At 41.9% G+C, this 144,179-nt stretch overlaps 5 protein-coding genes, 1 long non-coding RNA gene and 1 pseudogene across 8 annotated transcripts in view; 2 read left to right on the forward strand and 5 right to left on the reverse strand.

The window, feature by feature from the left end:
- Positions 1-14,618: 14,618 nt before the first annotated feature.
- Positions 14,619-26,282, reverse strand: LOC308384645 (uncharacterized protein). Of its 2 annotated transcripts, XM_080863178.1 has the most exons (11): positions 26,169-26,282; positions 25,953-26,072; positions 25,831-25,878; positions 25,662-25,745; positions 25,487-25,552; positions 24,369-24,429; positions 24,221-24,271; positions 24,091-24,135; positions 23,942-24,006; positions 23,761-23,865; positions 14,619-15,061 (listed from the first exon to the last, which is right to left on the reverse strand). In XM_080863178.1, exons 7-11 carry the CDS (start codon positions 24,227-24,229, stop codon positions 14,983-14,985), a joined length of 303 nt encoding a protein of 100 aa, XP_080719304.1. In that variant the 5' UTR covers positions 24,230-24,271; positions 24,369-24,429; positions 25,487-25,552; positions 25,662-25,745; positions 25,831-25,878; positions 25,953-26,072; positions 26,169-26,282; the 3' UTR covers positions 14,619-14,982. The 2 variants fall into 2 exon arrangements, with proteins under 2 accessions (XP_080719304.1, XP_080719305.1); XM_080863179.1 differs by lacking the exons at positions 25,662-25,745; positions 25,831-25,878; positions 25,953-26,072; positions 26,169-26,282 and adding an exon at positions 25,630-25,644.
- On the reverse strand, positions 17,753-23,734 carry LOC308384647. Its single transcript, XR_013969368.1, has 2 exons — positions 23,011-23,734; positions 17,753-20,533 (listed from the first exon to the last, which is right to left on the reverse strand). It is a non-coding gene; the product is annotated as an uncharacterized lncRNA (long non-coding RNA).
- Positions 26,283-27,808: 1,526 nt separating the features above from the next.
- On the reverse strand, positions 27,809-29,545 carry LOC308385183 (HMG domain-containing protein 3-like; the record flags this gene model as incomplete). Its single annotated transcript, XM_080863977.1, has 6 exons — positions 29,422-29,545; positions 29,243-29,344; positions 28,967-29,157; positions 28,742-28,883; positions 28,007-28,657; positions 27,809-27,909 (listed from the first exon to the last, which is right to left on the reverse strand). Exons 1-6 carry the CDS (start codon positions 29,501-29,503, stop codon positions 27,809-27,811), a joined length of 1,269 nt encoding a protein of 422 aa, XP_080720103.1. The 5' UTR covers positions 29,504-29,545.
- Positions 29,546-37,125: 7,580 nt separating this feature from the next.
- Positions 37,126-85,999, reverse strand: LOC308385208 (dynein axonemal heavy chain 6-like; annotated as a pseudogene). The gene is made up of 43 exons: positions 85,834-85,999; positions 84,809-84,955; positions 84,618-84,689; positions 84,363-84,514; positions 83,717-83,948; positions 83,476-83,629; positions 82,708-82,848; positions 82,043-82,285; positions 81,667-81,834; positions 81,305-81,539; positions 80,725-80,869; positions 80,478-80,536; positions 79,414-79,480; positions 73,758-73,886; positions 73,465-73,661; positions 72,947-73,150; positions 72,510-72,635; positions 67,411-67,575; positions 65,156-65,223; positions 63,432-63,612; positions 63,122-63,301; positions 62,743-62,976; positions 60,759-60,857; positions 59,759-59,852; positions 59,183-59,479; positions 57,515-57,732; positions 57,154-57,397; positions 56,302-56,680; positions 54,362-55,435; positions 52,900-53,832; positions 51,181-51,341; positions 50,419-50,507; positions 49,848-49,994; positions 49,582-49,720; positions 48,263-48,382; positions 48,024-48,145; positions 47,606-47,735; positions 47,330-47,457; positions 46,953-47,108; positions 45,387-45,459; positions 45,002-45,153; positions 37,501-37,723; positions 37,126-37,277 (listed from the first exon to the last, which is right to left on the reverse strand). The product of its transcript is annotated as a dynein axonemal heavy chain 6-like (transcript).
- A 1,050-nt stretch (positions 86,000-87,049) lies between these two features.
- On the reverse strand, positions 87,050-90,113 carry LOC308384231 (dynein axonemal heavy chain 6-like). Its single transcript, XM_080862688.1, has 4 exons — positions 90,010-90,113; positions 88,828-88,975; positions 88,567-88,715; positions 87,050-87,684 (listed from the first exon to the last, which is right to left on the reverse strand). Exons 1-4 carry the CDS (start codon positions 90,100-90,102, stop codon positions 87,652-87,654), a joined length of 423 nt encoding a protein of 140 aa, XP_080718814.1. The 5' UTR covers positions 90,103-90,113; the 3' UTR covers positions 87,050-87,651.
- A 23,811-nt stretch (positions 90,114-113,924) lies between these two features.
- Positions 113,925-122,842, forward strand: LOC308384345 (uncharacterized protein). The gene is made up of 2 exons (XM_080862846.1): positions 113,925-114,082; positions 121,511-122,842. The coding sequence occupies exons 1-2, from the start codon at positions 114,064-114,066 to the stop codon at positions 122,362-122,364; spliced, it is 873 nt and encodes a 290-aa protein (XP_080718972.1). The 5' UTR covers positions 113,925-114,063; the 3' UTR covers positions 122,365-122,842.
- An 8,032-nt stretch (positions 122,843-130,874) lies between these two features.
- LOC308384294 (uncharacterized protein) overlaps positions 130,875-144,179 on the forward strand; it is a 22,374-nt gene continuing 9,069 nt past the window's right edge. The window contains exon 1 of the mRNA XM_080862792.1: positions 130,875-131,044. Within this exon, the coding sequence (XP_080718918.1) occupies positions 130,981-131,044 (64 nt within the window). The 5' untranslated portion in view covers positions 130,875-130,980. The remainder of the gene's footprint in view (positions 131,045-144,179) is intronic.

Genomic DNA, 144,179 nt, shown 5'->3' on the forward strand with positions numbered 1-144,179 from the left:
AAAAACTGTTTTGGCAGGAAGTAAACAGAAATCATTTAGATGCAGGAACAAGAGGAGCTTGGCTGAGCGACATGGAGTGGTGTGAGACACACTTGAGCGACTTTGTGAAGAGAAATGAGGAGGAAGAGGAGGCTGCAGGAGCAATCAGCTCGGTGAGGAAGAAGGTGCAGGTGAAGCAGTGGCTGTGGGCTGCTAGGAAGTAGGAAGTAGTCCTAAATGAATATGAGGAGGAGAAGTGGCACCTTCCATGTCTGAGAAGTGGACGGAGGCTTGATGCTCCTTTCAGACTGGTTTCATTCACAGCTGACCACTGTTATTTCAAAATAAAAGCCTTGGCTGTGTCTGCCGACACACATCGTATCTGTTTCTGCTGCTCTTTAGTGTGTTACACAGAAAAGTGTGAAAGCATTTTAAATCAGTGTTTAAATAAAAAGCTTATTGTGTTATGACCAGAGATGGGCAGTAACACGTTACTTGTAACGCGTTACTGTAATCTGATTACTTTTTTCAAGTAACGAGTAAAGTATTGCAAAAACGGTAATTAGATTACCGTTACTTTCCTGTAGGAACGCTGCGTTACTGCGTTACTAAAACCGTGATTTTTTTGTGAGAATGTCTCACGACAGTGACGTAAGCGAGTGCAACGTTCGTGACAACAGCTGTGTGCAGATCAACAATGGATCATATATGGAGTGCAGAGAGAGTATGAGCGTGCAGCGTTTAAAGCGTGGAAGTACTGACCTTACTTTGAGTTTGATTCCATAAAAAGTGACAAAAACATTAGTGTCCGCTGTGCGTGGGAAGAAAACTTCTTTTTACAGCGAAAAAACCCCTAAACTTCCAAGCAAGCAACAAGTGCGCTACGACGTAATGGGAAACTCACAGAGAAACTCACGGATTCTTCCACTGACCGCGGCACACCTGCACCAGGGTAAACCTCCGCCTACCCCACTCCTGCTTTACAGGTGAAAATAGATCCAACAGGACCGCTGAGTCTTTGACTTTGTTTATTTTCTGCTGTGTTTCACTTGCATCTATTTGAAGGACTGAGTGTAAACACAAAAAATATTTTATTTTATGTGCTGGAATGTGCAGAAAATAGGTTTAAATGTTAAACAAATTTCTTCCTGTCATGGCTCTGTGTGCGGGCAGGCGGAGATGAGGATCCAAATGCAGGACTCGGAAAATGGAATGCAACTCAAAAACCTCAGCTTTATTGCTGGCAAGAAAACAAAACATGAAGTGAGGACTGAACACTGAGACCAAATAACACACAGGTATAATCTGATGGTACCGAGCATGGGAAAACACAGGGCTTAAATACACAGGGTAGTAATGAGGGAATGGGCAACAGAACGGAGACACAGCTGGGGGCGATCAGGGCTAACGAGACGGGGGAGCTAAGCTGCACACACTAACACAAGACAAAGACTTTCACAATAAGACAGGAAACAAGAATTACTAAACCAGATGCAGACATGACACTGAGAGACAGACTAGACACTGAACAGAAACTGCAATTCACATGAGAACCCAAAACCTAAGAACTGATCCCTCACCAAGAATAACAGAAACAGATCCATAATGATAATAATAAACAAAGCACCAGAACATCAGAAAACAATCCATAATGCAAAAATAAACCAAAACATAATAAACTCAAAATACTGGGTCCAACGGACCCAGAACCGCGACACTTCCAGTCAGAGAATGGTGCATATAATTAAATGTTTGCTTGATGCATAAAGTTAAAAGATTAAAACTAATAAAACAAGTTTTAAAAAGACACTTTGTCATCTGATTACATTTTGTATGATGGATTATGCAGAAAAAGTAGAATTGGGCTGAAAGATCTATCACTTTATCACCTATTCAGGTTGTAACTAAGTAACTAAGTAATTAATTACTTTTGAAAATAAGTAATCAGTAAAGTAACAGGATTACTTTTTTGGGGAAGTAATCAGTAATTAGTTACTGATTACTTTTTTCAAGTAACTTGACCAACACTGGTTATGACCCAAGATCATGTGGATTATATACAACGTTCCCTCTAATGTTTCATGTGTCTGAGCGAACACAAACTCCCTGAGCGTCCCTTGGACCACTGTGAGCAACAGCAGACGTGTGCACTGTGGTCACGCCAGCATCCAATCCATCCAAGTTACATGTTTATTAAAGTAATCTAATTACAGCATTTACATTTATGTTAGACTACCCTTAATTAACTGCTTTAGCCCACTTACAATGAAAATTTAAAAATCTTGTTCCTGTCCTGTGCAGCATGTTAACACTATTGGAAGGAAAAATAATTTGAACTCCAATTTTGAAAACACAACTTTCTTTCTTTTTTTTATTAAATAAAGCTCTGACTGTATTCTGAGTCTGTGGTCTGGGAGAGAGTCTGTAACTCTGTCTGCAAAATACAGTAAATAATGACCAATGTTGGGATATTAATTATATAGTGTTTTGCAGCTGTTTACCTAAAAATGCAGCTAAGGTGTTTTTTAATAAACATTTCAAACTATTCACAGAACAATCAGCTGTTCTGCATCAAATCTGATGCCACACAAATTATTTGTGCCGCTCCAAAAAATAATTTCTGTCCACTATGAGATGAAGGAGAACAACAGCCTGATACCTGCAGGCCTGACAGCAGCAGATGTGTCACTGCTGTAACACCTGTAACACTCAGCAGGCGCCTCATTGTTCTGACACACACAACACTACTGACTACACTACACACTCACTACACACTGACTACACACTGACTACACACTAACTACACACTGACTATACACTGACTACACACTGACTACACACTAACTACACACTGACTATACACTGACTACACACTAACTACACACTAACTATACACTAACTACACACTAACTACACACTGACTATACACTGACTACACACTGACTATACACTGACTATACACTAACTATACACTAACTACACACTAACTACACACTGACTATACACTAACTATACACTAACTACACACTGACTACACACTGACTACACACTGACTACACACTGACTATACACTGACTATACACTAACTACACACTGACTACACACTGACTATACACTAACTACACACTAACTACACACTGACTATACACTAACTATACACTAACTACACACTGACTACACACTGACTATACACTGACTACACACTGACTACACACTGACTACACACTGACTACACACTGACTATACACTGACTACACACTGACTATACACTAACTATACACTAACTACACACTGACTACACACTGACTATACACTAACTATACACTAACTACACACTAACTACACACTGACTATACACTAACTACACACTAACTACACACTGACTACACACTGACTACACACTGACTACACACTAACTACACACTAACTACACACTAACTATACACTAACTACACACTAACTATACACTAACTACACACTAACTACACACTGACTATACACTAACTACACACTAACTACACACTAACTACACACTGACTACACACTAACTACACACTGACTACACACTAACTACACACTAACTACACTCTAACTACACACTGACTACACACTAACTACACACTAACTACACACTGACTACACTCTAACTACACACTGACTACACTCTAACTACACACTAACTACACACTAACTACACTCTAACTACACACTAACTACACACTAACTACACTCTAACTACACTCTAACTACACACTAACTACACACTGACTACACACTAACTACACACTGACTACACTCTAACTACACACTAACTACACACTGACTACACTCTAACTACACACTAACTACACACTAACTACACTCTAACTACACTCTAACTACACACTAACTACACACTGACTACACTCTAACTACACACTAACTACACACTGACTACACTCTAACTACACACTAACTACACACTAACTACACTCTAACTACACACTAACTACACACTAACTACACTCTAACTACACACTAACTACACACTAACTACACACTAACTACACACTAACTACACTCTAACTACACACTAACTACACACTGACTACACTCTAACTACACACTAACTACACACTAACTACACTCTAACTACACACTAACTACACACTAACTACACACTAACTACACACTGACTACACACTAACTACACACTATACACTAACTACACACTAACTACACTCTAACTACACACTAACTACACACTGACTACACTCTAACTACACACTAACTACACACTAACTACACTCTAACTACACACTAACTACACACTAACTACACTCTAACTACACACTAACTACACACTAACTACACACTAACTACACACTGACTACACACTAACTACACACTGACTACACACTGACTACACACTGACTATACACTAACTACACACTAACTACACACTGACTATACACTAACTACACACTAACTACACACTAACTACACACTAACTACACAAGATTTGTGTTAAACGTCTCAAATCTCTCACATCTCAAACACGCCGTCACTCCTAAAACTTCCCCCGTCCTAAACAACTAAAGGCCATGTTGCCATATCATTCTTTGATTGGTCCACATGGTACATTTTTCCACCAATAGGAAAGGCTGGGAGTTTTGGTGTTTTTGCTCACAGGCTTTCGAGCGTTTTCCTTATAAAACGCCGTTTTTACCGTTTCTTCCTGCAGTAAATATAAACAACGACAGTATTCAGGAAGAAAACCAAACATTGCAGATATTTTATCATAACTCTGGTTTTACGTGGCCGATCAACACAATTTAAAAACTGGTATAAAGTCCACACTTTTCCCGTCAGTTGTTCCGTCTGTCCTGCTCACATCTCCAATGGTTGTGCACGTTGTCATTAACGTGGCTTCACTCCACATCAGCCGCTTTGCTAAAACACCGGCACATAAGGACGCTGTCATAGCCTGTCAGCCACGTTGATTAGCTGCGTATATACGAATGTGAATCACATCATTGGCTGGACTTTGGGATAAGGTGGCATCGTTCTGATCCCATACGGGAGCAGCCAGTCACTGACTCACACTGCAAACAGAATTGTTAAAGTATTAATTTTAATTTCAATTCAGGTTCGATTTTTTTTTTGTCAAATGTATATCGTGATAAATATTTCTGGTCATATCGCCCTGCTCTAATCTGCAGTATGCAATTTACTGAAAATTGCAGTAAGTTAAACGCAGAAAGAAATCCTGTTTTTTTTGTCGGTGACATGTCTGCAGATCAAACCTCCCAGCATGCCTCACTGTTGTAGACCTTAATATTCACTTTAGCCGCTGTCCTTCTGTCACAAATCACACCTGATACATGTGTGCACCACTCCACCCTGCCTATACTGTAACTTCACCTCTCTTGGACTTTCTTGCATGGTTCACTCCATGTATTGAAGCTGATCTACCATCACTACTCCTTCCATCCTCACTGGCATATCTATCTCCAGCTAGTTCACACATATTCTATACATGCTGTACGTCACATCTGAAGTGCTCTTTGTTGTCATGAAGCCATACTGCTGGTCACACATTCCTTTTCCACTATCTCAACACAATCTTTACATTATTTCTTTCACTGTTTCTTGCAAAAACCTGACTTGTTGCCCATAAAATGCACGTAACTACAGGGTACTTGTACCTTATTCGAAGGTAGTGTTACAAAGTGTTACGTCTTTTTTCATTTAAATTAATTTTTCTTTGATTAACTTTTCATATTTTATTGTTCAGTTTCTTTGCCAGGTGAACGGTTTTGCTGTATTGCGCAATGACATCTAAAAATAGATCAACTAATTTCTTGTAAACACATTCTTGGGCATTTTCAGAAGAAACCTCGCCCTGTTTTGTTAGTCTTGTAAAGTTGTCGTTCGAAGCTGTAAATTCAGATTTTATTTGTCACACATACAATCATACATAGTACGACATGTGGTGAAATGCTTATTGCTATGCAATGCCCAACCATTAAATGTCAGTGAGAACTGACAGTAAGATTTACAGATCACTACAAAATTTACAGATTTTAACTTAGAAACTTTTAAGTAAAAAGAATGTGCAAATAAACAGAGTGCATGTGGTGACGTGATGTACAGTGGCTTGCAAACGTATTGGGCCCCTTGAACTTTCCCACATTTTGTCACGTTAGCGTTTTGCATTTTGGTCTCATCTGACCAGAGCAGCTTCTTCCACATGTTTGCTGTGTCCCCCACATGGCTTGTGGCAAACTGCAAACGGGACTTCTCATGGTTTTCTGTTAACAACGGCTTTCTTGTTGCCACTCTTCCATAAAGGCCAACTTTGTGCAGTGCACGACTAAGAGTTGTCCTATGGACAGATTCCCCCACCTGAGCTGTAGATCTCTGCAGCTCGTCCAGAGTCACCATGGGCCTCTTGGCTGCATTTCTGATCAGCTCCTTGTTCGGCCTGAGTTTAGGTGGACGGCCTTGTCACTACCCGATCCGTACCGGAAACCCAATCGGTACCCCGCATGCGCAAATCTTACGTCACTTCCTCTCTTTGCCAACATTGCGACATTCAATATATTTGAATGGTACGGTTAGCGCCCAGTTAGCTCCTAGCATTTCTCAACAGCTCTGCCTCCTTTTCGACTGCCCGGGACATTTAAACAATGGATAATCCGTATACAAAGAAATTCATGCTTTTCTCCTCAACAGAGAGCGTCCCCCGATTGAGCAACAGCGCCGTAAAATAAGAAGAATGGCGCCTAATTACAGAGTTAATAATGCAGACTTTGTAATATCTCACGTGAAGATTCATCAGCCAGATGAAGTGTTTACTGACAATTGACAGTGATAGCGCACATCATCATCACTATTCCAACAATCCTCTCCTCACAGACAAGCATAAACACACTCGACTATCACTAAATCAGATTTAACACACGTTTGTAATGACGATAATTCAGTTTATAATAGGGTTTATTCGCTCGGTCAGCAGGTGGCGGTATCCTCGTACACTGGGGAGTAAACTGCCATTAAACGAACAGAAGAAGAAGAAAACGTCTGCACATGCGCGGTACGGATCGGGTAGACCCGATTTGTACGGTCAGACTTTACACATGCGCAGTAAGGATCGGAGAGTCCTGATCCGTAACTTTCTTTTTATTTTTCGTTTTTGTCTACATTGTACTGAAATGCTTCATTATTGCAAACATTTTAAGATATACTTGTTATTCTTAACATCTTAACAGATACTCTGACCCATAACTATCGTAAAACGCTACGACCGGAAGTAGAAACCTTTCGCGCATGCGGGGTACCGATCGGGTTTCCGGTACGGATCGGGTAGTGACAGGCCTTGTCTTGGTAGGTTTACAGTTGTGCCGTACTCCTTCCATTTCTGGATGATGGCTTGAACAGTGCTCCGTGGGATGTTCAAGGCTTGGGAAATCTTTGTGTAGCCTAAGCCTGCGTTAAATTTAAATAACTTTATCCCTGACCTGTCTGGTGTGTTCTTTGGACTTCATGGTGTTGTTGCTCCCAATATTCTCTTAGACAACCTCTGAGGCCGTCACAGAGCAGCTGTATCTGTACTGACATTAGATCACACACAGATGCACTCTATTTAGTCATTCGCACTCATCAGGCAATGTCTATGTGCAACTGACTGCACTCAGACCAAAGGGGCTGAATAATTACACACACCCCACTTTGCAGTTATTTATTTGTAAAACATGTTTGGAATCATGTCTGATTTTCGTTCCACTTCTCACGTGTGCACCACTTTGTGTTGGTCTTTCACCTGGAAGTCCAATAACATTGATTCATGTTTGTGGCTGTAATGTGACAAAATGTGGGAAAGTTCAAGGGGGCCGAATACTTTTGCATTCACTGTATGTCACTTTAACCTTTCAGTTGAATTCCAATTTAATTACTTGGGCAGTAGCAACTATACGGGCACCGTCTCTGAAAATGCCCCTGGACCCCACTGACAACAACCACGAATACTCTCGGGGTCAATGAAAGTAAATATGCTGTGTGGGCGTTATTTATTTTTCCCTCGATCAGGACAAAGGTAATCTTTACTTTTACCCATGTTTGTTTAAGACAGCAACTAGAGTTACATGACCTTTCATTTTATCAAGCGGTTTGCTTTGCACTTTTGGGACATCAAACGTGCTCTGATCATCAAATCCCAGCTATATTTTTCCCCTACTTTCTTTCCAGTCCATTTCCTGTCCCCATCCTCTATGAGAAATGTTAAATAAAAAGTTCTATTGTGCCTTAGTGAGATCTGATCAGACAGAAATAAGACAACAACAAAAACATGCAGTGATTTGCACAGAAAAGCTGTACACCACATTAATGATGAAAATATGATTTAATATTTTGATACTTTGCATCTTTAGATTAGCTTTGATACTCACCCATTGTTCTTGTCAGACAGTAACTGAAGCACCTTGTTTTGGAAGAAATCTTTTTGTTCTGTAGTAAAGATGGGTGGCCGTCGCATCAATGTTGAAAGCCAGACATACAGAGGTGGCTGCATTACGTCATAAAAAAAAATCATGATTTCATCTTGTGTAAAAACGTTTGGTTGGCAATGGTAACACACTGAATTTGAGATCATCGGTTTTAGAAAGTTACAGAAACGGTTCGGCTGAGGCTGTAAATCAAAATTGGGACGATGTGGCGAGAGGGGGGTCCTGATACACAATACACATCTGATTAAGTGTATTGGCTTCTTACGAACTTTTGTCTACATACAAAGAAGCTCATGACAAAAACATACTACAAATACTGTTTCTAATTTGAGCATCCAGAGGATCGGAGGATAAAGTGTGACTCATTTTCCACAACATGATATAAGATGGTTAAAAGAATAAAGGCCATAGTATTCCTAACATTTCTCTCTGTTGTTGATTTTAGCATGTATCACCCACACAAAAGCTTTGTTTGTGCACAGGTCTGAACTTTAAACTGACACAGTTACAGTCGGCGGTTTCTCTTTTACATTAAATCAGGTCAGAGGCACACTGACTGGATCTTTCTAATTTAAAAACAGATACGAGATTCCTCTCAATCCTTTTATACAACTCTTAAAAAGAAAACCAGTAAAGACATTTCTCCAAATGCTGAATTACGCCTTCAAACAGTCAAATTGAAAAGACAACTCTTTCCACACTAAGGTTCTTTTTTGATATGATCTTGTAGAAATGTATTTGTTTAGATCTTACCAACAGCCACTGCGCAGATGAGCCAGACTAACTTCATCTTTTCTACTGGTCTTTTCCACAGAATGGTTGAAAATGATAAAGGCTAAGGAGGAGTCAGAAAATGAGGAGGGCCCACACAGTTTGAATTAATTTTTGAGAGGAGTCCTTCTACACATCACGTGCACGGCTTCAGTTTTGACTGAATTATGTATTGACAGAAATATACAGTTTAAATGTTATGAACTTGTTAACTTTGTGCGCCACTTTGTGACTCCTGACTCTGAAAAGTTGAAATATAGGTATAAATAATTGTCTATTGTTTGCTAAAATTCAGATTCTCACAGTTTTTAGGTCTTTTTATTAATATTTTATGAATAATCACAAAGCATCCAACCACCGCAGAGTCATCAGAAAACCTCTGAAGATGGAGGTCTCTGTGCAGTGGCTGAAGTACGGTGGCCCCTAGAGACAAAGCACGTACAAACTCCAAAACACTTACAAATTCCAAAACACATGCAAACTCCAAAACACATACAAAATCCAAAACACATGCAAAATCCAAAACACGTACAAAATACAAAACACATGCAAACACCAAGACACGTGCAAAATACAAAACACGTACAAAATACAAAACACGTGCAAACTCCAAAACATACAAAATCCAAAACACGTACAAAATACAAAACACATGCAAACACCAAGACACGTGCAAAATCCAGAACACGTACAAAATACAAAACACATGCAAACACCAAGACACGTGCAAAATCCAAAACATGTACAAAATACAAAACACGTGCAAACTCCAAAACATACAAAATCCAAAACACGTACAAAATACAAAACACATGCAAACACCAAGACACGTGCAAAATACAAAACACGTGCAAACTCCAAAACATACAAAATCCAAAACACGTACAAAATACAAAACACATGCAAACACCAAGACACGTGCAAAATACAAAACACGTGCAAACTCCAAAACATACAAAATCCAAAACACGTACAAAATACAAAACACATGCAAACACCAAGACACGTGCAAAATACAAAACACGTGCAAAATACAAAACACGTGCAAACTCCAAAACATACAAAATCCAAAACACGTACAAAATACAAAACACATGCAAACACCAAGACACGTGCAAAATACAAAACACGTACAAAATTCAAAACACGTGCAAACTCCAAAACATACAAAATCCAAAACACATGCAAAATACAAAACACGTACAAAATACAAAACACGTACAAAATTCAAAACACGTGCAAACTCCAAAACATACAAAATCCAAAACACATGCAAAATACAAAACACGTACAAAATACAAAACACGTGCAAAATACAAAACACGTACAAAATACAAAACACGTGCAAAATACAAAACACGTACAAAATACAAAACACGTACAAAATACAAAACACGTGCAAAATACAAAACATACAAAATCCAAAACACGTACAAAATACAAAACACATGCAAACACCAAGACACGTGCAAAATACAAAACACGTACAAAATACAAAACACATGCAAACACCAAGACACGTGCAAAATCCAAAACATGTACAAAATACAAAACACGTGCAAACTCCAAAACATACAAAATCCAAAACACGTACAAAATACAAAACACATGCAAACACCAAGACTCGTGCAAAATACAAAACACGTGCAAACTCCAAAACATACAAAATCCAAAACACGTACAAAATACAAAACACATGCAAACACCAAGACACGTGCAAAATACAAAACACGTGCAAACTCCAAAACATACAAAATCCAAAACACGTACAAAATACAAAACACATGCAAACACCAAGACACGTGCAAAATACAAAACACGTGCAAAATACAAAACACGTGCAAACTCCAAAACATACAAAATCCAAAACACGTACAAAATACAAAACACATGCAAACACCAAGACACGTGCAAAATACAAAACACGTACAAAATTCAAAACACGTGCAAACTCCAAAACATACAAAATCCAAAACACATGCAAAATACAAAACACGTACAAAATCCAAAACACGTGCAAAATACAAAACACGTACAAAATACAAAACACATGCAAAATACAAAACACGTGCAAAATCCAAAACACGTACAAAATCCAAAACACTTGCAAAATCCAAAACACAACGGAAGTGCTCCAGGACGCTAGGGGCAGTGTTGAGCTTTTGTTACCTAGTAACTACACAAGCCAGGAAGTACCAATGACCGGATTTGGGGTCTGCAGCCTTAAAGGCAAGAGGACCTGGCTGCAGCCACTGTGGAGCTCCACAGTAACCGGAAACACGTGACCTCCACAGTAACCGGAACCGGAAACACGTGACCTCCACAGTAACCGGAAACACGTAACTTCAGTTAAATCGACTTTGACAGCGAAAACTAAATTGCGTTTTTGTTACTATTGATGCTGCTGAGAAATAAAAATGGTTTTAAGTGGGGGTTTTTAACACTCTGGGTTTGTTCAAAAAAAATTCACCATCCCCTAAATTATTCATGGCCAAAAGTGACACATTTATGTTTTTTTTTTACAGTACATCGCGTTGTGCGTTCTGATTGCTGTAGACCATTGTCAATCAATCTAGTCCAGTGTCTCCTGTACTGGAGCGGTCCCTAATAGGCCCACGGACCGGTCCCGGTCCGTGAGTCTTTTGGTACCGTTCCGCGAGAGTTGATCCTCCGGTGTGAAATGTATGGTTGTAGTTGTGTGTCTTATTTTGAAAGAACTATTTACGCGTTACCATAGCGACCAGAGAGCATTAAAAAGCAGTGTGGCGGACTCCCTCAGACATCGGTGCGTTGGTGGTTCTTTGTGTCCGGGGATGGGCGTCCAGTTACACACCGGCTCACTCCTTGGCGGCCGCTTATCGGGGCCTGGAGCCTGGGGCTCGCTCGGGCCACTTCGGAGGTGGGGTGCCCCCGGCCTCTCGGCCTGGGGCTCGGTCACTCAGGCACGGCTGGCTGCCGGCGGAGCTCACGGGCGCGTCACTGCAACTCCCCCTGGCTTCTGCTCCGCGGCTGCTGAGTGAGCCCTCATCTGGGACTCTCCTCAGCTCTTTCTGGGACAGTGGCGCGGCTGCCCCTCTGTTGGTCTTCCTTGGTCTCTTGTGTTCTGGGGGCCTCTGGATGTCTGGAGTTTTGATCTCCTCCATACCTGCTTCATGCCCTGGAGGACGGGGCTGTGGCCCCCCCACACCCTCTAGCAGATCATTACATGAAGGAACCTTTTAAAAAACAAAAAACAAGCGCGTCCATGCTCACAGGTGTACACACGGGTGATCACACCCACAAACTACACCCTTTTTGGCTCCTACCTCAAAGCACACTGTGTTCTGTTGATCTTATGTGCTGCACAATAATGTGTAATATTTAGTATTTACTGTCATATTCCCATATATCATTGTGATGTTGTTTATTCTATTACTCTTGTTCTCTTCTGCTTGTTTTCTTTTTTCTCTCTCAGCAGGTGACCCAGGTGACTGATATATGCTCTTTTTTTTTTCTTTTTCTTCTTTTTTTTCTTTTTCTGCTCATTCTGTTGGTTTTTGGTTTTTGCCCTTCTCCCCCGTCCCTCTTCTCAGCTGTTTCTCTTTCCCTCTTTCTTTCTCCCCTTCTTTCCCCCAGTCAAGTCTGTCCCGTATTCAGTAAGTGAAAATAAAATAAACAATAAAAGGTGAATCAAATGGAAAAAAAAAAAAAAAAAAGCAGAGAGGAGAATGTCACTGTCATTGTTGTTGGCGTACAGCTCAAGTCACGTTTATTATTATATTTACAAAATACCACAGTTTCTTTTTTTTATTCTTTTGTTGTATTTATCCGCGACACCTTAAAGCTCGTTCCCTGAAAATATTGTCTGACATTAAAGTGGTCTGTGGTGCAAAAAGCTTGGGGACTCCTGCTGTACAGTACAGAATGCGTTTAGCTTGTCGAATTTACATAGCAGTGTAACTCTGAAGTGCTGTACTGTATGTTTGTAAGTTTTCTCCCAAACAAACACAACAATGCCGACGAAACGTTTTGCACTGGACTTATGTTTCTACGAAGGTTTGAACTCTAAGAGTGTTTAAACAAAAGAGAAAAGTGTGAAAATGTTCATGCCTGTCTGAGAAAAGTGTATAAAGCATGTAGTGAGGGGTTTTACAGTCTTAACATCTATAATAATTGTAAAAAATAAAGTTGGCTACTTCATGGATTTCACCTACCGCGGGTTATTTTTTGAACGTAACACCAGCGATAAACGAGGGGCTGCTGTATTAGTAATAGTAGAGTCTGGGACATTTAATTGATTAACATAAACATTGATTATTATGCACTATTATTTTTGTTCAAGGAGAGCCAAAAATATAAAACTCTCTCTCAGCTTGTTTGTTGCCAAAAATGGCCACTTTTTGTGTATGTTCACAAAATGCTATAAAATGTATATTTCTTAAAACATTTATCTACTTTTACCGACGTGACTCTTTAAAATAGCACCAGTCCTTTTCATCAAAATCAAAATTGTATATAAATTTTTTACTCTTTATAGCCAGTTAGGTTATATATTACCATTAACTTTGAAGATAAAACGGTGATAAAGTCCTAATGTTTTCATGAAACTTCCTTTTTCCCCCCATCTGAGCATCGGGGAAAAGGCTGTCTTGCAATTGTTGAGGTCACTAGTGTGTGCCCCATTTCTTCCAGGATCACTCTCTTTATAGGTTTTAGTGGACTCCTAGTACTGCGAAGTGGTTTCATGGTACAAAGGGATTGTATTCCAAGATCTGGGAGACTGTAGAAATGAGCAGTGATGCCCTTCCTACCATCTTTCCAGAAAAATAAGTGATCTGGAAGCTGTTAGGCTGACTTACAGCAGCAGCACTTTCTGCACCTGCATAAACTCCAGGACACATTTAATAACGGTGTTTGTTGCTGTATGTGCTGCAGCTTTTAAATTTTTAATAATACATATTTTGTTAATATTTTGGCTATGGTGTCTTGTTATGAAATGTACAAGAGTAAAAGTGTTTTTAGCAGGTGCTTCAAAGCTAAGTTTGACTGGGAAACTCAAAGCTCAATAGTCTGTATCAACAGAAATTCCCTGCAGCCTATGTAATATTTCATGCGTCATAATTTATTCTACTCTATCTTGCAAATACATATTTGTGTGGCAATGTCATGCACAACACACACAACTATTAGATCCTTAAGATCAAACCCGTGTCATTGTTTTGGTCCACTGCAGTGCAGTAGTCAAAAAAAAGAACAAGTGAAGTGTCCACAAATGGCCAGGATAGAGCCCAGAGTGTTAATGTTTAAAATGTATAAAAATATTATTGATTACAATTCTTTACTGTTAATATCAACAATAAGCTTTTTATTTTGAAAATACAAGTTTAAAAAAATGCTGTTACATTTACATTTAATGCTGTTTCACTGTAATCCTTTATTATAAGTATGGACACAGAATCAAGTGAACAACATTTTGAAATAAGTTTAATTGGAATTTTGTACTACGCAAAAAAACAACAACAACAACATATTAAACAAACAAACAAACAAACACAGCCAGTGCCTTCATTTGTCCATCACATGTCAAACATAGCACTGACCCTTAGTCCCTGCTCATCAGCACATGCTTTCAAAAAGAGCTCCATGTCCTCTGCAAACTGAAAAACAAAGAGGAACAAGTCCCTTGCTCTGGTGTCTTCTTCCTTTGACATGTCTCTTAAGACCCTCTGCTGGTCCCCTTGATTTAAGGACACATATTTGGGCATTGTTACGTGTCCACGGAAAAGTGCCTTATTTTGGACAACCCATTGCACAGCAGGACGCAGATCTTCAACAACTGCTGGCTCCTGTGTCAGGCAAACGGGGATAAAAACATAGTTATTTCTCTGTTGCAGAACAGTTTTTTAACAGTTATTCAAATGTCACTAACCATGTAATTACACTACTGGTTAAAGTTGTTGAAATCTCCCAATTCTTTGAATCTTTGGGCTGAAGGAGGGACAATACTCGGTGTATCAATGCTCAATCAACAATCATTTATTTCCATATAATTCAACAATAAGAGCATTACAACGTCCGGACGGGAGAGATGCTACCAGAGGGTCAGGCACATGTCTCAAAATGGTGACGGGTTGCTCAGCTTTTTATAGTCTCTAGTGGCCCCCAGCTAGTCGTAAAAGCCAAAACATCACATTTTTTCTCTGTTACAGCGCCTAAGTTATGACCTCGGCAGTTGTTTCTCTGCTTTCTGTAAGGTGGGGGTGTGGAATGTGGTCTGTCTATCTCCCCTGTCTTTAGACACAGAGTCTCCTGCTTACAACCTTCTCTTCATGATTCAACAATTAAGCATGTCAAGAAAACAGTGTAACACATTCCCAGCAGATCAAGGATACAGAGTGATGCACATTTATCTAATGAACTAATATGTGAATATGTTCTGTTAACTCAAAAGTATAATGAGAACTAAACTACATACAGCTCACACACTCTATATTAAAGGGTATAATATGATCTACAGCAGTATTCTAATTCAACTACTTTGATTACATATATAAGGTAACATATAATAACAGAATAATCTAATAATTCCCCCTTTTGATCTCTGAAAGAGATCACTTACAACATGCACTCCAGGGTCGCAAGGTCCAGGTTTTCTTGATCCTGAGGCCCTCTGTCCCCCTTTAACGGGTGGACCATATGTGGGATGACCTCTGTGTTCACGCAGTTCAGATGCAAGCAAAGTTAGATTTACAACCATAACAGCAGTTACAGATGACTCTCCCATCACTCCCCAGTTCTCCCACAGCTTTATTTTGGTGCTCCAGTTTTCCACTCCCATTTTAATGCCCCCTTATACCTTTCAAATGTACTTAGACTAGAACCTCTGTCTAAGGAGCTTTTAACCTTTATTTTTATTGCTGCAGCTACCAGTGTCTTCCAGTTGGGTGATTCTCAGCTTCTTTCTTCGACCTCCGGGGTTAGACCACCCTTTAGTCATTGCACAGTTCTGGGGATTATTCTGCCCCGATTTCAAACAAGGATCTGTGTGTTTTGGGTTCACCGGCGTGTCCCCCTTTTTGCCAAGAGCCTCTTGAACCTCGTTGGTCTGGTGTTCCTGGTTTTCGCCAACCCCTTCATGGTTATTGCTGTGTTTGTGGGATCCATCTTCTCCAGGAGCCCAAACGTCATGACACTTGACCCCAGTTGCTGTCTCGGCTGTCCCTACATCTGTCTCTGCTATGAAGGGTCCTCACATCTCCGTGTCCCCGTCTGGTGTCTGTTCCTTTCTCTGCAAGAGACAGAAAACCAAAACACCTCTCTCCCTAGCCTTGATAATCTAATATTGTTATCCATTGTTGTTCTAATGATTCAAATTTGGTTTAAAATATTATGTTCAGAACCTATTCTAATCATAATCTTTGTGTGTGTAAAAGAAATCAAAAATTAGTGAACCCTTTCTAAGTCTAACACATTATAAGCTTAAGTTTTACCATAGCTAAATTATTAAACACACAAATAAAGTCATAAAATGTTCATAACACCATTGTTTGATGTTCGGACTCAACTTCCCCCTTTTTGACACACTCCCATGTGTCAATTCATTGGAGCTAGACACTTAAAAGAGAAGGTTGGTGACATCATATCTGGTAACTGGTCCATCCAGAGCTGTAACATTTTGAAATGTACATACAACAAGCCAAACCACACCTTGGTCACACCAACCCTCCTCCGCCCCGAAGATGTCCAATGCCATCCTAGTATGGACTGTCAAAAGTGGCTTTAACGCTGACTATCCTGACAATCCATTTTATAACGTTTCCTGGTCAGATTTGCCAATCTCTGCACCAGGGTTTTAAACTTTTCGCCATTTCCATTAGTTGTTATTTTTATTTAGTTTCGACTCCAGATTTTCAATTTTTACCAGTTGTAATTAGTTTTTACCAATTCTTTGCTAGTTTAGTGTAGTTTTTATTTTCTGAAAATCCTTAGTTTCAATTTAGTTTTGTTTGTGTTTTACAAAAATTAAGTGTAACAAAATCCCAGTTCCATCATATCAGTCATGCTCTTCTGGTTATCCTTGGGTGTTGAGACTAATAACTATTAACTCTTGCCGCACCGTGTGGTCCTAATTTTGGTTGAAGTGAATTGATAACCTTTTGAAGGCGATTGTTTCACACCTTTATTTAGATGTCCCAGTCCTGTTGTCTCGGGATACATCACGCTGCCTTATCTGGGGTTAGCTGTTTTCTGGGGATGCGGGTTGAGTGGGTGAGCTCTTCAAGGAGGGGGAGTGTGCTCCCCCTGATGAGGTCTTCTAGGTAAGCTAGGTTAACCTTCTTGTGTGAGCTTTTCAAGTGCACTTTAAGGTTAGTGGGACTTTTAGTTTTATAAATGTCCCTCATGTCCCCCTGATGACCCAGTATTTCATTTTTGCACACTGTAGTACACATTTTAGTTTTTGCTTGTAGCTCGCATACTCTACTTGCCACTCCTCTAATTCCTGATGTTTCTTAGAGAGGGCAACAGTACCTTTAAAATTATATCACATGTGTGGGGGTGTGGCCTTGCCAATTGTTTTGCCCACCTTTTCAAAATGGCTGGCGTGCCCACAAGCACATTTCATGGAAAAAGAAAGGTAAGCTTGATATTTACATTTAAAATGTTTTGTTAAACTCAGATTTTTATTTTATTCTTTTTGCAAGTACCCCTCCTCGGTGGCGAGAAACTGTTGGTGTGGTCAAGTGGGTGCTCTGGAAACAAATGCTCAGGACAGAACAGTTATCAGTCATGTACTTCCTACAAATTTTGCATATGTTTTATTTCATATTGATCCTCTGAGTGTAATGGTACATTTTAATTTTAATTTATCCAAACTAAACACAATATTTTCTTTATTTACTTTGCTCTTGTTCTTTTGCAGTACCACATCCTATCAAATGTCCCTGTCGATTATATTCTACATTTAATAACTTACTATTTCAAGTGAGAACCTAAATCATGTGGACCAATGTTTATTCTTGCATATCTCTATTCTGAATGTGGCCAGTCATTCATAGGTATTGTTCAATTTTGGCGATTTTCCTCTATAAAATTTAATTGACTTTTTACAGTGGCCTGCTGTGGTTAATAGTAACATATTCCAGTCATGAGTGGCATCAAAAGTCTTCTCCACTGTAGCATTTGGCATTCCCAATAATATAACATGATACCTTACTCAAAACACAGCTAATATAGCACAGTTTTCTTAATGCAAACATCGGTAACTCAAAATCAGCAACCACAGTGTTAAGTCTGCAGTTCATACTTATGTGAAGCTAGAGTCTCCTCCTCCAGTCTCTCTTATCCTCCTGCTCCTGAAAAAACAAAACAAAGCGAAGCATCCACCCTTCTCTTGTCCGCTGGGTGAATTGTTTATGAATTGTTTATTGGCATTTACTAATCCTAAAGTTGGTGCAGTCCTTGTCTCAGTATCAAGTCAGTCCAAACTTTTAGTCGTCAGTCCATCACAGTCCATTCACATGCATACCTCCATACACATTCATACCAGATGTTGCTGATAATGGAGTCTCACGCGCAACCTATTCGAGCCTCCATCACCAGCAAGATGACGTCATCATTTTAAAGGAAAACAATTCCTTGTTGTTTTTTGGGCCGGATTGACTCGGTGCAATCCTTTTAGACTCAGAACTTCTCAGTGTTCCCTATAAGTGAATTTCTCCCAAGCCAATTACAATCATGGAGAAGCACACTTTGCAACTGTTTACAGTAATAATATTTTATAGCGCTTTAAATTTCAATCTTTCAGGCCTTGTTTAAAGAGCTGATTGTTAAATCATAAACTCACAAAATATCAACATATCACCACCGGTGGATCACACCTCTCAGATGTTTTTTCTCCAGTGCACTGTAACAAAAACGAAAACAGACATAACCAACAAAATACTACTAAAATAACACAAACTAGGGCCCGTTGCAGACATGTCCAAGCATAAAACTATCCCTCTCTCGCTTACGAGAAAGAACACAAGCCAAAGCTCACTGATAAAATCAAGCTAGCGCTAAACAAAACCAAACAATCAACCAGAAATTCACAGGAACATTTTGCTTCCTGCCGGGACAATATTGTGTGGGAATGAGAACCTCAGGTGCCGTAACACCTTTTGTTCCTCCTTGAATTAAAACTCAATCACAGAAAATGCCGTACTCCAACCTAACCTTACACTATTAATTCATCATTTTCACTCTGTGCCACTGTTCCTCATCAGGGCTGTGTGAAGCACAGCAAAGAATTCAGTCAAGGCCTTGAGCCATAAACAGACATCACGCACAGACATTGTTTTCATAACCAAACTTTTTTAGACCTTATTCCTAAAATCTACATAAATGCCTTCTAGGTGACATATAACACATTCTAAGTAATCAATGGTAATCAATGGCTCCTCATAAAAATTATGCATTGGGATGTTTGTGTGCAGCATTTTGCATATCAGCATAAGCAAAGCATTCTTCATTGCATCAGCGTGTATGTGTGTGTGCATCACTTCTCAGTGAATCAACATTCCCGTGTGTGTGTGTGTGTGTGTGTGTGTGTGTGTGTGTGTCATTTCTCACTCACTCAACGAGTACACGTGTTCATGTGTGTATTTCACTTCATTCTGAATCTGTGTGTTTGGAGACGTGTGTGTGTGTGTGTGTGTGTGTTCATCACTTTCCTGTTCTGGTGTTCTGGGTAAACCACGGCCTGAAGCATGCCCTGGGGTCCTGCCCCCCCCTCCTTTTCAGTTTGTTTGCGACCATTGCTGCTGCTGCTGCTCAAAATTCAGTCCGTCCTGGTTCTGACCCCAATTGGGGCAGTCCTTTCTCCAGTGTCGATGTTCACCGCAGGTGAAACCTGCATCTTCTTCTGTGTTTTTGTCCATTCTGAGGTGCCTTCTGTCCTCAGTTACTCCTCCTGTCTCGGTCACGCCCTTTTTCGCCACCCGATCATCCGTGTTGGTCCATCACTGTCCTGCACAGTGTGAATGCAAAGTTATCAAGGTCAGCATTCTTTCGCTCGGCCTTACTTTTCATTCGGGCTTGGCGGGCGTCTCGTCACAGCTCTGTCAGCTGACGCAGTCTGGGAATTTTTCCCCCGTGCAGTGAAACGGGCCTTAGGTTTAGTGCTCTCCGTCTCGGCTGCCTGAGATCACATTCCTGCAGGTCTGTTGACATTCTCAGGTCGTTGTTGTGGGTCCAGCTGTTGCAGCATTTGGTCAGTGTCACGTATGGGGGAGAGCAGGAGTCCAGTCAGCCTCGGCTTTCAGGGCCGGCAAAGCAGCCTGTAATTAAATATGTATAGAAAAAACAAAAACAAAACAAAACAAAAACAAACAAAAAACAAAAACAAACGAACAGGAAAATGATGTTGTGTTGGCTGTGTTATTCAGAGGGGAGACAATGGGGCCAGGCCCTGTGTCAGCCTTCTCTCCCCCTTTTTTTTTTTTTTTCTCTCCCGATATAATCAACTCCTAACCCACCAAGTTGACAGGACAACACCGGTATATGTTAAAATTCTTAAGATCATGTTTAAAAGCCCAAAAAGGAATTTTCTTTCATTCAGTAATCACTTTTATTAATCAATCAACAGAAAACATGTCACAATTTGAATCTTTTAACCACTAAATTTGTTGCGTCTTGCCTGGTTGGTTAGACCAGTGTTCCTTTTTTTTTTAGTTAAATTGTTGTCCTGCAACCCAGAGGGTTTCTTTGTCAGTAATGTATAGACTTCATCATTTAAGTATGTTAATTTTTCTTTAACCTTGCTGGAAAATCTTCACGTGTTCATGAGTGTAAGCTGTTTCTTCATTGCGTGTATGTGCATTTGTATAAAAGCAGGTTAATTTTATCTTTTCTCAAACTAGGCGTTACCTTAAAAGGAGCCTTTCTCTCAGATTTCTCTGCTTGTGTGTGTTTTTGTTTCACCTTTTTGTTGTGATGCTCCGGACGCCTTCCCAACCTCCACAAGTCCGTTGGCCCCAATTTTATGTGTTAAAACTTCTCTTAATTTCTCCTCTAATTCTCTCCTCGCTGCTGTCTTTTTCACAGCTGCTGATTCGTGCTGGGTGTGGTTCCCATTACCTATAATTTTGCTTCGACCGCTGTGCTTGTGGGGGCAGTTGGTCCAGGTCCGCAGCTTCCTGTATTAACACACTAAGAGATTTATTTTAATTTCATTTTCATCGCTTTTAAACCGATAAGCAGGCAACACGCCCACCTTGACAGCGTAAACTGTACGCCAGTCTCCCAACACATTCCTCTCTCTACTCCTCCATAATTCTCCACTGCACACCTCTTACTATCTCTCCTTTTTATTTTTATTACACCACAGAGTAATACACCCAATTATGCCCGTCTATCTCCATGTGGCTCCAAATTCCCTCTTTATTTTAATTTACACTCGTCAGGGGACAGGCACACAACAATTTCAACCACTGAAACGAGGAATTTAACCTTTTTATTTCTTTACTAATCTAGACTCAACCTTTGTTCGCAAAATGTGTCTTGTTCTAGTCCGGAATAAATGTGAACCCGTGATTACACGGCCGTTCCAGTGTTATTTCCGTGGCTATGCGGGGGCCCTCACCTCCCCAAGTCACCACCTCGGCACCCGGACGCCGCCGGTCCTGGCCACGCGTCCACGGACAGGAGGGTCGCCACTCCTAGGGCAAATGTTCCACAGGTACACTAGGCATCAACCTTTGATCCTAAAATGTGTCTTTGCTCTAATGTCCTCCTAATCAAACACATCAACCGTCACTGTCACTGTGTTCACGCTTCACACTCCACGCAGAAAACACACTCAGAGCGCGCCTCACCCACACTCTCACTCAGTGCGCGCTTTACCCACAAGACAGCACCCAGAGCGTGCCTCGCAGCTTCACACACACTCTCTCACCCAGAGCGCGCTTTCACACTCACACACAACACTTTTCCTCAGCGGGAATTTTACACAGAAACCTCTGAGCTCAACTATTAGATTTTCTTAAAGCACACTGCACCATAGACCAAAATACCCCTTTCTCTGCGCTTATGACCGCCACCACGGGGCAAAGTCGCATCATAAAAGTGATGCTTGCATCCCCGAAGTTATACCCGACATCATAAACCAGGTTTTGCTCTATGTACTTCTTGGCAAGTAAAATTTTACTTTGTTTTATGACCGCAGCCCTTAAAAAAAAACTCGACTGACGCCACAAACCACCGTCAAACCTCTGTTCAATGTACTAAAATTAGCACCAACCACTACTGCACTTCACGGCCGCACCACCGGAACACGGCCATATCATAAACCAAACCTACGGACGTGTTTCGCTCTCGCGTTGCCAGCGTTCAACCGCACCGTGAAGCCAGCATCTGCTTTTCCTTAAATCAACTTCTATTTCATAGCCGGCAAAAGCCAGGACGTCACTGACACCATAAACAAACTTCAAACCTCGACTTCAATGTACTGAACTAATGGCCGCGTCTTCAGAATAAATTCTAATGTATTATTGCTACAGAAGCCAGTCTTAGACAAAATTAAATGTGGAAGGTAAAGTGGCTGCAACTAGTCCAACGTAGTATGTTATTAGTTTCTCGGTAGAAGCAGTTTATTTAACACACTGGAATTCAGCCTCAACTTATGTTGTTAGTATCTTGCGCCAAAAACCAGACACCGACAAATTTACTGTGAAAACACATGTGACTCAGTGAACAGATTAATTTGGAAAGCCCAATATGCACATTTGGTATTTATAATACAACAGGCTGTGCTTACCTTTCTGTTTTAGGCCGGCCTTCTGTTCACTTTGCCCCACGATCTCACCAAAGGCCAAATCTACACCTCCTCAGCACACCAAAGATCCGGGTCACACGGCACCAAGTTGTTGAAATCTCCCAATTCTTTGAATCTTTGGGCTGAAGGAGGGACAATACTCGGTGTATCAATGCTCAATCAACAATCATTTATTTCCATACAATTCAACAATAAGAGCATTACAACGTCCGGACGGGAGAGATGCTACCAGAGGGTCAGGCACATGTCTCAAAATGGTGACGGGTTGCTCAGCTTTTTATAGTCTCTAGTGGCCCCCAGCTAGTCGTAAAAGCCAAAACATCACATTCTTTCTCTGTTACAGCGCCTAAGTTATGACCTCGGCAGTTGTTTCTCTGCTTTCTGTAAGGTGGGGGTGTGGAATGTGGTCTATCTATCTCCCCTGTCTTTAGACACAGAGTCTCCTGCTTACAACCTTCTCTTCATGATTCAACAATTAAGCATGTCAAGAAAACAGTGTAACACATTCCCAGCAGATCAAGGATACAGAGTGATGCACATTTATCTAATGAACTAATATGTGAATATGTTCTGTTAACTCAAAAGTATAATGAGAACTAAACTACATACAGCTCACACACTCTATATTAAAGGGTATAATGTGATCTACAGCAGTATTCTAATTCAACTACTTTGATTACATATATAAGGTAACATATAATAACAGAATAATCTAATAAAGTGAATACTGACCTGACTTCCTGGAACTTGCGCTTTTTCAGTCTGAAAATGGGCACGTGTTGTCCTTCAAGCACAGCTTTGGCTTCCTCTCTCCAGTGTGCAAATAGCTTGCCAGAGCTTAACAGAAAATGTTGATATTGTTAAGGTGTGTAAACTTTGACACGACATAGAACAGAAGTCAAAATATAAATACCTCCTGAGATCAAAGTTCTCCATCAACAGCAAGCACCACCATTTACGCAAGTAGGGCATGTCTGACTGTAAAATATTAATATGAAACATATTTAACAACTTTCAAAAGATTCAAGACTCCATTGCTGTGAAAGTAAATAGAATACTTACTATAGTATAGTCAAATGAAGCATCCAGTGCCACGTACAGAGCAGACTATTTGGAAGAAAAAATGAAAATGTCATTTTTTTTACAAGCTTAAATTAGCTTCTGAATCTCAAGAAGAGAAGAGAAAAATTACCATCAGCATGAAGATCCCACAGTCAACTCCATAGTCTTGGCTTGGAAAACCCTGTATTACATTGAAAATAAAGGCTCGTTAATAAAATCCCTTAAAAGAAGACTAGTGCAATTCATATTATTCACCATACACTTAAACTAGCACATACCTTCAAGTCAAAGCTCTTTTTTTCTGACCACTGCCCGGGAATGATCTTCACTGCAAGATTCCTTTTTGTTTTAAAGACAGTTACATTCACAAGTTAACAGATGTCATCATGATGGGTGTGAAATGTTTATTGCTAATAGCACCAACTGTAACTACAGGCCTTAGGAACACGACCTCAAAAAAACAGCATAACAAAATGAAAAAGTACAGTCACATGCTCACAGTTGGTCAAAATAAAGCATTAACAGCTTTAAGTTAAGGTTGGCATATTTTATAAACTCATTTTTAATGGTGTTTTATGTTAAAAATAGAACACTGGAAGACCCTATTTATGTCTGAAACTCATCTAAAGACAGTATCACTGACTTGATCATAATTTGAAGATGAGAATAAAATGTTGAAGCATCATGCTGATATATCCATCCATCCATTCGCTTCCGCTTATCCTTTTCAGGGTCACGGGGGGCGCTGGAGCCTATCCCAGCTGTCATAGGGCGACAGACTGGACAGGTCGCCAGTCTGTCGCAGGGCTAACACACAGGGACAGACAACCATTCGCACTCACATTCATTCACACAGTTACACCTAGTGGCAATTTGGATTATCCAATTAACCTATCCCCACAAGCTGCATGTCTTTGGACGGTGGGAGGAAGCCGGAGTACCTGGAGGGAACCCACGCAGACACGGGGAGAACATGCAAACTCCACACAGAAACTTGCTGATATAGTTTATAGAAAAAGCATGTGAGTGTACTGTATGTGTGAACACTCAAGATCAGCAGAACATGATCTGGGATGCACTTAACCTGGAACACTGAACAGGTTCCTGAAAACTCCGGAACAAACCAAAAATGCTTATAAAAATGTGACCTCAAAAGTGAAACATATTGTTGGCCACCAAATCCTGCCTTGGTGTATAATGGGTCAAGAAAGAGGATTTCTCTTTTAGGTGGCTTCAGTACCTAAAAGACAGTTAGCCATGACTTCAAACCTGAAAACAATGTCATTGCAAGCGATCACAATCAAAGACTTTTGAAACTGCGTCATAAAAGCTTGAATACATCTCAGACACATAGCAAAATTCTAACAGTTTGTACGTGTCAAAAAACAAGACTTACACACAACTGGAAATGACCAGGTGTCCAGAGAGGGAGAACTATGATGTCCATCCTCTGAGCATCAGTCTGAAACAGAATTGTATTTTTAAGTATCCTGTATATGAACTCGCACCAAAGTTATAAAAAAAAATCATTTTGATTACTTGCTTGTTTCTTTAAAGGACGGTACACTTACAGGAAAGGACTGCAGTGGATCACAGCCATAGGGTGCAAGCCAAGTCCGGGTGACATACAGATTTTCTATGTAAATGCTTATCCCCTAGAATGTTAAAAAACAAACAAACATTTAAAACAACAACTCTTTCAATTAAAGCTTGACAATCATCATATACAACATACAGTACCTTTGACTGAACAATTTTAGTGATAAGCTCGAAACAGCCATTTCCAATCTGAAACAGAAAAAGTCATGATAACAATGAATGTACACTTTATTTTTTCATATTCGTAGAAAAAAAATACTTACAGTCGATTCCATTTCTTTGTTTAAACGCAGTGTCCAAAATTCTGCCCGCGTGAGGCATCCAGAAGACGTTTCAACAATCAGCTCATCTTTGGGTCTGCTGATGTCCAGAACATAGTTGAGCTAAAAAAAAAACAGATAGGTGTCATAGACTGTGGATGACCAAATCAGATAAGCACTAAAAGTTGCACTTTGCGACATCTGAAAACTTTAACATACAAGCTGTTGTTGGCCAGGGTGCGGTACAAAACACCATGATGAACGGCTGGCCAAAATGTTCTCAGGCTTTGTCAGAGCTTCGCACGGTGGTCCACACAGGTCAGGAAAAGTTGCATCTGTTGACCTTCTATTGGCTTTCTTGTTGTCAACTCTTTCCTGAGGTTCTATAGGGATTTCTATAAGGAAATTCATTTGAAACAGCATGTAACAAATTCTTTTATGAGCCATCAACTACAACAAGATAATGAATGCAAGATTATTATTTCACCTATATACACTCAACAAAAATATAAACGCAACACCTGTGTTACTGCTCCCATTCCCCATGGGATGGACGTAGAGACCTAAAATTCATTCCAGATACACAATATAACCATCCCTCCCAAACAGTGGTCACAAATCAGTCCAAATGTGTGGTAGTGGGCACATCTGCCATATTGAGATAATCCATCCCACCTCACAGGTGTGCCACATCAGGATGCTGATCTGACATCATGAGTAGTGCACAGGTGTACCTCAGACTGCCCACAACAAAAGGCCACCCTGGAATGTGCAGTTTTTTTGCGCTATTGGGGGTCTGGGGACCCAGAACCGGTCAGTATCTGGTGTGACCACCATTTGCCTGATGCAGTGCAACACATCGTCGCATGGAGTCTATCAGATTGTCAATTGTGGCCTGTGGAATGTTGGTCCACTCCACTTCAATGGCTGTGCGAGGTTGTTGGATATTCGTGGGAACTGGTACACGCTGTCGTATACGCCGGTCAAGCACATCCCGAACATGCTCAATGGGTGACATGTCCGGTGAGTATGCTGGCCATGCAAGAACTGGGACATTCTCAGCTGCCATCTGCCCTGAACAATGTGAACCATGATTAATCCGTGAAGCGCACACCTCTCCAACGTGCCAGACGCCATCGAATGTGAGCATTTGCCCACACAAGTCTGTTACGGCGACGAGCTGGAGTCAGGTCAAGACCCCGATGAGGACGACGGGCATGCAGTTGAGCGTCCCTGAGACGGTTTCTGACAGTTTGTGCAGAAATTGTTTGGTTGTGCAAACCAATTGTTCCAGCAGCTGTCTGGGTGGCTGGTCTCAGACGATCTTGGAGGTGAACCTGCTGGATGTGGAGGTCCTGGGCTGGTGTGGTTACACGAGGTCTGCGGTTGTGAGGCCGGTTGGATGTGCTGCCATATTCTCTGAAACGCCTGTGGAGACGGCTTATGGTTGAGAAATGAACATTCAATGCACGGGCGACAGATCTGGTTGACATTCCTGCTGTCAGCATGCCAGTTGCACGCTCCCTCATTGCTTGTGGCATCTGTGGCATTTTGCTGTGAGACAAAACTGCACATTCCAGGGTGGCCTTTTGTTGTGGGCAGTCTGAGGTACACCTGTGCACTACTCATGATGTCAGATCAGCATCCTGATGTGGCACACCTGTGAGGTGGGATGGATTATCTCAATATAGCAGATGTGCCCACTACCACACATTTGGACTGATTTGTGACCACTGTTTGGGAGGGATGGTTATATTGTGTATCTGGAATGAATTTTAGGTCTCTACGTCCATCCCATGGGGAATGGGAGCAGTAACAAAGGTGTTGCGTTTATATTTTTGTTGAGTGTATGAGAATCACTATTCAAAATAAGAAATTTTACCAGTGTCACCAGACGCTGAAGGTGCTGGGTTCAACACCGTTTCTGTGATTTCTCTGGGTTTATTGCACACCAGTGGGGCTAGGTACACAAAGAAAAGAATATACACACAGATAGGAACAAACCTAACATGTAAACAATGGTAGCGTTCTGGTCATGACACAATGCATGTACTTACCTACGACAGCTTGACCCAGTGCCGACAATGAGATATTGATCTTTCCAAGTCGACCATGTCTTAGCTGCCTCTCCAGAAGTTTCTTGTTGGTGACAGTGTTATAATGATGATTTATATTTCTCATCAGAAACACATGTGTGGATGGACTCATATTACTTAAAAAGTAATTGCTTTTCCTCATGTTTGCAAAGAACTGTTCAACAACTTGACTGTTCAGCCAGCCTTTCAGCTCCGGGACAAGTTGAATTCTGCGTAATATGTCCTTGGGATCTTTTGTATTTCCCTCATGAAATCTGTCATACAGGACATAATGGTCAGATGATCCAGTGACAGGATGAGGATTTTCATTTACACTATCCATCCTTTCATGTAGCCATGGAAGATTCACTTTCAGGCTTCCATCCTGTGCAGCCTTGACATTTTCCTCAGTGGGCTCAGCAAGTCGACCTTCATGTGGATGAAATGGCAGTTTATCAGGAACCCGCAAATTGGTGTGTGCTGCCAAACCCCTCGCAAAATCGTAAACACAGACGTTTGGCATGTGCTTCCAGGACAGGAGAAGGTCAGCAAAATCCCGGGGACTTTCAGCACGAAGATTAAATTTAACACTGTATACAATGCCATGTGGACATAGTATTACAGACCATCCTCCTGCAAGCAAAGATTTAAAAAGTTGTTTGTAATTGTAATTACATTTTTTAATGCTACTTCTAATAATCGCTAAGTGATGCTTACCAGAGGCACCCCATATGCTTTGAAAGACCTTATCATATGTCTGCCTGCTCTTCATCTTCTCCCTCAGTCTGGTGATGAGATCAAAGCGGGAGCCTTTGGAGTCGATGTTGCATGCTTTACACAATTTTCTTACCACTCCAACCTGACAGCAATTAGGGAAAACTGTAAATGGAACAACCCCAGAACTTTATGTCACATATTCTGAAAACTTCAAAGCAATGTTACCTTTTGTTTGGCAAGTTCATCCAACAGACGGTCTTCTGTGACACTGCTAAGCTTTGCTTCATGTGAAGAGCTTGTTCCTACTTTTTTAAACTCTGTGTTAAGCACAATGTCACTTGTTCGAGTTTCACTCCCGATCCATGGTGCCCAGTGCGTGTAACTTGGTGGAACGGAAAATGGATTCTTCACACCGCCTACAGAAAATGGCATGTTTTTAATTACAATCTAAATTACTTTAAAACACTGAATGACTTTCAAAAAGTTTTTGCCATCACTCACTTGGAAAAAACCCACGGCTTATCATTTCCAGGTGAATAGAGTTCCAAAAACCTTCAATGTCATGTTCACCATTGAAGTCTTCCGGGGCTTTGAGGTCACTCACTATAATAAATTGACTCATAAAAACATGCACATAATGTACACAATGAACTATATACACAAATGTACATTAAACTTACCTGCTAACTTGAACACCCCTTTTCTGTGTAAGTCCATAACTACCACAGGGGGGTGAAACCCACAGTTTATGCAGGAGTACATGTATTCTGCGTAAGTCAAAGCCTCAAAATGGCAATAAGCATGGAAAATGGTATCCCGAGAAGGAAACTTCACTCTTCTTAAGCCCTCCAATGAGTCAATGACCCTTGAAGCAGATACATGGTTCTGTAATATGACAATAGGGTGAAGAAGACTATGATTACACAGATATTTAAATTTGGGCACCAAAATATCATAATGACACAAACACATTTTTGAAGCAATCTTCAGATGAGTATATTTTATTTTTGTGATCCTCACCTGCAGATTTTCTCTCAAAAAAAGGCAAAGTTCAAGAGACAAAACAACATGGTTGTCAAAGTTGTGAAGCCCATCTGTCCACTCCTGGTACCTGTAGACCATGTGGCACCGAGGACACGATCTATGGTGTGTTGAAACATCTGTTAAAGACAAATCACATTAATGTCAAAACATTAGTATAGGAACAATTATAACTAATTATTTCACACTGATGTTTAATCTTATTCATTAAAACTTACTCTCAATCACTCCCATCATGCTGACAATCCTCGCTTTATTGGTAACTAGAACAGCCTCATCAAGTTTTGGGTGCTCTGGGCACACCTGGCACAACGTTTCACATGGAAAGAGCTGTTTCTGATGATCCATTTTCTGTGAGATGATATTTTCTGGAAGAGATCCAGGTATTTTTTTCTCTTTAAAAATATAGCGTATACTCCTTTCGACGGCAGCATTGTCCTCAAAGGAAGAACTCTCCTGAGTCATCTGTGATGGGGTGCCTGATGATAGTGGTACAGTTGATTTGAAGATGTCTCTCTGTGTCTGGAAGAGATGCCATTTAGCTATGTTTTTATGAGGACATGATATTCGAGGCTTTGCACAAGCACAATGCCAGGTGTTCCTCAGAGCATTGTAAGTCACAAATATTCTGCCAAGACGGCAGAAACTGTGTATTTCCGGCTCAAATACAGACAAACAGATCTGTGTTGAGGATCCACCAAAATCCACAATCACACAAAGTGGAGCATGTGCCATCTGGGCAGCTTTCTGTCTCTTTATGCATGTAGCAGCTTTGGCCTCTCCAAAAAATTTAAGGTCCACCATTTCCATCACGATGTGCTCTTGAAGAAAAACCTCCTTTACAGTTTCTCGGCAGTAATCTAGTGAGCGAAGGTGCTCACATAAACTGAAGCCTAGTCCGCTCCGCTGGGCCAGCAACTGGTATTGCTGACATTCCTCCAGCTCACATCTGATATTGTGAGACATCCCCCATGTTTTCCTCTGAACGTGAACTGGCACAGAAAACCCATGGCCAGTTCTCTGCACAGCAAATAACCCTGTAGTTTCATCTACACAAACACACTGCAGATGACTGGCCAGGCAAACATCTATTGATTGGTTGGAGTGCTTCCTCATCATGTGAGCCTTGTAGTTTTTGGTACGAAGAGCAAGGCCACAGTGAGGGCATGTCATTTTCATGGACTTTCCATCAGCTGCAGTTTTATTGAACACAGAGGGTAGAGCATATGAATGTTCTAACAAAGACTCAGAAAATGGTTCAGATCCCAAAGACAAAACCTTGGGGGGGAGACGGGGCTCCTCGAAGAGTACTGCCGGAGGAATACGGGTCTCCTCGGAGAGTTCAGCGGGGAGCAGTCCTGATAATGGTGGCTGACTTGGTATTGAAGAATGCTGACAAGACAATAAATGCCTTGCCATATCCCCACGCCGTATGATTGTAAGATTACAGACAGGGCAGTGAAAGTGTCCTGTTGTCCTACAAGGCAGCCTGCACCGGCATATCATTTTATCTGTAAGAGAAAAAAACAAACAAACAAACAAACAGACGTAATTTAAATGTAGTTGTATAGAATGCAACCAATTTGTCTAACAATCAGATTGTACATGTTAACAAAAACATCCAAGCCAACCTCAATAATGAAAGCAAAATGGTATGGATCACAAAAGTTATGTCTAGGAAAGTGGTGAAAACTAAATAAAAATATATTTTATAAAAACACTATTTTTGTTGCAGATGAATGAACTGAACTGTACAATATCAACAGCAACTTTTAAGTCAACAAAGATACTGCAGAAGTGCTTAAAAAAGTGCATATTTATAACTATAAAGTATATTTAATACAAACATACCTTTGAAAGGCAAAGCATTTTTTATATGCACACTTAGATGCTCCTCAATCTTTGCCCTGACAGTAGGGCTGAAAGTGGGGCACAGAGGGCAGTGAAAGAGTCCTCTGCAACACGTGTTGCATTCCTGCAATTCTGGCTTTAAGCCCGAATTTCAGATTGATAAGTGCATCTAAAACAGAGAGAGAAACAGATAAACACCATATACACATTTAAGTTAAGGTTTTAGCAGAAATAACAATTTACAGTTGGCATGTAATAGATTTGGGAAGAAAATCCTTGAAAAAAACCCCACAAATATTTTACAAGACACTTTAATTTGTGAGACATGTTTCTATTGACATATAACAGTCAATTGAACAGAGGCTAACTAAAATCTGGGCAATAAAAAAGCTGTACAGAAAAGAATAATGAATAGAAGTATTGATAAATATCTAAATCTGTTTGTGACGAAATTTACAGTGTTGACGCTAACCAAAGGTGTCACAAGTACACACGTTCCTTACTACAGTTTAGATACCTCTGTTTAAAAAGCACCGACTCGACTTTTTAGTCAAGTCGAAGCAAGAAGTACAGGGTTTAAAATATAATTTATGTACAAAATTTTGAAGTAATCTTGCGTCCAAAGCACGCGTGCTGATTTACAAATGTATGGATTACAAAGTACAGATACGCGTGCTACAATGTGAGAAGTAGAAGTATAAAGAAGTATACAGTAGGCACAAAAAAGTACAGCAGTAAAGATACCAGAAAATTCTACTTAAGTACAGTATTGAAGTATTCGTTATTTCGCATCTCTGACGCCAACAATAAATCATACTCTAATGCAAAATGTGTTTTTTGCTTCTTCTCGCCCACAGAAGCCATTAATCCAGCTCTCTTACTGAAACCAGGCCCAGGAAAAAGCATATCTGTGTGTTTCTCTGCCATGGAGCACGATGAAAAAACATTAAAATAAGGAGGAATGTTGTTGTAACGCAAAAAAAGTGGCAACATGATCATTGTAAGAAAACTAGACGATTCCTAGAATTATGAAATCACTAACGGCAAATTTATTTAAGAAAGACTTAACCAACCTTTGCGATCAACTTGCAAGACTTCCACGGTATCCATGCGTGTTTCCGGCTACTGTGGAGGTCACGTGCTTCTGGCTACTGTGGAGGTCACGTGTTTCCGGTTAGTGTGGAGCTCCACAGTGGCTGCAGCCAGACCCTTCTCCTTAAAGGCCGCATTTTAAGGCCGATTACGTCACAGCGACACGACGAAGACTGTCCCAATTCAAAGGCTGCTCTACATGCGGCCCTCAAATGCGTCCTTAATTTCCCTGAATTTTAAGGATGGGTCGGTGTAGCCTTCATGGCCCAACATATCCCAGACTTCATAGCTCGGCGGTGGTGTGGATAATTTAAAAAACGGCGGAAGCGGAGCGGACGAAGAGTAAACTTTCAGAAGTAAGTACTGAATATTATGTCACTTATTTATGTGCAAATGTTTTTATAATGAAGAACATAAAAAAATTACTGTTGGCAACATGTCGGGAAAGTTATGTGACATTAGCGACATTTGTACTAACTTGGTTTTAAAGCCTTTACTTCAAAATATTCGCCGTTCAATAGCTGAGCTTAATCTTACAGAGAATGTGATGATTTTATGCATAATTAAAGTCAGTCATGTCAGTCAGCTGACGGTTCACTCGTTAAGCTGAAAGAAAGATGCTTTAATCACAGGAGTCACATGTGTCCACTGTACCATCTGGGAACTCTTCTTGTTTAGCACTCGTAATAACACAAACACTAAATCCTGCTTCTCTGGTGCTGTTGTGTAGCAGTGTGTACACCTGAGACTGTCACCTGTCTGTCTGTCCTGCACTCTCTCTCTGTTTCTTTCTCTCTGATTGTGGAATAAAAGTATGAACATGTGTTTATAAGTTACACTTGTGTTTGAATCCTGCAGCTTATCACACATTTGATTTCTATGTGTGACACCTGCAAGTGTCCAGAGTGAGGACAGACTGAGGGACCCACTGCTGCACATCATCTGTGAGGCTTTGCACCCCTGATGATCCACCAGGACAAACTCAGCAGTGTGTGAGGAAGAGGAGGAGGAAGAGCCAGCAGCAGCTGACAGATGGAGAGAATAGACAGACTGTTCCCTGTTTGTGAAGGACTGCTAGGAAAGTTTAAAATAACTAATTGTCTGTCCTGAATCAGTCTTATTAGGTAATGTTCAAATAATTTGATCATCCCAGTGTTTCCAGTGTGGGAGAAAGTACTCAGAGTACTCAGGGCCTTCAAGTTACACACTATGAAAGGCAGCAACAAGTTTAATGTTCAGAAACCTAAAGTATGTATCAGCAGCAGAATGGAGCTAAAATAAATGTTTGTTTCAGTTCTATGAAGCTTTGAGTATTTTGGATCAGTAGCTGCTGTGTGTGTTGCATCATATTGCTGTAACTGTTTATATGCTTTATATATTCTGAGCTAAGTTGATCTATAGTGTTACATCATATTCTATAAGGATGTTATGTGTTTGTAGACTTTCTGCCCAGTTTGACCCATTTAGCAGACGTCAGCCTGTTTAAGGCTCTGATATCTATTCTGTGTGACTTACAGCAGTTATGACATGGTCTGATTTTCTCACCCAATAAAGGAATATTTCATATATCAGTCTACCCTTCATTCTATCAGACACAGTTACCACAGCTCGCACATTTTCTTTTTACACATGTATGTAAGCATTGAGCCAAATTTAGTAATGCCAACATACTGAAGGAACAACATTTGTCTCTTATATATGATACACCTATATATGCACTGTCAATATACATTTTGAACCAGCTGCAGATGTCAGAGTAACAACTGACTGACCCCCACATAAAGTGCGTTACAGTAGTCCACAGGGGAAGAAATAAAAGCATGGATCACGGTTTCAAAGTGCTGCCTAGGAAGAAAAGATTTCACTCTTGCCAGTCGCCTTAAATGATAAAAATGGACTGGTTCAACTTAAAACCAAGGGCAGTAACAACAGGTTTAAAATAAACTTCCAGGGGTTCCAAATGAAAAGAAGAGGACTCACAGGAGCCACTGGGTCCAAACACCAACAAATCTGTTTTCTTTTCATTCAAATTTAAAAAGTTTAGAGCCAACCAAGCTTCAATGTCATCTAGGCATGTCAAGAGAGGTGTTATTCAGATGCCATCCTTCTGCTTCAGTGGCAAATAAATTTGGTAGTCATTCCTATATACTTGTCTTTGAGTGAAGATTTAAGGTGGTAAGACATGTAATTAACTGCAACTTGAATCTGTACTGAAGCTCAGTATTTGACAAAGAGTTCATGTTCACTGCTGTAATAGCTAATAATGACTAATATAATAACCATAATATTGGCCATATTATATTTACATTACCAAAGTGATATGACTTTAGTCTCATGAACAACATTAGCTAATTGTTATTTAAATGACTGTAAGTAAGTTAAATGACTGTTCAGTACAGAAATGAAGCCCAACAATCATGTTTTACTGTCCTGTGGTCTCAGCCTCAGATACTCATCAAATCACACAAAGCTCTTGTAGAAACAAACAAACAAATGAAAAAAATATGTTCTCCTTCATTTCTGTCAAACAAAGTTGTATGACACGTTTCCAGCTGTTAGTATCATGGTTGCTAGGCAACCTGGGAAGCGCAACAGAGACTAGAGCCCATGTGTTTGCAACAAACTTGCCGTTTATTTTGCAAGTCGAGCTCAACACTGCCCCTAGCGTCCTGGAGCACTTCCGTTGTGATTTGGAGTTTGCATGTGTTTTGTATTTTGTACGTGTTTTGTATTTTGTACGTGTTTTGTATTTTGCATGTGTTTTGTATTTTGTATGTGTTTTAGAGCTTGCATGTGTTTTGTATTTTATACGTGTTTTGTATTTTGTATGTGTTTTGTATTTTGTACGTGTTTTGTATTTTGCATGTGTTTTGTATTTTGTATGTGTTTTAGAGTTTGCATGTGTTTTGTATTTTGTACGTGTTTTAGAGTTTGCACGTGTTTTGTATTTTGCACGTGTTTTGGATTTTGTACGTGTTTTGGATTTTGCATGTGTTTTGTATTTTGTACGTGTTTTGTATTTTGCATGTGTTTTGGATTTTGCATGTGTTTTGGATTTTGTATGTGTTTTAGAGTTTGCATGTGTTTTGGATTTTGTACGTGTTTTGTATTTTGTATGTGTTTTGTATTTTGTACGTGTTTTGTATTTTGTACGTGTTTTGTATTTTGCATGTGTTTTGTATTTTGCATGTGTTTTGTATTTTGTACGTGTTTTGGATTTTGTACGTGTTTTGTATTTTGTACGTGTTTTGTATTTTGCATGTGTTTTGTATTTTGCATGTGTTTTGGATTTTGTATGTGTTTTAGAGTTTGCATGTGTTTTGGATTTTGCACGTGTTTTGGATTTTGTACGTGTTTTGGAGTTTGCATGTGTTTTGGATTTTGTACGTGTTTTGGATTTTGCATGTGTTTTGGATTTTGTATGTGTTTTGGAGTTTGCATGTGTTTTGTATTTTGTATGTGTTTTGGAGTTTGCATGTGTTTTGAATTTTGTACGTGTTTTGGATTTTGCATGTGTTTTGTATTTTGCATGTGTTTTGGAGTTTGCATGTGTTTTGGATTTGGTATGTGTTTTGGAGTTTGCATGTGTTTTGGATTTTGTATGTGTTTTGGAGTTTGCACGTGTTTTGAATTTTGTACGTGTTTTGTATTTTGCATGTGTTTTGTATTTTGCATGTGTTTTGGAGTTTGTACGTGTTTTGTATTTTGCACGTGTCTTGGTGTTTGCATGTGTTTTGTATTTTGTACGTGTTATGGATTTTGCACGTGTTTTGGATTTTGCATGTGTTTTGGAGTTTGTACGTGTTTTGGAGTTTGCATGTGTTTTGGATTTTGTACGTGTTTTGGAGTTTGTGCGTGCTATTTGGAATTTGTAAGTGTCTTGGAGTTTGTACATGCTTTGTCTTTATGGGCCACCGTACAGTTTCCTGCTTCAAATTTGGGTATATTTGCCTTATTTGTCTAATAAATGCCTAAATAAAAAAATAGAATTCTTAGTTTTTCTAAAACATTGCTTTTCTTGTTTTCACGAAGCCATCAACTTAAAAAAATTTCCTTTCACTTTTACAGTTATCCTTCTGTCACTCGTCTCCACCCACTCCACCTTGCCTCTCTTGTTCACCGTGTGCTGCCTTGGATAGTGATGGCTGACACCAGGTATTTAAACTCATCTACCTTTGCTACCTCTGCTTCTTGTGACTTGTTAACTGACAGATGAAATGAAGCAGTGTAAGGCAGTGTAGTGCTTCCACTGTGAAAATGGGACGTCTCCTTTCTAAAGAGTTTGTTATATAAATAAATGTAGTCAAACACATGTGCGAGATGAAGGACGCAGAAACATCAGTTAGAGTGAAATTTTTATTACGGTCTGTGTTGTACACAAAATTAATTCAAGTTTGTGCAAATGTTTTGGTGCCATTCAAAATTCTGCTTTGCACTGGAATAAACATTTAATCATCCAACTGGCACAGGAGTGCGGAGGCTTTGGATATCCAGTAGTCGCTGTGTCGCTGGGAGGGAAGCATTACTGTCACCACAAAATTAGTTGAGTGACCTGAAGGGAGAGAGACATGAAGGGTGAGGAAACAATCTGAGCAAACATCCTTTTTTCTTTTTTTGACATTATATGTTGGTAACAGGGACGGGCGCTGTATCCCACCAAAACTCCCAGCAATGCCCAAAAACGAACTCTTGGCCTTATGATAGTATAAAATGTGTCATGACTTTAAATGTAAAAAGGTTTCCAGGGAGTGACTTTGGATACATCAGGTGTGTACCTGTGGTGGACAGAGTGCCAGCTCTGGCTGAGGTCTTGTACAGAGGAGCGTGGTAGAGGTCGGGCTCTGGGACGTAGTTCTGCTGTGGCTCAAAGTGCACCACCGGCAGCATGGCGTTCCTAACCCGAGGCAGCGCGTCATCAATCCCCATGCCGACATCGTCCCAGCGACAGGCATCCATGAACATGCCGTGAAAAAGTACACCGTCCTGTGGCTCAGGTAACTGTTTTAACAAGTAACCATATTAAAGGAATTACCTTTTTACTGACAAACTCTTGAAACAAAGTAAATACAAAGGCTTTCTTTTTGCAGGTTGTGCCTTTTCAGAAAAAATGGTGGTTTCTATACCTGCAAAGGCAGAAAAGAAAACAAAGAACATGTGGCTTTGCTTTGATCAGATGTATCCAGAGCTTTTTATTCTTTAAGGATTTCATTTTCATGAACAGAGATTTAAAGAAGCGTTGGCAAGTTGGGGTTGATATTCACTATTTATGACGCTTAGGAGGGCATCAATCTGATATCTCATCAGGAAATAAACTCAGTATTTTAAAAAAGAAAACAATACTGGTGGCTGTACCGCCCTCCAGATTCACACCGGAGTCAAGTATAACACAACCTTACTAAAGAAATCAGTATGTAGTCCAATCAAAAATAATGGATAACAGATTTAATTTGATCATTTAGGATACATTTGCTCTGTGGTGCTAACTTTGAGACCATCAGATCAGATTTAGAGATTCAGGATAAAGTAATGTCACAAAAACCTTAATCAATGAATACAAGAATTAGAGACATATATCAAATAGGTCATCATCTCAGCTTCCTACAACTTTCTAATTCACATTTTACATTGACCATTTCAAATGCTTGCCTAAAAACAAAACAAGCTAGAGGTCATATTAATGGTTAAAGGATTTATCTTCAGCCCGCTTAGTCCTTGGAAGCAAAACAAACCTATAGGTTTGTTTTGCTTCCAAGGACTAACTGAAATCATGCAAACACAATTTAAAAACATAATTGATAACATAACTTGTAAATAACCCTGAATGCCTTCCCTTGCACCTTATTTTGGCACTCATTCCTGTTTTCTACTACCAACTTCCTGTCCGTGTGTAGAAGCTTTTATTTTGATGGGACGATTTCCTGTAAAACTGTTTTTGGCGCAGTTTTCAGCAGCAGTTGCGGGAGTTTAGAAAAGTGATGGCTTAACGGAGCCTATGGTGATTTCTTTTGTCATTAGCAGCCCCCTTGATAGAGGCACAAGGTATGGTTATGATGTAAATAAGGAGACGTTTAGATGTTTTTGTGACAGTCGCTACATTTGTTAAATGTTACGTTGAAACGAACTTCATGTTATAAGGTTTACGATTGTAAGAGTGTGGATTATTTTGCTTACACGCTGTTTCTATGTATACATCCCCAGCTCTTACGGTGAGATTGATGGTTTACTGCCATTAAACCTTCAAAACGTCATCAGTAAAGTGTCATCCTTCATTCGGGGGGTTCGCTACAGTAAGAGCTTACCTCCGGGAGCAGCGAGAGCGAGAGCTTCCTGCGATCGGAACGGTAACGGCACGGCACGGAGCAGCAAGCTACAGCAACGGTCCGGTAACAAGCAATTGCTCTCAAAATGGAAAATATAGAAGGAGGTCAGTTAAACGAAAAGGAACAACGAAAGGAATTAACATGCGAAGCTGATGAAACAGCTAATGAAACGTTCCCAAGGCGATCAGAACGGCTCAGTGTGCCCATGGAGAAAATGCTCTTATATCAAAGGGATGAACAGAATAAAAGAGAGAAGAAACTGCTAACCATTTATGAACATTGGAAAGGCCAGGTCAGAGTATACAGAGAAGACCTGAAAAATGATTTATCAGATTCACGGTTAGCAGAAATGGCTGATGATATTGAAAGGACCGTAAATGATATGACAAAAGCATACAGTGAATATAGAGAGCGTAATGAACCATCCCATGTCATAAGGCGCAAAATGGACTCTTGTGAATCAGTGACAAAGGACATTATGAAAATCATATCTGAGCGTTTAGCAGCTATAGATGAGTATGATGCAGATAGAGAAAGGCAGCGCCTTCATCAGCTCTTAGCTTATGAACATGCTAAGTCCATATTTGGTACTGCATCACAGTCAAGTTACCAATCTGAAGCAAGCATTGCAGCCAAAATAATCGATGCTGCTGCAGAATTAGCTGCAAAAGAAGCTCAGTATAAAATCACACAAGAGGAAATAAAACAAAAAATAAGAGAAATGGAAGAGAAACACAGGAGGGAATTGGATGCACAAAGGTCTGAACTAGAGCGTTTACAAGCAGAAAAGGAAAGGCAAGCAGCACGTGCAAAAGAGTTTAGAGTTTAAAGTTGATATGGACAGTCAGTTAATGTTACAGAGCAATGGGATGTCTGTTATCAACCAAAGCTTTGCACAACCAGCCTCAGAGCTCTCTACAGGTTCATATCACCCACAAGTGGAACAATATGCATCCATCCCTGTCAATAATCCTCTACAACAACTGCACTCACAAATTGTCACTCCATCGCCTCCCACAGACGTATTGCAGCTGGCTAAAGCTATTCAAGACAGCATAGCAGTAAGCAGAATTCCAGTGCCTGTGCCCATCGTGTTCAGCGGAGATCCCATCACCTACATCGAATGGAAGGCTTCCTTCATCTCACTGGTGGGCCACAAAGGTATATCTCCAGCTGAAAAACTGCATTTGTTAAAAAGGTATATCACTGGTCCTGCTCTTAAGTGTCTTGAGGGCACGTTCTACCGCAGTGATGAAGAGGCATACAAAGATGCATGGAAAAGACTTGACCAACGCTACGGTCAGCCATTTGTTGTTCAAAAGGCATTCAGAGACAAACTGTCAAAGTGGCCTAAAATCCACTCAAAAGATGCAGAAGGTCTACGGGCCTTTTCTGATTTTCTCACAACTTGTCTGCAAGCAACACCACATGTAAAGGGCTTTAGAGATACTAAGTGACTGTGAGGAAAACCAAAAGTTATTGCATAAGATTCCAGAATGGCTTGCAACGCGTTGGAACCGTCAAGTCACAGTTGCTCTCATGAAAGGCAAAGATTTTCCCTCTTTCAAGGATTTTGCAGAGTTTGTAGCACTCGAGGCAGAAATTGCATGTAATCGCATGTAATCCTGTGACTTCTTCATATGCACTCTATTCATGCAGCTCATCCTTGGAGAAAAGATACATAAGGGAGACCAAACCAAACAGATCTGTGACTCAAGTCTTTACTACACAAGCCACAGTACAAGGAGAAAAAACTAAGTCAAATGACACAAGGTTAAAGGTGGCCTGCATGTTCTGCAAAGATGAAAGTCATCAGTTGTCAAAGTGCCCAAGCTTCTCAGAGAAATCACTAGACCACAAACGGACATTTGTGAAGGAAAATAAACTGTGCTACGGGTGCTTAAAGGTGGGCCACAATGCCAGAGACTGTCGTCATCGCCACAAATGTGACACTTGCAAAGGACGACACCCCACCTGTTTGCACAATGAGAGTCACATGGCAAATGAAAGGCCTCAGAGCTCTACAAACGTCGCTTCAACCACAGAAAATGATACCATGGCAGCCACAGCTCTGAATGTTACTAAGGTGGGTCAATCAGGTAGTACCTCCATGATTGTTCCTGTGTGGGTTTCCACTACTCAGAGTCCATCTAAAGAGAAGCTTGTGTACGCTTTATTAGACACACAAAGTGACAACACATTTGTCAGTGAGGAGATAACTAACCAGTTACAAGCAGCATCCCATCCAGTTAAGCTAAAACTAACCACGATGCTGGGAGTTCACATGACAGTCAAAAGTCAGAGAGTAGCAGGGTTACGTGTGAGAGGTTATAATTCAGATGTTCACATTGACCTTCCACCCTCCTACACAAAGGAGTACATCCCATTTAACTATGACAACATACCCACAAATGAAACTGCAAGGCAATGGCCCCATCTGTCAGAGATCGCTGATCAGATACCCCCTCTCCTGAGTTGTGATGTTAGACTACTCATTGGATTTAACTGTCCCAGAACTCTAGCTCCAAAACAGGTTCTACTCGGAAAAGACAATGAGCCATTTGCCATACAGACAGACCTAGGGTGGAGCATTGTTGGTGGCTCATCAGAGTCAAATGAAACTGAAACAAGTCTGTGCCATAGGGTCATGATAAAGGAAATGCCTGCTGTAACACCAATGGACATGATCAATGTTCTTCAATCGGATTACAAAGGCACGTGACAAAACGGTCTCACAAGAGGATCTCGTTTTTCTGGAAAAACTTAAGGAAGGGATAAAGAAAAACGAACAAGGACACTGTGAGATGCCTCTTCCATTCAAGCAAAGGCCAAACTTACCAGATAACAAAAGGCTTGCAGAGATCAGACTGGAACACTTAAGGAGAAGGTTGAACAAGAATGAGAACTACAAAAATGAACTGCCCACAGCACAACCTGTCGAGCTGGATCTGACCATAGGAGATCCAGAAGTCAGAAAAGTACAGACAATGTTAACTAAAGTCACAGACACTGTAAGTCTTGCTGAATGTCTAAGTAAGTTCTCCTCCTGGTCCAAAGCAATTAAGGCTGTAGCACGTCTCATAAGAAGGGCTAGACACATCAAGTCAAATGCATCAGCTACAGTGAGTGAGCAGAAAAATGCTGAACTTGTGATCATTCGACATGTACAAAGTCAAGCGTATGAACAGGAAATAAAACAGCTGAAGAAAGGAGAACAGCTCCCACATCATAACAAACTGTTTAAACTGGACATTTTCATGGATACAGATGGTCTCCTGAAGGTGGGAGGGAGACTCCAGCATGCAACGAGTGACACCTTCAAACACCCGATCGTGATCCCAAAAGAACATTGTGCAGCCAAACTCATAATATCTCACTTTCATAACAAAGTAAAACACCAAGGAAAGGGATTCACCATAAATGAAATCAGATCCAGTGGCTACTGGATTCCTGGAATGAGTAAAACAGTTGCCTCATTCATCCGACAATGTGTGATCTGCCGCAGACTCCGCAAAGCTCCAGAGGGTCAGAGGATGAGTGACCTACCTCCACATCGCTTAGAGCCCTCTCCTCCCTTCACACACTGCAGCATGGACTGTTTTGGTCCATTTGTGACAACAGAGGGAAGAAAACAACACAAACGGTACAGACTCCTACTTACTTGCTTTTGTTCTCGTGCCATTCACATCGAGTTCTTAGAGGACTTGTCTACTGATGCATTTATTAATGCATTAAGATGTTTCATTTCAATCAGAGGTGCAGTTCGACACATCCAATGTGACCAGGGAACGAACTTTGTTGGTGCTCAGAATGAGTTTAAAGCAGCTTTAAATGAGCTAGACACTCAGAGACTAAATACATACTTGACTGAAAAACAATGTGACTTTGTGATGAACGCACCCCATGCTAGTCATACAGGGGGAGTGTGGGAACGTCAGATAAAGACTGTCAGAAGTGTGCTGAATACCACTCTGTCACTGGCTCATGACAGACTCAATGATGCTTCATTGCGGACGTTATTCTATGAAGCCATGGCTATAGTCAATAGCAGACCTCTGACTATAGATAACTTGTTTCAAATATTTTTATTGAGAGCAAGTATCATGATTGTAGTTTTTACAAATTGACATAACATAGCTTATGCTCCTTTTTTTCTCTAAACTAATAAGGCAAATAATTAAACAACACCAACAACAACACAAAAAAAAAACAAAAAAAAAACCCCGCAGTCACCCATAAGGGGTCCCAATACCCCGGCTGTCGGCAAAAGGGAAGAGAAACAAGTAAACAAAATTTTATATTTTCCCAAGGTATATAAGTAAAGGGTGCCAGATTAATTCAAAATCTTTTACATTGTCATTCATACTATATCTTATTTTTTCAAGGTGAAGAGTGTTTATAAGTTCAGTAAGCCACATTTTTAATACAGGAGTTTCATTGCCTTTCCAAAGCTGCAGGATCAATTTCTTTGCAATAATCAAAACATATGCCATAAACCTTTTTTGAGAGTGTTGTAAATTTTGTGTTTCATTGGAAATCCCAAAGATGATTACTGTCGGATTTGGTTCAATCTTACTTTTAAAAATATTAGACATATAAGTAAAAATATCATACCAAAAACCCTGAAGCCTTGGACATAGTGCAAAACAATGTAACAGATTTCCATAGTGTATCTGACTATAGATAACTTGAACAGCCCCAACAGCCTAGAACCGCTCACACCCAATCATCTGCTGCACATGAAATCCAATGCACCGTTGCCCCCACCTGGTGCCTTTTCAAATGAGGACCTGTACAGCAAGAAGAGGTGGCGCCGCGTGCAGTTCCTTGCAGAGCAGTTCTGGAGCCGCTGGAGACAAGAATACATTCACAACATCATTTCAAGGCAAAAGTGGCACTCACCAAAGAGGAATCTAAAAGTAGGTGATGTTGTGTTGGAAATGGATGAACTGGCACCCAGAGGGGAATGGAGACTTGCAAGAGTTGTAGAGACTGTCAGTGGAAAAGATGGACTTGTGCGAAGGGTAAAGATCTCACTTGGAGAAAAGAGACTCAATAATAAAGGTCAACGCTCTACTAAACTATCAGTTGTTGAGCGTCCAGTACAAAAACTTTTATTGTTGTTAGAAAGTTCCTAAGGTAACTCCTACATGGGTTATTTTGTTTGGGAAAATTATTCATTTTGGTTCTTATGTAAACCAATTATTCGTAATTTTGGTGGGAGTGTAAATAACCCTGAATGCCTTTCCTTGCACCTTATTTTGGCACTCATTCCTGTTTTCTACTACCAACTTCCTGTCCGTGTGTAGAAGCTTTTATTTTGATGGGACGATTTCCTGTAAAACTGTTTTTGGCGCAGTTTTCAGCAGCAGTCGCGGGAGTTTAGAAAAGTGATGGCTTAACGGAGCCTATGGTGATTTCTTTTGTCATTAGCAGCCCCCTTGATAGAGGCACAAGGTATGGTTATGATGTAAATAAGGAGACGTTTAGATGTTTTTGTGACAGTCGCTACATTTGTTAAATGTTACGTTGAAACGAACTTCATGTTATAAGGTTTACGATTGTAAGAGTGTGGATTATTTTGCTTACACGCTGTTTCTATGTATACATCCCCAGCTCTTACGGTGAGATTGATGGTTTACTGCCATTAAACCTTCAAAACGTCATCAGTAAAGTGTCATCCTTCATTCGGGGGGTTCGCTACATAACTGATTTTGTGTGAAAATGTAAGAAGTTTGAATAAAATATTGCACATAAAAACCAAACTGATGTAGTATTTTAGATTGCATCTTGAGATTGTTGATCTGCTCTTCCACATTAGCTCTCCTGCTATTAGCCAGAAAAATAGCATCTTAAAGTACTGCTAATATTTGAAGGGCTGGAGAAAAGAATGTTTGTGCCCTTTTTTTAAGCACTACTGAAAGCATTACTAAGAGCACTGCTCCTCTTACAGTACCTCCTCATCCATGTTCAGTTTTGCACCAATGGGAAGAGTGCGTAGAGCCTCACAGACTGCTTCCTCATCCCTGTACGCCGGCACCACGCTGAAGCGGAAATTAAGCTCCTCAATAGGCAGACTGTAACGCCGGGCATGATTCTGCAACACTCCTACAGGCCATCAAAGACACAAGAGCATTGAAACAAGTCACTGTGCTGTTTAGCTAAATCTACCAATAAACACACATTTAATTAATAGCTCTCTTTTAAACTTAATTCATTTATTTTTACACTGTATACTTGAAAGAGTAGTCAGAGTGATCATTGTAGTCCTCAAGCTCAGCTCTAAAAGTTTGCCTTACTGTTAGTGTTCATTAAAAAAACAGCATGTTTCAGTGTGTTACCAGTAAGAAAGCCTTGAGGGAAGAAGAACCCGGAGATCCAAAGTGATTTGGGCTGACCACGTGTGATCCAAGTCTTGCAAGAGAGGAAAAGAGAAGCAGAGACGCAATTAAAATATATGTATCTTTAAATAACAATTTCTTTATGCAGTATCTTCTTCTTTTATTCGATATATTGCATTACAGGCATCCTATTACTGAGGGGACCTGAATTGACCCAGTGAATCAGTTTACATTGGATTCTGTTTCCTAAGATAATCAGCATGTGGAGTGTGACTCAGTGTTTATCCACTGCTGTATAAACTAATAGGACTTTACCCTGTTTGTGCTTGTTTAAGTGAATTATAGTGACTGTACGATACACATGTTCAGAGCAGACTTAAGGAAGAGCAGCTTCAATCAGGGGAAATGAACCAAACACTAAACCAGGATGTGCAGGAAGGTGAACTCAGAATGTACATGTGTTATTACAGTTTTCCAACCTAAAGAGATAACACACAAATCAAATGTGTGCATTTGACGGAGGACGGGCCAGACGGCCCCTCGGACCCTCCAGCGACGACGGAAGGCTGAAGCGGTCCCTCGGACCCTCCAGCGAAGACAGACGGAATGCTGAAGCGGTCCCTCGGACCCTCCAGCGAAGACAGAAGGCTGAAGCGGTCCATCGGACCCTCCAGCGAAGACGGACGAAGGCCAGACGGGCCCCTCGGACCCTCCAGCGAAGACAGATGGAATGCTGAAGCGGTCCCACCCTCGGACCCTCCAGCGAATGGACGAGCCCCCATTTATGTTACGTCCTAAGTCTAGGCGTGTCTTGAACGCAACAAAACATTGGCCCACCACACTCCACCCAAAACAAGAACCCAAACAATAGTATCTTTTAAAATGCTAAGCAGCCATTTATTTGCTTCAGCAGTGAGCAGTGCCAAAAATAACAAACAAAACTCCCTAATGGTCCCTACGCTTTCCTACCCAAAAATGAAAACCAAACAAAAGACAATTCTCTTACCTAACTTTTTATATGAAAAACAGGAGAAAACTTAATCAACAAAAATGGCTTCTCACGCCTACCTGGCTGCTGCAGTGAACAATATATACAAGGTGGAAAAAATACTCAATTACTACTTTATAAATCTATTTACAGCTATTTACAAAAACTAAGATACCAACACCACAATGATCACAACCCATGACAAACTGAAACACAGGGCTTAAATACATAGAGGGAGCAATCGGAATGGACAACAGGAGGGAAACACAGCTGGGGCAAATCAGAACTGATGAGACAAGGAAGCGTAAACTGAACACACTGAGATAAGACAGACCTTCAAAGTAAAACAGGAAACACATAACAGTCACGCCTAACACAAAACACTGACAACATTGGATCGTAACACAATAAAATACAGCCAATATGCCAGACCTGAGCTAGAAAAAGACTTCTATTCTAATCCAATTTCCACACATAATTTATGTTCGCTTTATAAAGACACATTTCACACAAACTTCTATAATTCCACTGGACTGAACTTGAAAACGTGTGTGTTTTTGTTAATATCTGTGTGCAACCCTGGATAAAGAAGACAGCGGTTTGAGGGAAGGGTAGGCAGAGTTCGCCCAGTGGGCGGGGACCTGGTTGTTCAGAAAGCTTGTGTAGATTCGGTCCATTTCCTCTGACATCACAACGAGACCTGCTATTGCCTTTTGCAGAGTGATAAGAGACATCTACGAAAAAGAAAGTGAGAATAACACATCACAGTAACGACAGATTCCTAAAAATGTTATTTCTGAAACTACACAGAACGCATACTTTTGATTGTTTAGGTTTTTTTCTTTTTGAATTTTCCTCTAAGATCACGTAAATAAACTACAATCCAAAGAAAACAACTCCTGAAGTGGTCATGAGATGATCTCCACCAATTAAAGGTGTGTGGTTTTTACGTCACCCTGAGAACTTTAAGCAAGTTGTTGAATCGGTCTGCTTCTTGGCCCAAAACAGTTGTGAGGGAGATCAGGTGCCCATTGGTGTCTTTGATAAACAGTGTGTCAGTTGCTTCTTCCATGTCCAGTCGCTCCGCACTCCAAAAGAAAGACAAGTTCACAGAGAGATAAAAGACAACACAAACCAATGAAACATGGGGAAAAAGAGTGAGCGCAATAATGCAAAGTCTCAGCAGTAACTGAGATCGATGTGCAGGTGAATCCATGTGGGGTCAGCGTACCGGGCAGTTTGGCTAGAATTAGCTCGGCGAGCTCGCAGACTCTGTCATCGTTACTCTTAGCTCCATGTTGTGCTGAAGAACGAGGATTAACATCCAGTATGGTATTGATCAGAGTTATAGTTTCTTGACGCTGCAGAGGCAAACACACACACACACACACTCATATATTGATATTTTATCATAGCACTCCCAAAGCTCATAAACTGCATGACAAACATAACTTTAAATCACTAAAACGACCACAAGCCATTTCTCATAATTGCTGTGGACTGAAGAAATTAACAGATTTTGAAAAACTACGTATAAATAAGAACTTGCTGTCATTTATATTTAAGAGGACAACTGGCAGTCTGGTATAAAATAGAGACAGAGACATTTGCTTGTAATGTCCTGGTATTGTTACAGTATTGTTCCTCACCTGAAAAGCCAAGTTGGCATTCTCATGCATACCAAAGACCTCAGGATCATCAATGATTGGAAGATTCTTAATATACTTCTTATATTGTTCAAGTTCATCTGACTCTGGAGCATAGTAAACACCTTACAGGGAGAAAACCATTAACTGAGATATATAGCATGTGAGCGTGCACTGTGCATACGCGTGCTTACATACACATGTACACACACACATACAAAAGAGGGCAGAAAGAACAATACCTGAGGGGGAGTAGGTGTAGCCAGGCTGCAGAGCTTCTGGAGAAAAAAAGCCTTTGAGGGTTGTCCTTAGGCACCGTTGGTCCCAGGCACCCGTCACTCTGCCTCCATATGTGATCTCACCTGAAGAGAAAAAAGACACAGTAGGATTTGAGATATTTCATGGCTTTCTTTGTTTATGAATGCAGGAGATATTGCTTTTAAAGACCAGACCCTGTTCTAGTTTCAGTTGGTCAAAATCTCACTCAGAATCAGAAAAATAAAAAAGTTACGGAAAAAACAGCAACAACTTTAAACTAAAAAAATATGCATATAGAATATTTACATAGATATGTGTAATACCCGTTCCTATACAGATAATTTTGAAAGAAGTTGGATCCAGGTCATTCAATTTAAAGATGAAATACTAAAAAGAGAAATCTATTACAGAACAGAAAACACGGGGGAAAAAATCGTCCCTTTTTCTTTTATATAAAGCTGAATGATCTGAATCAGGGGTCGGCAACCTGCGGCTCTTTAGTCCTTATATTGCAGCTCTGCATGGTTTGGAAAAATAAATTAAGTTTAACTGAAGTTTATTTTATTTGTGCTAGTTCTTTTTTTTTAAAACTTGTAGTTCTAAATTGGAAGATTATTGTGATCCTGAATAATAAAGTTATATTTTATTATTTTTCGTCGCTCAAAATAAGCGTCACACTTGTGGAAGCCGGTAGCTCCGCTACACTCCCAAAGCCCAGAAGGCGATATAAGGATGACGGCTCACTGTTTTTGTTTGCTACATGGATAATTTAAGTTCAGCTTTTTAATTCATTTTAAAGACACCTTCAACTGGTGTCTTTTTAGTTATTATTTTTTAAGGGTTGACAATGTGTTCATTACATAAATAAAATTAAATTTTCTCCATAGCACTTCATGGATTTCATAAGTAACACACTAGAGTTGTTTATACGAAGCATAGAGGTAAAAAAAAACAATAATTAACTTCATTTTAGATGTCAAAAAGTATTGTGGCTCCCAGTGTTTCCTTTTCCGTAGAAACCCGGTCCAAATGGCTCTTTGGGTGTTTAAGGTTGCTGACCGCTGGTTTAAAGTGTCCTATTATCCTTCCCACACTTTTATTTTTATGAAACAGCTGCATGTTTAGGTTCAAGGACATGCAATCATGTTTGTTTTGTGAAAAGGCTTTCTATTAATATAAAATGTCAAAATACAAATAAGACATGCATTACATATGGGAAATAAGATGCTACACAAACAGTCCCTAACTTATTACCTTGTTGAATTTAGATACAAGAACATTTCTGTTGATATTTGCTTCCTACCAGTGATGTAGACCAGAGCATCCCAAGGGATGGTGCCATCTTTGCAGTACAGGTTGAGGTTGAGCAGAGCACATTCTCTGTCACTGTCATTGAATTCGTAGCGGATGTTCCAGCCCAGGGGACCAAACTTCTTCTGCTCCTAAACATGAGACACACAGGCAGAGAAGTACTGTACGACCACACACAAAGTAAAACACATCCAAGAAAACAAAGTAATAATGATGAGGCACTTTACATGTAAAATACTGAGAAAGAGTGTATGTAACCTGGATGATTGCATGGAAAAAGCAGATTCCAAAGACAATCTTCCTCCACTGGCGTCCCAAAATGCGGTGTTCAAAGAAACTGCTGGTGATCTCTGTGAAGGCTCGTCGCATGTTGGCTCGCAGGCCTTTAGGAGGCTCGTTAGTCACCTGGCAATGACATCACAGAGACCTACTGAGAAGACTACCAGTAATCCTGAAAACCTTTTGGTTCAGCGTCTCCTCCTTGTTGTCCAGGCAGTCCTCGAGTGCACATACAAACCCCACATACAATCCCAACGACTCTTCAAGATAGTCATGGTCATGATGACGATAAATCAAGTGCTGGTAGTTAATGTACGTTTAACTGACGTCAAAGATTTCGACCCATATTTACAAAGGCAGTGCTTAACTAATGTAAGGTTTATGCCACAGCTACCCTACATAAACAGTACTCGTAATTACCAAAGTCATTTTTATGTTTCACTCTTGTTCAATCCACCAGTATAGACAAGTTCTTTTTTAAAAACAGTATTTTTGATCATCTATAGCTTTTTTATATAGTATTACAGTGTTTGGGTCTCTGTGTGACTACCTTAACGCAGTTCTGGAGCACTGTAACAGGAAATACTTTGGTCAGCATGGAACTGAGAAATAGACGGAAGTTCTCATGGACGGATGTGTCTGCAGAGAAACAGATAAGAAAATTATTTGCATATTCATAAAAAAGTCCTTAAAGGAGTCTGCAGTATTTTTTATCAATAATACAAACACTTTGAAAAAACAAAGCATACAATACCACAATTTACTCGTTTCTGTTTCTCAGAGATTAGAAATGCACCTGTAAATGACAAATTATGTCTAATAACGTTTGAAATATGAAGGAACTTATTTAGATGTGATAGTGTCCCTGAGCATTGCTGCTAACAATGTTCATCCCTTTATGACCACAGCGTACCCATTATCTAGTGGCTATAATGCGATCAACAAATCTGCAACAACTGTGTGACACTATCGTGTTAATGTGGACCAAAACCTCTGAGGAATGCTTTAAGCATTGTTGAGTCTGCACAATGAAGAACTAAAGTACGTTTTCTTGACGGTCAAATGGGTTCTAACTGAATACTAGCAAAGTGTAACTAAACTGAAACTAAACCATAGCCCAGCATTTCTTTCTTGGGTATCCCCATCCACAAACACTAACATTACTACCACTGGGATTTCCCAGTTTGAAGCAAATGTGGTAATTATTCTAATTGAAAACTATTTTTTCCATACGCCCTCATAAGCATCATCAAATGTTAGCACAGAAGGCTGAAATAAACACAAATTTATGAGCTCAATTTAAAAATAGTACCAGGCTCAGCGAAGGTCTTAATGAGCTCCTCCATGGCTAACATCCAAGACACAGCCAGATGGCAGTTTTGCAAGAAGACCCAGTTGCCACTTGTCAGCGCTGAATGGATCATCTTCTCCGCTATAGGTCCCTGGCCTTGCCCCAGTGAGATAGCCTCGACCCTGAAAAACACAGAAAAATCACCATTTTGATGCCTTTATAAACTTTATTCATTCATTTGCAACAACCTGTCTAGTCCAGGATCACAGGGACAACAGTTTAGACAGGTGCCCAGACCTCCCTCTTCCCAGCCACTACCCCAACACTTCCAAGCAGATATCGAAGTGAAATACTGGTTTGGGAACGTGTCTTCTGGATATGACCCAGCATGACCTTTGGACATGTCCTTCATGTAAGAGGTGTCCAGAAGGCCTCCTGGATGTGGATGAGTAGTGGCTCTACTCTGAGCCCCTCCCAAACTCCTCATCCTATGTCTGAGACTGAGCTTAGACACCCTTTATAAGACAGCTCATTTCCACTGCTTGTATCTGCAGTCTTAAACTTGAACTTGTTCATTTGAGGAAGCAACTCATTCTCAAACTGAAGAGGACAATCCACCCTTTTCTGGCAGAGAACCACATGGCTGAACTGTCCCAGTGCAAGTTGCAGATTATTGCTTGGTGCAGTCAAATTGACGGCATCATCCACAAAAAGCAGAGATGATCCTAAAAACCTTCCACTACTTGGCTTACAGAAGACAGAAGCTACTGACTATTAAAAATAAAAATCCCAGCTAGCTATATATGTCTATGACTCAGATGTCACAGCCTGGTGAACAAAACAAAGACATTTTTGCGAGCCATGTTGGAGGGACCTCTCCAACCATTTTTTTAGCGTATCCAATCAAACTACTATTATTAGGGCCCGAGCACTGAGAGTGCGAAGGCCCTATTGTATCTGCTCTGTTTATTATTATTATTATTATTATTGTTGTTGTATGTTCACCAGTATGATAATGATGAAGCAGTAATCTCAGTTAACGTGGTTTTATTAACCAGCACAGCAGCAGAGAACTTACATGCTTGGATTCAATAACGGAATGGCGCCTATACCACTCAAAACATACACACACCTACACGGAGGTATGGCAAGCGGATTAGGACAAAATACCAAACTAACAGCAGGTTATCTACATCCCCCTTCTTTAGCACATCCCCAACCGGATATAAAGTTTAATGCATACTGAATAATAATAATCACAGCATAAAAGGTGACATACGCTGACCCTTAGGAACATTTAAATTTGCAACCAGATGGAAGAAATAAACATGACAAAAATATCATTTTGCTGTATAAAGTTAAATATGATTACTACTGAAAATCACCTCAAACAGAATTTAACTTGAAGCATTGACATCAGTTACTGTTGGCTCAAACATCAAACCTGAAAATGTTCTGTGTTTTAACTAGTACCCAATTAATCCCTATATCTTGGATTTGGTTTGCACACACGACCAAAGCGTGTCCTGTAAACACCATCACTCTTGGAAGGTCTTGGAGAATGCAAAACATCAGAAGAGCTCTCAACATGAGTGCTCTCTTTAAACTGTTCTACATCATTGTTTTCACCCACAACCTGCAGTCCATCATAATGATGATGATCAGTGTCTTTCTGAACAGTGACAGGCTCAGACAGGCAATATGTGTCTGCGATTTCTCCTGTAAGTGTTTCCATCCGACTGTACCAGGTAGGATCTAGGTTCTTTACAAAGTTCCTTCTCCACACCTGTGCGGTCATAACCCTGTGGGGTCTGTAACCTCACTACTTGTCCTTCGTTGAGAGGTGGAAGTGGTCGGCTGGATCTGTCATAACAGACCTTCTGAGTCAGTCTCTTGTTGAGTAGTTGGGCTTTCACTCTCTCAGATTCACGGTGTTGTGGTTCGAGCAGTTTGGTTGTGATTGGGAGCGTAGTTCGAGTCTGTCTGGATAGAAGTCGTTCTGCAGAGGAACCCAGGTTCACATCACGTGGAACATTCCTGAGGTTCAGCAGGTTGAGAAATACATCAGTGCCATCTCTGTGTGATTTCTCCATCAGCTGTTTAGCACTGCGCACTGCTCTCTCAGCAAGCCCATTGGATTGAGGATACTCTGGACTGCTGGTGACATGTTGAAAGTCCCACTGTGAAGCGAAGTCTTTGAAACGCTGGCTTGTAAACTGCCTGCCATTGTCTGAGATCAGAGTGTGTGGAGCACCATGAACTGAGAAGTGTCTTTTCAGCTTCTTGATGACTGTCGCTGATGTCAAATCCTTTAGCAGGTCAATCTCAAACCAGCCTGAGTATGAGTCGACTACTACTAAATAGTGCTGACAGTGCCACTCAAAGATATCTGTAGCCACAGTTGACCAAGGAAGCTCTGGAACTTCATGCAGATGAAGGGGCTCTTTTTGTTGATGAGGTTTAGTGCTGTTACACACCGAGCAGGAAGTAACTGTTTGTTCAATATCTCTTGACATGAACGGCCAGAAGACGATCCCCCGTGCTCTCCGCTTGGTAGCTTCTACGCCGGGATGTCCTCTGTGCATGATGGTGATGTAGTCTCCTTGCAGGGATTTTGGGATCACGGCTTTGGAACCTTTAAGAATGATGCCATCATCCACAATCAGCTCATCCCTGAAAGGAAAATATGGATGAACCGCCGTGGGAAGGTTGTGGAGTTGTTGTGGCCAACCATGTTTGATGAACGAGCTGAGCGCTTGCAGTGTCTCATCCTCAGCTGTGTCCTTTAAGTTCCTCCAGGCGTGAAGAAGAGATGCAGCTCACCGTCATGACATCAAAGTTGTCCTCTTCTTCAGGCTGCTGGAAAGTGGAGCTGTCGGGAGCACGAGACAGTGTGTCAGCCAGATACATGTGTTTTCCACATTTATATGTGAGGGTGATGTTGTATTTTTGGAGCCTTAACAACATCCTCTGTAATCTGGCTGGTGCAGCGTGAATAGGTTTCTTTAGTATGGTGACCAGTGGCTGATGGTCTGTTTCTACGACCACAGGCTTGCCATAAATGTAGTCATGAAACTTTGTGAAAACAACAGCCAGCAGCTCCTTTTCTATCTGAGCATATCTGGTTTCAGTGTCTGTCAGAGCATGTGAAGCATATGCCACAGGTCGCCCTTCCTGTAAGCAAGCTGCACCAAGACCATACTGTGATGCATCGCACGTTAGTGTCACAGGTTTGCTGACATCATAATATGACAGAACAGGTGGATTAGACATGTGCTCTTTAAGTGCTTCGAACGCAGTCTGATGCTGTGTGTCCCACATCCACTCGCTGTCCTTGTGTGTGAGCTGTCGCAGAGGAGCTGACAGATGGCTGAAGTTTGGAATGAATTTTCCAAGATAATTGACCATCCCCAGGAACCTCTGCAGGGCTTGGACATCTGTTGGAACTGGCATCTCTTTGATTGCGGCTGTTTTGGAAGGGTCTGCTTTAAGCCCCTCGCTTGTGAAAATGTGTCCGACATAACTGACCTGATTCAGCCGGAATTTGCACTTTAATGGGTTTAGTCGCAGGTTTACTTCTCTGGCACGATCAAGGGCTTTTCTCAGGTTGTTGTCATGTTCTTTCATGGTTCTTCCGCCGATGAGTATATCATCAACAATGATGGCACATGGATATCCAGCGAATATCTGCTCCATGGCTCGCTGAAACACCTCGCTAGCAGCGTTAAGACCAAAAGGCATTCTGAGGAACCTGTAACGACCAAAGCAAGTGCTGAAGGTGGTTAGCATGGATGATTTCTGATCCAATGACACCTGCCAAAAAGAGTTCTTAGCATCCAAAACAGAGAACACAGTAGCGTTTGACATTATTGCAGCCACTTCTTCTACTGTGCGCATGGGATGGTGTGGTCTTTTCAGAGCAGTGTTTAAATCTCGAGGATTTATGCATATCCTGCTTTCATCTTTGCCTTTCTTGTTGGTGGCTACCATAGAAGACACCCAGTCTGTCGGCTCTGAGACGGGAGTAATGACGCCTAATTTCTCCATCCTGACCAGCTCTGCCTTGACCCTGTCTTTCATGGCCAAAGGGATGCGATGTGCTGGGCGAACAACTGGTTTCACATCTGGGTTCAGTGTCATGCGATAGGTGACTGGCAACCTCCCAAGCTCATCAGAAAATAAGTTGCTGTATTCTGTGATAAGCTGTTGTGACAGGTCATCTGCAGACATGCTCAATTGGTGGACGTCATTGCTGAATGATACAACTCCCATTTCTCTGCATGCACATAGTCCAAGTATTGGCTGAACATCTTCATTAATAACAAAGAATGATAGCACATGTGACTGTCCATGCAGAAAACACTGCAGCTTAATTACACCTGAGGTTTGAAACTTGCTGCCTCCAAATGCTACTAGGTTAACGGACTTAGGGTGTGCTTTCATTTGTTTATCTGCTCTTATAATGTTAACCGTTTTCTTGGGAAGCACATTACATTTAGCACCTGTGTCCACCTTCATCTCAACAGGAATCCCATTAATCTGCACGGTGACAAAAACTTCCTCTTTGTGTTCCACATGTACATCAGTCGCATGGATTGCATATTGCAGATTTACTCCATCAACGTAGAATGTGTCATCTCCGCTGTCATCAGCTTGGTCTGGTTCCACATGATGAACTGACTTTCTGTGTCTTGCTACGTTTTGGGTAGGCTGAACAGCTCTGCACCGTTTCTTAAAATGATTCCACTTTTTGCATGCATGACACTGCTGCCCAAAAGCTGGACATTTGCTCTTTTTTGCAGCATGAGCGCCCCCACAGTTAGTACAGTTAGTGACATGCTGTGTTTCAGACCTGTCTCCTTGTATTTTCTTTTTATCTCCTCTGTGCTTTCTCGTAAATGTGGGCTGGAGCACATCAACATTTGATGCAGATTGTTGAGGAAAAGCAAGTGTTTTATTATGCTCTTCAGTCATTTCATGAATCTTGGCAGACAGATATGGCTTTTGCTAGCGTTAAATCACTATCACGTAGTAGCACTTTCCTTAAATTGTCATTGTTGATGCCACAAACTAGTCTCTTATTAGTTCTTCACTCAGATCACCAAATCTGCAGCTTTTTGCTTTAATCTGTAAATCACTTACATAGGATTCAACAGTCTCGTCCTCTGATTCCGCGTGTTGAACTTGTGTCTTTCCATCATGACGTTGGTTTGTGGGCTGGACATTTCTCTGAATTTCTTTTTGAGGCACTCAGGATCCTCCTTCGATTCTGCAGGAATGAGGACTCGTCCTCCATCGCCGGGCTCTCTCACTTCTGGCGCGTAAACAAAAGACCACTCCCGTTCTATAGCTTCGGGACCTGCTAAGTTGAGCAATATGTAGGCTTGTGTGCGCACTGGCTTGTCAGAGTGTGCCGCCGCTATAAAAATGTCATACTCTTGCTCAAAAATGCGCCAATTTTCAGCAACATTACCATCGAAAACAAGCGGGTCGGGCCTCCTGAATCCTTGCGCCATGTTGTCTGCAGTCCAGATACAAAAAATGCACCCACAAAATAGACTTGAGACGGGGAAAAAATACCGTCAACTACGAAGTACGTGTTTTGTCGCTTCTGACACCATGTTGTATGTTCACCAGTATGATAATGATGAAGCAGTAATCTCAGTTAACGTGGTTTTATTAACCAGCACAGCAGCAGAGAACTTACATGCTTGGATTCAATAACGGAATGGCGCCTATACCACTCAAAACATACACACACCTACACGGAGGTACGGCAAGCGGATTAGGACAAAATACCAAACTAACAGCAGGTTATCTACAATTATTATTATTATTATTTTTCATTGAAATGAATTGCCTTTTTGAGGGCTTTAACATGCTCAAAAACTCATGAAATTTTGCACACATGCCAGGTCTGGTGAAAAATTTTGTTCCTCTTCTGGCTGGCGAGTGGAGCAGCCTACAGGGTCGTGTCCAGGGTGTTTACAATACCTCGTTCCACTGTCCACCGCATCGTGCACAGGGTCACAGAGGTGGTGGTGGCCACGCGCCACCAGGTCATCCACCTCCCACGGACCCCAGAAGACCTAGATGCCATGTCCAATGGGTTTGCACAGCTGGCAGGCCACAGGGCCTTTGTGAAGGCTGCTGGTGCTGCTGCCATGTCCGCATCAAGCCCCCCAGCGGCCCTGAGGGTCAGTGCTACAGGAACAGGAAGTTGTACCCGTCCATAATCCTGCAGGCGGTATGTGACCATCAGGGCCGCTTTGTCGATACACATGTGGGCTAGCCGGGGTCAGTGCATGCCTCCAGGGTCCTCCGCCACAGCCCACTGTACCGACAGGCCCGTTACCCTCCCCCAGGGCATTTTATCCTTGCAGATGGAGGGTACCCATGTCTCCAACATCCACTCCCCCTCATCACCCCCTACAAGAGGCCAGTCCACAGTGTGGGAGCCCAGCGCTTTAACGCACATCACTCCAGGGCACGCTCTGTCATAGAGCGTGCCTTTGGAATGATGAAGACAAGGTACCTTGTCATCTTCCTGTAAGCGCTGGAGGTGCACCACACCTTCGTGCCACATGTATGTCACGCTAATACGAGCATCATTGTTGTATGTCCAATCATAATGGCAACTGTAGTGCATACCCTGGCATGTACACTGTACTTACAAGATTAAACATCTGCTGCAGGTCATAACAGCATGTGCCGTGCATCTGTGCCGTGCAACATCTGCATCGGTGCTGGTGGCATTGTGGCCCCAGATGAGGAACCCGAGGATGATGCCCAAGATGAGGGGGAGACTGGTGTGGAGGCAGTCAGTGGTGCACACTGGCGGGACCAGCTATCTGCTGAGGTGTCTGCCCTGGAAGAGGTACCCCCGGACCACGATTATTGTCAGCAGGCAAGTATCCCTTAGTGGTGCATCTGCACAATGCTGGGATTTCACGTGACAGATCTGTCTTAACATGCTCGTTTTCACCATGTCGTTTTCCCAACGCCATGATTACAATCTAGTGACATGGCAGCTGTCGGTTCCACCAGCCCTGCAGACCCAAGTGGAGGATGTTGCGGTGGACAGTGGGAATGAGCAACATCTGGGGATGCCTATGTGGGATGCTGCACTCAGTACCTGGCTATGAACCGGGGGTCTTACCTGTGGCACCTCCCTCATCTCTGTGGTCCTGGTCCAGCGGACCAAGCAGCACTGCCCAAGACTCCCTGCTCAGGCACGTCAGGCCTGGTTGATGATGTGTGTGCATGCTGGGACACTCAGGTTTATCCTGGACCGCAGTGGGTAGTGCATTTCCCACAATCATGTTGTGTTATACGTTGCACTGCTTTCATTTCCACAACGTGGCACGTGCAATAGGTCAGGCCCCCGTAATTGTGTCATGTAGTTTGTGACAGACATGCACTCACAGTTGGGATGTTCCCACTGTCTTTATTTACATACATCTTGTGTTTCTATGGTGTATTGATAGTCATGTGCTTTTGTGCTGAGGTGTTTTTTCTGTTATCAAACTGTTCTCCCACTAGGAGCTCAGTCTGAGTGGAGTTTTTTTTCTCCTCCTCTTACCTCATGTTATGTATTTTCGTTGTTTTTTCCTATCAGCCTACCTTTCTGACATGTCTGCCCAATGTGATGTTTGTGTAAAGTTGGTCAGAAGGTTCCTTTGTAAGTGCGCATGCGCCATTAGCGTGCTGCCTGCTGTAACCCTAATTTCCCTCGGGATGAATAAAGTATTCTGATTCTGATTCTGATAACTGAAATCATTTTGTGTGTGCAGAACAAAGGTTGGAACAACAACATAAATTAAGTTCAACTATGTACATGGCGTCGTATCTACAGAAATATAATCACTGAAATAATCATGTTTGTACAAAACAAAGGTTGGGGTGCCAGCATAAATAAAGTTCAACTATGTACAGTGGCTGTCTGTGGACACGACTCAGTCCTTTTTCTGCTCCACTAGCTTTTCGAGGACGCCTATCAGCCTGTCCATCCTCTCGGCTCTACGTTCCTCCATTTGCCGTTGCTGGGCCATGTCCTCCTTTATTAGGGCAATGAGCTCATCCTCCCAGTCCCTCCTCCTTTTCACCACCCGTGCCTCAGGCGGGTCCTCATCCTCCTGTCCCTCCTGGTGTGGGAGTGGGTTGCCCACTGCTGCACTGGGTCCTGGTGCATCCTCCTGGATGGAGGAGATTAGGACGGGTAGCCTGGTGGAGGGCCTCTGTCCTAGCACCTCATCCATGGCCATGTTGCAGCAGTGGGCTTCCCACTTGCACCCTCGCCCGTCGCTGGATACTTGCACTCCTGAAGGGAGGATACATCACAGGTGGCAGTTGGCAACAACAGCAACAGTGCAGGTTTACATAGGTGACTTTTCAGTGTTCTGTGTGGAGTTACATCTGTCACTACCACTGTACATACTTTGTATTTCCTCTTCAGGTTCTCCCATTTACGTTTGCACATGTATATCAGGTCATTTCGTTTATGGCATCCACAGCAGTATGTACTGGCTTGGGACCACAGGGCAGACAGTTCACTGTCCCTTGTGCCTCAATACTTGTAGACCTCATACTGTTGCTGTACCTCCAACCCACTGCGGCTGAGTGTTTCGCACCCGTGAACAGGTGCTCATTGTCACGGCGGAGTCGAATGAGGTCTGCCGTCTGCTCCTTGGTCCCTGTAATGCAGCGTGACATTGGATTACATTCCCCACCATCCTGCACTTCTGTTTTAGCATTTCTCCATTTGCTGTCAGTTCAGCATTTACAGCTGTGTGGAACATACACACAGCAATGTCAGGCAATACTACAGCACTGAGTGGGGCAGAACATTTACATTATCAGGCCCTAGGTTGGGGTTGGGGGTTCTCTGTCATATGTTTTGTTTTAATTCAATTCAATTCAGTTTTGTTTGGATGGGGCAGACTCACAACAAAAGTCGCCTCAGGGTGCTTTGAAATATCCCCTTTGACGTATTTGACATGGCAGGTGTGATAACTGTAACAAATGTATGTATATGTTATATTTTATGCATTTTATATTTAATGTGCTGCGGACACAGCTACATTCCTGCCTGGTATATGTTGACATTCCTGTTTGCGGCACAGGCAGGGTCATATTAGTACAGTTGATTGCACTTGTAGTGGTGATACGTCTATTCATACTGCCCTCGGTCTGGTACAGGATTCACAGCTTTGCGGGTCTGTGCATTTACGGTTACATGGGTCGGGCAGGTGTCACATGATTCACGTTGACATTTTCTATTAACCTCCCATTAGCTTTTACATCTTGGTGTTTGTTTCGCTCCTTCACACATATCTTACATTTGCGGGTGTTGCTGTCCTCCGCCGCCGTTTCAACCTCCTCCGCAGCTGCTGACATCATTATGCATTGGCCTGGCTGCGTCGCGCTATGCATTGTGGGATATATGGCACCACGAAGCGTGCACCGGACCACGCTTGATATTTGGGGAAATCGACGGCGCATTTGGAGTGCACTTCGAACTGGGACAGCCGTCGTCGCGTGGCGGTGACGTGATCGCACTTGAAATGCGTACTTCAAGCGTGCATACCCTGAATTGGGACACAGCCACTGTCCAATCTGGACCAAAGAGCACACATATGATAAGGCTCCACCCCTGAACATTTTTCAGCTGCCATATTTGACATCAGGGAGAGCGCCACCTAGTGGGAACAGGAAATGTCATGTTTTACACTTTGGGGTACAGTATAGTGATGGGTGACATCTGCAGCCTCAAATTTCTCCAGGAAAGCCTTAAGGAGTTGGTCTTGGGTTACAGTGAAAACTGTGACTTTTCGTGAAAGGGTGTGACCCCAGCAGCATGGCGAACTTTGATGTCACGCCATGAAGAAACAAATTAGTATAACTCAATGAAATCCAGTCTGATCATTACCAGACTTTACAGGCATGATGTCAGACCCGCCCTGAACAGATTGATGTGCCCATTGTCAGGAATACACAGAGCGCCACCTAGTGGCAACAGGAAATTTCATGTCTTTCATTTTGTTGTACTGATTTTCACAGGTTCATCGTGGACACCTCAAAAGCGGTGAATATCACCATCAGTCCCTCGTGATGCTTCAGTGAGAAAATTGTGTCTTTAAACTGAACGGCACCCTGGTGGCAGAGCTCTTCACCATGAAAAATGAAGTGATGTTTGAGGGGCTTGGAAAGTTTCAAAAGTCTTGAAATTTGGCACACAGCTTCAATGGGATGAAGGCTTTCTTGTTATGTGATCATTTTCCTTGAATAGCGCAAAATGGCTCCGCAGCGCCCCCTACAAAATTTCAAAACATCAGCCCCTGGTCTGTGTTTTATGTATGAGTCTGAAACCTGGTAAACTTATAAGAAATATCAAGATGTACAAAAGTCTCTTGGAGCAATATCCCAAATCCAACAGGAAGTCAGCCATTTTAAAATTAATGTGTAATTTTGGCGACATTTTCCCCCTCGTTTCAGGCCTTGTACTTTGACGAACTCCTCGTAGTGTATTCATCAGATAGACACGATCTCCGGTGCGTAGAATCTAAAGACCTTTGTGATGTTAAATTGCGAAGCTTTTCACATTGAGGGAAACGGGGTGGTCATGGCGGCACGTGGAGTTTCAATCACTCGCCAAAAAGAAGTAATCTGCTGTCACTCAAAAACACAATGCCCAATCTCTCCGAAAACATTGCAGGCATGATAAGAGTCGAGCTCGGAAATGTTTGTTATGCCATTTGTCAGTAATGGTTAGAGCATCACCTAGTGGAACGAGTGTAATCATGATTGAATGAGATGAAATTTCAGCTACTGGTTCTACGCAGGAATTCGATCAATGTGACATCAGTTCGGACTTGCTGGTTTTAGGTGTTGGGCGTGGCTCGACGCGCCAGGGTGTGAGGGCCCTCATAACGCTGCTTGCAGCTTTAATTTTGATTTTTAAAAAGGTTGCTTTTTGTCAGAAACATACATTTCCCTGTTACTCCAAACCTTTGAGCAGGAAATGCTAAGAGGCAATAAACGGGAGACCTAAAACAGAGGTGTAGGAGAAAGAAGAACAGAACTAGCATGAGGACTGTGACTGCTAACAATCAGTGCATCCAGTCTAGTGGCATAAAAAACAAATGGTGGGTTAACACCATCACTATATACTTTTTAACCTCCTAATACCTGCACTCTTCCATGGCATCCATTTTTAATTTCTCTTCGATATTTGGGCTGATTGGGACCTGATGAATGTAAAAACAAAGAATTGCCAGGTTGTTTTTTTTTCACCTAATTTTTGTTTCTAAGAAAAATGAAAAATGAGAGCCACGTATGAGGATATTCATATAAAATTTTGATAGAACAGTGGCAGCATAATGTCCTTGTAAGTGCATATCAGGCCCCTGTAGAGCAAAATTGAGTATTTTGGTCTAAATAACCAAAAATGTGATGTCCACATATGTGGACGCAGGTCCTAGGAGGTTATAAAAAAAACATAGGAAATCTTTTTTATTAGTTAATTATTTTATTCATTATTGCTTTTATCGAGCTGAACTTCTATGGCTGGATTTCCCACCTCACCTTTTTCAGTGAAGAAGCTCCTTTTAGGAAGCGCCACCATTCCCCATCAGAGATCTCGCCACGCTGCCTCATGATTTCTACGCACAACATAAAGCTGTAGATAAGCTTGTGTTGCTCGAAGAGTCCACGTGACACATTAATGTAGGAGTTTAGCAAGATTTGATTCAGGAGGGTCTGAAGGCGCTCTTCTAGCACAGTACTCTGCTCTGATGTCTCGATGGTGGAATTAAAGAGCTGAAGATGAAGGAAGAAATAAACAAAAAAGAGAGAAAAAAGAAAATAATTACTTTAAATGGGTACTTACACATTTTCATTAAACATTCCTGTACAAGTAGCTTTGTAAATTTGAGAGTAAAGCCCAGCTCTTTTTTCCCCTCACCTGTTTAAAGTACTTGAGTGAGAACTGGTACATACGATCGATCTCCGACAGACCGGCAATGACAAAGTACAAAACAGATCCTCGAGTGGCCACAGGCCTGTAGCACTCCCTCGCAGAGTTTATCATCAGCTCAGTTGCTTCTGCCTCTTCCAGACGGTGCTTTATGGCCTCTGAAGTCACCTGGAGACAAGAGGATGCAAAAAAATCATGGAAATAAACAGGATGAACATCAGAAAAACAGGAAAGGATCATTGCAGGTAATATTAAATTCAACAACCACAACTCCATATCCATATAGCCTAATCCCTACCTTTGACTCCTGGAGAGTCTAAACTAGCTCCTCGTTGTCAAGTATATTCCCCTTCGAGGTAAAGAGAAGCTTAAGAATGCGGTCTTCAATATCTTTCAGCTGGCTGTGGTCAGCGTTGATGCGCACAATCAGCTCGTTCCTCTGTTCCTCAAGATGCGGACTCTCAGGACGCACCACATCACTTAAAACAGATTGAAAAAAGATTGAATCAAGAGATTCCAGAGGTCATTATCAGAAAGGGGGAAAAGGATACATACAATTAGGATACATAAAATTATGTGCCGTATTTCTATCCATTTTTTAAAAATGTAGATGGCTTTGTAAATGCTTGTTACTAGAGATGGCACGATACCAATTTTTTATGTCCGATACAGATTCCGATATCATAAATTTGGATATCTGCCGATACCGATATGAATCCGATAGTGTTTTTTAATCAATAAAACAGTTTTTTAATATCTTGCTGCATTTTGTATAAGTTCATACTCAAGTTTTAAAAAACAACAACACTAAAGCTATTCTGTTATACCTGTATGCAAAAAACACACTGCACCCAAAATATTTTATAGTTCAGCAACACTGATCAATCTAATAAACTTAAACCTGCAACATCCTCCCTACTCTGGTATTTTAAAGAGTCCTTAGCAGAAATATTAAACAACCTAACTAATAGGGTTGCCAACTCCTAACAAAAATCTGCCAGAACCACCCCCCACCCTCGATGCTTAATCGACGTAATCAACTTTAATTTAATGCACCTGTAAAACAAATGCATAAGTTCATAACTTCCCTTCAACTCATTCATGTCACCTAAAAGGTAAACCTGTTTCTCCATCACCTGTTCAGCTCTGATGATTCAGTAAGGACATCTCCTGGTTTCATCTTCATGTTTCCCTCTCACCACATATCCAAACCGACATCATGACCAGCAGCTTTACAGCTGTGGCTCCAGCAAACATCAGCTGATACTAGAAATTAATATTAAATAAATTCTAACAACAGCTAATTAAGCTTAAATGTGCTGCTGTTGTTTATCCGCTGGTCTCCTCTCTCTAGCGCAAAGTGGGCGATAAACAAACAAGAAAGGCAGGATTTGTGACAGAAAAGCCGACCAGCTGATCATTGATCAGTTTCATGTTTGAAGTAGCAACAGGAGAGGGAATGAGAGAAGAAGAATCAGCTTTGCAGCAAGGACAGAATAACTCCAGCTTTGTGTCTTTTTTCCATTCTAGCTTAAGTACAGGACAAATCGCTTCCTTTTCACCTCCGTATGTAACTCCGATGGCCAGACCAGCTGTGGCTCCATGTATCAGTTGTTAAGCTTAACGTGGAAATACTATGCAAACATTCAGGGATGAACTTACACACTTGCTTTACTTCTCTGGGATAGTTTTTGCCGAGATAACATGCCGCGGTTTGGAAGCATGTAGTGAGGCTCCACATGCTCCACCAGACCGCTGACAGGTCTCGCAGACAACAGCCGCTCTGTCACGTGACACATACTACTTCGATGCGCCGAGCTGGGTTACGCCAAGTAGCGCGTTTTGTGAGGTGATTTTGTGATACTTCGGATCGGATTCCATTTTTTATTTCTCTCCGATATCCGATCCAGTAATTTAGGTCAGTATCGGAGCGATACCGATACATCATATCGAATAGGTTCATCTCTACTTGTTACATAGTTGAAATGCAATAGCTTTTTTCATGTGTGTGCATGTATTTACCTGAGAAGTTGGTCTTCTAAGCCAGATTTAGTGACAGTGAAGTTGATAATTGTAACTTTGATGCAAACCTTAAAAGGTGGAAACAGAAACTCATTAAATCACAATGAAACCTTGACAAAGAAGTCCTGCCATTAATTAATTCTTCGATCTTAAATATGATCAACCTATCTCTAATAATCAGCTATGTACCACAGGCCTTCAAGCTGGCTGTAGTTAAACCTTTACTCAAAAAGCATCTCTAGACCCAGCAGTCTTAGCTAATTATAGACCAATCTCCAACCTTCCTTTATATCAAACATTCTTGAAAGAGTAGTTGTCAAACAGCTAACAGATCATCTGCAGAGGTTTATTTGAAGAGTTTCAGTCAGGTTTCAGAGCTCAGCACAGCACAGAAACAGCTTTAGTGAAGGTTACAAATGATCTTCTTATGGCCTCTGACAGTGGACTCATCTCTGTGCTTGTCCTGCTAGACCTCAGTGCAGCGTTCGATACTGTCGACCATAATATCCTATTAGAGCGATTAGAACATGCTGTAGGTATTACAGGTACTGTGCTGCAGTGGTTTGTATCATATCTATCTAATAGACTCCAGTTTGTACATGTAAATGGAGAGTCCTCTTCACACACTGAGGTTAATTATGGAGTTCCACAGGGTTCAGTGCTAGGACCAATTCTGTTTACATTATACATGCTTCCCTTAGGCAGCATCATTAGAAGACATAGCATACATTTTCACTGCTATGCAGATGACACCCAGCTCTATCTGTCCATGAAGCCAGATAACACACACCAATGAGTTAAACTGCAGGAATGTCTTAAAGACATAAAGACCTGGATGGCCGCTAACTTTCTGCTTCTTAATTCAGATCAAACTGAGGTTATTGTACTCGGCCCTGAAAATCTTAGAAATATGGTATCTAAGCAGATTCTTACTCTGGATGGCATTACCTTGGCCTCCAGTAACGCTGTGAGGAACCTTGGAGTCATTTTTGACCAGGACACGTCCTTCAACGCACATATTAAACAAATATGTAAGACTGCTTTCTTCCATTTGTGCAACATCTCTAAAGTTAGAAATATCCTGTCTCAGAGTGACGCTGAAAAACTAGTTCATGCATTTATTACTTCCAGGCTGGACGACTGTAATTCATTATTATCAGGAAGTCCTAAAAACTCCCTGAAAAGCCTTCAGCTAATCCAAAATGCTGCAGCAAGAGTCCTGACAGGGACTAGAAAGAGAGCAGATTTCTCCTGTTTTGGCTTCCTGTTAAATCCAGAATTCAAAATCCTGCTCCTCACATACAAGGTCTTAAATAATCAGGCCCCATCTTATCTTAATGACCTTGTAGGACCATATCACCCTATTAGAGCACTTCGCTCTCGCTCTGCAGGCCTACTTGTTGTTCCTAGAGTATTTAAAAGTAGAATGGGAGGCAGAGCCTTCAGTTTTCAGGCCCCTCTTCTGTGGAACCAGCTTCCAGTTTGGATTCAGGAGACAGACACTATCTCTACTTTCAAGATCAGGCTTCAAACTTTCCTTTTTGCTAAAGCATATAGTTAGGGCTGGACCAGGTGACCCTGAATCCTCCCTTAGTTATGCTGCAATAGGTGTAGGCTGCTGGGGGATTCCCATGATGCACTGGGTTTTTCCTTTCCAGTCACCTTTCTCACTCACTATGTATTAACAGACCTCTCTGCATTGAATCATATCTGTTATTAATCTCTGTCTCTCTTCCACAGCATGTCTTTATCCTGTCTTCCTTCTCTCACCCCAACCAATCACAGCAGATGGCCCCGCCCCTCCCTGAGCCTGGTTCTGCTGGAGGTTTCTTCCTGTTAAAAGGGAGTTTTTCCTTCCCACTGTCGCCAAAGTGCTGCTCATAGGGGGTCATATGATTGTTGGGTTTTTCTCTGTATCTATGAAGCGCCTTGAGGCGACTTTAGTTGTGATTTGGCGCTATATAAATAAAATTGAATTGAACTACTTTGCTGGTCTGAAAGATCGTCTTTGTGGTTTTAATTCAGGATTCTTTGGAGGCCATGTCTCTCTTTTATAATGTCTGTGATGTATGTATGCACTGTTGGCTTGAACTAATGAGAGAGTACATGACTGCATTTAGTGTGAGCCCATTCTGCTAGACTGGTGTTCAGCTATAGGGTTTTGCTAGTTGACATATGACTGCATCTCTTTACAGTATCTGCTTTTGTACACATACAGTATAAGTAGGTTTGAGTAGGTGTGCTGCTGTCCTTACCTCTGGCAGGTAATGTGGGTTGGCCATCTTTGTGGTCATATAGAACCTAAAATTTTTGTCATAGTCAATATCTGAGTCTCCCAGTCGGATCATTGTTCGCCCGCCAGCCACAAACGTCTGCTTCAACAAGACGGGCTCCAGTGCTGGATTCAAGGTCTCCTTTAACTATACACCCACAAAATACCCAAACAGAGCCCTTCACAGTACACATGCTTTTCTTTTCTTTTTTTTTGTGTCCCGTTTGGATCTTTAGCATCAGAATTGTTGTCTTAAGGCCAAGAAAGATGCCAAGCGGATTTATTTTACCAAGTGGATCATCATGGCCTTGCCATATTGGTCCATTTGATTGACCTTTATTATAATTATGAATTTATTTTATTTTTGTTTTTTAAGACGGGACAGACATGACTGGGGGATAGGACGGGGAGAAAGAATGAAAGAAAGAGAGGGAGAGAAAGAAAACCAGAGGGGAGAAGAGACGGTGAGAAGGGGGGAAGAAAGAAAGAAACAAACAAAACACCTGGGTCACCTGTATGGAGGAAAAAACAAAACAAAACAGAAGAGAAAGTAAACAAAAAAGGAGCAACATAATAAAAACAGCACCATCACAATAAACTAGCTAGCAGTAGATAACAGTAGATACTAAATATTAAACTATATTGTGCAGCACGCAAGATAGACAGCGCACAATGTGCTTTGAGGCAGCAGCCAAGAAAGGTGTAGTCTGCGTCTGTGAACACCCGTGTGTACACCTGTGTGCATACCTGTGTGGATCAGCACGCTTGCATTCCAATACATACATGAGCGCCCAGCCCCAGATGACAAGGACCACCAACACACCAACGTCTGAGGGCATCAGCCACCGGCAGGGAGTGTGGTGAGGGGAGATAGGCCTCCGTACTTTAGAGGGCCTGAGATGTACCCAGAGAGTCTAAGACCCAACCTGACATATAGACACAGACGAACAGGCGCACGCGGACACAAACATGCATTCCCACTAGTGCTGGGCGATATATCGATTTTTTTTTAAAATATCGCTATATTTTTATACAAGACATAAGCTGTGACAATATCGTTTACATCGATATAGTCTATGTTGCGTTATAATTACACTTGTGGAGCCGCTATTTTGCCTCTCTCTCATCTGGGTTTGTTTGCCCCGCCTCTCACCCTCACTGAACACAAACCCCCTCCCCCATCGCTACACCTCCAGTTGGCAACAAGATGGACACAGGAGCTAGCGAAGAGGAGCTCGTCGGAAAAAAGAAAACCAATGGCTCAATTATTTGGAGATGGTTCGGGTTCAAAGTGTCAGATGAGCAGCAGAATAATGTATTCTGTAGAGAATGTCGAAAAAGCGTCGCAACGAAAGGTTCGAGCACCACTAATCTTTACCACCATTTACAACTGCGCCATAAAGTGCAGTATGAAGAGTGTGTGAAATTGCGTGCTGTAGCCCAGACCGCAAAGTCTTCCGAGGTTCCTGCCGTGAAACAGACCACCTTACAACACTCATATACTCGTGCTGTGCCATATGATACAAAAAGTGAGAAGTGGGGGGAAATTACTAAAGCAGTGGCCTATCATATTGCTAAAGACATGGTCCCCATCTCAACTGTGGAACAAGAGGGCTTTATACAGCTGCTAAAAACTCTTGACCAAAGATACCAGTTACCTAGCCGGAAATACTTCACCAGAGAAGCACTGCCAAAAATGTATACTGATGTTAGACAGAGTCTCGCTGCCCAGCTCACCAAAGTGTCTCACTTCGCACTGACAACCGACATGTGGTCCAGCAGGACGTGCGAGCCATATATGAGTGTGACTATACATTTCATGGAAGACTGGGAACTGAAAACTGCCTGTCTCCAGACCAGCTACTTTCCTCAAGACCACACCGGAGAGCATATAGCTGAAGCCCTGCAGGATGTGCTCAAAACCTGGAAGCTCAACCCGACGGGACTGGTTGCTATAACAACTGACAACGGGGCTAATATTGTCAAGGCGGTTCAACTGAACAAGTGGTCGAGGATCCAGTGTTTTGGTCACATGCTTCATCTGGCCATTGGTGAGTGCAATACTGAATTTTTTGATTTGGAAAAAAACCCGCTAATAAATGAAAAGTGTATAGAGTCTCTTGTAGAGCTAAACATGCCTATGGACCACAAGACAAATATTTTTATAAGTCATAGCCAGCATATACATCTATCACTTAGAAATCGAAAGTTAGTTGAATAAATAAATAAACTATCCCTATTAAATCCAATAAACGTATTGGGGTGCATTTGTCTTTGTATTAGATTGAGTTGTGACACTAAATGAGGACCACAGCTGAGACAAGACAGGGATACATTTTTAAATACATAGTGAGATTAAAAGGTGTAAAAAAAACAAACAAAAAAACATGTTCTAATCATTTGGTGATCTGGTGATTTTACCAAGATATGCTAACTAGAACCATTTCTAGGTTATACATTACACGACACATTTTGCAAATATTGTTGAGTCTTATGCATCACATCTTATATAAGTGAGATGGATGTTAGTTTCCCTTTGAGCGATTTGCCTCTTAACATAACAATTAAAGTGATTTTAAAAGTTTGCATTTTGTGTGTCACAGGACATGCTATGGATGATGCCCGCATTACCCGGTTATTTCTCTGTGTAAGAAAGTCGTCAGCAGCTTCTCCTACAGCTGGAGGAAGAGAAGAGAGCTGGCTGAAGTGCAAATACAGCTGGGTCTTCCAAGTCACCAGCTACTCACAGAGCCAACAGCTCGCTGGGGATCAAGGCTTCTCGTGATAGAGAGGGGTCTGGAGCAGGAAAGAGCACTTTCTAAAGTTCTCTGTCGACATGAAAACCAGACCTCTAGTCCCTACTTGGCAGGACATAGAGGTCCTGGAGGCAGTTCAGAAAGCTCTCAAACCCTGTCAGGACTTCACTGATGCACTTTCAGGAGAGAAGTATGTGACCCTGTCCTGTGCTACACCTGTTTAACACTAGTCTCCTGGCACCTGGAGAGGAGGATAGTGAGCTGTGTAAATCCATCAAGACCCGCATTGTGGATTACCTCAACAATAAATATGCAGATCCATCCACCAGTGACCTGTTGGACATGGCTTCTTTTGTGGATCCACGGTTCAGGGCGAAATACATCCCTAGTGAGAAAATTAATGCACTAAAACATAAACTCGTCTTGGAGGCAGAGTCTCTGCTCAGCTATCAGGGCACGTGTTTGTCTGAGCTGCCTGATCCAGCCGTGCCTGAGTCTGCAGACCAAGAAGAAGCAGCAGTGGGTGACACAGCTAAAAAGAGATCACTGGCAAGCTTCTCCCAGCACAGCACAGCCACCAACACTGGTTTCACAAGGAGGGAGGCAATCGAAAATGAATTTTCTAGCTGTCAGTTTGTGTAGAGTGATGCTGACCCTCTCAAATGGTGGAAGGAACATGAAGTTGCCTTTCCAGCACTGAGCCTCCTGGCCGAGAAATACCTTTGTGTGCCAGCTACCAGCTCCCCTTCTGAAAGGACTTTTAGTTGCAGTGGAAACATGGTAACCTGCCACAGGGCATCCTTGAAGCCTGATACTGTTGACAGATTAGTTTTCCTGGCACAAAATCTGGAAGCTGTACAGTAGCTGGCCTTGCCAATTGTTTGTGTTCTTTCTATATTGTTATTGGCATTGGAGATTTGCACAAAGACCCACTGAGCAAAGAATGTAATTTTGTTCATTTCATTCAATCTGTTTACATGTTTAGTTTTTTGCACAAAGTACCAGATGATTGTTCAGGAATACACACAAAGAAGCACTTTAGAAAACTTTAATTCAGTGTAAGCACTTTTTAAAGAGCAAGATGCCTTTGTTATTTTAGATCTGCATCTTTTTAGTTTACATTTTACATTTAGTTTACAATTTTTAGCTTTTTGTTATGTATGAAAAGAAAAAAAATGGAGCATTATTATTTAATAAATGCTGACAATTTATTTTTGACAATTTTTTCATGTACATCTACAGTTGTATCTTAATAAAAGTTACATGTGTGACATCTGGGACAAGTACCTTTGACCAAGAACTCTCTTTTTGTTCTTACTTTATGGGATTAAAGAAATATCGAGATATGAATTTTGGTCCATATCGCCCAGCTCTAATTCCCACCCCCATATACACAACCAAATACTCGGCACTCACCCGACGTGTAGACAGACACAAATAGACACTGCACAGACAGTCGCACTCCCCAAACATACTCTATATCCCAGGTCCAGGTACCCCCGCCCTCAGAGGGGCAAGCCGCACCTAGACCCAGGAGATGTAACCCTTCTCTCTGGGGTGGAGGCAAGCGGACCACCTCCTTATCTGCAGTAGCAGGGAGGCCCCGCATCCCAGACCCCAGTCTGACGGCCAGCACCTCCTCCCAGCCCCCCAGCCCTGACGGCTAACAGAACCGGGGTGTGCGAAGACCTCAAACCTCCCTACGCCCGGTCATATGTAGTGTTGCTGTGTGCTGTTCTAAAGTGCATTTAAAACTCAGGAGAGCATGGTTCCTGCTTCCTCTCAGAGAGCAGCACGGCTCCTCCCGAAAACCCTTAGTGTCTAAATACATTTAAAATTGAGGGTAGGGCACCAGCGCCAGAGGTGGGTTGGAGTACACCGACCATCCTCTGGATGCTGTAAAACGTGCCCACCCCCAAGGCCCTATATGTCTGTGTTATGTGAGAGTGTGAGTAATGTGGATGTCTAGGTTGCAGAATAAAATTGAGGCACAGGCGGCCAGAAGGGGACAGAGGGGGCGTGCCTCCCCTGCACCCTGGTGACATACCTGCACCCCAAGCCCTGCGTGTGTGGGTGGGTGTGGTGGAGCGGGAAGAGGGAGGCAGCTGAGGATGGGGATTAACTCTTTTATAACGTGTCCAGGGGCAACGCAAAATTAAAAACGCTATTTAATAACAATCTGTCCAATAAAGGTCTTCAACTTATTTAATGTCGCCCAGTGTTAGCCCACCTTAAAAAATACACAATTACAATACAACATTTGACCACAAATTGTTTTTTTTATGATCAAGTCTGTTTTACTGTCACATGAGTGGTGCAATCCTACCTCCTCTAGCAGTACAGGGACACCCATGCTTATGGCATTCTCCAGGGTACGAAGGAAGCCAGAGTCCGTTAGCTTGATCACCTTTAGACCATGTTTAGCCTCCTTGGAGCGGATCCATTGGTTAGCCTGTGAATGAAAGAAATAATCCTTAATCCCTAATGTGATGAAGATGACTTCTTTAAAAAATTTGTAAGAACGAATTTAAACTTATTTATCCTTGCTATGCAGCTGTATACCACTATTTTCAAAATCAAAATTAGTTTTAAAAACAAGGTTCTCGTGTAATACACGTGTGAAATGAATATTAATCACTTGGGATTATACAGATAATTGAGAAGTTAAAGTGTTAAAAAAATAACCCATTTCATTCATAAAGTAATCAGTGCTGGAATTATCGGCACTACATGGATGCTGCTGGAAACTTGTTTCTAGTTCACCTGATCCTGTGGGTCGATCATAAGAGGCCACCGGTGGCCCTCAGTCACCAGGATGCCATTCTCTGTAGAAACAGTGTCACGAGGCAAACCTTCTGCCTTCCACTGGCGGATGACATATTGATCACCAAGAATGTTAATCAGGCTAAAAGTGGAACTGATTGGGATGTTCAGGTTCTGGCACTGCGTTATCCACTGGTCAATTAGCTGGTGAGAGGGAAACAGAGCGCACACAAGCACAACAACTCAGGTTGTATTTGATTTCATCCCTTATTATTACATGTTATTTCCTGTCTTATAATAAAAACAAACAAGGTGTAAGGCCATTACGATAGTGGGGATTGCGTGTGACTGAGCACAATAGCAGTAATAAGAAAACTGGGCTCAGCTTTTGTTTGTTTGTCCTATTTTCTACTGATTTTCAAAAATTAGACTAAACTCATACTAAAGGCACAAGCTGCTAATTCTTTGTTAGAGCAGCCTGTAAAACCTTAAAAAGCACAGAATAAACCTGTACCTACCAGCTGTCTATAGTGGGAAGTAAATGCGCCATAATATGCCACACAAGCAGCTGCAATGAAGATATTTCCCACAACATTGATGATCTCTTGCTCAAACAGGGCTACACTTTCTTCCCAGCATACTTGTTCGTCACCAAGAGCGGACGCTAGCTTCCCTGCCCTGATCAGACGGGCCTGTGTCAGAGCCATCGTATTAACTTTGATGAAAAAGAAAGAGAAAGAATTTTAGCAAGCCAAAGACAGCAAGGTACATCAAACATTTAATAAAAGACAGATGGTAGAACTTATTTCACAGAGTATATTTTATGTTGCACTTTTTGGCACAACTCAAACTGCTCCTGCAGGACCTTGATCTGGTTCTCCACCTCCTGAAGCTTCTTCTGCTTCTCTTTTAGGGTTGCCATGGTCACATCCAGCTCTTCCTGCACAAATGAGTAAGCACAGATGAAGAGGGAAATGGTAGGGTAATATCATACAGGAATCATTAAAGCAATACCTCACCCCTCCGGCGCGGTAGTACTGGAGAATAAATTCAATGTCCTGGATCCTGTGGACTTTCCTCCTCTGGCCGCTAGCCCTCGCCATCCCGCTGTGGTCTGCGCCATCTCCACCACTACGCCCCCGGAGCCGCGGCGGGCAACCCGACGCTGTGGTGCAAACTCACCGCGGAGAGCTGTGCTTTACCCCGGCTCCTCGGAGAAGAGGACCCATGGCGTGGCTACCTGGGAGTCACTCACGCAGTCCGGCTGGCGCATCTCCATCTGAACACCCCCGGTGCCGCGGCGCGGGCGTCTCAGATGACCAGCAGCCCCCAGTGGCACCTCCTCTCTTCACGCTGGTCCTCGGGGATTCCATCGTCAGGAACGTGCGGATGAGGGGGGCGCTCACGCTGTCGTTCCCGGGAGCCACCGTTGTTGACATAGTGGACAGAATTCCCAACATTCTGGCATCCCACCCACAGGTTAACCGGCTCATCATCCACATCGGCACCAATGACATCCCCAAACAGCAATCTGAGCTGCTGAAGTTGGACTTCCTCGAACTCTTCAGCCTCCTTGGTCAGTTGCAGGTGAGTGCTTTTATCTCTGGGCCCACCCCCACCTGTGGCAGAGGGATAGGCCGTTTCAGCCGGCTGCTCAGCCTTAACACCTGGCTTTCCTCCGCCTGTGTCTCCCACGGCGTGGGTTTTATTAACAATTTTGATGCCTTCTGGGAGAGGAGGCATCTTTTTGTGGCAGACGGGCTCCACTTCAACGCCTGGGGACGCCGTTTGCTGTCCGCCAATTTGGCATTTGGCGTACAGCACTCCCGCACACCGCCCTGTCACTACCCCAAACTGACATTACCTGCAGATCTGTCTGCCACTGACTGATGTTCCCCTGGTCCCAGCTCCTATATTTGTTCCACTTTTAACAGTAATACACAAAACTCTGGACTAGGACCTCTCTCTCCCACAGTCAACACAATACCCGTCACAAACAGAGCAACAGAATTATCATAAATCCAGTAACTCCAAAAACATTAATAACCTAAATATCAACATCCATTCAACTCTATTGTCAATAATCCACCAGTCTCAATCACTATGGCACTTTTAAATGTCCGCTCTCTGTTGAACAAGTCTTTTATTATTAATGATTTAATTTTAGATAATAAACTTGACTGTTCATTTTTAACTGAAACATGGCTGGGTTCGGATGCACCAGTTGTTCTCACTGAGGCCTCCCCACCAAATTTTAATTTCTCTTTTTCTATTAGAAGTGGTAAGAGAGGTGGTGGGACTGCATCTTTAGCCAACAACACACTCACCTCCAAACACATTTTATTTAATCATTTTACCACTTTTGAATTCCATGCTATTGTTTTCAGCAGCCCTCCAGTTTTATCTGTCACAGTTTACAGACCACCTAAAGACAGCGCTGCTTTTATCAAGGAATTCTCAGAATTTTTAACAAACATACATTCAAAATATAATATGATAATTTTAACCTGCACACAGATAATCCTTCTGACCCTGCAACAAAAGAATTCTTAAACATTCTTCACTGTTTGGATTTTATCCAGCACGTCACACAGCCGACTCACAACAGAGGACACACTCTGGACCTGGTCATCACCCATGGGCTGTCCACCAGCGTGTCCTCTGTTGTTGACTTGGCTGTCTCTGACCACTACTGTGTGTTTTTTAACATCACCGGTTTTATTCAGCGGGAGACCTCGGTGCGAACTGTGAGGAGGCGCTATCTAACCTCTGAAGTGGCTGCAAATTTTACCAGGGTTTTAGACGAATGCCCCCCTGTGATTCTACCTGCACCCTGCGATCTGATTTTTAATCATTTTATCAGCAAACTGAAGAAAAGCCTTGACTCCGTTGCTCCACTCACCACCAAAAAGATTAACGTAAAACATGCATCACCCTGGAGAAACGAAGAAGTCAAAAAACTCAAAAGAAACTGCAGGGCAGCAGAAAGGAGGTGGAGGGAAAATAAAAATAATATCAACCATCAAATATTTTGCGAGCAACTTAAAATGTACAATAATACATTAAGGAAGTCAAGAAATTCATACTTCGCCAAAATAATCAGTAATAACAAAAATATTCCCAAGGTCCTCTTTTCCACCATAGATCATTTATTTAACCCTGATTTTAAAAGCTCCCAAAGAACCCCCACAGACTCGCTCTGTGAGCAGTTTGCAGACCACTTCAGGGGAAAGATCAGCGCCATCAGATCTGATATTTTATCTAATCGCGATATGATTGTAAACACATCTGAGGGCTCGATTGTACCTGAGGAGACACTGGACAGCTTTGTCCTGGTTAATGCTGAGAACTTTCAGAAGGTTTTCTCCACAGTGAGACCCACCACATGTCTTTTAGATCCAATTCCTTCTTCACTCCTTAAAACACTTTATGGATTCTTTGAAGCTGAGCTTTTATACATGATGAATTGCTCTCTTCAGTTGGGTGTCTTCCCTGCTGCCTTTAAAACGGCGGTGGTGAGGCCCCTTCTGAAGAAGAGCAATTTGGATTGTAATGATTTTAATAACTACAGACCTGTATCCAACTTACCATTTTTAAGTAAAATCTTAGAAAAACTTGTTTTTACTCAGATTACTGATTTTCTCAATGATAGACAGATCCTGGAGATATTCCAGTCTGGATTTAGGGTGAACCACAGCACAGAGACGGCTCTCCTAAAGGTTTTAAATGATCTTAGATGTAACTGGGACGGCCAAAAGCTCTCAGTGCTGGTGCTGCTGGATCTAAGCACAGCCTTTGATACAGTAGACCACGCTATTCTTTTAAACAGACTAAAACACATGGTGGGCCTCTCTGGTGCTGTACACAACTGGTTCACTTCCTGTCTCTCAGACAGAACTTTTATGGTGAGTATGGATACATGCTCCTCTAAGATCCATGAAATGACATGTGGTGTGCCTCAAGGGTCGGTTCTAGGCCCTGTACTTTTTAATTTGTATATGTTGCCTCTCGGCGGTGTCATCAGGAGGCATGGAGTGAACTTCCACAGTTACGCTGATGACACTCAGCTGTACATCTCCGTGTCTCCTGATGACACCAGACCAATGGATGCCCTTTTTAACTGTATTTTAGATATAAGATCTTGGATGGCAGAAAACTTTTTACAGCTTAACCAGGACAAGACTGAAGTTTTAATCGTCGGTCCCGAGGCTCAGAGAGAGAAACTCTTGTCTAAATTAGAGGCATTTTCACTATGTCCTTCGCTACAAGTGAAAAACCTGGGTGTTATTTTTGACTCTGAGCTTGGTTTTATCCCACATATTAAACATGTAACCAAAATTGGATTTTACCATCTAAAGAATATAGCCAGAGTCCGCCCTATTCTCTCTCGGGCCAACACGGAGATGCTGATGCATGCTTTCATTACCAGTCGCATTGATTACTGCCCTGCTCTCTGGTCTTCCTAAGAAGAATATTTCACCTTTACAACTCTTGCAAAACTCGGCAGCTCGTGTGCTGATGAAGACCAGAGGGCGGGCCCACATTACACCGGTTTTAGAATCGCTGCACTGGCTCCCCGTGTGTTTCAGGATCGATTTTAAAGTTCTTTTATTGGTTTTTAAATGTCTTAATGGTCTTGGGCCTTCTTATCTCTCAGATCTGCTTTTACCATACGAACCCTCGCGGACCCTGAGGTCCTCTGGTACTGGCCTTTTGATTGTCCCTAAAGTCAGGACACATACTCACGGAGAGGCAGCTTTTCAGTGGTATGGTCCTCGTCTGTGGAACAGCCTGCCGGAGGAGCTCAGGGCCGCAGAGAACGTACATGTTTTTAAGAACAGGCTCAAGACCACCTTTTTAATTTAGCTTTTACTTAACGTTTATTTATTTTATGCTTATTTATTCTATCCTGTTATTCTATTATTAATTTAGGATTTACCTAATATTTATTGATTTTATTCTTATTCATTTTTTAATCTTCTTACTCTATTTATATTTATATTTATATTGTATCCTGTTCTTATTTATTTTATCATTTTACCCTGTATATATCCTATTGTGTCATATCTCCAGTGTTTCCTCGGAGGGCGCTCTCTGCACCGGGGCTGTGATCGACCGTGGCTGCTGGGTCTCTGGGGGTCCTCTCAGCCTGGCTGGGGGGCTTCTTTGCCTCCCTCCTGCTGTGTGCCCAGCCTGGAGGCTGCGGTCTGTGACCGGCTCCCGGTGCAGACGGCTCCCTGTTATAGTGTTTCCTCACTTGGCTCATGTGAACCCAGCCCAATTTTTACTCTTTAAGTGTGCGCGTGTGTGTGTGTGTGTGTGAGTGCGGGGAGTGAGTTGGAGGGTGGGGTGGGCTGCTTTTAACCATGTAAAGCACTTTGTGCTACATTTTTTTTGTATGAAAAGTGCTTTATAAATAAAGATTGATTGATTGATGTGTTGGTCTGGTTTTTATTTCTCATCATTAAGTTTAGTGCACATATGCCAAACCTACATCAGACTTAGTGCTGTAACGTACTCTGGCCAAAATCTTGACTGCTCCTTAAAGCAATAAGCTGCATAGCTCTAGCTACAGTACTACAACATTGGCAAAGCCCATAGAAATCCAGCGATGCGTTTGTCTTGAAAATAGTCTCCTGCCTTAAATTTTCTAAAATTCCCCAATAATCTGAAACAGCGAGTGGAATAAAACACTAATGAGAGAGCTGAAGACCACCACCAACACTTGGCTTTGCAGTGACCCATCTTAGACTGGGTAGCTTACAAACTTCCATTATATAAACTGTGATTCATGATCCACTAGTGAACAGCGTCAAACTGATCATCTCCTTCTTTAGACCTCACCATGTCTTTAGCAGACATATTACCAATGCACCAGAGTGCATTGGTAATATGTCTGCTAAAGACATTAAGCTGCTTTGTGTTTATATATAGCAGGTAACACAGACGACACTAACTCTTTCTTATGTTTATGAAGAAGAAATAATGTTTAGATCAACATTTTACTTAAATGTCAGCAGTCGTAGTCCCACAAATGCAGATATTTTTGTCCTGGTTTAGTGTAACACTATTATCCATCCATCCATCCATTTTCATCCGCTTTGTCCGGGGCCGGGTCGCGGGGGCAGCAGCCTAAGCTGCGCTATTAACAAACCAAAAAAAAACAAAAATATTACAAACTATTTCATATCTACATTATAATTTCCCCCTTAACCTGTATGATGTGGCTAAAATTAACACAACTCTGAATGATAGATAATGTTAAAACCCTAAATCAGGGCTCCCACAGGACTGTTTTTTTTTTTTTACAGGTTGAATCCTTATAATTACTTTGAAACACTTAATAACTTACATTTGAATAAGCCTGTAAGAACATATTTTTCCTTAGTGAGGTAAACCTAGAACGTTAATTTATTTCAGCTTCAGCTAACAATGACGGCACATCAACAATGCACTCTGTAACTGACCTGTGCCTTGGCCAGTTTTTCTCTCTTGGGCCAACCTCTTTGAAGACTCGAGTAAAGATCCATAGCTCTGACTAGGGATGGGTATCGTTTAGGTTTTATCCGATAACGGTGCCAAATCGGTACTTTTGAAACTGTGCCGGTGCTTAAACCGGTGCTTAAAGAATGGAGAACACAAAATTGGTCCAAAAACTTCTCATGTTCAGCTGTTTTTTGTAAAAATATAACAATGTTAGCCTTTTCTGCAGCTATGGGGCATATATGGTATCACTCTTGGCTGGAAGCAGTGCTTAAACAATGGAAAAAACACAAACTTTGTCCAAAAACTTCTCATGTTCAGCTGTTTTCCACTTTTTCTTTGGTCATTTTAGCCTTTTTGGCCAGGGTGAAGGGAGCATCTGCCATCAAACAAGAAGACAGCCGCATGTAGCTATGATGATGTTTGCTAGTTCACCTTACATGCATTAATGTAATAACGTGGTTAGCCTACTCAACGTAAATTACACACGAACAACATGAAGCTACTCACGCAGAGAAGAACGGCTGCTGCTGCATCATCATCCTCATCATTTCTGCTACACTGGCAGGGCGGGGCCAGGACTCTCCTCTTCGTGTTTTTGGGGGATGTTGCTAACTCGATAACAGGCACCACACCCGCAGTAGATGTGCTCGGTGTGAGGTCTCGCAGCAAGCTATCAAATACGGCGCATTTAAAAAAAAAACACTATGCGTCGCCAGGTGTTTCATCGGATTCTTGGTGTTACCTCCTTTGACAGTATCACAGTATCAGCTTAAAGCACTTGTTGCTGCTGAGTTTGCATATTTTGCTGTGAAGTACAGCCAGACTTTGACCGCTTCACCTTGGGCATTTTTAATCTGTAGCTCTGCTCTAAAAGAACGTACGTACCTGGGCCCGCCTACTATCCTCGGAAACGTAAAATGATTGGCTAGAATCCAAAGTGTGTGACGTCTCAGGAAAAAAAAGCACCGAAATGTGCGCTGCTTTTCGGTCTGGTTACTACCGTTTATGTCAGAACCGGTGCCATCATGGCACCGGACACCGGTACCCATCCCTAGCTCTGACCCACATGCACATGGACTTGCACGCCCTTGATGCCTTTTCCACCTAATAAGAGCGACACAATAAGAAACTAGGCCAAGCAAAAACATACTGAAACATTTCAGAATTTCTGATAGGTTATACTATCTGAAAAACCACGTTTAGTCATAATGATACAGTAAGAAGATGTTATTTTCACTGGCTCTGTTTGTACTTTGACATTTTTTTTAATCTGCCAAAATATCCAAACTGACCTTTTCAGGCATGAAATTAGGGTCATTGATGTATTTTTGTAGTTTCAGCAGGATCCTAGGTTTGATATTGTCCTTGTCATATTCTGTCAGACGCCTGAGAAAGTTGGGATCGCCCAGTAATTGCTTGGCACTTAGCCAGTCTGGTCTGTTAGGAGAGAAGAAAGTTAGTGAGACACTGTTAACAAATAAGGACTAAAGAAATGTCACGGTTGCTCGATACATTAGACCGTGACATTAGTTGAGCTTTTCAAAGTAATGAAAATTCTTTGGGCAGAACAGCAAGTTTCAAAATCCCAAAGAGGATATTGTGAAGATTTAATTCAGATCAACAATGCAGTAGATTAGTGAATGGTGAAATCTGCAAGTCATCTCTGTTTAATGTTAAACGCAAAATACATAAGATTGAAAAAATAGTCCCGTTGAAGTGAAGGAGTGATAAAGTTATTACATTATTGTGATTATAAAGAGTTGCACTTTTAGAAACCATCACCAGTGCAGGGTGGATACCTAATAAAAGTGTAACATGTTAAGAAGCTATTTATTTATCTATTATTTTTTTAAGAAAATAGTGCACACTCACTTGCAATCAAGCAAGATGCAGACAGACTCCATGACAGTCATCACAGGGCTGGGGGTTTAGTGAACATCTTGATCTCAGAGATGTCAGCCCTGTTAAGAGATCTGAGGGCCTGGTTGGCACTCTCTAAAGCTGGCAGAGCCTGATCTAAGTCCCTCTGTGCATCATCTGCAATGGCCTGGGTTTCTTCAGCCTTAACTCGGGCCAGTGCCTCATCTTCTTCTACTACTTTATGTACCTGTGACAAGGAGAATTATTTTAGTTATGCTCATGAAGTAATGACAAAGAGTTACCATGATTTATAATTGAAATATAGGCAACATCAGACACGTTTTTGAAAGTTTTGTGATAAAACACAGACAGACCTCATCAGCCTTGTCTTGACCTACAGCCAATTTCTCCATGAGGGCATCGACATCAGTAGATTTTTGTTTGAGGACTGGCTCCAGAGCAGAAAGGTCCACCTTCATTTTGTCTACAAGCTCATTGGTCTCCAGCAGCTTAGTGACACCATTCTTTACACGATCCCTGGCCTATACAGTAACACACGCATACATAATTATCATGTTTGATATTATTGACATAACTCATGATGCATTACAGTCACAGTAAAAATAAAACTGACTATGAGTACTCACCACCAGCTAATGTCTCTAGCTGCTATTTTTCCTACACAATATCAGGTAACGATTCATCATCAACAACATATGTGAAAAATCGCCCATAATTGTGTTGACATACCAGAACTAACTGCTGTCTCTTGTTGCCAAGCATGCTGAGGTAGAGGTTGATAAGCTCTAGATAGGAGGTAGGTGTGGTGTAGTACCGGCGTCTCAGCTCTAAGTAGAAGCGCTCAGCCATTTCAGTGACACTAACGTGTATCTCGACACACATCGCAGAGATGTTCTGCTTCAGCTTCTCATTGCCAAAGTCCACATTCTGGAAAAAGGCCTCAGAGACAGAGCGCAGCGCCTCCCGGGGCCACTGAGCACCAGAACGTACAGCGAAAGAGAGGAAAGTGACATAAAGTTAGCAGCGAGGACAACGATTTGTAGCTTTGACCTTTAGCTCCTGTCAACTGAACAGTTATTCAGCAGATGGACATAAAACATTTATTTAAAAATAGAAATTGTAAAAAGATTTTTTTAAAGTAATAAGTTCAAAAGAAGCTTAAAAAATATAAACTACAACTTCCATGACGATGATGAAACTATTTTTTTTCTATAAAAAGGGACATGAATAGGATTACCTTAAAGCTATAGATTATGAAAAAGAATTCAATCTAAAGGGACGGTGGTGTAAATTTAAAAAAAGGGTTATTTTAGAAATATTTTACATGAACAAGAGTGATTCCATCGACAAGGGTAGTGACGTATATACTGAGTGATTCATATATATCAGTATACCTGCATAAACCAGTCAATAGTGCAGCAGTGAACCAGTGAAGGAAACATGCGACATCGGGACCTGAAAGCATCGCCCACAGGGCTCATACACAGCACAATGTGTCGTTTTTCTTGAACACGGGAGATGAAAAACTGGAACACCTGAACGCACCATGACAGACATGTAAAAAAGACACACACACATAGAAGATCACAACAGGCAAACAGCATCAGCTCTCATGTGTTCTTTCCTTTTGCCTGGGACACTGATTTTAACTGTCTGCTTTCATACAGTCTGTGGAAATTTTAGCCCATAGTGGGAATCTCAGATGCTTTGCTAGGTGTTTATTATCTTCTTTAAACAACTCAAAGGTCAGGCTTCATCATCCTTCTCTCATATTAGAAATTAATGTTTAATTTCATTTTTTTTAATCTTGTTGAAGATCTATGTACTGTCGCTGAAAACACTAAGTGATTATATCTGGTAGTTAAAGAATGATTTCCTACATTTAAGAAAAGCCACAACACTTTTCAGGATATGAACATTCGTGACTCCACGTTCGTCCCACATTCTAATTTGTTAAACACTTTGGGTCGTATCCAAAACAAAGTTCTGTGTCGAGATTGTATTTTTCATTTTTGCTAACTGTAACTTTATCCTAACTTTCACAGAAAATTTTAATTCATTTATTTTCTGACAAATAATGCAGATATGCTGTATTTAAAAGTTACTGCTTAAATTACACATGTTTTATAAACCTTATGTATTTACATAAGTACCGTACATACCTCATCCCTGCTCTCTTCACTGATTCCAGCCTCTCTGGCTTTAGGGCGGGTAGCAGCAAGCACTTGTTCTAGCTCGTCTTTTTCAAAGAGGTTAGGCACCTCACCAGAGTTTAAGCATGTTGTTTAAATCCTCCAAAAAATCTTCTACTACAATCTACAACAGATTTAATAGTTAAACACAGTAAGTACACAGAAACTTAAATACTGTAAGTATTTTTGTGGCTCAATCTTTTTGCAATACCTGAGTATCTGTAAAGAGGAGCACCATATCTTTGCCCTCCACACCAGCCATCTTGTAGAGCCTCCTCAAGTCTTCATGGAAGCTGTCATAGTTATACCCTCCGCTCAACTCAATCTCAAAGCAGCGGCACCCACACATGTGGGCTGCCAAGCGAGTGAGTGACTGCTTGCCTGTACCTCCCACCCCGACTAACAAGGCATTGCCTCGCTCCTGGCGAATTATACGAGCAATCCTAAAAAAATAATAAGATTATTTCGTTCCATATGGCACATGCATCGTGTCATTTAGAAAATGTACTGCTAGCTATAATCAGATCAAATCACTTGATATGACACTACCTTTAAAAAAAAAAAAATCGGAAGATGTGCAGTTAAATTTTATTACTGACGTTAAAATAAGAAAGAGTGCCTGCATTTTACTTATGTGGAAGGTATGTCTGCTAATTAGACATGCAAGTAATTATTATTATGGATAAATGATCCTTACAGTCCATATCACAGGCATTGCATGTTCTATTTTAAAACCAATAAAACACAATCACTCGTATTGCTACTGCCCTTTGGGTGACTCAGTTTGTCCCAACTACAGCTAAAATAAATCAACTACCTGTTAAGAAACTACACAAAAACAAGTTAAATTCACTCACCTGGAGACATGTTCAATGGCATCCTGGAAGAAAACCAGCTTGATCTCCTTGGAGAAGGTCATGTTGTAATCATCAAGATAGTCCTGAAGTACAGTCTGGATCTTATTCATGTCTGTCAGGTCTTCATACAGGCGATCTTTTTCTGCATGCATCTATGTGGATGATGGTGGACACAGAACAAAACTGCAAATCAGTAAATAATGTGCAGTATTTTTGTGTCGACCTGTAAATAAGTTGCTTGGAGGAAAACCTGACCTTGATGAAGTCCCCAAATATTATGGGATGAGACACAAAATGTGAAGACTAAGTGGATGTCAAAATATCGCCCTGGCAAAAAAGAGAGGTCTATCTTAAACCCATAAAGCCAAAATATAGATTTTGAGCTGATAACAATTAACTGAGCATTCAGAAAATAAAGTCTGAGGCTGGACTGTGAGAGTTCTTACTGGCCATCTCACAGATGATGGTGTTGAAGTAGGTCTTATCTTGGGTGTTGATGAGTCGGTCATGAAATACGCGCTGGCATTCATGGCAGAAAAGGCGGAAGATCTGGGTCTTGTCTCTTACTTGACTTGGCTCACACTGCAGTATGCCTGGTAAGCAACAGAGAGAATCTATATACTCACAACAAGCTTGAAAATCAACATTTGGTAAGACTATCTTTATTCTTCAACACAGTCTGAACATTTAGGTAAGCTTCTTGCAGTTTTTGAAAGTAGTCTTCAGGATTAGTTCTTCAGGTTTGTATTCAAAGCTCTTATTTATAGCTTGACTTCCTCTTGTTCCATTCCCTGTATAGATGATCCCACACTACTTCAATAATGTCAAGGTACAAACTCTGAGGAATCCAGTTCTTGTGTAATTTAGCAAACCTTAACCATTTCTCCCTCTCTTAAAACGGGATTCTTTTTGAGACCCACCCTTCCAACGAGACCACTTCTGATAAAAACTGAAATGCATCTCTCAGGTCCTGTGTCGGGACTTTCCTGCATATTTTTTCTATTTCTTAGGGACATTTAGATACTATATCTGAAGTAGGTTGTTCTTTTGTGCTCTACTTGTCCTGTTTCCCCAGATTATTTAAGGGCACACCATCCTGAGATAGGTCAAATTCAGTTAATAATCTGCGACTCACCTTGTCATTGTAAAAGAAAATTTTATGATGGTCAAGTTGTGTTATTTTTGGCATTTCTCATAGATTCAAGAGATGGCAACAAAGTTTTTGCAACAGGCTGCTAGTAACAAAGTGCCCGAAGATACAATCTGAAATTGGTTCTTTGTGAAGTTTGTTATGTGTAGACTTGTGCTGGTTCAGCTCTCGAGTTAGGGGCGTTTTTCCTGCTTGAATGGTTCACAGGTCAGTGTTAAGCCACTTAACAAACCAAGAAAATAATTCTTCTGAAAATAGTCAGATACAAGGACTGGATTGCCAATGACTGAAAAAGCAGCCAAAGACCAAAGGAATACTCACCCTGGACACACTTGGAGAGGTCCCGGAGATTAAAAACATAGTGGGACTTCCTGGGGTGGGCAGCAGATCCACACTTAAACAGTTATAAATCTCCACAGCTGCATGCACAATCTGTCCGGCACAGTCCTTCACTGCCCGGGAAAACTCAGAGGAAACCATTCAGTATAGCCTGGAAGGAGGTTGGGTATGAAAAGTGGTTGTAACACAAATGAGAGGGCATGAAGAGGGGTATACTGAAAATTATATATACTGGCGGAGCAGGAAATGGAAAAATTAAAACATTTAAAGTAAGTGCAACATCTCATAGAGAGAAGTTCATGGATATAACACATACAGACTGCTCAATAGAAATTCTTAATCTATCAAGATTAACTTAAACTAATAATAAATAAGCACGGACATGATATCTTTTGAACTGTAAACACTACTCCCTAAAATGTAATTCTGTACATACGTGTGTGTGTGTGTGTCAGTATTTTGGAGGACTCCTGACTTTGAAGATCTGTTTGAGGCTGGTGTCCGAGGGTGTTGGCAGGCACAACATGCTGAAGTGGCGAATAAGTCTGGGGGGTCACAGGATTTCGCCCCCCTCCTGGAGGAGCACATGAGATGAGATGAGATAGCCTTTATTTGTCAGCTGCAGGTCTTTTGCCCACAACCGAGATGACAGACCTTGCCGACCGTACATACAATACAAACATCACATTGGGGAGACAGGTCAGGCCAGGTAGCGAGGAAAAAAACATTGAAATGTGCAACACAGAAGGATAATACAGGAATGCACAGATATCAACACACCATAGCACAATAAACACAGACAGCAACATGGGAAAGAGTTCCAGTGTGTACATCTGATCTGGGACCGCTGCAATCTTTGACTGCGCCTCCAGCTGACCTGATGTCCACATCAGAGGGGAGGTAAGCGTTGGAAGTGGCGTTGGATCCGGGGTAGGGAGGGTGATGCGTCAGTGAGTGCTTATCAGTATCAGTATATGTGTGTGTGTGCGTGTCCATAGTTCAGCTGAGACAGTGTCCTTCGCCCTGCCAGGCTAAGTAAACAGTCTTCCAGCCAACCCAGGTGGCCTTGCAGGGAATGGGAAGGAACAGACTCAACACAGTCGTTATCAGGGAGTTGTTGTTCGGCTCCAGCCTTGAGCTGGCGCCGAAGGGGTAGCCGGGTTATGATGGTAATTGAGAATTTCAAGCTGTTTTTAACACTCCGACACTGGTCTCTCAGTCTCCCGTTAATAGCTGCGAGCTTCTCCGTGATGTTATTAGCCGTCGATTCTGTGGTCTTGTCACTCTTTTTGCTCACATAGCAGATTCTGAGACCTCACGACCGCAGCCAACTGATCCGAGGTGTAATCCAGCTCCGCCCAGAGATGTTGTTCTGAGTTGATTCTTTCCTGATGTAATCCAACATACATACGCTCAAAGGTGTTATTCTGAGCATTCACTGCAGTCGTAAGCGCCTCCAAGCTCTTAACCATGCTGCCTTCAGTGAGCCCTTTCTGAGAAGTCGCACCTGTCGTTCCAATCCCAGCGGGCAGCCTTGTGGGGGTTTGAACAGCCGGTTCCGCTCTCTTAATTCTCCGATAAGCCAGGGCCAAGCCAGCTCCGATCAGCAAGAACCCTGTTATCATGGTTCCAAATAGGTAGATATCTTCAGCGTCCTCGATCGACAGTCCCGCCAGGCACACGATCCTCTGCCACCCGTCCATCGTGTATCCGGCAGGGAAAGTCCCTCCAGGGCACTCGGGGTCTCCCGAGCCCAGACTTCTCGTTAAAGGGTGTCAATAGCATTCAGAGACCAGTTGATCAAATCCATAATGCTGCTGTAATGGTCATTTCCTGAGAAGAAAAAGAAAGAATAAAGGGACTACTAAACAGCTGATAAAACGCTAGTATGTTACTTTTTCCTGACATGTCACCATTGACAATAAAATGTTCCATTTAAGATGAGGGGTTCCTTGTGTGGGGCATTTAAAGACAGTACAGAAATGTTCTAAAATCAGTTGTGCCTGTGTGTATATGTGTGTTTGTATAGCACAAGTTAAGGTAGTAAACATTCTATGGATGATGCACTGATCACAGACCACTTTTAATTTCGTTGTACCTGCGACAATGACAATAAAGACATTCTGATTCCCATTTTATAAATGGCAAGAAAAAAAGCTAACAAATAGCCCACAAGATTAAAAACAGCAAACAGAACAAATGAGGTTTTTAACCATGCTCAAAAACTGAACACGGGGAAAACATCCATAGTAGCCGAGTCTAGAACGATTTTGTCTTTACTTGTAGGCAATCTTTATGGGAACTAGAATGTACATGTTAACTTGTTATTTTCTCTTATATCGCGAGAGTACTGTTGCCCGCGAAGAGTTGTTGTTGGTGTAGAGAAAAATGGCGTAACGAATAAAGCGCTTGGAATGAGACTACGACGCCGTGTCTTTTGAGTTAACAGTACAGACACTAAAAATAAAAGGTTAAGACTTATGAGCAATTAACTTATAGCTAGTCTAGAACAGCCGTGCTAGTAGAACTGTCCTACCCTTGTTTTAGATACGTGCTTGTACTTATAGGAAACATGCCCCATAATCTTTCTAAAATCTGAAAATGCTCCTTCTTGTGGTTTTGTTTTTAAACTGTTTGGAAAAGTCTAAAATAGATAACCTCAACTGCAACCAGAGTTAATGTCTCATTACAGTGTAGCTCATCTTATTTGCATACCTGGATCTCCTTCCAGAAGAACTTCTTTCTGTCATAAAACCCAGAAAAGTCCTGGAACTGACGCAGGAGTTCTATAGGAGGCTGAGATCCAGAACTGTCCAGCTTAGGCATATTCAAGTCATCCACAAAGACCACCAACTTCTTGTTTCCTGGAGAGAAAAATAATAAATATTCAAGAAGAAAAAAGTAAACGTGTAAGCACTATTGGATGAATGGCCAGGCAGTAGATGTGTAGGTGAATAGTGGAAGCAACTCTTTTACCTAAGATGTTCTTTCTCTTTTTCTCCAGTTTGGACTCAATGACCTCCTGTGTACGGGCAGAGGAGGTCTGAGCAGAGAAGTTGATGAAGACAGGAAGATATCCTGCACTTTCCTGGATCCTGTTAAGCAGGCCCCGGGCCACCACAGTCTGCAAGAACACGTTCATCAATTACTTTTCACATATAAATTTTGATATCTGCATTCCTTTCTAAATTGCAACACCAAAATATTACCTTTGCTTCAGCACCATGGATATTTTGGATATGAAACCTAAACTAAGCACTGCTGCAGACTCGTGCCATTTCCTCTCTAAAACTCCTCAGCATTTTATTAATACGTCACCATCATCAGGGCTCTAGACTAACTTTTTGCCATGGGCGTGCCGGTACGCCTAACTTTTTAAAGTTGGGCGTACCAGCACAAAAGTTAGGCGCACACAAATTTTATAATAATTAATATAATGTGTTTTTCTGGATACACTGTGGTTTTTCAGCATTCAAAGATTGATGACACCGTGTCAGAGCTGGCTATGAATTTCAGAAGCATCAGGCCTTAACAGAAAAGTTAGCAATAGTTCTTTTCCTATTACAGCTACATCCACTTCTGTCGTGCCTAGGCTGCTCACTAGGGCTGCGTATCATCACTGATTTCTATAATCCATTCGATTCCGGTTTTCAAAGTCCCGATTCGATTCAACTTAGCCTCAGACAGTCAGAAATATTATAATTTAGGGCTGCTCAATTAATCGAATTTTAATCTCGATTACGATCTGGACTTTCAACGATCATTAAAAATGACTGAGCCGATTATTAGCCCCTCCCTCATTTATCCGCGACACCTTAAAGGCCGGTCCGTGAAAATATTGTCGGGCATAAACCGTCCGTGGCGCAAAAAAGGTTGGAGACCGCTGATTAAGAGGACCCGAGGGAAGCTCGGAAAGCTAAGCAGAAGTTATTTGGAGAGGAGAGTGACTGCTGTTGGTTGAAAAGAGAGGTAAAAAAACTTCAGTGGTGTTGCACACTATTTTATATTATTTTTTTAAAGTCATTGTTAACCCTTTAAAGCCGGTCAGAGCAGCACGCTCCGTTTTGTGTAACTATTTTTAAATCCCTGTAGAACCTGAACCGTGTAAGCTAGCGCAATAATTTGTTTTGCATATGAAACCGGAGGAGTTGTACTTACATCTGATGCCATCAGCTTGTCCTCGGTCACGGTTTCCTTCCACATATAGCTTTGCAAAAATTGCATAAAAAGCGCTTGCAGGAACAAAAACATAATATTCCAGAAACAGAAACGATCTGATCAGCTGTTCGTAACACTTCCCACAGTGAAACAGACGTCAGCGCGAACTATCGCATGTCCGCCATTTCCTGGCCGAAACCGGAAGTGACGTCATTTTCGCGGAAATTGTAGTTTTTTACTTGTAGGCCTTAAAAGCCTATACTGGTCATGTTTGACTTTTCTGAATAGTTGCTGGGATGCTTAGAACTCGAATTGCACTGCTGGAAATAGTTTATTTTGATGCACCTGCTGTTTTCTTTGCAAATTTGCATCAAAGGATTGTTTTTTCGTTTTTCCTGCAGTATATAAAAATTGGTGTATCTCCAAAATAAAACTATGAAGACACTCAAAATAAATTTCCTGTTGTTGTAAACTATTTTTTGCAACTTTTTTGTATTTAAAGTTTTGAGGGATAAGCCTCTTAAATTTCTCCAAGTAGAAATATATGTAAACAAAACAAAAGCGATTTTCAAATTTTTTTGTAGTTTATTGCACTTTTTTGCAATTAATGTAGTTACTATGGACTTAATGGAGACATATTATTAAAATATGGGCTATAAAAGTTGTATAGCAACTTGAAATGCTCCCACAAATGGCACTACAACATGTAAAAAAACAATATAAGCTCTGGCGGACTTGGTTCTATGGTAGGACTTAAAGAGTTGAATAAATATCGTCAAATAATCGAGATCTCAATTTCAGTGAAAATAATCGTGATTATCATTTTTGCCATCTATAGAGAGAGAGAGAGAGAGAGAGAGAGAGAGAGATTGAGATTTATTAGGGGTGCAACGATACACAAAATTCACGGTTCGGTTCGGTTCGGTTCGATACTTTGGTGTCACGGTTCGATATTTTTTCGATACAAAAAAATGTTCATGCCTTTTTAAATTTGTCATTTATTAAAATTATAAATATATATTTTAACTTGAAAGTACAGTTTTTAAATTTAACCCTAACCCTTGTGCGTGTTTTTTATTTTGACAGTGAATGCGCACCTGCGGACCACTTATGTGCAGCCCTGGTTATTTAGCTCGTCATATTGCAGCCACAGAAATTATTTTGTCCATGAAACCATAAAGCTGCACTTTCTTTTTGCCTTATAGTCTGATTTGTCATAACTTCTCCGTTTTGTGGTAAGCTTTTCTTTGGCTGTCACTTCTTCACCCTGACCTGTCTTATTTGGCTCAGCAGAACTAAAATATATGTCTGTCTGTGAAGGTTCTCAGTCATCCAGGTCATCGTAGTCAAATATATATCCTGCTGCTTTTACACATGCACTCACATAAGCTCAGCGATTCTCTGCGCGATCAACCTCTCACATGTTTAAGCTGCGGGAGATTTCACTTGTCATGTTTGCATAGTGTGGGGATGAACAAAAAGTATTTGACCAGCATAATATAATCTGCAGTATGATCATTGCTTTAACCATGTAACAGATAGCTTTAAGATGGCCTTAAGATGTTATGCATACAGTTATTATGTTGACCTTGTATTTCAGGTGCAGTTATGACTATTTTATACACAATGCATATCTGTGCTTATTAAAGAGTTGGAGCTCGGTCAATTAATTGGGGGTTGAAAGCTTTGTTCGGCGCGATGTTCGGACAATCTATTGTGCAAGTGACTTGGAGCCATAGAAGGAATTGCAATACATGCTTACAAAACACTTATATATCAGATCATTTTATATTAAGGTTTTAGTAGAGGTTCTTGGTTAAAACATTTATTTAGTAGAAGACATACACATAGTCTCAGTGAGCTTCTGGTCTAGTGAAAGGTCAGAAGTGCAACAGGTGAATTGAGAAAGAGCATTTGAGGACGAGACACAGCAGGTTGGAGGTGAAGAGGTGACACAAAGAGCATGTGAGGTCAACACATACACACACATTAGTTAGATTTATTTAGAGGAGAGATTAGTTATGTCTCGACAAGAAAGAGGAACAATTCACTTTAAGATAAGAACGGAAAGTACCAGCCATGAAAATAGAAGATGATTTTCTGGGTGAAAAGTCATTGTGGTGTTGATCTGATCTATGTATAAAATGTATCTGTGACGCATGAAGGGGCGTCAGTAAATCAAACCCTGATGCTATAAAATATCTGTTCATGCTTTGATTAAGTCGAGGACTACTGGCTGTCTGCGTACAGAGTGTCTTCCCACACGTGTGTTCATTAAAATCATTGTTGGACCAAGAGCTTCTGGACCAAGGGTGGTTTGTACTCTCCCTCCTCAATTGTGAACCTTAACATTTGGGGGCTTCGTCCGGTGGTTGAGGAGGGGTAGATGGAGAAATTTGGTCTTAGGTGGTCTGACGGGCAGACATGAATTCCAGTGGTCGAAGTGAGTGGGCATAAGCCGGCTTATCCAAAAGGTAAGGCACTACCTGTTGAATTATTTCCAAAGTGTGCCAAATTGGACATGATAAAATTTAAGTCTACTCACTGAAGTTACTGGTGGATGTCTGTTTTGATTTGGATGAAAATCTCATGAGTTGATGCAGTTAGAGTTCTGCTAAGAAGAAATGAAAGTAGTGAAGAGTCTGATAAGAAAAGTTTAAATACTGGGTTGAAGTCCCAAAGAAATTGAGTTCGAGTCTCAAGTAGTTTGGTAGGGAATTGGTTATTGTGTTGGTTAGAGTCCAAATTTGGTCATAAGAGTGGACCTGAGCGGTCATTTTGTGAGTTGGAGTCTCCATTGACCACTAGGTTGCACCTGCCTCAGTTATACACTTGTTTCGGGTGTTGATTGTTGTTTCAAAGTATTATAAATTATTTTAGAACGGAACCGTGGGGGTTCTAGGAAGCGCAGAGCCCGGAGGTTACGCTCCCTCCTTGTCGTGGACGCGCGACATTGACCTGTCGGCGAACAGGGTTAGTTCAGTTTGGCTTAACTGTGGGGTACAGGGCATCCTGGAATGAAGCTAGGAGTTAGAGTCTCCTTACCGTTTGGAACGGTACCTGCGCTTTTTTGGACAGAAGAAGTTGGACTTCGGGCGTGTAACTTTAACTTAACACTTTGGGGTAAGCCTTGGCTGTGAAACGCCAAAAATAGAGCTTCAGGCAAAGTTTGGGTTGGTTGACGCTTTTAAATTGTGTTAGGGACTTTAGAGATGAGGCCAGAAACTGTTGGACAGATACTGGTTAATTGGTCGCAAAAAACTCAGGGAGTTCATCCGCTGGGCGGTTATTTTAAATTTGTCGAAATTGTGTAGGCGCTAAAGCTGACAGATCTGACAGTGGTTGTAAATATAAGACGTCGTTGTAATATAGAATAAGAAAATTTGGTGTGAGAGGAGGCTGTGTGTCGAGTCAGCAATGCACTGACTGCCTGCTGCCATTTTTAGATGGAGAGTGTGTGTGCATGCAAATGAGGCAGCTGATGCAGAGCGCATGAGAGGACTATGCTTTCGGTTTTGTGTGTTATTCAGCTCTATAACTATTGTTTGCAAATGTGGATAAATGTCTGCGATTAAAATGCTGGCTTAGTATATAATAACATTGTAAATATATGAATGGTGACAGCGTTTCAAAGTAGAATATAAGAATTGTTTGTGTTTAAAACCAACGTTTAGGTAAGAAGATTTAAGGTGGATTTGAAGGCATAAACAAAAAATAAAAAGGGTTACAGTCTGCAAGTGTTGTTAATTCATGAGCTGACTGGATGCAGAGTAAGTGGAGTGGTCATCCTGAGAGGATTGAATGATGCTCTAACTCTGTGGTCAAGTCAGAAATAGGCTTTAAGCAACCATGAGCCACTAATAAGCGTGACAGATTAATGAGTATGTGTAAATTGAACTTGTTAAATAGCCTTAATAGAAGTAACTCAATGAACACGCAATAAAGTGGACTTTTTAGGGGTAGTTTACCACTGATACCATAAAAAGCAACTTAATTAGTAGTTCAATAACAAATTTTAAAGATAACCTTTGTTATTTGATAAGAGAGAGAAAAATTCAGGTTATATATAGTAAATAAATAAGGGAATGTTAATCTCTGCGTCATTCCACACTGAAATTTCAATTGTAGGGGATCATTTGGAGGTGAATTGTGTAGGACACGGGGAGACAGAAGAATCTCCCCATGAGTTTTCGGTGTGCATAGAAATTGAGGAGGCTGAACTGGAAGCCTGCCTGGGTCGTTGTTTTTGTTTATTTGAGGGTCTGCTGGAAATTTGTGAGAACGACCACCTTGATATGTGGGAGCCTTCTCGGGCAGCGATTTTTTTGTTAAACATGTGGCAGGCTGTGCAAAATGGAGAAAGCTTTGACATAATGACATAAAGGTGATTTCTTGGTTTTAGATTTATTAGTACGGGACAAGTTGAGGGACGCTTGAGGGTGTGTTGCTGTAAAGTATATAAGGGACGCGCAGCGCCGTTAATGGGTTTAAAATAAATGAAAAAAACGAAAAAACACTAATCCGAGGAACTGTTGGAGAGGGGAAGAGGAGCCAGTGGTTGCGAGAACAGCGAGACGAAGACTGAAACCGAAAGTTAAGCGTGTCTGGGTGACCTAGACCTAGAAGGTGGAGTCGACCAACGCCATTGGAAGAGGTAAGTCTGTGTTTCAGAGAATGGCTGACAGCTCGGGTGCGACACCTAGTGGGAAAAGGGGATGCAAACCTCTGAAGGATCAGCTTGAACAGCTTAAGAAAGCTATTCGTTTGGCTTCCCCTGGAGTATTAAAATCAGCAGAGAAGGAGTGCCAAGCGATGGAGGTTGAGGTAAGCAAACTTATTACATCCCAACAGAAAGGGCTGGGTGATAAAATAGCTCTGAGCTTGGTGTTAAAAACTGAAGGAGAAGTGTATGGACAAATGCATGAGGCCCTACGTGCGTCAATAGAGGCATTAACGGCATTGGAGGTTATAAAGCAGAGAGTAATGCAGGGAGGGCCAGAAGAGGAGAATGAAGACCGTGCGACGTCATCAGAAGAAGAGGACGATGAGGAGGACGAAGATGGAGGAGCTGAACCCCAACCAAGTACAAGCCTAATTTTGAGGAAAAGAAGTGTGAAGAGAGACCAAGCACAGAGACGGCCCATATTTAAGAGCTCAAAGGGAAAAGGAAAGTTGAGGAAGAGTAGAAAAGTGAGTTTTGAACAAGGAGCTCCTGACCCTGGTTTAAATCTGCCTCTAATAGCGGGTCCAAAGAACGAACCAGTTTATCGCGCCTATAAGGTGAGAGATTTGGAAGCATTGGTTAAACAACTTCCACCAATAACCAAGGGAGAACATTGGGAAGGAGAAGAATTAGCGCTGGGCGATTTTCGCGCTTTGGCCGGACGTTGTATGCTGGGTGGTGGGTTAGCAGATGTAGAGCAGATAGCTCAAACAACCAGATATGCAAATGACCTGCCATACCATGAGGTGCAGAATGACTTAGCAGATGCAGTCCGGGAGAAGTACCCAACTCCTAACTCTGGAGCCATTCCAAAAATTATTTGGGATCCCAAAAACACACCCAGAGAGTGTTTAGCTAAAGCAAAGGAACAATGGTTGTTAGAAACAGGAATACATCCGGGGAAGGAGGGTGAAAGTAGAGCGTGGTTTCGTTCGGCAGTGCTGGCAGGGCTGCCCAACCAGGTTGCAGTTGACTTGGAAAAGAACCCAGAATTTGCCGTTGTAGACTCGGTGCAGTGGGACAGACATGTGACCCACAGACTTCAGCAGGAACAGGATTTGGCAAACAAACAAAAGAAAGAGTTGGAGGAAGCCCAGGCGTGGCTGGTTAAGTTGCAGCTGGCAGAAGCAAAAAACAAAGCAGGAGACAGAAAGAAAGAGGATAAAGAGAGCGCAAGGAAAATAATGGTGGCAAGGCCTCAGCCCGATCCTGTGCCTGACTTGCCAGATCAGGATCCGGGTCTCTACCCTGATGACCGTTGGCCCGCCAATGCACCAAGGCAGCGTCAACCAGTAGGGAATTGGGGGACTGGTGGACCGCAGAGAGGGCGTGGTGGATCCGTGAGGGGAGGACAAAGGGCTCGGAATCCAGGGAATCCTAACAATGTGTCTTGGACTGGCTGTTACAGCTGTGGAGCAGAAGGACACTGGTCCCGAGAATGCCCTGAATCGCTGCGAAATTATCAGAGGCGAGGCTATCAACCCCAGGCACGAGGAGGCCCAAGACAAAGAGCTGCTTACAGGGGAGCACATCAAGCTCCAAACCCGAATGCAGCACCAGTCGCCCAGTACCCAGTAGCTGACTGGGGCTGGGAGGGGGAGCAATACTGACGGAGCCCGGAGAAACTGAACAGCGTGGGGACGGCAGAACCCATGTTGTCAATGACCGTGGAAGGCACTGAATTGCCCTTCCTGGTGGATACTGGAGCAACATACTCAACACTGAAAGACACACCAGACAGTGCGACACTCTCCTGTCACACAGTTAAGGTGGTAGGCCTTTCCGGGATTCCAATGACACTGCCATTGACAGATCCAGCATTGGCAAAGCTGGGAAAACAGACTTTGAAACACCAATATGTGGTGTCCTCACAGGTGCCTGCAAATCTCATGGGCAGGGACCTGCTTGTGAAACTGGGAGCCACAATCATGTGCTCACCAGATGGACTGATGGTTACTCTGCCTGGAGGAAAAGAATTCCCGTGCCTGGGATCACCTTCAAAGACTCAATATCTAGTCCAGAATTCTGAACAATCCACTGCCGAAATCTACTGGGGGAGGCTGGTGGAAGAAGGCATTTTGAGACATTATCAGCTGTGGAAACCCTGGATAATGAGTCTGGCCGTCTATTCCCCCGCGAGATCCTTTCCACGTTACACTCTTTTATGATAGGGAAGATAACGATATCTATCGGGAACAGTTCCAGTCTGATCTTGAGGGACAGACGTGGAATGTGCGAACACATAACATTTATGTTGGACCAGAAGGTGTGGCCGCGGCTGTGAAATTTACTGATGAACAACTGCCTTGGTACAATGTGGGAGAGGATTCAGCCCCTCACATTACATTGGCGGTCCACGAGGGTCATGGGCCGAGAGATCTGGGACCGATGGTCAAGCGGGCGCTGGACAACGCCAGCTGGCAAAGCACCCAAATTCCAAATGTCTGGTATGCACCAAAATGTAAAATATATCGCATAACTTGTTTGTCCAACGATGCAGTGATCTTAGAACATAAAGAAATCTCCAGAATACATGGCAGGGAAAGAATGGATCATCCTGATGCAGTAGCTGAGCTCTCAAAATTGCCTGATACTTTGTGGTCCGCAGGGCCCACAGATGTAGGTTTAGCTAACTGTTCGCCTGTCCTGTTCCAGCTGAAGTCTGACACACCAATTAACAGACCACAATATAAGCACAAAACTGAAGCAGAAGAAGGTATAGCTGAAACCATTGAAGGGCTGTGGAAGGCAGGAGTGCTTGAGCCCTCATGGTCATTTTGGAACACACCTATTTTGCCAGTGGAAAAACATGGGACAGGGAAGTACCGTATGGCACATGATTTGAGAGCAATAAATGCCATACTGAGGACTGACACTGTGTTTGTACCAAATCCCTACACAGCTCTGACCGAAATTACTGGGGACCAAAAGTGGTTCACATGTATTGACCTAGCGAATGCATTTTTGTCTCCCACTGCACGAGTCACTCAGAGACATTTTCTCTTTCACATACAGAGGCCGGAAATTTAGGTACACACGCCTACCACAAGGCTTTGCACTCTCACCAGGAATTTTCAATCAGGTGTTGAAAGAGGCATTGTCCCCATGTCAACTGCCAGAGGGCTGTACATTAATACAGTATGTTGATGATCTTCTTATTGCAGCCCCGTCAGCAGCGGCCTGTACGGCAGCATCGCTCGTGGTGTTGAACAGATTGGCGGAGTGTGGCTTCAAAGTGAGTAAAGAAAAACTGCAGTTGGTCCGGCCAGAGGTAACATTCCTGGGCCGGGTGATCGCACACAGATCAGTGGGGTTAATGAACACACACAGAGACCAAATTCTGACACATCCAAAACCAAGAACTGTGAAGGAGTTGCTTTCCTTTCTTGGCTTGACAGGTTACAGCAGGCAGTTCATTCCGAACTATGCGGGTAAAACTGCCCCTTTAAGGGACCTGATCAAGAAAGTTGGTGTTCGAAATCTGAAGGCTGAATTGCCTTGGACGCCGGACACAGAGACAGCGTTCATTTCGCTAAAACAGGATTTGTCAAGAGCCACAGATCTGGCCACACCTAACTATGATGAGGCATTTTATCTTGATGTTTCAGAAACAAAGGGAGTTGTGAATGGTGTGTTGTTTCAGAAAAAAGGGGGAGGTAGGGATGTACTTATGTATGTCAGCATAAGATTAAATTCAACAGAAGCAAGGCATCCCACATGCACACAACACGCAGCAGGAGTAGCAAAGATAATTCAGAAAACAGCACACATAGTGAGGGAACACCCACTGAAAGTGCTTACCACACACAGTGTAGTGGCCTATGTGAACTCACAGGTATTCACAATGACTCCACTGACGCAACAAAGGTTGAGCAAAATTTTAGAGGCGCCAAATTTGATATTCACACATGAAGGAATAAATATGGCAGACCTAATGGGGTCAGGAGAACCACATGACTGTATTAAGAAAGCCCAAGTTGAAGGAAAAATCAGGGAAGACCTGAAGGCAGAGCCCATATATGGAGCTGAGGATTGGTTCACAGATGGATGCTGCCACAGAGATGAAGAAGGATTAAAAGCCGGCTATGCAGTAGTCTGTAGAGTAGGAACTGAGTTTCAGGTGAAAGAAGCAGGAAAAATTGAGGGACAACAGTCGGCCCAGAGAGCTGAAGTGATAGCCCTAACTCGAGCCCTGAGGTTGGCTAAAAACATGAGAGTGAACATCTACACTGATTCAGCATATGCGTTTGGAGCAGCTCATGTGGAACTGGCTGAGTGGAAGAGAGCCGGGTTCAGAACGGCCACTAATGCACCCATCTGTCACAAAAAGGAAATGGAGGAACTGGAAAAGGCCCTGGAGGACCCAGACGAGGTAAGTATTATAAAATGCAAAGGCCACTCACAAGCAGACAGTATGGTGGCAAAAGGAAATCAGAAAGCTGATGAAGCCGCAAAGGAAGCAGCGGGCTACAAAGGACAGAGACAAATGGTGCAGGTAACCCCAGAAGAGGAGGTTAGCACTAACAGCATGAAAGAAGTTAGACAGGCTCAGGAGGAGACATCCCCAGAGGAAAAGGGGGTGTGGGAAAACAAAGGAGCCTGGCAAGATGGCGGTTTGTGGAGGGGGCCAGATGGGCGTCCCGCTTTAACGGCCAAAATGGCGGAACAGAAGGTGAATGAGGCTCACGGGCTTGGTCACGTGGGAGTGAAACAGATGGAGAGAAATTTGTGCCGATGGTGGCATCCTGATTTGAGAAGGATGATACTGGAAAAGGCCAGAACGTGCCTAATTTGTGGGGCACACAACCCAAAGCCAGCAGTAAAACCTGAAGCTGGTAAGTTTCTCATGCCAGAAAGGCCAGGAGAAGAGGTCGTGATTGATTATACCGACATGATTGATACAGGCCCAGGTGGGGTGAGGTATTTGTTAGGTGTGTGTGGATGTTCTGACTGGATGGCCCGAAGCATGGGCGACCAAACGTGAAGACGCGAAAAGCGTGATTAAGTGCTTAATCAATCATTACATTCCAAGGCATGGGTTTCCCAAGAGAATTAGATCAGAAAATGGTACTCACTTCAAGAACAAAGATTTGCAAGAGGTAGAGAGGATGTTGGGAGTGCAACATAAGTTCGGGATGGTCTATCATCCTCAATCTCAAGGAAAGGTAGAGAGGATGAACCTAAATTTGAAAAACAAGTTGGCTAAAATCTGTGCGCAGACAGGGCTAAATTGGGTCGCAGCCCTGCCCATTGCTTTGAGGACCATAAGATGTTCTGTTAACCAATCCACAGGTTTCACCCCTTATGAGCTGCTGACTGGGAGACAGTTTCCAGCACCCTGGACAGTGGTCCCGGTGGAGCAGCCCAGGACAAGCAACAGGTCTCATGCAGAATATTTTAATGAGTTGAAAGCTCTTGTGTCCAGCTTTACAAAACAGGTCACTTGTGAGAGACCCACGGGGAACGGAGAGGTACCGGACGTAAAGGCAGTATGGCTAAAGGTCATTAAGCGAAGGGGGAAGGAGCCGCGCTGGACTGGTCCGTATGAGGTGACCGTCCGGACGGCTACAGCAGTCCAGCTGAAAGGGAAAGGCGACACCTGGTACCACTGGTCGCAGTGTGCACCCGCACACGAGAGCTTGGTGGAGGAAAATTCGTCTTCAAAGAACGCAGGTGTCAAGGAACAGAGGCAGAATAAACCTCTTCACCTGTGCAACGGGCCGACCAGTAGTCCACCTGGAAGGCCGAAGAAAGAAGAGCAGCCTAGGAGGAGATCGCCGCGCCTACAGAAAGGAGTGGTAACAAATTGAGAGTTTGAAAAGGGGTGGTTTAAATAAAAAGAGTAAAAAAGGGAAAGTGGAAGGGGCTTGCTCTGTCAATTATGTTGTCTCTATCTGTATTGGTGGGTAGTTTGGTGACCTGTGGTTGTTGTCTCATTCCTTGTGCCCGAAGGTTGGTAGAGAAGGTGATTGTAAAGGCAGTGGACCCTGGGGCGGTGGCCCCTATGTCCATGATGCCGATGATGGATCTGGAGGTAGTCGAGTGGACTGAGGAGTGAACAACAACCTATGTATCGACCTCTGGTGTGCCAGAGGTCGAAAGGGGGATTGTGGGGATGAACAAAAAGTATTTGACCAGCATAATATAATCTGCAGTATGATCATTGCTTTAACCATGTAACAGATAGCTTTAAGATGGCCTTAAGATGTTATGCATACAGTTATTATGTTGACCTTGTATTTCAGGTGCAGTTATGACTATTTTATACACAATGCATATCTGTGCTTATTAAAGAGTTGGAGCTCGGTCAATTAATTGGGGGTTGGAAGCTTTGTTCGGCGCGATGTTCGGACAATCTATTGTGCAAGTGACTTGGAGCCATAGAAGGAATTGCAATACATGCTTACAAAACACTTATATATCAGATCATTTTATATTAAGGTTTTAGTAGAGGTTCTTGGTTAAAACATTTATTTAGTAGAAGACATACACATAGTCTCAGTGAGCTTCTGGTCTAGTGAAAGGTCAGAAGTGCAACAGGTGAATTGAGAAAGAGCATTTGAGGACGAGACACAGCAGGTTGGAGGTGAAGAGGTGACACAAAGAGCATGTGAGGTCAACACATACACACACATTAGTTAGATTTATTTAGAGGAGAGATTAGTTATGTCTCGACAAGAAAGAGGAACAATTCACTTTAAGATAAGAACGGAAAGTACCAGCCATGAAAATAGAAGATGATTTTCTGGGTGAAAAGTCATTGTGGTGTTGATCTGATCTATGTATAAAATGTATCTGTGACGCATGAAGGGGCGTCAGTAAATCAAACCCTGATGCTATAAAATATCTGTTCATGCTTTGATTAAGTCGAGGACTACTGGCTGTCTGCGTACAGAGTGTCTTCCCACACGTGTGTTCATTAAAATCATTGTTGGACCAAGAGCTTCTGGACCAAGGGTGGTTTGTACTCTCCCTCCTCAATTGTGAACCTTAACAATAGTAAGCTAACAATTAATAAGACCATGTCAGAGGAATTGGTGCACAAATTATCATCACTCACAGATCAGTGCTGTCGCTCTCTATACACAGTTCACGCGATTGCAAAGTGAAAGCAAAAAAACAAGCGCAAATTCAAACGCGATTTCAATATGTCACATATTGACAGTGGCTCACCGATGCCAATGACATAATTACCCAGCTACATTTCCAAAAGAATGCAAAAGCATTGACATATATTTTTCCTTCCTACAATAGCCGGACGGGCAGGGCAGAGATAGATTTTGGTAGCCCGACTGGAAAAATCGCTAGCCCCAGGACGTCGGGCTAGCGATTTTGCGAGCCCTGTATCTGATTGAGGAATCACTCATCTTTGGAAAAGAGAGTTTATTACAGAGAAATGTCTCTTTCCAAAATAAAAGCTATACTATCCGCTTCTTCTGGGCTATATTCTCAGCAGCATAAGGAGAATCATGTGCTAACAGCTGTCTAAATGACTCGGCTAAAGTTAGTAGCATGCTTGTTGTTTTTGTCTTTGCACTAGGATGATGTCGGCGTAAATGTGCAGTCATATTCGTTGTGTTCCCACTAGTGCTTTCAGGTTAACCTCGTTAAAATGACCTTAACGCCACAACACGGCAAATCTCCGTTAACGAGCTACCCCTGATAGCCCCGTGCATGGGGCTAGACGGCCAACACGTTAACGAGCTAACTGCGCTAACACACTAGCTCCCACCCATGTAATTGAGCATTGCGTGGCGCATCCAACATACTGTTTTACTTTAGTCCATGACGCGCTTACCTTCAGGGTCATACGTCACATGAAAACCAAAATAATTCCAAACGCCAGATCTGAATGAGGGTGGGGGAGGTTCAATTTGCCATGTTGCAAGGAGAGCTTAACTTCTGTCACGCTAGCTTGCCCTGCGCTCTTCCTTCTGACTATGCTGTCTGTGTTGAGCGTTCAGTGGATCTGCGCTCGACAGTGCAGCCTAGGCGGAGTAGTCGAACGCAGATTCACTGAGCGCTCAACACAGACAGCATCGTCAGAAGGAAAGTTGATCAAATAAATTACAAATGTTGTATTGTTCGATACATATGCGTACCGAACCGAAAGCACTGTATCGAACGGTTCAATATCGATACGAATATCGTTGCACCCCTAATATATATCCATAAAAACCTAGAAGAACCGCCTGACAGATTCATTGTTTCTGGAATTGGAAGTTTAACTGAGAGAATATCAAGTTTCGCAGACTTCCACATCAAGAATTTTGTACCAACTTTGAACTCTTACAAAAAGGATAGCTCTAATGTTTTGCTTTTCCTCAAAGACTTCCCATCATTTGATACAGATATAATATTGTGCACTTTTGATATTGAATCTTTCTATACTAGGACTGGGCGATATATCGAGGTTTTTAAAAATATCGATATATTTTTATATGAGATATGAGATGTGACAACATCGTTTATATCGACTTAGTATATGTTACGTTATAATCATACTTGTTTGCCTCTTGTTTGCATTTACGTTTTTAGGTTCTGATGGATAACTTATAATTTCAAGTTTAGGAGATAAGTTGCTTTAGCTAATGTTTTTGTGTTGACAAAATTAATAATTGTCCTTTTTCTCAACTCATATTTTATTGTTTTTGCAACGTATTTCCTAAAGTTTACACAAGGTATTAGTTTTAGTTTCGGCAACGTATTTCCTAAAGTTTACACAACATATTTTTTTTTGTTTTGCCAATCAATTTCCTAAAGTTTAGAGAAAGTATCTTTCATAGTTTTCATGAGGTGCTCCCTGTTGTACCAATGAATGTTTACACAGTTGATTTTCAAATACAACTGCACCACTGACAATGTTGACTTTTGAGATCAGCCATTTTTAACATACTGACAACATTCAGCCACAAATAAAGTCCTTCCAAAAACACAAAAAAAGTCAAATTTTTGTAACAAATGTTACTCATCCAATTTTAAAGGTGGTGTTGTCAGACAGAATATCAAACCTATCTTGATAGATAGTCACTAACAAACAGATTCAAAACATCAGATGGCAGGATGTGAACAACTTCTATCTGGTTTCCATACAGCAAACAACTTTCAAACAAATTTTTCCACCACTTGTCTTTTAATAGTAATGGTATCAACACTCCAATTTCCTGTGAAGTTCAGTATCGCGCCACATTTGTTATAAAACTAGTACAAATGTACCTAAAACCAGATTATAAAAATTGTTTAAAACAGCTCAAGTTAGAATAAAACCTTTCAACATCTTATAATAACATGTTAGACATGAAATCTGCAATCAGCCATGCAAGCTACATTAGGTAAAGTTAGAACAGAAGACATTGATTCAGAACTTTCTGCACCTTACCGTTTTCTTAAAGACAGAAATTAACTTTTTTCAGAGCAACTTGCCACGAAACCCCAAAAACTGTAAATCAAAACAAATTGCCATTCTGTTTTACACAAGTTGCATTTGAGTTGAACATGTTGTCAAATAGGTTAGACTTTGGTTAAGAGCTTGGTTTTGAAGCTTCTTATCCTCTGGGAACATGTACAGTGGGGCAAAAAAGTATTTAGTCAGCCACCGATTGTGCAAGTTCCCCCACCTAAAATGATGACAGAGGTCAGTAATTTGCACCAGAGGTACACTTCAACTGTGAGAGACAGAATGTGAAAAAAAAATCCATGAATCCACATGGTAGGATTTGTAAAGAATTTATTCGTAAATCAGGGTGGAAAATAAGTATTTGGTCAATAACAAAAATACAACTCAATACTTTGTAACATAACCTTTGTTGGCAATAACAGAGGTCAAACGTTTACTATAGGTCTTTACCAGGTTTGCACACACAGTAGCTGGTATTTTGGCCCATTCCTCCATGCAGATCTTCTCGAGAGCAGTGATGTTTTGGGGCTGTCGCCGAGCAACACGGACTTTCAACTCCCGCCACAGATTTTCTATGGGGTTGAGGTCTGGAGACTGGCTAGGCCACTCCAGGACTTTCAAATGCTTCTTACGGAGCCACTCCTTTGTTGCCCGGGCGGTGTGTTTTGGATCATTGTCATGTTGGAAGACCCAGCCTCGTTTCATCTTCAAAGTTCTCACTGATGGAAGGAGGTTTTGGCTCAAAATCTCACGATACATGGCCCCATTCATTCTGTCCTTAACACGGATCAGTCGTCCTGTCCCCTTGGCAGAAAAACAGCCCCATAGCATGATGTTTCCACCCCCATGCTTCACAGTAGGTATGGTGTTCTTGGGATGCAACTCAGTATTCTTCTTCCTCCAAACACGACGAGTTGAGTTTATACCAAAAAGTTCTACTTTGGTTTCATCTGACCACATGACATTCTCCCAATCCTCTGCTGTATCATCCATGTGCTCTCTGGCAAACTTCAGACGGGCCTGGACATGCACTGGCTTCAGCAGCGGAACACGTCTGGCACTGCGGGATTTGATTCCCTGCCGTTGTAGTGTGTTACTGATGGTGACCTTTGTTACTTTGGTCCCAGCTCTCTGCAGGTCATTCACCAGGTCCCCCAGTGTGGTTCTGGGATCTTTGCTCACCGTTCTCATGATCATTTTGACCCCACGGGATGAGATCTTGCGTGGAGCCCCAGATCGAGGGAGATTATCAGTGGTCTTGTATGTCTTCCATTTTCTGATGATTGCTCCCACAGTTGATTTTTTCACACCAAGCTGCTTGCCTATTGTAGATTCACTCTTCCCAGTCTGGTGCAGGTCTACAATACTTTTCCTGGTGTCCTTCCAAAGCTCTTTGGTCTTGGCCATGGCGGAGTTTGGAGTCTGACTGTTTGAGGCTGTGGACAGGTGTCTTTTATACAGATGATGGGTTCAAACAGGTGCCATTCATACAGGTAACGAGTGGGGGACAGAAAAGCTTCTTACAGAAGACGTTACAGGTCTGTGAGAGCCAGAGATTTTCCTTGTTTGAGGTGACCAAATACTTATTTTCCACCCTGATTTACGAATAAATTCTTTACAAATCCTACCATGTGAATTCATGGATTTTTTTTTCACATTCTGTCTCTCACAGTTGAAGTGTACCTCTGGTGCAAATTACTGACCTCTGTCATCATCTTAAGTGGGGGAACTTGCACAATCGGTGGCTGACTAAATACTTTTTTGCCCCACTGTACATGACAAAGCACATTTTTTTGCAGAACATGCAAGCGGCCGTCGTTATTGTCGGACTAAGATGCTCTTAAATCTGGGAGTAATCTGGGTCCTAAACTCCATATTCTTCAGGTCAAACGAACACTGCAGCGTCACTGAGAGTTAAAAACTGTCTAAATTCTTTCATCTTTAATAAAACGATCAGCATTGCTGCTTTACCAGGTGTAACTATGAAGTTTAACTTCCAGGCATCCATGAAAACAAAATTTATTACATTTAACGGAGTTAGAAGTTAGCAGGAAGCTAGCGGAAGCTAGCGGAAGTTAGCTCGCTAGTTTCGCTAGCATGTTCTGACTGAGAGATTTCTGAAAAAAATCAAACGTATAGCTCTGCTATCACTTCCAACATAAATGAAGACAGGAAACTAAACAGCAGTGACGTTTATAGGGTTACTGAAGTTGGGCTAGCTGGTATTTAACAATGATGTGCTACGTGATCGCTAGCGACACAGCTATGTTAGCATAATATAAACAGTGAAGCTGGAGGACGAACACTAACACTTTTCCACTTAAAAAAGTTAACGTTAAGGTTTCTGATAGTTAGAGACAAATGCAATCGCATGGCAGGATGCTGTAAACGGACCAAACTTCAGTCAGAAGAACAACTGAGATAATCCATCCACAATACGAGGTTAGTCATTAATATACTGCAACAACATGGGAACAGAGCAGCTGCAGAGAATTCAACATTAATGAATCAATGGTACAGAAGTGGAGGAAGCAAGAAGAATGAGTTTAATAAAGTTTGATTTATCTGACTGCTTTGTTTCGCTTAATGTGCCTTATAATCCCGTGCACCTTATGGTCCGAAAAATACGTACTGCACACTGCAGTTTAATGTTGCAAAGCACCTCTTTTTAACTTCAGTGGATATTATACATGGTTATGCTCAGGATATGTCAGCCCATTTCTACTGGAAATGCCTTTTGGTTAAACTTTCAGCAAGGAATTTGCATTTGCACTGTTACATTTTTATAAAGCTTTAATGTACATAAAAACCAGCTTCTTGTTTAAGTGAAAATAAATGGAAGGTTGTCTTTTTGCGCTAGTAATGTTGTGGAGTTGTATTTTGTCTCGCATCAATTATATTGTCAGTTATATCGTTATCGCAAATTTTCAAATATATATCGTGATAAATATTTTTGGCCATATCGCCCTGCTCTACCCCTTAGTATTGTGGAGAGAGAGTGTAACGTACTGAGGGAATAGGAAGACCTCTTATCAGAACCTTATCCACCTGGCTTTACAGCTTTTGTGTACCCCAGCTTCATCTGTTCCTGTGAGTTTTCCAAAGCTGGGGAAATGGTGTAAAAAAAAAATCACAATAGACTGAATGCAAAAACATTGGATAAACCTATTTTTCTGAATAGAAATTTATAATAAACTCTGAGTCAAATGGGTAATATTACATTCACAATACTTTCATTTTAATTTTCACTTAATGTCATTCATAATATATTTTAAAGATGTCTACAATATTTGTAATATAGAAGGTATAAAATGATTCCATGGAAAGTGCAATGTCTTACTGTGTATACAGTGTATATAAGCATAGCTGGACTGGCCATCGGGCATACCGGGCATTTGCCCGGTGGGCCGCTGGCGATTTTTTGTTTTTATGGGCCGATGGATTTTTTTTTTTTTTTTTTTTTAGGAAGGGTATATATATAATGAAAGGTGTTGGATTGGCCAATTGATCATGATCGATTCTGGGCTGGACCAATTACAGCCGAGGAGGCTGGATGCACCCGCCCCCTTGTTTAGCAATCACGTGATTTTCGCGCATTGCATGCCGGGAACTCGTGGCAAAACAATCCAAGTACCGCATCAAATGCAAGCATTTGCAGCACCGCAAAACGTTCATTCTCCGGTTCCAATGCCTTCTTGTTTTTTCTTTGACGCACAAAAAAGGAATGTACAAAACAAAAGGAGAACAATGCCGGTGTTGTGCCAAAAAGTGATTTCCAATGTTTCCGTGTATTTTTTATGTGTAATATCTTTACGTATGTTGGTAAATAGACTTCGGTGAACAGCGTTTACAAAGGGGTTATATATAGAATTAAAAGATTATCTGTTTTTTCAAGTATCTTTATAACTCTGTGTTATTGTACTCACATTATAACCAATCCGGTCCTTTTTCCCCACTTACAATATTTTTACAGAACTATTGTAATATTTGCTGCCATTTCTGCTGTCTTACTCTTACAAAAGACATTTTTAATGTTAATGAGATTTTTTTTTAACTGCATAAATAAAGGTTCTATAAAAGTCGCTGCCAAAAACTGATTGTGGCTTCTACCTTGTTACACGAATGTTGTTTGTGGCTCAATATGACTTTGTGTCATCCATGAGGGATGCATTTGACATATGTTTCACATATTATAGGCCAACAAGTTACTTATAGCAGTTTAAATACGAGCAATCAGTTTTTGGCAAATACCGGAAATCAGTTTTTGGCAGATAATCACTTTTTGGCACAACACCGGTCCGTACAAAGACAGACTCGACGAAAAGACAAAGAAAAGATACGAGGAAAAAAATCAAAGGAGTGAAAGGGTCAGACCCTTACGAGCACACAGAGGGACAAAAGACGTTAGCGTGCTGCCCAACTGTCACCACGCTCAGATTTATAATCATATGGTTCTTGGAGTGAGTGCATACACTCATGAAGTTTAGTAACTTCATGTCACTGCAACAAGCCCAGGTACAGTTTACCGACGGATGGGTACAGGACCTTGAAATGCACCGTGTAGAACGAAAGACCATCGTACGAACAGAGGTAAGCTTACCAGTCTCACAAATCGTCGTCATAAATACATATTCGTTAACAGTTTATTAATATAACCTTTGAGCTCAACGGTAATTAATTAGTAGTGGAAATAATTTCTGGTAGCATCACAGAAATGTAGCAGTGACAATAATATTGTATGCTGTAATCGTACTGGGCAATTAGTGATACAAAACAACTGTTTTATCCTGTGAATAAAAGTATATGTTTTTGTCAATGTACCATAATAACAGAAGCGAAACGCAATATTGTGTCAGGACAATTCACTATTTATGCACAATAAACACAATAAACAAAGGAGCATAGTGCAACAATTTCTGTTCAGCGCCAGACTTGCTTGTAACCTATATCACCAATTATGTTAAGAAAAATGACGTATTAACTACTACAAAACTCTGACCTTTGTGGGAATGCTTGGAGCAGACTAACATGTGAGCTGGAGTGTTCTGAGACGTTATATTTGGTATATCCAGACCATCCGTCGGCTCTTACTTCGGAAACATGGCTTAAAAAATTTCTCTTCAAGGACTTAATCCGACACAATATTGCGTTTCGCTTCTGTTATTATGGTACACTGACAAAAACATATAGTTTTATTCACAGGATAAAACAGTTGTTTTGTATCACTAATTGCCCAGTGCGATTACAGCATACAATATTATTGTCACTGCTACATTTCTGTGATGCTACCAGAAATTATTTCTACTACTAATTAATTACCGTTGAGCTCAAAGGTTATATTAATAAACTGTTAACGAATGTGTATTTATGAAGATGATTTGTGAGACTGGTAAACTTATGATACGTACGATGGTCTTTACTTTCTACACGGTGCATTTCAAGGTCCTGCACCCATCCGTCGGTAAACTGTACCTGGGCTTGTTGCACTGACCTGAAGTTACTCAACTTCACGAGTGTATGCACTCACTCCAAGAACCGTATGATTATAAATATGAGCGTGGTGAAAGTTGGGCAGCACGCTAACGTCTTTTGTCCCTCTGTGTGCTCGTAAGGGTCTGACCCTTTCACTCCTTTGATTTTTTCCTCGTATCTTTTCTTTGACTTTTCATCAAGTCTGTCTTTGTACGGACCGGCATTGTTCTCCTTCGTTTTGTACAGAACCTTTTTGGGGGGCAAAGAAAAAGCAAGAATTTATTGGAACCGAAGAATGAACGTTTTGCGGTGCTGCAAATGCTTGCATTTGATGCAGGTACTTGGATTGTTTTGCCACGAGTTCACGGCATGCAATGCGCGAAAGTCACGTGGTCTGTCAGTCTCTATTGAAAGCCTGCGTGCGCTAGTACCTCTTGCCACAAGTTCCCAGAATCCTTTGCGGTTTTACCCCTGAATGACGTCACATTTTCAGTCTTTATCGTGGTGGGCCGGTCTCTAGTCAAAATGCCCGGGCCGATTTTTTGTCCCAGTCCAGCCTTGTATATAAGTATGACTAGGTCATTGAATCAGTGTCTGTTATGCGTCTCAAGTAAGTTGCCTGCAATGATATTTAAGGTCCAGCAGGTGTCAGTATGGAGCAAAACAGCAAAACTGTGTCGACACAGTGTCGATACAGTTTGGGGAATGTGCTGAAACGCTTCACGAGGCCTCATCTACCCATCCCTAGTGAAAACCTAACACTCAACTAGTTAGTTCAAACATGACCACACTGAGGTTTGTCACATGGATAATACGTGGAGTTGGTTCAAGGGAAAAGAGGCTTAAAATTACTAACCGATTAGATGACTTACAGGCAGACAGGAGACACGTATGTCCAAAACATTTGTACACACAGTCACTTCTCCACAGTTCCCTCAAACGTACTCAGCCTGTTACAATTTAAAATAAAGAGGCATAGCCATTTTAATTAGCAGAAATATATACATTTTCAAAATAAAAGTTCTAAATGTTGTTAACTCCTCCTTTTTTCATTATTTCTTTTCTTCCTTGTCGGATGACTCTGACACCACACTTTATAATAGGAGGAGACTTTATCCTCGTATTTAATCCAGAAATTGACAGGCTCAGTACAGCAGTGAGTCAAAGGATGTTCTTAAACAATACATGAGTAATTTTGGTCTTTGCGATGCTTGGCTTTCACATCACCCGACTCTCAGGGACACGTGAGAGTGGGGTGAGCCACGTGGGCGACCGTGGCTCAGGGGGTTGGGAATCGCATCTGTAACCGGAAGGTCGCCGGTTCGATCCCTGGGCTCTCTGTCCTGGTCGTTGTGTCCCTGGGCAAGACACTTTACCCTACTTGCCTACTGGTGTTGGCCAGAGGGGCCGATGGTGCGATATGGCAGCCTCGCTTCTGTCAGTCTGCCCCAGGGCAGCTGTGGCTACAACTGTAGCTGCCTCCACCAGTGTGTCAGAGTGAATGAATAGTGGTATTGTAAAGCGCTTTGGGTGCCTTGAAAAGCGCTATATAAATCCAATCCATTACCTTGCTTTTACGACTACACCACTCATAATCTGGTTTAGGCTGCTTTTTTAGTTAGCAGCATCACCAGGGACGTGCAGAGAGGTTTAAAGGGGCGGGTGCTCAAAGTTAAAAAGGGGCACATTGAACCAGGCTGAATAACAACAACACACATTCATCAAGAATCTAATATGGGCAACAAGGCAAAGCAAACGTAGCCGATGCTTTACCTGATGGGTACAATGTTGCTGTTGAGGGGTTTCTGCTGCTCCTGCTGCTGATAGTGCTGGAGGGCAGGGCTGTGTTGATCTGAGACTGTAGACATTAAAAAGTCCACAGGAGAGATGGTAGCTGATTAAACAAGTGTCATGAGATAATAACAAAATGCAAAGATTGGTGACAGCACTTGGAACCATAAGGCAACAAAAAACTGTGAGAAATAATTTAGGCTCTGCCTGTGAATCACTCTTTGCTTCTCTTCTTCCTTCCTTCCCATCATTTCATATATCACTCTCCACTTGCTGTCTATCTGAGAACAAGGCACAACTTGCTATTGCAATAAACTATAATCTAATTATCCACACCTAACAACTCTTGCACTTAATCTATAATAAAATGATGACAGAAAAATGTTATAGCCCTGCCTTTAGTAGCCTCACACAGCTCCTACTGTTTCCTCCTCATGTCCTTACCAGCCATGTCTGCACAATATTATATCATGAGTAATACTTTTTTAAAAAAAATCCATCTAAATAAAACACACATGCACGCACACACAGTGACATTTTAGACCTTCTTCAGAATACTGTATATACTATGGGCATCCTTACATTATTATTTATTACTAGAGCTACAATAATAAAGCAATGAGGAGGGGGAAGTAATAAATATGAAATAATGTATTTATGATGATTCCATTTGTTTCACTATCCACTCTGTGCAGGGCAAAGCTTATTACATTTTTAAACTGATACAATAATTTTACTGCTGTAAAATCTAAATTTTGTCTAATTTAAAATATAAATCTAATATCAGAATCAGAATCAGAATACTTTATTGATCCCTGGGGGGATCTGCTTCTTAATGTATGTTCTTTAAAATACAGCTTGTGTTTTTTAATATATTATAATTATAATAATGCATAATTATGTGGACATGCATATTAGACCGTTTTTTAGTGAAATATAATCCCTCCAGAAAGTCCGGAAAAGCCCGGAAACTTACTTTAAAGCTAAATATGTTCTAAATACTTTAAAACTAAATATGTTTCTAAATACTTTAAAACTAAATATGTTCCCTAAAACGGTGACAGAGCTACAGACCCATGACAGCCTTACACAGGTAGCCAGCAGCTGTGACCAGCACTACCTGTGCAGTTAATAAAAGGACAGGTAATGTTTGTCGCGCTGTTGCACACACAGCACGCTCGTTTGTTTCAGTTCGTCAGCTGCAACAAGACAGCTTACCAACGTGTACGTAATAAGCTGATACTCCTGTGTGCTACACACTACAGTGTGCGCTGTACACCTACTTACTGGTTGTGTCGCATCAGTCTGTGTCTCTGAGTTAACTTGTGTTTCTCCTACAGCTCCGGACCGCAAAAAATGCGTGTGCTCTTTGTGAGCTCGTTCCCGGCTCGTAACCAGCGCGTTCTGCCGTCGAGGGCGATCATTGGTTAAATGTGATCATGTGACTGATGCAAGCCAGATCCTTTTATTTAGCAAAACTGTGATTAATAGTTAAATATAATTGTTGAGGGGCACAGACAGGACTCCGCACGCACACACACATAAAAAAATAAATAAATAAATAAAAAAAATTTAAAAGTTGCCTCAACAAAAGTGCACTTTGGGCACCCATCAGGAAAGGGGCGGGTGCTCAAGCCCCTCTAGCCCCCCCCTCTGCACGTGCCTGAGCATCACAGGCATTCAGATTCATCCTGTCATTGTCAGTGATCCTGCACCAGAATCTATCTCTCTGACACAGAAAAGAGTCAGACCACTAATTAGGAGCTGGAAATTTAACACATTATTACTGAAAGAACAAGACTTCATTAATTCAGGTACACAAAGGTACTTAGGTGTACCTGTGTGTACACCTGTGTGCACAAACAGGTACTCACAGGGACTCTATTTTCTCACAGGGACTCTATTTTCTGAGGGGCTGAGGCTGTTCTTTCAGCCAATGCTCAGGATTTTCTATGAGTCCATCCTCTATGCTGTGTCATGCTGGGGCAGCAGGAAAAGCTGATCTGAAAGGCCAGTGATGTTGTGGGGATGGAGCTGGATTCTCTTAATAAGGTGGCGTCACACTTCATGAGGTGCTGGCCAGTCACAGGAGTGTGTTCAGTGAGACACTAAGATTTTCCAAATGCACCACTGAGGAAATCACTCCTGCCTGTGGCTCTATCTCCATCTAATGCACACCCTTAATATCTGCACATCCTCTACCAGTCAAAATAACAAAATAACAAAGTTTTACAGTTGAGAGTAAAATGACAATAATATATATTTAATCTCTGTAATATTCTGGATTTTTATAATAAAGCTTTTTTTTGTATATATTAGAGCTTTTTCTTAAGCTCTTTCTTAAATTTTGCAACTTTGTAATTTATTGTAATATTTAACTTAGTCCAGGTTGTTACTGTTGTTGTCTCGGAGCAACAGTAACCACATGATTTCCTTAGGGATCATGTGGATTAATAAAGGATTCTGATGACATGGGCTTGCTTTAGCGTTGTGGTTTTATTTTGAAAAATGTGCCGGAAGTGATAGCGGCCAGTTGAGCGGACTTCACGCTGTTCTCGCTTAGCAGAGAGAATTACAGCTGGAACCAGAAAGTTCTCCAGAGTCCAGTTCTGTGGACGGAGCAGAGGTGGACTGACACAGTGAACCACCGGATGTGGATTTAAAAGCGGAAATGGAGGCAAGAAGAGAAGGTTAGTTTAGTCGCTGCTGCTGGAAACAGGCTCAGTGTTGTGCTAGTGCTGCTAAGCTAACGTTAGCATCGTGCTACAGATGCGGCTGTCGGGTTCAGCAGCAGTAAACAGAACATTTCAGGAAGTCACGGCAGAACGTGTCGGGGATTTAAAGACAGCAGGTCAAAGAGTGATTATCTTCAGTGTGGGGTGTAGTCTCGTTGTCAGCCCGAAGGCCGGAGCCTCACAGATGCCTCCCTATTATACTTAAAATGCTGCCATTTGTTTATATATACTCGTGTTCCAACTGTGGCATCCGCAGTTTCCACGAACAGCAGCACAGACCTGCTAGTATATGATAAAGTGATCTACTACAAGCTTCGATCGCACCTGTTCAAGCACTTTCTAACATTAAAGCCTCTATGTGTGCCACAAGCGTCGGTGATAACCAGAGACCACAAGCAAGCATTCTGAAGTTTGTCCTGTGCTTTTTGTGCTGTCCAAAAACTGTTATCATCATCATCATCATCATCAACTTTATTTATAAAGCACTTTAAAACAACCACAGCTGACACAAAGTGCTGTACATTGGAACTGTAAAATAAAATTACATGAGATATAAATAAAAAAACAAATAAAAGAAGAGTGAAATCATTAATTAAATAACTACTGCATTAAAAAAGAAACTAAGTCTCACTGAGGTTAAAAGCCAAGGAATAAAAGTGGGTTTTAAGACGTGATTTAAAAGTGGACAGTGAAGGGGCCTCTCTAACATGCATGGGCAAATTATTCCATAATTTTGGAGCCACAATAGAGAAGGCCCCGCCCCCTCTGAGCTTCCTCCTGGATCTCGGTACCTCCAGGAGCAGCTGGTCAGCTGACCTGAGAGACCGACAGGGTATGTGGGGATGAAGAAGCTCAGAGAGGTAAGGCGGGGCAAGACTGTGAAGGCATTTAAAAACAAACATAAGAATTTTAAAATTAACTCTAAAAGACACAGGCAGCCAGTGCAGAGAGGCCAGCACTGATGGTGTATATGTTGATTAATATTAAGTTAAGTTGAATATATGTTAATACGACTGGAGATTTTCTGCAGATTTTTCTCTGTAAAACAAACGGCGGTGGATAGAGCAGCTACAAAATTAACATCAGAGTTTGTTAATCAGGTGCTCTGGGTCCTGCCAGCTTTTTCCAGTAAAGGATGTAATTAGGGCTGGGCCATATTATACTGTTTACAGTAATACCGGTACAATGTTAGGCAACGAAAAGAAAATGAAATATCGCGATAGAATATGGGTAAAACGCGCATGCGCAGTTCCTTTGTTTTCATACGCACATGGCCGATTGTTGAGTGAAACAGATGAACCAGAATTGGTTTGTAAAAATGGAGCAACTTCAGTGATGTGGAACTGGTTTGGTGTTTGTCCGTCAGATACACGACAAAGCACATTTTTTTGCAGAACATGCAAGCGGCCGTGGTTATTGTCGTATTTGTCGGACTAAGGTGCTCTTAAATCTGGGAGTAATCTAAATCAAATCAAATCACTTTTATTGTCACATCACATGTGCAGGCACACTGGCACAGCACATGCGAGTGAAATTCTTGTGTGCGAGCCCCACAAGCAACAGAGATGTGCAAACACAACAACACAAACGAGCAAAATACAAGAATGGCCAACCTGAAACTAATAAATATATGTACAATATATAATAGTGTATGCATTTCTGGATGTGTATACTAAATATTTTCCTACGTGTGTGTGTGTGTGTGTGTGTGGGTGTGTATACACATTTTTACAAATTAAATAGTAAAAAAAAAAAAAAAAAAAAAAAAAAAATAATAAAATATATAAATATACAGAGTTGAATATGTGCAAAACAAGTGGCATTTATATACAGTGTGGAGTGCATAATGTTGAAGTTCCAGTAGTGAAGCTGAGGTGTCTATGACGTGTTCAGCAGTCTGATGGCCTGGTGGAAGAAGCTGTCTCTCAGTCTGCTGGTACGGGACCGGATGCTGCAGAACCTCCTTCCTGATGGAAGCAGTCTGAACAGTTTATGCTGGGGTGACTGGAGTCCTTGATGATCCTCCCCGCTTTCCTCAGGCAGCGCTTCCTGTAGATGTCTTGGAGGGAGGGAAGCTCACCTCCAATTATCCGTTCAGAGCACCGCACTACTCGCTGGAGAGCTTTGCAGTTGTAGGCGGTGCTGTTGCCATACCAGGTGGTGATGCATCCAGTGAGGATGCTCTCAATGGCACAGTGATAGAAGGTCCTGAGGATGCGGGGGCTCATGCCGAATCTTTTCAGTCTCCTGAGAAAGAAGAGGCGCTGCTGCGCCTTCTTCACTGTTTTGTTTGTGTGTACTGACCACGTAAGATCCTCAGCCAGATGTACTCCAAGGAACCGGAAGCTGCTCACTCTCTCCACAGCAGCGCCGTTGATGGTGATGGGGGTGTGTACTTCTCTGCACCTCCGGAAGTCCACTATCAACTCCTTTGTCTTTGCGACGTTGAAGGTGAGATGGTTGTCTTCACACCAGTGGGTCAGGGCGCTGACCTCCTCCCTGTAAGCCCCTTTGGTGATAAGACCCACCACTGCAGTGTCGTCCGCAAACTTCACAATGATGTTGGAGCTGTTAGTGGCTGTGCAGTCGTAGGTGTAGAGTGAGTACAGGAGAGGGCTCAGTACACACCCCTGTGGAGCACCAGTGTTCAGTGTGATGGGGGATGAGGTGATGCTGCCCAGTCTGACCACCTGGCGTCTGTCAGACAGGAAGCTAAGGATCCAGCTGCAGAGGGAGCTGCTCAGTCCTAGATCCTGCAGTTTCCTGTCCAGCTTCGAGGGAACGATGGTATTGAATGCTGAGCTGTAATCTACAAACAGCATTCTCACATACGTGTCTCTCTTCTCCAGGTGTGACAGGGCAGTGTGTAGTGTCAGGGCTATGGCATCATCAGTGGACCTGTTGTGGCGGTATGCAAACTGTAGAGGGTCCAGTGAGTCGGGTAGTGCAGAGCAGATGAAGTCCCTGACCAGCTTCTCGAAGCATTTGCTTACAATGGGGGTCAGGGCTACAGGTCGCCAGTCGTTCAATGAGGAGATGGTGGAGGATTTGGGTACAGGGACGATGGTGGCCATTTTGAAGCAGGCTGGGACTACAGACAGAGAGAGGGAAAGGTTGAAGATGTGCGTGAACACTCCAGCCAGCTGAGCCGCGCATGACTTGAGGACGCGGCCGGGAATCCCGTCCGGACCAGTAGCTTTGCGTGCGTTCACCTTCCTGAAGCACTTCCGCACATCCTCCTCAGACACAGTGTGCGCACTGACGTCATCCGCGGTGCGCACACTGTCCGGTCTCATGGTAATCTGGGTCCTAAACTCCGTCTCTTCAGGTCCCAAAGTCAAACGAACACTGCGGCATCACTGAGAGTTAAAAACTGTCTAAATTCTTTCATCTTTAATAAAATGATCAGCATTGCTGCTTTACCAGGTGTAACAATTCAGTTTAACTTCCAGGCATCCATGAAAACAGAATTTATGACATTTAACAGAGTTAGAAGTTAGCAGGAAGCTAGCGGAAGTTAGCTCACTAGTTTCGCTAGTTACCTAAGCATGTTGAAGCATGTTCTGACTGAGAGATTTCTGAAACATTCAAATGTACAGCTCTGCTGTCACTTCCAACATAAATGAAGACAGGAAACTAAACAGCAGTGACGTTTGTAGGGTTACTGAAGTTGGGCTAGCTGGTATATAATGATGTGCCACGTGATCGCTAGCGACACAGCTATGTTAGCATAACAAACACAGTGAAGCTGCAGGATGAACGCTAACACTTTTCCATTCGATAAAAGTTAACGTGAAGGTTCCTGATGGTTAGAAACAAATGCAATCGCTGTTGGGATGATAAATATTTTATATCGGGATATGAGATTTTGGTCATATCGCACAGGTATGGTGTGAAGAATCTGTGTTTACAGTGCTGACCTTTCTTGAGTGGAGATCATTGCTGCCTCAGTTGGGCTTCTGCTTTTTAAATACTGGTTTAATTATGATTGATGATTAAGATGTTGGGAGTTTCCAGGCCATGGATCCAAATGTTAAATCTCTGAGCCATTTAGTTATCACTTTTGCGTTTTTCAGTTCAATTCAATTTTATTTATATGGTGTCAAATCACAACAACAGTTGCCTTAAGGTGCTTTATACAGTAAGTTAAAGATCCAACTAGGGCTGGGACATATCATACCGTACCATATCGTAATGTTGGGCAACGATAAGAAAAGGAAATATAAAATAGAATATGGGTAAAACGCGCATGTGCAGAGCCTTTGTTTTCATACGCACATGGCGGAAAAAGCATGGCGGCAACAGAGAATGAGAAGGGTGAAAGCGGATCGTTGAATGAAACGGATGAACCAGAACTGGTTTGTAAAAATGCTGCAGCTTCAGTGGTGTGGAACTGGTTTAGCTTTCGTCCGTCAGATACACAACAAAGCACTATTTTTGGTAGCGCATGCTAGCGCAATAGACCTCAATACTTGAAATGTGCAATTCACTTGTATTTTTATTTTTTATTCCTATTTATTCTATTTATCCCCTTCGTATATTTTATTTATATTGTCTCTGTATTTATATATGTGTGTGTGTGTGTGTGTGTGTGTGTGTGTGTGTGTGTGTATATATAATATTCTGTAACTCTGTAACTTCTGTCGGTGCTGTGCTTTTTTGGAAATCAAATTTCCCAGAGGAACCCACCCGAGGGATTAATAAAGTTCTATCTTATCTTATCTTATCTTATCTTATCTTAGCGGGCCGTCGTTATTACTGTGTTGTTTGGAAAATACGGCGCACTTAAAATCAATCCTTTGATTTTTCTGAAAGTCGACAGAGCCCCTTATAATCCCGTGTGCCTTATGTATGAACTCTGGTTGTGTTTACTGACCTGGAAACGATTTTATGTGCACGGCGCTCGAAAATCTGTCAAATGTTTTAGTAAAACTTTGCTAAGCTACGAAGCCGCACCGCTTGATGGATTGTGGGAGCATTACGGCTATCGTAGGCGGAGCCTCGCGGAGTGATACGTACTGTGCTTCAACATAATATTACCATATTGTGTGTGTATAACCTCTTTTTAAGTTTTGTGGATATTACACATGGTTATGCTGAGGATATGTCGGCCAGTTTCCACTGGAAATGCCTTTTGGTTAAACTGTCAGCAAAGAATTTGCACTGTTACATTTTTATATAACTTTAATGCACATAAAAAACAGCTGCTTGTTTAAGTGAAAATACATTGATGGGTTTTTTGCACTAATAAAGTTGTGGAGTTGTAAAGTATTTTGTCTAGTGTCAATTATATCGTCAGTTATATCGTTATCGCAAATTTTCAAATGTATATCGTGATAAATATGTTTGGTCATATCGCCCTGCTCTAGACCCAACAATAACACAGAGAGCTCCATCATGCTGTCCAGATGGGTACATTTTGAGTTTGGCTATTCCAGACTGAGGCAGGTCCAAACGCCTGGTCAAAGTTTCTGTAGGGCTCTGTATGTTTTAGTTTGCATTAGTAATGTCTGTTTTTGTATTGCAGCTTTTAGGATTGTGATTATTCAGTGTTTACTTAAGTTCAGCTGATATTAGAGAGTTTTGGTCACAGAAATCCTAAGGAGGAGGGAAAAGGTTATACTGGATCTTCTCCAGCAGGAAAATAGAAGAAAAGAAGATTTAATGCAATAACATGTATTTTATTTTTATATTTTTGGATTACACAGGAGTAGATTCAATTCACTGTTATTTACACAGCGCCAAATCACAAGAACAGTTCCCTCAAGGTTCTATATATTGTACAGTAGACCCTACAATAATACATACATACAACAATCATGTGACCTCCTATGAACAATAGAGGTGGGAATCACCATACATCCCACGATACGATATTATCACAATACTTAACGCACGATACGATATTATTGCAATTTTATTTATTTATTAATTATTATTATTATTATTATTATTATTATTATTATTATATTATTATAATAATATATTATATTATTATTATTTATTTATGAAAACTATGCAGCCCATTCAGCAACTGAAGAATTTGAAAGTAAATTAAAACAAAATATAATTTTACATTAAATAAAAAAGTTTTAAACTTAATTAAAATAAGACATGTCTTAAATTAAAATAAGTAAACTGTCATGTTTATTGCTGCCAAAAAAAAGTTAAACACATTTGGACAGTGAAGGAATGTCAGGATTCTTGCTCAGAAAAAGGATCAACATGCTCTGAAGTCAGAGCACAAAAACCTTTTTTGTAACAAAATATCGATTTCTGCTGTCCCTGTATCGATACATTATTAGCAAACAAAATATCACGATACTACACAGTATCGATTTTTTTCCCCACCCCTAATGAGCAGCACTTTGGCGACAGTGGGAAGGAAAACCTCCCTTTTAACAGGAAGAAACCTCCAGCAGAACCAGGCTCAGGGAGGGGCGGGGCCATCTGCTGTGATTGGTTGGGGTGAGAGAAGGAAGATGTCTTTCTGAAAGCGCTGTAACTAAGTGTAAGGATATATTTCCTCCACTGTTGTGATCTTCAGTGCCTCGTGCCAACACAGTGTAGAGCAGCTAGAACTCCCACAAAGGTCGATTATCTTGCTAATAGTTTTACTTCTTCACTGCGTACAACTCTAGATACTGTAGCTCCTGTGAAAAAGAAAGCCTCAGATTAGAAGTACTTGACCCTGGTATAATTCTCAAATGCGCATCTGGAGAAGAAATGGCGTCATGCTAATTTAGAAGATCATCATTTAGCCTGGAGAGCCAGTTTGCTGCTTCATAAAAAAGCCCCCTTTAAACCTAGAACATCTCACTGATTGAAGGAAATAAGAACAAGCCTAGATTTCTCTGCAGCACTGTAGCCAGGCTGACAAACAGTCAGAGCTCTGCTGAGCCAAGCATTCCTTTAAAAGGAAAACTAAGATCAGCTTGGAGCTCTGAGGAGGCAGGAATGATGTCCATCAATCAGGACTTGGTCCTGAAGCTGATATCCAGCTGAAGTTAAGAAGAGGGTTCATCACTGTAAATCCTGGCTCTATTTTCCAATAAAGGTCTTTGAATCTTATGAAATGCTTCTGATCATTCTTCACTTCATCATAGAAACATAAAATAAGTAATCTCAATAAAACCTGTATGTGTGCTCAGTGTATGAAACACATTTGTGCCACTCTACGTCTGAGTGGAAGTGTTTCTTGGGCGTCTGCTTTACTTCCCTCCTGTGTCCACTGCTGTGTCTGCAAACTGTGTTAAAGCAGATGGTGAATACAGTGCAACCAAGCAGATTAATAACAAGTCCAAGCTGTCACAAATCATCTGCATGTAGTATTTGTGGTTTCAGTGACACTGAGTAATGTCAGTGTTAATGTCTGTGTTTCAGGTTTACCTCCAGATGTCCAGAAGGTAATAGTTGGTGATGAAGAGGAGCAGGAGGGAGTATTCATCAAAGAGGAACAGGAGGAGGTCGACATCATCAAGTTCACATTCAGTCCTGTTGCTGTAAAAAGTGAAGAGGATGAAGAGAAACCTGAGTCCTCTAAGCTTCATCACACCCTGACTGAGAAGCGCAGAGACTCTGTGGGAGGAGAGGATGCTGGCAGACCAGCACCAGATCCAGGTTTAGATCCTGAGGACAAGGACATGGAGACGGAGGTCCATGAAGGAGATCTGGAGGAGAGCAGTGAACCTTCAAGCTCGGAAGAAAGCAAAGTGCTCGCAGGGGATATGAAATGTGTCTCGGGCGAAGAAGCGCTCATCTGTACCGAATGTGGGAAATCGTTTAAGCGCATGGCACACCTGTTAAGGCATAAACGGAGCCACACAGGAGAGAAACCGTTCGGTTGTCCGAAGTGCGACAAAAGATTCGTTCAGAGCGGAAGTCTTAAAAAACACCTTTGGACTCACACGGGCCAGAAACCGTTCAGCTGCTCCGAGTGCGGCCGATGCTTCATGGAGAAGGCGGCGCTGACGAACCACATGACGCTTCACACGGGAGAGAAACCGTTCAGCTGCTCCGAGTGCAGCAAGCCCTTCAGCTGCCGCTCGGCCCTGAACGCTCACATGAAAATTCACAGTGGGGAGAAGAACTTCAGCTGCAGTACTTGTCTCAAGACGTTCACCTGGAATTATCAGCTGAACAGACACAAGTGTATCAGTCCGAAACCAGCCCGAAACCGAGTGCTAATGCCTCGGCCTCACAATGACAAAGTAGTTGTGTTTGTACACTTCACCTAGTGATTTCAGCGGCTGAGTTATGAAGTTTATTTCAAACATAATCATGATTTCATGTTTCTTTGATGAATTAAATGCTCAGAGCGTTTTCATTGGTCAACGACTAACTTCAGACAGGAAGAAACTTTTTTTTTTTTTTTTTTACTTGAGTGTCTTTTCAGTGTGTGTTCTTTAAAAATGCTCAGATTCACGTTTAGTTCTGGATTTCTTTTTGGGGGGTTTGTTGGAGGCAAATTTATGAAGTTCAGAAGTAATGAAAACATCTTGATGTCATTAGCATCATCGCTCACTCTCATCAGCTGTGGAGGACCACAAGAGCCACGTGTATCGAAACATTACTAAAGTAATTTATTATTTTATCATTTAAAATAAAAACACTATTTTTAAATCAATATTTCAAAATGAATTATCAATCCATTAATAAATACTTCATATCGAAAATTAATTTCACCTGTTTATATATGTGTGTGTATATATATATATATATATATATATATATATATATATATATATATTAGGGGTGCAACGATACACAAAATTCACGGTTCGGTTCGGTTCGGTTCGATACTTTGGTGTCACGGTTCGATATTTTTTCGATACAAAAAAAAATGTTCATGCCTTTTTAATTTGTCATTTATTAAAATTGTAAATATATATTTTAACACAAAAGTACAGTTTTTAAATTTAACCCTAACCCTTGTGCGTGTTGTTTTTTAGCTCGTCATATTGCAGCCACAGAAATTCTTTTGTCCATGAAACCATAAAGCTGCACTTTCTTTTTGCCTTATAGTCTGATTTGTCATAACTTCTCCGTTTTGTGGTAAGCTTTTCTTTGGCTGTCACTTCTTCACCCTGACCTGTCTTATTTGGCTCAGCAGAACTAAAATATATATCTGTCTGTGAAGGTTCTCAATCATCCAGGTCATCGTAGTGAAATATATATCCTGCCGCACTCACATAAGCTCAGCGATTCTCTGCGCGATCAACCTCTCACATGTTTAAGCTGCGGGAGATTTCACTTGTCATGTTTGCATAGTAAGCTAACGATTAATAAGACGATGTCAGAGGAATTGGTGCACAAATTATCATCACTCACAGATCAGTGCTGTCGCTCTCTATACACAGTTCGCACGATTGCAAAGTGAAAGCAAAAAAACAAGCGCAAATTCAAACACGATTTCAATATGTCACATATTGACAGTGGCTCACCCAATGACATAATTACCCAGCTACATTTCTGAAAGAATGCAAAAGCATTGACATATATTTTTCCTTCCTACAATAGCCCGACAGGCAGGGCAGAGATAGCCCCGGGACATCGGGCTAGCGATATTGCGAGCCCTGTATCTGATTGAGGAATCACTCATCTTTGGAAAAGAGTTTATTACAGAGAAATGTCTCTTTCCAAAATAAAAGCTATACTATACGCTTCTTCTGGGCTATATTTTCAGCAGCATATTAAACATATCAGGTCTCCATAAGGAGAATCCTGTGCTAACAGCTGTCTAAATGACTCGGCTAAAGTTAGTAGCATGCTTGTTGTTTTTGTCTTTGCACTAGGATGATGTCGGTGTAAATGTGCAGTCATATTCGTTGTGTTCCCACTAGTGCTTTCAGGTTAACCTCGTTAAAATGACCTTAACGCCACAACACGGCAAATCTCCGTTAACGAGCTACCCTATACAGAGGGGCTAGACGGCCAACACGTTAACGAGCTAACTGCGCTAACACACTAGCTCCCACCCATGTAATTGAGCATTGCATGGCACATCCAACATACTGTTTTACTTTAGTCCATGACTCGCTTACCTTCAGGGTCATACGTCACATGAAAACCAAAATAATTCCAAACGCCAGATCTGAATGAGGGTGGGGGAGGTCCACTTCTGTCTCGCTAGCTTGCCCTGCGCTCTTCCTTCTGACCATGCTGTCTGTGTTGAGTGCTCAGTGGATCTGCGTTCGACTACTCCGCCTAGGCTGCACTCTCGAGCCTAGGCGGAGTAGTCAAATGCAGATTCACTGAGCGCTCAACACAGACAGCATCGTCAGAAGGAAAGTTGATAAAATAAATTACAAATTTTGTATTGTTCTTTTTTTTTTTCTCCCCTTTGGTTTTCTTTCTTTCTCTCCCCCTCTTTCTTTCATTCTTTCCCCCTGTCCTATCCCACAGTCATGTCTGTCCCGTTTGCAACTGAAAATAAAATAAATTCATAATTATAATAAAGGTCAATCAAATGGACCAATATGATGATCCACTTAAAATAAATCCTCTTGGCATCTTTCTTGGCCTCAAGACAACAATTCTGATGGCTATAGATCCAAACGGGACACAAAAAAAAAAAATTGAAAAAAAAAATTGAAAAAAATTGCATTGTTCGATACATATGCGTACCGAACCGAAAGCACTGTATCGAACGGTTCAATATCGATACGAATATCGTTGCACCCCTAATATATATATGTATATATATATATATATATATATATATATATATAAAACACCCAGCACGCCCCTGCGGGCGGTTTATCCTTCAAGCTCGGGTCCTCTACCAGAGGCCTGGGAGCTTGAGGGTCCTGCGCAGTATCTTAGCTGTTCCCAGGACTGCGCTCTTCTGGACAGAGATCTCCGATGTTATTCCCGGGATCTGCTGGAGCCACTCGCCTAGCTTGGGAGTCACCGCACCTAGTGCTCCGATTACTATATATATATATATATATATATATATATATATATATATATATATATATATATATATATATATGTATATATATATATGTATATATGTATATATATATATATATATATATATATATATATATATATATATATATATATATATATATATATGTATCTTGCCCTCTAGCCTCCTTCTCCTTGGAAACTGCCAAGCAAAGACTCACAGCCTTGGCCAGCCGCTTGAGAAGGTACACCAGAGAGATAGAAGGCAGGAGAATAAACCAGCTGTTCTCCACAGAACCAGCAAAGGTGTACTCTCAGTGGCAAGGGAACAATAATAATAAGAGAACAGCACCACCAAGGCTGGAGACGGAGCAATACTGGAAGAGCATATGGGAGAAGGATGCAACCCATAACGGCAATGCTCAGTGGATAGAGGATCTGAGGGCAGACCACAGCGACCTCCCTGAACAGGGTCCAGTAACCATCACAGTGGCAGATATCCAAGAAAGGGTCTCCAGTATGAAGAGTTGGACAGCACCAGGGCCCGACATGGTTCACGCCTACTGGCTGAAGAAGCTAACTGCACTCCACGAGCGTCTGGCAGCACAAATGAACCAGCTGCTAGTTAACGAGAGACACCCGGAATGGCTAACTGAAGGCCGGACGGTCCTGATCCCCAAGGACCCCAAGAAGGGACCGGTCCCCTCCAACTACCGACCAATAACCTGCCTCAGTACTACATGGAAGCTCCTGTCAGGCATCATATCGGCTAGAGACTGCAAGACCAGACTGACCAACCTGTGCACTGCCTGGATTGATTACAAGAAGGCCTATGACTCAATGCCCCACAGCTGGATACTGGAATGCCTAGAATTGTACAAGATCAATGGGACCCTAAGAGCCTTCATCAGGAACTCAATGGGGATGTGGCGTACAACACTAGAGGCCAACTCCAAGCCCATAGCACAAGTCACCATCAAGTGCGGGATCTACCAAGGAGATGCTCTGTCCCCACTGCTGTTCTGCATAGGCCTGAACCCCCTCAGTGAGATCATTAACAAGACTGGCTACGGATACCGACTACGGAACGGAGCAGTTGTCAGCCACCTCCTGTACATGGATGACATCAAGCTGTATGCCAAGAGTGAACGAGACATCGATTCACTGATCCACACTACCAGGCTATACAGCAATGACATTGGAATGTCGTTCGGACTGGAGAAGTGTAGTCGGATGGTAACAAAGAGAGGGAAGGTAGTCAGAACTGAGGGGATTGAACTACCAGAAGGCAACATTGCAGACATAGAGGACAGTTACAAGTACTTGGGGATCCCGCAGGCGAATGGGAACCATGAAGAGGCCGCTAGAAAAGCTGCAACCACCAAGTACCTGCAGAGGGTCAGGCAAGTCCTGAGGAGTCAGCTGAATGGTAAGAACAAGATCCGGGCCATCAACACGTACGCCCTGCCCGTGATCAGGTACCCTGCTGGGGTAATAGGCTGGCCAAAGGAGGAGATAGAAGCCACTGACATAAAGACAAGAAAGCTCCTTACCATGCATGGAGGGTTTCACCCCAAGTCCAGCACCCTGAGGCTGTACGCTAAGCGGAAGGAAGGGGGCCGGGGACTGGTGAGTGTCAGCACCACAGTCCAGGATGAGACAACGAACATCCAAGAATACATTGGGAAGATGGCCCCAACTGACCGAGTGCTCAGTGAATACCTCAGGCAGCAGAAACCCAAGAAAGAGGAGGGAGACGAGGAACCATCATGGAAGGACAGGCCCCTGCACGGTATGTACCACCGGCAGATAGAGGAGGTGGCTGATATCCAGAAATCCTACCAGTGGCTGGACAAAGCTGGACTGAAAGACAGCACAGAGGCACTAATCATGGCAGCACAAGAACAAGCTCTGAGCACAAGATCCATAGAGGCTGGGGTCTATCACACCAAGCAAGACCCCAGGTGCAGGCTGTGTAAAGATGCCCCAGAGACAATCCAGCACATAACAGCAGGGTGCAAGATGCTAGCAGGCAAGGCATACATGGAACGCCATAACCAAGTGGCCGGCATAGTGTACAGGAACATCTGTGCCGAGTATAACCTGGAAGTCCCGAGGTCAAAATGGGAGATGCCCCCAAGGGTGGTGGAGAATGACCGAGCTAAGATCCTGTGGGACTTCCAGATACAGACGGACAAAATGGTGGTGGCTAACCAACCGGACATAGTGGTGGTAGACAAACTGAAGAAGACGGCCGTAGTGATCGATGTAGCGGTTCCGAATGACAGCAATATCAGGAAGAAGGAACACGAGAAGCTGGAGAAATACCAAGGGCTCAGAGAAGAGCTCGAGAGGATGTGGAGGGTGAAGGTAACGGTGGTCCCCGTGGTAATCGGAGCACTAGGTGCGGTGACTCCCAAGATAGGCGAGTGGCTCCAGCAGATCCCGGGAACAACATCGGAGATCTCTGTCCAGAAGAGCGCAGTCCTGGGAACAGCTAAGATACTGCGCAGGACCCTCAAGCTCCCAGGCCTCTGGTAGAGGACCCGAGCTTGAAGGATAAACCGCCCGCAGGGGCGTGCTGGGTGTTTTTTTTTTTTTGTATATTAGGGGTGCAACGATATTCGTATCGATATTGAACCGTTCGATACAGAGCTTTCGGTTCGGTACGCATATGTATCGAACAATACAAACTTTGTAATTTATTTTATCAACTTTCCTTCTGACGATGCTGTCTGTGTTGAGCGCTCAGTGAATCTGCGTTCGACTACTCCGCCTAGGCTGCACTGTCGAGCGCAGATCCACTGAGCGCTCAACACAGACAGCATAGTCAGAAGGAAGAGCGCAGGGCAAGCTAGCAAGACAGAAGTTAAGCTCTCCTTGCAACATTCAGATCTGGCGTTTGGAATTATTTTGGTTTTCATGTGACGTATGACCCTGAAGGTACCGACCTGAGTGGGCTGATAGTCCACACAGGAGAGGGCACAAAGGGAAAAAGAATCAGAGGTTTTAGAATAACTTTAATAAATCTTTGTCCACTATCAAACGTGGGTAAAAGACTTCCAGTTTAAATCACCTCCAACAGCCATGCCTGTCACTACATGTAGAAAGGAGCCATAAGACAAGAGCTGGTAACTGATCTGGAAGCACACCAGCAACAGACTCTGGTACCTTAACATGTTTATGCTTAGAGTACGCTTGGGGAGTGTGATCGTGTGTACAGCGTCTCTTTATGTCTGTCTCCACGTTGGTTGAGTGTGGAGTAAGTGCATATGAGAGCATGAGGGTGGGAATGGATGTCTGTGTCTGTGTGTGCCTGTATGTCTGTGTCTATATGTCAGGTTGGGTATCAGACGTCACCTCTCTGGGGACATCTCAGGCCCTCCAAGGTATGGAGGCCTATCTCCACCCACCACCACTTCCCCTGCCAGTGGCGGACTCCCTCAGACATCGGTGCGTTGGTGGTTCTTTGTGTCCGGGGATGGGCGTCCAGGTACACACCGGCTCACTCCTTGGCGGCCGCTTATCGGGGCCTGGAGCCTGGGGCTCGCTCGGGCCACTTCGGAGGTGGGGTGCCCCCGGCCTCTCGGCCTGGGGCTCGGTCACTCAGGCACGGCTGGCTGCCGGCGGAGCTCACGGGCGCGTCACTGCAACTCCCCCTGGCTTCTGCTCCGCGGCTGCTGAGTGAGCCCTCATCTGGGACTCTCCTCAGCTCTTTCTGTGGCGCAGCTGCCCCTCTGTTGGTCTTCCTTGGTCTCTTGTGTTCTGGGGGCCTCTGGATGTCTGGAGTTTTGATCTCCTCCATACCTGCTTCACGCCCTGGAGGACGGGGCTGTGGCCCCCCCACACCCTCTAGCAGATCATTACATGAAGGAACCTTTTAAAAAAACAAGCGCGTCCATGCTCACAGGTGTACACACGGGTGATCACACCCACAAACTACACCCTTTTTGGCTCCTACCTCAAAGCACACTGTGTTCTGTTGATCTTATGTGCTGCACAATAATGTTTAATATTTAGTATTTACTGTCATATTCCCATATATCATTGTGATGTTGTTTATTCTGTTACTCTTGTTCTCTTCTGCTTGTTTTCTTTTTTCATTCTCAACAGGTGAAATTAAAGTATCTACTGTTATCTACTGCTAGCTAGTTTATTGTGATGGTGCTGTTTTTATTATGTTGCTCTTTGTTGTTTGTTTTCTCTTCTGGTTTTTTATCTCCATACAGGTGATCCAGGTGTTTTGTTTGTTTTTTCTTCCCCCCCTTCTCGCCGTCTCTTCTCCCCTTTGGTTTTCTTTCTCTCCCTCTCTTTCTTTCATTCTTTCTCCCCGTCCTATCCCCCAGTCATGTTTGTCCCGTTTGTAGCAACTGAAAATAAAATAAATTCATAATTATAATAAAGGTCAATCAAATGGACCAATATGGCAAGGCCATGATGATCCACTTGGTAAATTAAATCCACTTGGCATCTTTCTTGGCCTTCAGACAACGATTCTGATGGCTAAAGATCCAAACGGGACAGGCAAAAAAAACCCCCCAAAAAACATGTTTATGAATACAGGTGGTTAATTTGATTTTTGTAGGGAAGAAAAAGTTTGCAGATGTTTGCGCTGACCTCTCAGGGCGCCAAGTGTAAGGTGAAGAGTCACAGTCTCAAGCTTCTGTGCATGTTGGGGCATCCAATCAGAGCCACTCAGAAGGTCAACCCACAGCAGATACTGTCTGTGGGATGATGTACTGCCTCTGGTTCTGAGCGCATAGTCAAGACTGCACAACAACATGTCCAGCTTTCCTTTAGTTACTCACAACCAGCACTCATCCACTAAACCTGACTTTAGTGCTGCATTCCTTTTACCTCGGAGCTGCTCCGCACTTCCGCATCGACTGTGTTCCAGTAGTAGTCGGAAAAACAGGAGCTGATTTGCTCCGGCGTAGACCCGGGACACTCTGGAGAGATTACGTCTGTCGGCTGTCCTGGGAAAGGTTCGATGTTTCTCCAGATAAGTTTGAGGAGGCGGTGAGAGGGGGGTCGGGTCGCCCCTGCTGTCGGCTCCATAACCCGACTTCAGATAAGCGGAAGAAAATGCACGGATGATTTATTTTAGATTTCAACTTTACTAAAGTGGTTGCAATGAATGTTTGAGTCATTGCATCATGGATAATGCACCCACAGTGAGCCACACATTCCAGTTTGTTTTTGTCATACTTTAGTGTTACATGAACATCGTTTGTAGTGACATGTTTTCATGTTTAATGTCGGTTTAGTTTCAGTGTTTTCTGTCTTTGTTGTCTGTTTGCAGTATAACGCGTCACATTGAGGTGCTGCACAGTATGATTCATTATTGACCAATGTGATTAAAATGGTTTAAAATGCCTTTGTTATTCATTTTGACATTTTCCATTTAACGCTTCTCAAATGTAACTTATGTAACCCTCACATGAGACAAAGCCAAAGGCACTAAACGTGGGCGACCTCACGGTGCCTCTGTCCTTTATATACAGTCTTTTCTATCACATGTAGCAGGAAGGAGGAGCAGACGCTGGCAGCATCAACCTGGTGTTTGAACGAGAAGGTCCAACAAGCACAGTAACAAACTGCAGCTGAGTATCAGCTGTCACATATATGTGACAGCTACTTGTTAATAATTATACTACTACTCCCACTACTACTATTACTTATAATAAAAAACAAAGAATGAAATGTGGTAAATGAGAGGATGTAAACTCCTTTCGTTTACATCCTCTCATTTACTTGAACCTAAAGTGAAAAAAAAAAAAAAAACAAACTTGAAAGATTATTTTACTGTGAAAATCGCGCCCGGAAGTAGTTTTCTAACATCAGCCCGTTTTATCGATGCTGCAGCAGAGCAAACCACGTCTCTCAAACAACAGATAAACAGCCGCTGGGTGTTCTGCGGTTCTGTGAGCGGAGCAGACATGGACCGCTACCGTGAAGTCCCGGATGTGGTTCTGGACCCTGAACCGAAGCTGCAGGGCGAAGGTTTGCTCGGTTTTATCTACCGGAACCGCGGTGCTAAGCTATTGCCCAGCTAAGACAACGGTGGTCAAAAAGTCCGACAAGAAAACATGTCTTTGTCCGACTGTCCGCCGTCAGAGGCTTTTGTTACTGGATGAGAGGCTGTTTAGTGAGTCAGTGAGACACTGACGATCTCCGTGAGGGAGCAAAGAGGCGCTGCGGGGAAAAGTGACAGTCCACGGAGCAGGCTAACCCCTCAGAGCTGGGGATGGAAGCTGCACACAGACGCTGTGCAGCTTCAGATGTTTCGAAACACTGCTCCGTAGCGCGAGTGACTCAGGTGTGCCAGCTGGTGTGTTTCTGACTTTTGACCCGAGTTGGCTTTAAAACGTAAACTTTCTAAGTTAACAGTATTCGTGATTTAATTTCCAAAAATTGCATACGGTCCTTTTTTTGTCGCTGGATCATACAGTAGCTGGAGCAGTCTCAGATGGAGTGCACTCCACGTACCTGTGGCCAAGTGCCATAGCCTGCAGCCAGATGAACACACATCTGCACCTGCCTCTATCACCACGTCGAGTAGAGAAATTGTATCTTGCCACAGTCACTCATCCAAAGTCAGGTTGTAGAATGAAGCAGCTGAACATGCTTAAAGTTACTGCAGATTGCTGCGCACTAGGGCTGCCACAAACGGTTATTTTGATAGTCGACTAATCAGATCATCATCCATTGGACGTACAGGTACAGCTTATTGCACCAGCAGCATCTGCTCTTATATAACTATCATTAGCTTACAGCTTTAAGCTTTTAAGGTGCTAACTACAAATAAAGACAAGATGATAGTTTATTAAAGTTTAATGAAATCTGCAGATTGTTTCGGTGAAGTTTAATAAACTCCTATCTAAAATATAACAGGACACCGGAGTAAACTCTGAGCATCTCACACTTCTGATGATCAGCTGTCTGCTTGATGTTTATTCAGCTGTGTAAAAACTTTAATCTCAGCCAAACCGATTTACTCAGGAACAAATAAAACACTGAAAAAAGCCAAACAATAACATTTTAAGTTATCTAAGTGACTCATATATATTTAACCTGAGTAGCGAAAGACGGCGGTGGGTTTGAAAACGATTTGCCAAACTATATACACAAAGTTCTAGAAATCACCTAATTCGGCATTTCTTACTGATGTAGGTAGGCTGACAGTAAGTACACAATACCATTTCATTGGTTTAAGGTTTATGTGCAAGACACAAGAACAGAAAACACTGAAAGTTCCAAATGTATTGTCCATGAAACAGGAATAAAACGTGGTGCAGATGCTTGTCACAAGTTAATGTGGCTGTAGGCTATGGAACGCCAGGAATGCCATAATGAATTATTTAAATACACCATTAAATAATTAATTAAAATGGGAAATAATGAATTAAATAAATATTTTGGACACATTTAATTAATTCATTTTGGCACAGTTGACTCCTTCGGGTCTCACCATGAAATAATTTTATCTGTCAGCCTCACCCATCAAACTCAGGGGGCGGGGCTAACGCTGATCGAGTCAAAACCATTGCTTTGGCCTGGTGGCCATTGTTTCTAGCACACAACAACCGGCATGTGGAAGCTAACAGAACTGAGCTTTGAAAAACCCTGTTTGTGTGTTACCAAATACAGTTTTAATATTTTTTTAGAGGAGAATGTAGTGGTTTAATCTTCATGTGTCTGGTCGGTTTGTCAAGATACAGCCTCTTTGCAAAAGTGCTTCAATGATTTCGGAGATGTCTGCCCAGTCTCACGGCAAAGCGTGGGATAGACCCGCTTGCCTCGCAAGTAATCCCACCGACAAAGCGCAGGCCCCGGTACACAGCTGTAGTAACCCCCGCTGACTTCTTTTACTGAGGTTATATTTATCGGTGTTTTATTTCCTGATGTTCTTATGTGTCCTACGTGTTTCAGTCTGAATTATAACTAACATCAAAAACATGTTTAAGGAGGAGAGAGAGCAAATAAATTCGATTAACAGCTGATCTTTAGGTTTTTGTTCAGTAATCAGCGTGACCTGTATAAACACATAAAAGAGATAACGTTGGTGTTTCCGTCATGTAGTAACTGCTGGCTTTAACTGTACAAAGGTTGTTCGACACTATGAAACACATACAGACTTCATGATGTTCGGCTAATATTTTTATTGTGAATATTAATCATGAGGGTAAACGGCCCTGTACACCACGGAGCGAGGTCAGCATATCCACGATATCCTCAGCTCCATGAGTTAACACAGAGTTTCCCAGCTGACTAATCTAACGGCCATCTATGAATATGTCACGGCTCATATCTATATGATTTTACAGAAAATCATCCTTATTACTGCCAACTATTCCAGAGACGTGAAAATCTACAGCATAAAGAACACAAACATATAGCAACACTGTAACAGAGATGAAGCGTCAGTTTGTCCAGATCAAAGTGGAATGAAAGTGATTGGTTGAACAGGTGTGATCTGTGTTTTCTGCATTTTCATCAGTGTAAGAGACTCAGCAGCAGATTAGAATAACAGTTACACATTTAATAAATCACCAAATTAACAAACCTGTTCGAACAGTTTGAGTTTGTTCCCTCAGCTGCAGACTCGCTGCTGTTTAAATGTTTGAGAGGAAGATTAGATATAAAAAACGTCAAACATAGACTCAGTCTGCCTTCACATTTGATATGAGGCCAGCACGTATAGTGGCTGTGTCCTGTTTTAAGATCATACATGTAAAATTGTTGCCTGACCTGCGTAGATCCAGCCACTCACAGTCTGTGGTTACCATGGTTACTGCATAAGCAGCTGTAATGTAAACAGCTGGAAACCTACCAGTGACATGGGTGTTTAGATTTTTCATTGCAAAAGAACCGTCTGACTGTCTGAATGGTTAACTGAAGTTAACTTGGATAAGTTATAGTTAAGGAGTATCACAGATAACGCCCACGGAGCTGTGTGACTGTTCACCACTGAAATCAGCAGGCTATTACTGAAATACACGTGCTATATCATTAACTGTGATATAAATAGGGAGGTCCTATTAACAGGTTTAGTTTTAAAGGACACCTTCCTGCCTTTAGTCTCCTTCATGAGCAGTATTAGTTTTCTTCTAACATCCAGAAGTCTGCACGATGTAAATAGTAAATGGCCTGTATTTGTATAGCGCTTTACACTACATCCAGTCATTCACACACTGGTGATGGCAGCTACATTGTAGCCACAGCCACCCTGGGGCGCACTGACAGAGGCGAGGCTGCCGGACACTGGCGCCACCGGGCCCTCTGACCACCACCAGTAGGCAACGGGTGAAGTGTCTTGCCCAAGGACACAACGACCGAGACTGTCCAAGCCGGGGCTCGAACCAGCAACCTTGTGATTACAAGGCGAACGCCCAACTCTTGAGCCACGATGTGTTTCATAGTTTCTAACAAGCCTTTGACAGGTAAACGTAACATGACCGAAACACCCCAAAAAACACACAAATCATATGTTAACCTCATTTATTTTTAGTTAAGTAAACTCTAAACTGTGCTTAGAATACAGTTGAATAACTATTAAAAAACAGATGTAATATTTCTGTGCAGGTTGCAGTCTGCATGATGAACACGCTGTTGATGGACCGATCCGATATTACGTATCGGTCTGATACTGACCCAAATTACTGGATCGGATATCAGAGAGAAATAAAAGATGTAATCCGATCCATTAAATATAAAAAAAAAAGCACCTCACTAAACTACACGGCGTAACTCTGCTCATAACCGTAGCACGTCGCAGCAGTGTGCTCACGTGATAGAGCGGCTGTGTGTTTGTAGCCTCGCTACCAAACCGGCATTTATCCCAGTTATCCCAGAGAGAAGTAAAGCAAGTGTGTAAGTTCATCTCTGAATGTTTGTAAAGCATTCCAGCGTTAAGCTTAACAACCGATATATGGAGCGACTGCCTCTCTCTCTCTCCTGCTGCTACTTCAGTCATGAAACTGATCACTGATCAGCTGATCGTCTCTCTTCTTTGTTTTTGCGCCAGAAAGAGGAAACCAGCGGCTGAACAACAGCAGCACGTTTAAGCTTGACTGTTGTTAGAATGTATTTAATATTACTTTCTACACCAGGATCTTTTTCTACAGCTGACGGCTGGTAACTGTGCAGGGGCGGATCTAGCAAAGTTTAGCCAGGGGGGCCGATAGGGCATTAACAGGGAAAGGGCACAAAGACATACTTTTCTTTCTTATTCTCATTGTAATGGAGACCAGGGGTCCCATTACCTGGTTGGTATTGTTAATAATAAATTGTTGGATGGGGAATTTAAAATAGGGTAATAAAGAAAACACATTAGTTCTTATGGAGTCTTTTATTAGGTTATTTGACATACGATTAAATTGACAGCTTGTAACGGAAAAGAGACAGTGGACCTGGCCATCCTACCTGTGTCGGAGAAGAGCCAAAGTTAGAGCTGCTTGCAGTTAATCATTTATCAATAACCTAAACGTATGTGAAATGAGAACTTGTAAAGGTACTCACCTGTCCTGGTTGCTTCTTGCAGGATGTGGAGCAAAAGAGTGAAAGCGGCTCAATCACCTGTTTAAGAGCTCTTGGAGCAGACCAGTGTGCCGGGTTAGGGAGTGTGGTTAAAGAGGGTTTTAATTTAGATAGAAATGAGTGAAGCTTATGTTATTGGTCTGTTTATAGTATGTGTTGGAAATATGTATATGTTTGTGATGTGCTTTAATGTTATTGTATGTTTGTTTGTGTGGAGGGTTATGTGTTCATTTTGATTAGTTAACCCCCGTACTTGGGCTATTCCGGATGCTCACCTGAAAAGGTAGAGTATAAAAGGAAGCCATTTTGTTTAGTTGTAGTTAGTGATGGGCAGATGAAGCCCCATGAAGCACTGAAGCTTTTCATCCAATTGGTTCACCCCAACGCGAAGCTTCTTGAAGCTTCATTTGCTCTAGCAGGACACCTACTGGACGTAAAAATAATAGCTGGCATGAATTTGAAGAGTGTGGCATTTTGCACACAGCCTGTAAATGTCAACAACAAAAGGAGTGTGTAAAACATCTATATTGTAGTGATGGCAGTATACTGTGTATATTTATACTGGCAGTATGGGAAATGATTATTTGGAAATGCTTAAAATGGAAATGATCCTTTACTGTGAGGTGAGGTGTGGTTGGGGTGTGGACAGTGGTTGTGCTTTTGTAGCGTTGAGGTATGGACAGCTACACACTGAGGCTTTGAGCCTCAGTCCTGCCTGTTCACATTTTATTCTGTAAAAACTAAATTTTCACTGCTTTTATGACCTTTTTAGTGGGGAGAACATAGCTGGGATTTAATGATTTAACAAATCTTTTGAATCCTTTGTCCTCCACAATGCTAAATGGCTGGGAGTCCTCGATCACCATGGTAACCAGGTCTTCATCTATTGGAGATTGTTCTCCTGAGGAAAGACAATAAAGATAAAGCACAAATATAAATATCACACACGTAACTTATAACAGTTGTATAATATTGTTATATCATTTAGTAACATTACTGCATGCTATATTATCATTGCATTTGATGGCTCACCTGGTCTTGCTCCACAATCGCTGTTCCCCTTATTCTCATGCATAGCTCTGTAGTGCCTAAGCATGGATGAGGTGTTGTTGTTATAGCCCAGCTCCCTGGCACATAGCAAACACTTCACCTTGTACAAAAGTCAAGACAGCTTAACATAAATTGTATTGCACCATCAGTATCATGAAAATACATCTTCTGTGGAAATTTACATACCTTGTTGGGAGGAATAAGATCAAAATGTTCCCACACAGGGGAGGACATCCTCCTCTTCTTAGCTGGCTCCATTCTCTCCAGACTTTCTCTCCTCACTCTCATAAACCTCCAAACGGTCTCCAAACTCTCTCTAACCGCAACTCTCCATCAAACACCCACATTTTTGAATGAAGTCTGAGGGGTTTGTATCGCTGTCATATCTCGCGGCAAAGTTCGAACCACTTCCTGAACCAGTCACGTGGTACAGCCGGGCAGCGAGGCTTCGGACGTCATCATTTTCAGCTCCTCCCATAAATGAAGCAAGCCTCGATACGCGCTTCGCGGAAACGCCCCCTCCAGTACTCGACACACGCTCCGAAGCCTCGATACAGAACGTCCCATCACTAGTTGTAGTTAGTGTTTGTGCTCTTATCATGCTCCTTCTTTAATAAAGGGCCAATCCATGGATGTCTTTTACTCCAGTCTTGCGTCATATTATTGGACAGAACCTATGACCGCCGGCCAAAACTGACACTCATTTAAAATGTGGAGCTTTTAATAAATAATTATCTGAATCTTACACCCAAAGTTTTAATCTGATGTAAAATATATAGAAGTCCATTACTGTATATAGTAACTGTTAAGTCTAATATACCCTAGTAAGCTATAGTACTTTTTCCTTTGGGAACCATCTGTGCAGTCTGCAGTTCTGTTGAAGAAAGATGTTGAATCTGTTTAATTATTCTTGAAAAATAATTGATTTCTGTGCATTTTTTCACACTGCATCAAATTAAAGTTGATTATGTCGATTAAGCATCATGAGGTGGAGGGCGGGGGGTGGTTCCCTATTTTTTCTTTTTGCTGGGAGTTTGCAGCCCTATTAGTTAGGTTGTTTAATATTTCTGGTAAGTACTCTTTAAAATACCAGAGTAGGGAGGATGGAGCAGGTTTAAGTTTATTAGATTGATCAGTTTTGCTGAACTATGAAATATTTTGGGTGCAGTGTGTTTTTTACATACAGGTATAACAGAATAGCTTTAGTGTTGTTGTTTAGTTAAACTTGAGTATAAACTTATACAAAATGCAGCAAGATATTAAAAAAACCGTTTTATTGATTAAAAAAACACTATATCAGCTTCATATCGGTATCGGCAGATATCCAAATTTGTGATATCGGTATCGGACATAAAAAAGTGGTATCGTGCCATCTCTATTGCAAACTCTGCTCCTCTCGGTGGAAATGCGCCTTCTCTTCTCTTTCCTCTTTCAATAAAAACGTTTTAAATGTCAGTTTAATCTCAAAATTCACTGTTAAATCCAAAACACACCAGAATAGTTCAGTCTAACACATGTGCCAGTGAACCATTAAACGTCTGTGAAACTATGCAGTTATGAAACGTAACTTTAACCTCAGCCAAACCGATTTGCTCAGTTGTAAATAAAACAGCGAAGTAAACGTGACCCGACAGACAGAACCTGAGTGAATGAAGTCCAGCGTTTAACCACTGAGAGCTAAAACTCAGCTGAGGTTTCAAAGCTGTGATTGGACATCAGCCGCTGATAAAGCTGTTCGCCTATAAAGTGCTCTGTAAGGAAACGAGCTCCAGCAGCTCTGCGCTCGGGGAAAACACTATATTTACTTATCTTGTGCAGAAAAATGCGCTGACATTGCGTTATATCGAGCACCGGCTGCCCAGTTAAACTGTGACTATCACCAGGTAACGTGGGCGTGTTTCTTGAATTAGCAGCAGGTGTTAAACAGCTGACAGATGAGGAGGAGGATGCATGCAGGTAAACTGAGGGTCTGTTGAGCTGATCGCTGGTTTCGTGAGAAAAATGTCAGCTCGTTCTTTATGTTACAGAAGCACAGAGACACAAGACCAGGCGGAAAGAGACGATCGTTCGGTGAAAATGAGAATCTGCGAATGCAACATGTGGAACACGGAGAGTGGAATATGTAAACAAACCGGTTAACGTGACCCCCCCCCCAAAAACAAAAAACCCCAAACAAACAGACAAAAACAAACAAACAGTGAAGCTGGAACACCGGGGCTGTGAGCTCGGTGCTCTCTGTCAGCTGACTGTTCGCAGAGCGAGTGACGTCTCTGAAAACACCTGAGCACTTTTGCAAACACGTTCTATGTTGACAACCTGACCAATGACGTGTGACATTCGCGGCGAAAACACTGTTAAAAGTGTAGCTGGTGACAGAAAAACAGGTTATTTTAAAACCATTGCTGCCTGTGATTTGAAATGCATTCTGGGATACCTGGCTGCCCCAAGTCCACACAAGCAATCTATTATCTAGGATCGACCTGTCTTGACTTGCTTTGCACGACAACCAATCAAATGTTAGAGAAGCTGCAGTGGCAGCATTAACCCCGCCCCCTGAGTTTGATGGGTGAGGCTGACAGATGAAATGATTTCAAGGTGAGACATGAAGGGGACAAAAGTGCCAAAATGAATTAAATGCATCATTAAATAATTAAAATTGTCAATAATGATTTAAATGTGTTATTAATTAATTAAGTGTGTTTATTTAATGAATTATTTCCAATTTTTATTAATTATTTAATGGTGTATTTAATTAATTCATCATGTCAGTGCTGGCGTTCCATAGGAGGCTGTGACACAGGTAGCGCTGGTTGACTCGACTCCATTTGAGTGCACACAAAGTAACCTGCACACTTTAGCTGTGAGGCTGCACGAGGGGAACGATAACGATGGTTGACTCTTTCTGTGCTGTGAACAACATTCGTTTATTTGCCGTTTTCGCAGTTGCCTCGTGCGTGAGAATATCACCAGGTGAACTCACGACAGTTTTTAATATTTTATTGTTCAAGAGAAAAAAGACTGCCGGGCTGTGTTTAAGGTAACCTCACATGTCACTGATGAAATATTCAGTGTTATATTGCCGGGAGCAAACATTCAGAATCGTTTGGACTTCTGAATTAATGAATTCATATTTTTTTATACTACAACTTCAATTAATTATACGTGCATGTGCAAAACAAAATAATCCCCTCTCTCTCTTATTATTTTTCCTGTGGATTGTGAATAGTAGCCAGAAGACTAGACTATCTAGAACATTATATCGATATGTAATTTATATATCATAATATATAAATGTCTTATTTGAATGATTACTAGCTTATAGGTTAGAGACAGACAGACTGGTGGGTGCGCTCCAACACTCCAGCAGACAGAGAGAGAGGCACGCTGCACTGGAAACTTACTAAAAACCGCCTCTGCTTTCAGTGAGAAAATACAACAGCTTTGCCTTCGTCTGTTCCCAAATTTTTTCTACTTTCAACAGAAAATGTAATTTGCAGCAGTGACTTCATCCTCAGTATGTTTTTCCTTCTTCTTTATTCCCACTGATGCTTTTATTGGGAATAACGCAAAAACTGTGGGATCAGAATGACGCCACCTTGAAATGAAACTGAAAAAACCTGAAATAAATGTACTGAAAAATCTTGTATTGAAAGTGAAAATAAAATTGATAGTGAAAAACAATTAATTGAAACAAATTTTTTTTTCAGCTTCAATCTGCTGGCACTGTTGTGGCGTCCGGGGGCGCGCTGGGGGGGCGGGGATTCTGACCTGCGTGTATTTGCATACATTATAGAGGCCACTAGTGCTGACCAAGCTGCCATCGTTCTCTCTTCCCGTCTTTCAATGGCTGCTTCAATTTCAGCTTGACCCTCTAAACCGCAGGTAAGTAAATATTTTTGTCATCTTTCCTTGCTGTCCCACTGGACTGGACATTAGTTTAGTTTTTTTAGCTACATCTGGTGAAGTTGTGGTAAAATGCTGGTATTAGCCTATTCGTCGTAGCAAGCTAGCCTGAAGCTAATATTTGCTAAATTTAGGGACACCCGTGTCTCTGTAGGAGTTGGAGGCCGGTGTTCTAGGAGCGGATCTCAGGATCTCAACAGGCAGTGTTGGGCAGTAACGTAATACATGCACCGGCGTTACGTATTTAAAATACAAAATATGAGTAAATGTATCAGTTACAGTTACTGTTTAACCGTGGTATTCAGAATACAGTTACTTTGCTGAAATAAATGGATTACATGGCGGTATTTTCCTGTTTCATATGTTCGGCTATGTCCTCTCTGTTTCTGGTAATTCTGGTAAACCCAAACAAAACATGCTCTCTCTATCTCGCGGTCCATGTCACCCCTACATAAGTGAAGAAATATTTTTAAAAATTATTCACAAAAATGATTTAATATGAAGGCAATAGCAGAGTGTTACAGGCATCGCCCTAAACAATGTACCCTGTTGGGCAGTGTAGTCCGTGCTGCAGGGAGAATGCACTGCTGTACCCGTGATGTGTCTGTGAGCGAGGGAGGGAGAACAAGGAAAAGTAGCCAAACAGAGAGCCTGACGAGCCCAGCTGTAAGTAAGCTGTTAAGACTCGACTGTACACCGTGTTCCTGTTTTCCTCTGAAACAATAAGCTCCGTTGGAGCAGCCTTTCAACGCCTCCCTCTGTCTCTCGCTAGCAAAGTTGACCCAGACAACAAAGTAAAGCTAGTTTTCGTATCAGCCAGAGGTCCCTTTACTACGGTTCGGAGCCGCGGACCTGTTTTATATACGCTAGGATTCGTTTTCTATACGAGATGACTGCAAAAAGTGCAGCCTTACCTAATGTCCACCTACTGTTACTCATTTATATTAAGATTTAAACATCTAGTTGGTGTTGGTATGGAGAGTAACCTTCAGTAATAAATCACACAGCAATAGCACATTCATGTAGTTGTAAAGTATTCAGAATATGTTACTTCTGTAATGTGTAGTGAAATACATTAACCTTCCCAACACTCAACAGGTTAGCACCTCATACCACAGTGCAGCAAAGCAGTCTCATGAGCGCTGGGAAGGACGAGCCCAGAACAGACAGTGCAGGAGATGACAAGGTTAGTAATTGAATGGTGAAAATTATACTTTTAGTTATCTTGATTGGCAAAAGAAAAGTAAATACAAAATCTGCTTCTCACATATAGGGCATTTCCAAGATTTGTTTTCAAAACTTCAATTTCTTTCATTACAGCTGTCCTGTGCCAGAAGTTCTGTTGACCCACAGTGAGAGGCATCATTTCAGAAACACCAGGAAGACTGAAACTCATCGCCGGGATCCAGCAGGGCTCGTGATCTTCACCAGCAGCTCCCTCACAAGAAGGATGAACCCAGCATTTCATGAACACTGATGGAGACCTTTGCTTTGTGTAATGTTAGAAGTACTCAGATAATCCTCAGAGGGTCTGGACTTTTATATAATGTCATAGCTTTAAGTCCTGTAGAAAGTTAAATATATGTTGTGCTCTCTGGTTACTCTGGTATGAATGACTCTGAATTACTTTATGATAAATAACACACTAGTGTCAAAAAACAGTGAAATTCCAGATCACAAGTTTTTAGTTCAAATACAACTAACAACCTTTATTGTGTCAGAGAAAACATCACGTGCTCTTCATGTAGCTGAGTACATTCAGTGTTTAAAACAGAAGTTGTGAATGGCGTTATTTTTGTGCCACTCTTCTGAGCGCACGTAAAAAAGGTTTGCAGGTGCAAGTGTTGCATTTTGAGGAGAAATTTATTTTGAGCGAAGAAAAGCAAAATTTGAGTGAACAAACTTCATTGCTGCGAGTTTGAAATATTACTCTTTCTGGGTCACAAAATAAACTTTTAAGATATTTTCATGCGAGAATGTTTCTGTGTAAACTTCTAATATCTGCTCGATTCATCAAGACATCACATATTTGCATAAGTGCTCTAACGTTTTCGGAGATGCCTGTTACCCACCAGCCGACCGGGTGGTCACTCGGGTTAAACATAATATAAAAGGCTGAACTGACAAAAGATCACCGACTACACCACCAGGTGTTACAGGAAAAACCATAAATCCTTTGAATAAAACAAACGCTGTTGTGACAGTGACGTACACTGTCTTGTTGGTATATATGTATGATTTGTATCACCTTCATGTTTCCAAACCGATACCATGAGCAGCAGCTTTACAGCTGTGGCTCCAGCAAACATCAGCTGATACTAGAAAGTAATATTAAATAAATTCTAATGACAGCTGATCATTGATCAATTTCATGATTGAAGTAGCAACAGGAGAGGGAGGGGGAGAGAATGAGAGAAGAAGAGGCAGCTGTGCAACGTAAAGACAGAATAACTCCAGCTTTGTGTCTTTTTCATTGTAGCTGAAGTCCAGGACGAATCGTGTTCCTTTTCCCCTCCATACAGATGAGTTGTAATTGGTCCAGCCCAGAGCTGATCATGACCAATTGGTTAATCCACCACCTTTCATTGTTTATACCATTACAAAAACAAGCAAACATAAAAATGAAGAATCATCATCGGCCCACCGGGCAAATGTCCAGGATGCCCAATGGCCAGTCCAGCTGTGCGGTCAGCTGGTGGGTAACAGGCATCTCCGAAAACATTAGAGCACTTATGCAAATATGTGATGTCTTGATGAATCGAGCAGATATTAGAAGTTTACACAGAAACATTCTCGCATGAAAAAATCTTAAAAGTTTATTTTGTGACCCAGACAGAGTAATATTTCAAACTCTGCCACTCTGCGTTCCTCCGCCACTGCCTCGTTTGAGTTTTGGACGAAATGCATTCTGGGATATTGCATTTCATCATTTCGAGCTGATTGGAGACCAGAACAGCCAATCAGATTTTTTTGCATCCAAGTCTGTGATTGGCTGGTTTTGTGGCACAAATATAATGGTGTAGAGAAAGAGTTGAGCACGCACTGGCAGAAATGTTGAGAGCGCGAGCAACACATTGCGAGCGAGCGCAAATGCAAAAACTGAGTGAGAGGGGCTGCTGTTGTGTGTGTGTGTGTGTGTGTGTGTGTGTGTGTGTGTGTGTGTGTGTGTGTGTGTGTGTGTGTGTGTGTGGATAATAGCAAACACTGAAATACATGTTTTGCACGCAGTAATGAATTTTGTTCACTCAAATTCAGCTTTTCTTCGCTCAAAATAAATTTCTCCTCAAAATGCAACACTTGCACCTGCAAATTTTTTTACGTGCGCTCAGAAGAGTGGCACAAAAATAACGCCATAGTTGTGCAGGTCTGAGATCAGCAGTTTCCTGAAACACCAAACTGAGGTCCTGTTAATGCTGATGTATAGTGACACAGTTACAGGGGTGATTAATCCTTTTGACTTTTTGTCTTTAAATTTATCAATAAAACAGCTGCAGCTTTCACTGACAGCACATGTGGTACTTTAACCTTTGTACTGTTTTCTTCAGTTAATTTTGGAGTTACTACAAAGACTGAAGATATAGGATGATCTGTCTGCTGTCACTGGGTGGTGCTGAGGTCTGAATCTGAGGACAGCTCCTGTAATCAT

The sequence above is a fragment of the Rhamphochromis sp. 'chilingali' genome (assembly GCF_963969265.1).
Source record: "Rhamphochromis sp. 'chilingali' genome assembly, chromosome: 17".
NCBI lineage: Eukaryota > Metazoa > Chordata > Actinopteri > Cichliformes > Cichlidae > Rhamphochromis > Rhamphochromis sp. 'chilingali'.

What these genes read in the sequence shown, in the direction of transcription:
- LOC308384645 (XM_080863178.1), bottom strand. An exon ending in CTTCATTTGACTATACTATA is followed by an intron (nt 24,007 to 24,090) that starts GTAAGTATTCTA and finishes AATATTTTACAG; the next exon opens with TCAGACATGCCCTACTTGCG. An exon ending in CGCAAGTTCCAGGAAGTCAG is followed by an intron (nt 15,062 to 23,760) that starts GTCAGTATTCAC and finishes TGCCTGACACAG; the next exon opens with GAGCCAGCAGTTGTTGAAGA.
- LOC308384231 (XM_080862688.1), bottom strand. Translation starts at nt 90,102, where the DNA reads ATGTTTTTGTTCCTGCAAGCGCTTTTTATGCAATTTTTGCAAAGCTAT. An exon ending in ACAAGCTGATGGCATCAGAT is followed by an intron (nt 88,976 to 90,009) that starts GTAAGTACAACT and finishes GTGTTCTTGCAG; the next exon opens with ACTGTGGTGGCCCGGGGCCT. An exon ending in AAAGAGAAAGAACATCTTAG is followed by an intron (nt 88,716 to 88,827) that starts GTAAAAGAGTTG and finishes TTTTCTCTCCAG; the next exon opens with GAAACAAGAAGTTGGTGGTC.